We start from the raw sequence: 144,179 nt of genomic DNA, 5'->3' as shown, positions 1-144,179 counted from the left end.
AACTAGTAGCCTTATCTCTAGATTTAATAATTTGCAAAGCCCTGCCTACATAATAAATGCCAGGAAACACCTCACTGTTCTTGTTTTACTACTGCTAAAAAGAAAAAAAATAGTGGCCTTCTATTATCCTTCAGATGAGCACAGTTTTCAGAGTCCTTTGAGACATTCCCAGCCTGTCCATGGGCTGCTTCACAAGGGGAAGGGAGAATTCTACTCTCTTTGAACTGATCTCTTGCCCTCCAGACACATAAGATTCATTCCAGATTCTAAGTCAGTGATTCTCAAACTATGTGGTCCATTGTCACCTCAAAAGTTCTTAAAATACTCATGCCTGGGCCCATCCCTAGAGATTCTGGAGAGAACCTTAGTCATCAGTAATTGTTTTCAGCCTCCCAGGTAATTCAGATGTGCAGTCCAGGTTGGGAACTTGTGCTCTGCGCATTCTGCCTTGCTGCCTCCCTGCCTAGGATGCCCACTCTCCTTCCCTCCCCCACCCTGGCTCCTCTGTCCTTATAAGCTCAGCAAGTTGGGTTGTCCCTGTCTACTCCTGACCATCCAAATTCCACATTTCTCAAGACCCTTGAGTATAAATGGCTTGAATCAATTGTTTTGGTAACTCTATCATGGGAAATTGTTTCCAAAAGCTTCTAAGTGGGAGTTTTAGAACTCAGCACCTCAGGTATATCATAGAATACCAAGATTAACATGAGCCGGACTTGGCAACTCACCACCATGCCTGCAATTTTATCTATGGAAAAGATAATCTTTTCCTATTGAAGAACTTGAAGACTATTAGGAAAATGTGTTCAGATTTCCAACTTGACCTACCAAGCATGCATCCCTTCCTGTCCTTACTGCCCTTACCAATTCTCTAGGCGCAAGGAATTCCATTTGCTTAACAACACACATGCTGGTAGATACCGGACAAATCTTCAAGACCCTGGTGATGGTTTTCATGTCCTGTGACACCAACTAGAGACTTCACCACCACTTGGATCTGCCAGTTGGCTGATATATATACATGCTGCATAAGTATACTGATTTTCTCCCCTCATCTTGGAATGAAGCCCTAAATACAAATGAATTTTCTGCATAACCTATGCTTACCTCTTGGAAGACACAATTCTTTCGTCTTAACCATTTTGACAGAAACCTAGTAGAACATGACCCTCATATAATAAAGGCTCACAATTCCCTGGTTATAATCTTATACGAAAGCTCCTGGAGCCTTTCCAAAATACCCATCACATCCAAAATAAGACATGCTTCAGATTTAGGCCAAAGTCCATGCCCATATCTAACATGCTATCAGCAGCTGCGACGATAAGGTTTATTTGCCCTATTTGATAATTTTCTGATTGTTGAATTTGTGTAAGTATTTTAATGCATGTGTTATCTTCCTACTTGAAGCTCCTGTTCTTTCTCAAAGAAAAGTAGAAACTACAACTATTTTGGTACCTACATTGCCATTTCAGCATCTTCAGCTCTGCAAATAAATCCTCATTTGTACATTCTGTCGGTGGTTTCTGTCTCACTCTTTTTCTTTCTCTCTTAATTATTGGAAACTTTAAGTGAAAATGAATCAGCAACAATGATGGCTGCACTTAAGGAAATGTATGAGCTGGTTTATAATTTATGTATTAGCTCCTGAAGGAACTTAAGTACTGAACTCCCAATTTATCATGAAAGTATGAGAAACATCCTCTCTCAATTTATATCTGATTCAAATTGCTCACTTTATCCAAATCTAATGTCTAGATTCAGTTCTCATTCTACATTCATGTTTAATCCCTAAATGTGCAGCTACAATAAAATATTTGTGTTTACCCAAAATGCCTTCTTTCTAGTTTTGAGATAAACTATAGCATGGTGTCTTTGATATTCTCAGAACACACAACTGCTCTAGCTGATGGTAAATAGCATTAGACAAAGGAATAATTTTTCAGGAAACTATGAGGGAGAGAAGGACAGGGAGAAGAGGGCAGACACATAGAGAAGCATATTTTTTTAATCTGATGAATTAGTAATCAACTAAATATTGTCAAACTTTTCTAGGCGTCACTGTATTCATTTCTTTCTTATCCTCACGTCAAATCTAAACATCCCCGTCTGCCATATAGCCACTGAGCCTGCCAGCTTCCTGCTTTCATAGAAGCTGTTGATAGCACATCACCGCCCGAGGTGTTCCTGAACACCAATTTTTCACTACTCAGCAGCATGATGGAGAAATCTAGGCTGGCCCATGAAAATAGCTAAGAGTCTTGTTTTAGGGTAAACTTGCTTATTCTGAAATATGTGCTTCTAAGTTTATTGGGGATAGGATGTGCTTTCTTTTATGAAATGATGTTGATAGTGTTCAAAAAATAAAAGATTGGCAACCACCTGCCCTCAAAAGAAAAAAAGACTTCGCTGTCTGGCTTTGCAGAGTTGGCATTAACCTTCACATCTAATCATATCTTCCACTTCCCCCCAGCACAGTATCTGCCCCTCAAATCCCACACAAGCTCTGCTCATTCCCACATCTTGAACTGTGTGACTTGACCACCTAGAACATGTCTGCGTGATCGGAAAGAACATTATGCAGAAACTGCTGAGCCTGGATTTTATTCCTTTCTTGCTAATAAACTGGGTGAGCTTAGTTATGTTACTCAACCCCTCTGAGGCTTAGTTTCTTCATTTATAAAGTGAGAGTGTTAGCTTGATATAGTCAGATTATATCACTACGTAGATCATTCCCTATTCCTACTGTACTAACTGAAGTATCCTTTTAATTCCATAGTTCTCATCATCGTTTAATATAACATATATTTTACTTATTTATTTATTCTTACATACCTCTATTAGAATGAAAGCTCTGTATGGGCAAAACTTCTTCCCATTTTGTCCACTGCTGTATTCCCAGCACTTAGAGAAATCCAACGCATCTTAGCCACTAAATAAATCTTTGTTGATTGAGTTAAGGCATTAAAGAATCATACATACTATTCTTCCTTAAATATGCTCTGCAAGTCAGAGCTCCTCCCTCAGATTCTGCTGACTACTACAAACCCAAATCTCCCTTCCATGCACTTCTAACTCAATTACAGTTAGGGCTATAGAGTTTGGCATTTAAGAATTCTCTGAACATTCCAGATATATCACCGCCAACTTTTGAAATAGAGAGTATACATTTCTTAGGGCCAAGGGCTGTGCCTAGTCTGTCATATATCTGCTAGGCATTTGATTGATTAAACTGATGGAAAGTGTCAGCCTTGTGTTAGGAAACTAGCTCAACGTTTAGCCCTCTGCACCTCTTATCTGGTAATCTACATCTGTTCTCTACACGGGGCTCATGGGGGCAATAAACCACCTAAGATACATCTCTGCAAGCAGCAAAGGAGAAGAGCAATCAGCATTTCCTTTGCCAGTCACTGTCCATGAAAGCATGTAATAGTATCTGCTGCTAATAGAGAGACTATACAGGGTGGAGGGAGTTTTGGGGGGAGAACCAGAATAAAAATAACGAGAAGGATCTTTCAAAAAGGAGAAAGAAGTAGTAGAGGACTTGAACTAAGATTTTAGAGAGAGAATAGAATTAGAATTGATAGGATAGAAAATAGAATTTTAGAGATTAAAAAAAAGCGTCTTAGACATTGTCTCTTACCCTATGTCTGAGAAAATGAGGATAACAGAAGTGAAGTGACTTGCATAAATGCACACAGATTATTAGTGAACGTACAATGAAACACTGCTCATCAAAATCTGATCTGCTAAATTGAATTTTCTCATTAAAGTTTTACAGGAAACACATTTGATTTGTAGCTATGAACAAAATGCTATCTAGAATATACCTGCAAGGATACACAATATATTGGCACATTTTACTTCTAAGTATAGCCTAGTTTAAGTAATTGAGTCTGCCTTGGATATTTTAGGGACATATTCCTGAGTATCAGCTATAACTGTAGCATATTAAAGATGTGAAAATTGTAGAAGCAAGAACTAAATTTGCTAGGCTCTGACAATGGATTTGGGGATATTGGTTTTTATAACATATTGTTTTCTTTGGATTTGCTTCTTTCTCCTAAAAGTCAAATACTAAAAAAAAAAAATTTAAGAAAATTAAAGCTAAAAATTAAAAAAAACATTAAATTAGAAAGCCAAATTAGTTCCTTTCCAGTTCTCACTTTATAATCACAGAACATGTTTTTTTTTTTTAATGAATTAACTATATCATTGCCAAAACACTGATTTTGCTTTTATGAAGAGGTGTTAGTGAGTTAGTGAAATAGATCCTTATTGACTATGTTTCTATTTCCATTGCAGAATCATAGGACATTGGATTAGGAAGAGAATTTAAAGAACACCTTGCCCTATCCCCTCACTTACCGATGAGGGAATGGAGGTCCACAGGGGTTGAGTGACAAGCCCAAAGCTGCACAGCCAGTTAGTGTTAGGACCTCTTATAAAATCCTGGTGATTGATTAACTTCAGGACTGTAACCAAAGAAAGGTATTCTAGTTGCTAAAGGAGGCAACCTTTCCCAGGCTCCCACTATCTCTCCTGGTGATTCCATAGACCTATTGGTGAGAATGTACTCCTTAATTGATGGACATCGCCCTGTTGGCCCTAGAAAGGCTGCCAAGTGAGGGATCCTGATTCCTGCTGAGTCTTCCATCCTTTCTGTTATGTGACTCACAGCATGGAAGCCACACCTGAAAAAAGCTCATTCTGTGCCCTAATCAAATTTCTGACGTGATTCATTACTAGGGAACTCTGATCAATCCTGCCTGGATTTCACTTTTCTTTTTTTATTGGAGTATCATTGCTTTACACTCTTGTGCCAGTTTCTGCTGTACAACCAAGTGAATAACTGTATTTATACATATATCCCCATATGCCCTCCCTCTTGAGTCTCCCTCCCACCCTCCCTATCCCACCCCTCTAGGTCATCACCAATCTGGATTTCACTTTAATCTGCTCATTTTCTGAGCACTCATAGCACAAAGCACCAACGGTAAAAGACCAAGGGAGCCACGATTTCTGAATGAATGGATGCTGTTGTTGCTACGCTGGGAAACTGTCTCAAATTTGGCCTGGGAAGCATACATTTTAATGTCCCAGGTTAAAATGTACTTGTGGAATGCACTCACCAATGAAATACTTTGATTTTGTTTGCTTAATTGAGTAACATCACAAGTGCAGGAGACAAATAAATTAGTTGGGTTGGGGATCAGGAAAGTGTCTACATCTACTTCAGGGACATTAATAATGACGTCTAAAAAAACAAACACTTATAGCACTTAGGATGCACCAGGCACTTTTCTAAGAGCTTTAAATTGTGGATTCATTTAATCTTCAGAAAAATCCTAAGAGGTAGGTGTTAATATTACCCCACCGTGTAACGGAGAAACTCAGCAGAGATACAGTGCATAACTTGCCCATCCTCACACAGCTATTTAGTGGCAAGGTCAGGACTATGAACTACTATGCTATACCTAACACAGGAAATTTGAGAAAAGAAATTAAAACAATCTTTTAACCTCCAATTTCTAGGCATTTCAGGTGAAAATATTTGGGGATCTGAGATCATTGTTTGGACAACTGACCCAAGAGCTAGGGATTCAACCATGCAATCATCTGATAATTTTTATCATAATTCAGTTTATATTTTCACAGTTTTACAAAAGAGAGTCCAAGGTATGAGAACATTTCTATACTGCTTGACCTTGATGAATGAAATATGTCACTAGCTGCCTATTATGTGCCAGGCTTTGGAGCAATAACCATGAATTAGCCACAGTTCTTCTCCAGATGTTACTGTCTTATTGGCAGAGACAATATTTGAACATAGAAAAAATGCAACAACATGAGCAACACATGGTACGAGTCAAATTGGGAGGCTGACACTGAGTGCACAAAAAGATCCTTCTAGAAATAATTTGAACATTCAGCATTCTAAACACTAAAGAATATAAAAACCTGGAATAACTCCAAGTTAGAAATTATGAAAAGTTTTTTATTTTCTATTATAATTTGCGGTGCTATTACTTTTCAAATCTTGGTGTAATCAAATAAATATTTTGTTAAATATACACTCATTAAAATACTTTGATTAGGATTTAAAAGGATTTTGAATCGGATACCAGGGGAATATTTTCTTTATCGAATAACATCTTTCGTTAAAGCTTCAGTGTGTTTAATGTTTATAGTTTCTTTCCATGCCTGCTTTTCTTTAAAAAATAATAAAGTACCATAAGTCCCTTAACTAGGACTTCCCTGGTTGCGCAGTGGTTAAGAATCTCCTGCCAATGCAGGGGACACTGGTTTAATCCCTGGTCCGGGAAGATCCCGCATGCCATGGAGCAACGAAGCCTGTGCGCCACAACTACTGAGCCTGTGCTCTAGAGCTCGCGAGCCACAACTATTGAGTCTGCATGCCACAGCTACTGAAGCCCACATGCCTAGAGCCCGTGCTCTGCAACAAGAGAAGCCACTGCACTGAGAAGTCTGCGTACCACAGCGAAGAGTAGCCCTGGCTCACAGCAACTAGAGAAAACCGTGCGCAGCAACGGACTGAACACAGCCAATTAATTAATTAATTAATTAATTAAAATTTTTAAGTGATTAATTAAAAAAAATAAGTCCTTTGACTATAATGGTAGCAAGTTTTCAAAATAAACCACACAAATATCAGAAACACCAGCATTCTTAACAAGTTAATTTCCCTCCCCTGTAAATGAACAATTTCTTGATTGTTTTTCATGCATTAAATGTGTAGACTAACTTTGTTTACATCTCAATTGGATTTTCACTTTTAATTTTCTTTATTTTGCACACTGGGTTAGTGCTTACCCATTGTTCTTCAGTGAACTACAATTAATTTGAAGAGTTATAGTCATTTTCATTCCCAACTCATTCTCACTGAAATCTGTGAGAATCACAAAAAGCTCTAGGAGAATTTATCCATTGTTATGGACTGAATTGTGTCATCCCACCCCAAATTCATATGTTGAAGCCTGAACCTCAGAATGTAGCTCTAAAGAGGTAGATAAGACCTTTGAAGAGGTAATTAGGTACCAGTGAGGCCATTAAGGCATGCCCTAATCCAATGTGATTGGTGCCCTTATAAGAAGAGGAGATTAGAAGACAGCAGGGGGTACTTCTTAGGTGGCACAGTGGTTATGAATCTGCCTGCCAGTGCAGGGGACATGGGTTCGATCCCTGCTCCAGGAGGATCCCATGTGCCGCGGAGCAACTAAGCCCATGTGCCACAACTATTGAGCCTGTGCTCCAAAGCCTATGAGCTACAACTACTGAGGCCTTGTGTCCCAACTACTGAAGTCCATGCACCTAGAGCCCGTGCTCTGCAACAGGAGAAGCCACTGGAATGAGGAGCCCGCACACCACAATGAGGAGTGGCCCCTGCTCGCTGCAACTGGAGAGAGCCCGTGTGCAGCAACAAAGACCCAACGCAGCCAATAAGTAACTAAATAAATAAGTTTATTAAAAAAAAAAAAGAACACACACCAGGGATGTGCGTCCACAGAGGAAAGACCATGTAAGGACAATGTGTGAAAGAAGGCAGCTGTCCATAAGCCAGGAAGAGGACCCTACCAAGAACTGAATCTGCTGGCACCTACACCTTAGACTTCCAGCCTCCAGAACGATGAGAAATTAAATTTCCGCTGCTTAAGCCACACAGTTTGTGGTATCTTGTTATTGCATCCCTAGCAAATTAATATACTCATTTTGAGAGGTTTACTTTCCTCTCCCACAAAGCCAATTTCTTTTGAGTCAGTATATCAAGAATTCTGGTTTGTACACATTATCTCATTTTCTACCTTCCTCTCCATGTCAAATTTATTCTCCTTTTCTCTACTCAACCAAGCCAATTCTAAAATACAAACTATAGCCCTGGTGAGAGGGTCATTTCCAAAACACATGCAAAAACTGACAACTTTTTATTTTTAGCGAGGACAGTATACAAAGACAGAGTGTCTCTCCAAAATTCAAAATATTTTTAATTTTGAAAGCCACTAGTTTTTGTCATCATCATTTTTATTACAAATGTAATTTGCATCAACCACTTTTTAAAAATCAAACAATGTGAGTCCATATAAAGTTAAAAGCGGAAGCTATCCCAACTTGCTGACCGTTCACAAAATCCTTCTGCAAAGAAATATTCACTGTTCACAATTCGGTGTGTAAAACCCCTGCTTTGAATGGAGGAATCTCCTTCAAAACATATTTCAATACTTACATAGGCTGCCTCCTTATTCTGTGAGCACTGCTCTAGCAAACGTCTCGCTCCCTGGGAGAAAAGATACCGAGTTCGTTTCTGGGACTGGAGACTTAAGTCATAGCCTTACAACCTGGATATCTGCCAGCAAGAACAGAACGTCAGCCTTTGCAGATAGCCTTCCATAACGTCCTAATAAAAGAAGCCCAGAACTGCTTAAACCTTAGATGAGTAACTGTTCAGATTTATTTGTTCCTGACACAATATGCCAACCCTTGCAGTTGAAAATTAAACGATAATATACTTCCCCCTCTGTTCCACAAAGCAATAACCTGTTTCCCTGGTGGATAATCAGGGGCCAAAGGGTGGGTAATTTATCACAAAAGAGAAATGGGAGGATTGCCAAAAGTAACAAAGGGGCAATGATATCCTTGCTCCTACTATATGGCACTGGTTTAATTAAGGCAAAGCTAATAAACTTTCCCAGCGATGTAAGGTCAAGTCCAGTCTTCTCCTTAAAGCCAAGGCGGCCAGCCAGATCACAGAAAATAGGAAGTAATAGATATCACATTAATCACCTTTTTTATGGTCAACAATTTTATTCCTGGGAATCAAAAGACTAGTGTATTATAATCTAGTTGATTTCTCTAAATCTCTCTAATAATATTTCACACAATTATGAAAATTAATGTAGGCCATACTCAGGAACTAAACGAAAGACAGGTTTCAGGAAAAAGATGCAAAGTCAGTAGGAAAATTAACTTCTGTCTGGTTTTTTTTTAAGTTAATTTATAGGTTATTTTTCATGAGAATTGCATATGTCTGTGTGGGTGGATGTGTGTGTGGTTAAGTGTTTGAAACCTCTGTGCTTATTCTCATAATCATGTGACAGTTGAGCCTGTTTAACAAGTTGCTGGAGATGACCCTGAGGAAATAGAAAGTAGTTTTATTAAGTAGGTGGCGAGGTAATGCAAATTTTGTAGCTGCTAAATTTTGGTTACAGGTTCAAACTTATAGACACGGAAAGGGCGACTGTGGCTGTACACACAAAATGAAACGAGAATTCAAAGCCACTGCTTAGATAACTAATGTGAAAATATGTGTATTGATATATATGAAGAAGAGATGAATTACACGCCTCGTGTGGGGTAGGGAGGACACATCCTTAAGGACTATAGCAATAATAGCTGATATTTATTAAGTGCTTATTATATACCAGGCATTGTTAACTATTTCACCCCCACTACAGCCCTGTTAGGTAGATTCTATTATTGTCCCCATTTTACTGATGAGGAAGTCAAGGTCTGGAAAGGCTAAGTGACTTGCCCCAAGTCACAGTTAACAAGTTCACTTGGTGAGTTGGCCATCTGATCCCAAGTCTTCATGTATCTTCAGGTTTCGGAATCCCAATGTTGAAAAACATCTTAAAGGTGTTCTATTTCAGTCCTCCACCAAAGCCTTGAGCAGAAGGTCCCCCAGCCTCCCGCAGGATAGCTCCTCAGAAGGAGGAGGCTCATGGAGGAAAGCCCTGTAGGAGCAGCTCTCTTAGAAATTTCTTCCTTCTAGTTTGAATGGTACTTGTTTCCCCTGTAACTTTCATTTATGCATTCAGGGTTCTGGTCTGCACCCTACCCCTAGCAGAGCTAATCCCTTCATTTACAAGACAGCTTTTTTTTTTTTTCCATTTTTATTTTATATTGGAGTAGAGCTGATTAACAATGATATGTTAGCTACATGTGTACACTAAAGTGATTCAGTTATATCCATATAAGTATCCATTTTTTTCAAATTATTTTCCCAATTAGGTTACTACAGAATATTGAGTGGAATTCCCTGTGCTATACATGGGAATTCCCTTGGCTATTTGAAATGTAGTCGTGTGTACATGCACAAGACAACTTTTGAACATTTGTGGAAGACTCTCACATTACCCCTTGAGACTTCTCTTTACTACCTACTGAAAGTGATTTTCCCCTGAAAACAAACCAGATCACATCACTCCCTATTTGAAATGTCTGTTGACCCCCCTTTGCCTGTGAGATAATGTCCAAATTCCTTTGCGTGGAATTCATATGCCATGGCTCAAACCAAACAGGAGTCTATCTCCTACTTATATTAAATCTAAAATGGATGGTCCTTAGCCATGGGTACCGATGCTCCAAAAGGCAATTCAGGAACCCAGGCTTTGCCCATCTCCAGCAAGTGGCTTCTAAGGTTGCCATGCATATCTACAGTGAGATGGGGATTGGCATGTAGGAGATGTAGACCTAGAATTGTGCAGATCACTTCCACCCACATGGCAATTGTGAGGATGCTACCACACAGCTTCACTTAAGTGCAAAGGAGAAGTCTGCACTCAGGAAGAGGAAGAAACAGCCTGGTGGGCAGCCAGCCACTGTCTGGTGACCTTACCTTCTCTTTTCTGCCTCATGCGCTACCACTCTTCCTTAAGCAACTGTATTCAAATTCAACCCAACTTCCTATTACTCTAAAGCATGTCAGGTCCTCACTTTGCTTTATGCATGCTTCTTTGCTACATCTAAGTTCCCTTCTTTGTTTTGAAACATCCTATTCATACTTCAAGTCCTAGTTCAAACATCACTCCCACTCTTCCCCATCTCTCATTCCCGGGACAACTAGTGTTATTTTCTGACTCTGCTGTGTCCTCACAAAACTTGAAACATTTAGGCGTTGTCAATTTTACATATCTCCATGCATATACATAAAAAACCCATTGCATTATACTCATGTTCATGTTCTCTTGATTTAAAACTCTCAGTTTTCCTTTTCCATCTCCATAGGCCTTCAATATCTCTTACCTGGACCATCGCAAAAGCCTCCGTACCGATCTCCCTTTTTGACCATTTTGCCACCGTCCACACAGCTCCTGGAGTAACTTATCGAAAATGCAAATCATGCTGTAGAACCCACCTCCTACTGAAAACCTTCTAAGACCCATGGCCTAGAGCAGCTAATCTTAAAACTCAGGAATCCCTGAGTCCCTCCTCCAGAGACTTTCATGCCGCAAGCCTAGAGCAGCATCAGAAAGCTGCAGTTTTAACAAGTGCCCAAATGATTTTGATGTAGGAGGTTGGTAGACCATATTTTGAGAAATAATGAGTTACAGGAAAAACTCCAAAGTCTTGACATGTCACATGTTCTACTAACATCAAGTTATCATGTGCCCCTGTAGATGTGTTACATTCTGAGTCCACTGACCTTCTGCACACACTCTGCCTTGTACTTAGATTGCTCCTCTCTGTGTGGTCTTCCTAATGGATTTCTATTCCTTCTTGAAAATGCTGCTTAGACCTCCTCCATCTTGGAGCCTTCCCAATCCCTCCTTGTCCACAGCAGAATTAATCTCTTCCTCCATACAGTTTCTGTGCCTTGTAAATACTTATGTTTCTACATATATCACATTGGCAGAGGTACCACCAGCCTGGACTGAGAGGGACAGAGAGAGTGAAAATGGAAAGAGGCCATCAGACCCCCAAACATCTACAAGCAGGAAGCAAACTACAAAAAGCTACTCAGCTGCAGACACAAACTACCTTTCACTAAACAAATAAAGCAAATGGCTCACAGGTGGAAAAAAAGAGCAGAGGGTGGAGCCAAGAGCCATGAAAAATTATTTCCAGGCCTTGCTTCCTAATCAAGAACTTCAGCCTGCGCCCAGCTGCATTTTAGAACTGTCATGGACCAAGGACTGCTGTGCCTTTCTTAACAGGAGGGTCTACAGTTGTTACGCCAAGCTCATTTGCCATTGCATGTTGGCTGCAGGAGGATTTAGATAACATGTCTCTTCAGTTGATAGGTCTTCAGATTAAGGGGAATGGCATTAAAGGAGGTATACTTAAAGGACTACACCCAAGGAGTCTCTCCACACTTGGACCGGATTTTGAAGTCAACATCGTGGATTTCGAGCCGATCATTTAAGTGAATGTGATTCTTGGCGGGTAAGGGGAATAGTTTAGTATACGTTGCATGTGGAGACAATATAAGCAATTTGTGGCCAGAGGAAGAACTGTGATGGTTTCCCAATATGTCCACAAACTCCTCCCTTCCAAAGATGGAGCTATTTCCTCTCTCTTTAAATGTGACCTGTACTTGCTGACTTGGTATTAACAAATAAGATGCAGTAAAAGTAACAATATGTGATAGCCAAAATTAGGATATAGATGGCCTCCTCCTTAATCTCCTTCTCCCTTGGACCATCTCTCTGGGAGAAGCCAGCTGTCACATTAGGGGAACACTCAAACAGCCCTAGGGAGCAGCCCCTGTGGAATGTAACTGAGGCTTCCTGCCAAAAGCCTTAATAACACACAGAAAAATTAGTTAGTGAGCCCTGTTGGAACAGATCCTCCAGCCCTGTCCAGGCCCTCAGATGTATACAAGCGTGGCTGACACCTTGACTACAGCTCATGAGAGTCTGAACCGCAGCCACCTAGACAAGCCACCCCAAATTCTTGGCTCATCAAACCTATGAATTGAGAACTGTTTGTTATTTCAAGTCAATATTCAAGTTTGTGCGTTAATTTGTTACACAGCAGTAGATAACTAATATACTAAGTACAAATTCTTACTTCTATTCATTCAGGGCCACGTGCTCTGGTAGGCACTTGGATATAGTAATGGACAACATGCGCATAATTTTTCTCTCAAGATAGACTAGTGGGAAAGGCAGATATTAACACATGCATTTACATATACAGGTCACGACAAGTGAGACAAAAGAGTATGCAATGAGGAGAAAAATGGGAGAAATGCAATTTACATTTGGAGGATCTCTCTAAACTAAGTATGTGGCATGTAAGCACAGATCTAAAAGAGGGGCAGGCTTTAAGCCAGCTGAAATTGGAGAAGAGACTTTTAGGCAGAGCGAACAGCTTGCACCAAGGCCTTGAGTTAGGGAAGGGCATGGATGGGTCAAAGAACCAAGGGGGTGAGGGAGGCAATGTGACCCGAGTGTTATGAGCAGGAGGGAGCTGGGATTGAGTTGAGGTTGGAAAGGGAGGCCAGAAGCAGATCGCGCAGAAACTTGCGGGCCATGATGAGGACTTTTTAGCTGAGGAAAGGCCCTGAAGGCTGAAGAACAACATGATTCGATTCCTTTTATTAAAATGACCACTCTGACATTCATGTGTGTTGATTGGAAAGGGACACGAGTCGAATGGGGAACTGTCAGGAGCCTCTGAATGTAGACCAGGAAGGGAAAGAAAGTGGATCAGCCTTGGCAGTGGAGATGGAAGGAAGCAAATGCATTCAAGCAATACCAAGGGGTCAGAATCAGTAAGACTTTACTCCATTAAGTCCAGCGGAACAAGCAAAACTTCTAGTTAAGATAATGTAGGCGTCTTCCCTGGTGGACCAGTGGTTGAGACACCGGGCTTCCCATGCAGGGGATTCGGGTTCAATCCCTGGTCAGAAAGTTAAAGTCAAATCCCATATAAATTTTCCTGTGAGTTATTACCTAATATTTTACTGATTAATAATCATTCTGCTTTTTCTAAAATGACTCTCCAAAAACATATGAACTCTAATGTTACTCAGGGCCTAGAGAAAGGAAACAGAGGAATAATTTTCTGAACTTTTCTTTTGACTAAAAATGTGAATTATCAAGCTTTTTATAAAATGACCCAATTACACAGCCGCAGCACCAAAGAGGTGGACTTAGGTTAAATAGAACACTATTTGGGAGGGAGTCTATTGTGTGTTTCCATTTTATTGTTACTTGTATAGTCACGTAAAATCTCAAGTTACAGTGTTTTACCTGGCTGCCACCATTACATAGATAATATGCCCATAAGATTGCCAAGGTAAATAAGCTAGGGTGCTCCCTTGAAAAGCTAGACCTATTCAACCAAGTCAGTTCCAGAGATGTTGCAATCAAGGGCTGTGCTTTGAGTTGGATGTTTCCTGTTCTGGTTACCTAAACTGCACCACCCTATGTTAAATCCCATATGTCTAGGTCTACACTAGACCCAGGGAAGAAAGGACGAAACATACTTGACTGCATATTTAAAAAACTGAGGTCATGCAACATAGAAAGGTTTTCTTAGATGGTAACTGCTTCAGAACTCCTTTCTTGAATTAGAGACATTCATCCTCTGGAGCAACATTCCTCAAAGTGGGTTCAGGGGCTATTTACAGGCATCAGCATCACCTGAGATGCTCATGAAAAACCAGGTGCTGATTCAGTGAATCTCAGCTGGGGCCCTTGAACCTCTGTCTTAAAGCAGCATTGAGGGAAACCTGATTTATATGCACTAGAATTTAAGTATCTGTACTACAGGAAACATATCATGGCTTGATAAAAACTCTAAATATATGCAAAGTTATCTGGTTTGATAGCCAAATGACATCAAACCATTTCAAAGGAAAGAGAGATTTGGGGGCAGAAATATAAATCCACTATTTTACTTTGAGGATAAATCTTTCAAAATCTTCCATATTTCATAATTTGGAAGTTTACTGTTGGCTGTAAAAGCTAAATTGGTCAAAGCAACATCAATTTTCTTTCTTCAGAGGTTTTTGGATATAAAATGGTCCTCAAACTGAAAGTGAGAACAAGGACAGTTAACGTTTTGTTTCTATCTGCAGATAATATTCTGTTTTTTGATCTAGATGTTAGTTACAAAGCTGTGTTCTCTTTGTAAAAATTCTTCAAGCTAAACACTTGTGATATGTGAACATTTCTCTATACAAAGTATACTTCAAAAAATTTAATTGGTCTTTTAAAAAGTTCAACCTCATTAGAAATTATATTAAAATACTTTAACATGATATTCTTGTCTTTCAAGCTAATAACCCTTAGTATTGATGGCTGTTGAAATGAAATGATCATTCTCATATATATTGCTTTTTGGAAATTTAAACTGATGTAAGCCTTTTGAAAAGCATTTTGCCAATCAATACGTGTCCAGAGCTTTTTAAAACAGTCATACCCATTGACCTAGTAATTCTACTTCTAGAATCTATCCCAAGGAAGCAATCTTCAGTATGAGAAAAGCTCTATTCCCAACATCCAAAATATAAACCCAACTAAATACAGTAATCACAATAAGGGAAATTTTACTTAAATCTTAATGTATCTATATGGTGGTATGTATACACAGGTGATAAAAGCAAAAAAGAAAAGCAAGAAAATAATTGATACAAAATTCTTTTTTTTTAATTTTATTGAAGTATAGTTGATTCACAATGTTGTGTTTAATTTCTGCTATACAGCAAAGTGACTCAGTTATACATATACATATTCTTTTCATATTCTTTTCCATTATGGTTTATCACAGGATATTGAATATAGTTCCCTGTGTTATACAGTAGGATACTGTGGTTTATCCATCCTATATATAATAGTTTGCATCTGATACAAAATTCTTGATGCAACTGGGGAAAAGCGCAAGAGGTTCTTAAGTGCCTGCTAATATTCTATTTGTTTGGTGCATATACGGATAGTCCAATTATCATCATTATTTAAAAGGTACATAGATTTTATATACTAATATATGCAAATATATTATATTTTATAATATACAAATTTTTATAAAATTCATAACAAATCATATTTACTAAAGGTTTATCAACATGAAACATGCTCATGTATAATGGTAGTTGAAATAACCTCAAAACAAAAGAAAGGAAGAATACACCTAAATTGATATTTTTTTATGTGATATAATTACACAACTAGAACTTTCAAGACAATCAACTGACAATGTTATGGAACCAAACTGAGGTCTACTTGCCCAACACCCAGCAAAGCCAATCTACTGACACAAGGTTGTGATGAAGGAAAGCACAGTGTTTATTGCAGGGGCTAAGCAAGGGAGTGGGAGACAAGCCTCAGGTCCACTCCAACTTGGTCTTTGAGTTGGGGGGTTTTTAAAGGGGATGAACAAAGAGGGGGGGATTAAACACCACCCTGTGACATTTCTGACATTTCTTAATTGTAGTTTCAGGAGTCAGGATGTCTGTGGTTTATGGGGGTCAACAGCTTGGGGACGTCTTAGCTCATCTTGCCCTGGAGAAACAACGTGAGTTTGTACATTAAGGATGAGAGCTCTAATAGCAATTTTAGTCACCTGAACCTGGTTGATTCGTGTTCAGTTAGTACAGGATTCGTGTCAGAGGGGACAAGGCTGTCCTAGACACCAGCTGTAATAATAACAGCTAACAATTTTTGAGGTCTATGTACCAAGCACTATACTAAATGCTTTTTGATGTATTCACTCACTTAATCCTGAGGGAGGTTAGTGTTATTATCCTGATTTTAAGGATAGAAAAAAAAAATCCTAAGGGACAGAGAGGTTAAGTAACTATGTGAGGTCACATAGCTAGTAAGTGACAGAGCCTGGTAGAGTCTGTGCACATAGCCAATACATTATACTGCCCTAACAATAAGCAATTATAGAACGTAATAGGTCACAGGATCTCATTCACAAAATGATAAAGGATCATTAAAAACATACAAAAAAATCAAAACAAAACAAACAAAGCCCTAGCAATAAATCTAACCAAAAAGTCACATTTTTAAAAATTTAAAACAAGACCAGATTGAAAGCCTCAATAAATTAAATGGATGTTAATTCTCCAACATAACAAAAAAAAAAAAATGGGGGAGGAGGGCATGAAAAAAAAAGTGAGCAAGTCTTGTCTTCCAGATAGTCTAGGCCTCTAGCCAGTCACATAGGGAAGTCCCTGGAACTTGAACTGCAAGGTGCTCCATTCACACAAAGGTAGCTCAAATCCAGCAATCTGGTTCAGCTACTTTGAGAAAAAGGCCTAAGGAGGTCTCAGACAATGGCATGCCATAGAATGAGGCGTTCTGCTCCACTGCCAGCCCGGAACCAAGGCACCAGCAAGAAAGCCTGGTCAACATTCACTCACTAAGGTGTGGCCAGGGCAACATGTGGCCTCTGTTTTCCTGATAAAGATAGCAACGCAGGTTGTAATTCCCCAGCTATGCAGAAATAAACGAGCCCTCCCTGAGTCCCAGGGTGCGTGAAAGGAGCTAGCAGACCAGACCACCCTGATAACCTTCTAGCACCGCAACACCCTTGAGCTGAAGTCAACCATAGATCTTCTCCAATCCAGCACTCCCTATTTACAGATAAAGAAACTTGAATGGGCTTCTCCTCCCAGGCCACGAAATTATTTTAAGCCAGAACCAGAGTACTCACTCCCCTCCTCTCCCCGAGTTTCCTGAGGACCAGTCTGAATATGCACATCCGAAGTACTACAGCCTATTTATACATGAAACCAGCATTTCCCAAACTTCAGACGTTTACTTCCCAGCTTCATGATTTTGCCATACTATATATTATCTCTATTATCCACTTTATATTTTCTTTGACTCTACTCCTTTTTCATACCTTAACTTAGCTTCATTCTAAGCAACACTATCCATTCAGTCATGAGATGTGCATTTTTTCCCTAACAAATCAAAATAAATATGTATCTACTGAAATTACAGTGTTTGTCTCTGAAACATCCCTCAGAAAAGTAAACCATCTTTGCCATATTTGGAAAGATCTCACACATGTGTATCATGTTAATAGATGTTGGTGAAGAAACAGTGCATGATCAAATAAACCTAGGGAATGCTAATGAAAATGAAGTTAAAGAGCTTTGAATTTTTTTAATGGTTAGATACCTCAGGGCCTTTCATAAAAAGTGCCATGAGACTTTCTAAGGAGGGAATATAGTGCAATATTTCCAAAATTTATCTGACCACGAAATTCTTTTTCCTAGGCAGAATCAGCATTGAAAACATGTTCTACGCTGTATTAGTTTTCAAAAGGCAACAGTTTTTCTTTCTGAGCCCATAAATTATAAAAATAGATACTGTATATAATAATTTACCCTGAATCCTTATTAGAACATTTAGAATATTTTTATGGTCGGAAAAAAGAATGGGTAGAAAATCATATTTCCTCTTGTCATTTTCAAAAGGTCAGTCTCTTGGGTACAAGGAACTCACCCTGATTATAATGAAACTGTGCAATAATATTGGGCATTCTAAAAAATATATATATGTCACTTCTAATAAGCCATCCAAGTCTCCTACATTATTGATAGTAGTTGATAACCCACGGGCTTTTTATGAAGGTTCGGTTTTGTTGCCTTGGGGACTTCTAGGTGGAACTTCAAGAGGGCATACATCACATTGGTCTGTGGGTGTGACCATGAGAAAATGTGTAACTGATTTACCACCCAGGCATTTTCTTTCTCTCTCTCACTCCTGGTCATTCCCTCCCTTCCTCCTTCCTTTCTCTCTTTCCCACCCTCCCCTCATTGAAATGCTTTGATATAAAAAACTAAAAAGGATTTTTCATCTTTAGGCATTTTTAAGTATTTTTGTCATCATGAGGAAAACATGTCACAGTTACTAAACTAATGTTTTAAAGCCAAATTGTACAAATATGCCTTTCCCTGCATTTTCAAATAAAATTAAGGACGAAAGGACTTCCCTGGTGGTCCAGTGATTGAGAATCTGCCTTCCAATGCAGGGGAAGGGGGTTCCATCCCTGGTCGGGGAACATGCCGAGGGGCAACTAAGCCCACATGCTGCAACTACTGAGCCCGTGCCACAATTAGAGAGAAGCCTGTGCACCACAACAAAAGATCCCGTGTGCCGCAACTAAGATCTGATGTAGCCATAAATAAATAAATTAATTAATTAATATTTTTTCTTTTTCTTTTTTTGGCTGCTTTGGGTCTTTGTTGCTGTGCACAGGCTTTCTCTAGTTATGGCGAGTGGTGGCCGCTCTTTGTTGCACAGATCAGGCTTCTCATTGCGGTGACTTCTCTTGTTGAGAAGTGTAGGCTCTAGGTGCGTGGGCTTCAATAGTTGCAACATGCGGGCTCAGTAGTTGTGGCCTGAGAAGGCTTCGGTAGCTGTGGGGCACAAGCTCAGTAGTTGTGACTCGTGGGCTGTAGAGCCCAGGCTCAGTAGTTGTGGCACATGGACTTAGTTGCTCCACGGCATGTGGGATCTTCCCAGACCAGGGATCAAACCCATGTCCCCTGTAATGGCAGGCAGATTCTTAACCACTGTGCCACCAGGGAAGCCCCCTAAATAAAATTTTTTTTAAAAAATTAAGAACTAAGATTCAAGGCAAAGAAAATGCTGTAATACCCTTTCTTCAGTATTCCTGTTAATGAAATTAAGCAGTCCATTAGTAAGGAAGAATGCTAATGTGTTAAGAACAAGATATTCCTTCATCCAACCATGCACCAAGTCACAGACCATCTTGAGTATATTACTCTTAAATACTTATTTTTTCCCAACAGCCAAAATCTCAATATATTCTTCCTCCATACCTTATGGAGGTTATCAAGTTATTAAGTGAATTTTTATTCTATAGAATGCTTTTTATGCTTTCATTCAAAAATATTTATTAACTAGAAAGTTGCGTTCTTCTGAGGTTCCTCACCAAACACTGGAGGCCAGGAAAACATTCAGAAAAATGAGTCAGCTCTTGCGAGTGTCAATATTAAACACTAATGCACTGCGACAGAATCGGCCTGAATAAGCTCAATTCTCTGAAATATTTAAGGCAAATACAAACAGACTAAAAACTGAGTATTCTCCTCTCTCTGGTTCTAGAGTCAATTGTGCACTGCACTGCTTTCATAATAAAGAAATAGTGCTTCATTCTTTCGGTAAGGCAGATAAGAGTTCAACTTGTATAATTTAAAACGTGTCTCCTACCTTATATGAGTGAAAATTATTAAAATACACAAGCATCAAGAACAAAAGACAAAATAGAGATAAGGAATAAATGTTTGCTTCTTTAGGGAAATATTCCCCAAAGAGCTCTGTTATGATCACAAACTTCTACGCCATAGGTTTCAAATTATTCCATTGTCCAAATATTCATTTTTGTGTATGTTTAAACATCATAAAGTATCTACTAAAAAAATTAGGTTTTAACGACTGCAATTCACCTTTTTTTTTTTTTCCAATCATTTACTCCCCATTTGGCTCCCAAAATTCTATTGACGATATCAGAAGATTTAGCTGGTTCATCAGAGTTGAAAACTTAAATGTCACAGTTGGACCCAGTCTTGTTCCTGCCTCTTGAGTTTGTGTCCTGCTGCTCCCCAAATTGCAAATGTGGGTATTTTGCAGAAAGGCATGTATGATACTGTTAGATACATTCCAGACGTTCTTGAAGTACTTTTCTCATAGGTGAATACGCTTTGCAGGACCCTCTATCCTAGGTGAGATTTCTTTTTCTGGTTACATATTTAATGATCTTGATCTGTCTCCTGCTATACCCCTTTCATATTCTCTTGGCAAAAAGTTTGCCCTCCAAAGCAAAAAACCCTCATGAAAGATCTTCAGAGCCCTTCTGTAATCACCTAGGCAAGGAGGACCTTACTAACATACCTTCAAAGTTTACAAAACCACCTTGTGTTAGGGTCTCTTCGAATCGATTCCATACACCGTATATGCTAGATCAAGCATGGCAGATAAGTTTCCAGCTCTCGTGCCATCACTAGTAGATGGTGGTGAGCCCTTGAAAGAAGGAACGATGTTGTGGATTAGCAACGTCTGTAATGAGAAAAGAAAGACTAAAAGGGGTAGGTGATGTATCTCCCGCTCCCCCCCTTTACATCTGAGTTTATGCTGATCTTTCTTGCCTACGCCTATTCCTACCCCATCTCCCATAAAAGAGATGCACCAAATGACTGCAGATTTTCTGACTTCAGATTTTTTACGTCCTGATAGAGCTGCAGGTGCAATAATGCCACCTACTTTGTAGGTTTACCATAAACTTATCTTAAGACAAATATAAAGGGTTTAGCATAATCCCTGGCACATAGTTTATACTCGATCGATGTTTTTTTCATGTTATTGACTCCACTCTCCACTTTATAGTTTCAACTTAAGCAGAAAAACTGATTTTGGTTGGGTGGGTATTTGTGAATAGAATAAGAGAGAGAATGAGAAAGTATCTGATCATTTAAATGTCATAGAAGCTATTATAGATACCCTTGATAGTTGCTGAAGTGGTAAACTACTCCACATAAAATAAAAAATTAAAATAAGTGGCTATAAGCTCCAATCAGAAATACTGTGAAGAATTTTCTACTTCTTTTTGTACCTGTGTCCTGGGCACCCAGGGATGGGTGTTCGGTGGCTAAATTAAACATACCATTATTGTTCAGGGAACTTTTACCTTTATCCTTAATTGAAATGTGGTGGCTTCGTCCTGTTGTGTTTTAAGGGATGGGGTGAAGTGTTAAGCAGTGGACCCCTGCTCAGCGCTGGGGAGAATGAGATGGTGTAATTCAGTGGTCAGTAGCACACACTCTCTGCCACAGCACTTATGAGCTCTGGGACCTTGGAAAAAGTACATAACTTCTCCCAGTGTCCTTATTTTTACTGTAGGGAAAATAATTCACTAAAAGCACTTTGCACATTGCCTGGCACCATAGTAAGTGCTTACTAAATGTAGTGATTGAGGTTGCTGATTGAGTGAGAAATGGAAAGAAAGCGGGGGGGGGCGGGGGGGAAGAAGAAGGGAAGTTCTGTTTGGCGCGTTGTTCTGTCAATCCTTGTAGACCAGCGGCCTTCTAGATTCCTGGGTTTGTGACTCAGGGCTCAGGGAGAGTTATTCTAGGGGGGTGGGGGAGAGTTTTGCAGAGCAGAGAGAAGTTGTATAAAAAGGAAGCTCCCAAGAGAGAGCCTTAATTTGAATTATAGGAAAGCTTTTATCATTATTATGGACGGAAGTGGGGAAAGAGACGTTAGCATTTGCCCAAGCTAAAAATGCCGCTACAATTAACATGTTAGTTCAGGGATCATACGATTGATACTGGCTTTGCAAAAGAAATCATTTCCTTAAACTCCTTAAAAAAAAAAAAAGTCCCACTAAGCTCTACAGAGCAATGTAGGGATCACCTGAACACTTTCTAATAAATAGAGCTTTTATAAAGCAGCAGAGATCTCAGCTGTCTTTCTCTAAAAGTGAATGCTTGTGCAGAGCTATAAAACAGCAGACCCAATCCTTCAACCCTCCTGCATATATCTCATCTCAGATATTTCAGAAAAATACAGGAAAAAAATATCAAATGCAAAAGCACATACTGTCAAAATCCAAAGATGGAAAATTAACCCTTTAAAACCAGCAAGGGAAATCTTTAAAAAATAGAAAATACTGAATTTTTAAAAAATATATTTTAAAAGCTTTCCTAAAGCCAGTCCTTGGCAAGGGCTAAAAGATTTCATTTGAGGTTCAAAGCTGACTGGGTCTGTCCTCTGGGCCAAAAAGAGAGACCTTTGGACTTTCTTTGACAATCTAGGACTTATGAACACCTCATAAAATGGGCATTTCTAGCACCACACCTTCAAGTCCAGGTGACTGTGCAGCGTATACGAACCTAAAAGAATCTGTAAACAGGATCTGTAAAATTATGTGAGTCCAGGCAAAACCTCATCTAGAGGATGGCCTCTTCCTCAAGAGGCAAATATATTTTATTTCTATTCCTTTGCTGGCATTTTTTTAATGTTCACTTTGGAAAACAAAATTTAAAATGATATGGAGGAAAAGGAAAATAAAACTAAACAACACTTTTTCTTTTTACGGTTTGTTTGGGTATTAAAAAAAAAAGTTTTAATCCATAGATAGAATATTCAGGTAAGAACTGACTGCTATCGAAGCTTAAACTGAACATATATAATTTACAGTGAATTATATTTTAGACAATTTAGACTGTCAGCAGATCTTTTAAAATCCCTGCAGCACTAGTGGAATAGAATCAGAGACGAAGACAAATCATTAACACAGCAAGACAATTTCAAGAAGTGTATGCTGTTCTTTCAGCTACTAAAATTTCACAAAATTTTTACTTCTTAGCAACTGACACTTTTACGCTAATTCACGATTGAGAGAAAAAGAATTCATATTCAATTCTCAGTCCTCATATTCAATGTCTTCAAAATGCACTTGCTTTTTCAACTTGTGTCCATTGATAGATGAATAGATTAAAAAATGTGATACACACACAAACACACAATGGAATATTACTCAGCAATAAAAAAAAATGAAGTCTTGCCATTTGTGACAACAAAAACGGATCTAGAGGGTATTATGCTAAATGAAATAAATCCGAAAGAAAGAGAAAGACAAAGTATGATCTCGTTTATTTGCAGAATCTAAAAAGCAAAATAAACAAAAACAAGCACAGACTCATAGATACAGAGAACAAATGGATGGTTGCCAGAGGGGAGGGGAGTAGTGGGGAGCGATAGGGGAAGAGGATTAAGAAATACAAACCTCCAGTTAGAAAATAAAGAAGCCACGGGATGTAATACACAGCAGAAGGAATATGGTCAATAATACTGTAATAACTTTGCGTGGAGACAGATGGTTACTAGGTTTGTCATCATTTTATAATGTATGCAAATGTCAAATCACTATTGTACACCTGAAACTAACATAAAATTGTATGTCAACTGTATTTCAATTTAAAAAAATTACTTGCTTTTCTTCTATAGATTAAATGAATGAATCTTACTGCAGAAATGCCTTAGACAAATTTTATAGCCCTTTTTAATATATAATCTATTATTTTATAGGAAAATACACAAAACAATTTGGCATCAGAAAGTCATATTTAGGGACTTCCCTGGTGGCTCAGTGGTTAAGAACCTGCCTGCCAATGCAGGGAACACTGGTTCCATCCTTGGTCCAGGAAGATCCCACATGCCGTGGAGCAACTAAGCCTGTGTGCCAAACTACTGAGCCTGAGCTCTAGAGCCCGAGGGCCACAACTACTGAGCCTGAGTGCCACAACTACTGAAGCCTATGCCCCTAGATCCCATGCTCCACAACAAGAGACGCCACCGCAATAAGCCTGCCTACTGCAATGAAGAGTAGCCCCTGCTCACCGCAACTAGAGGAAAGCCCACGCACAGCAACGAAGACCCAGTGCAGCCAATAAAAATAAATTTATAAAAAATAAAATAATCTTGAAAAAAAGTCATACTTAAAAATTGCTATTTATACAATCAAGTCTCATTTCTTGTTAGATCAAGCACTGTAGCTTTTTTTGTGTGTTTTCCTATAAAACAAACAGCTTTATTCATTGACTTTGACTTTCATACCTTTAGATCTTCTTAAACAACAGCAGCATTTCAATTATACTTTTAGTTTCCTTTGTGACCAATACCTATTAACCTGAAACGCAAGGAGCACGTCAGGCCTGAGACTAATTTTGGCTTGAATTTCAGCAGACAGTAAAGTTGGTACTATCCTCAGAAAGCAATCCTGCTTCATTTCTCCCCTGGACCTCGCCCTCTCCAATGAAGAGCTTTGAATTTCTGTTGCAGGAGTTCACAGTCAAGGAGCAGATTCTCTCAGGTAATGGGTTCCTCTTTTCAAACTTTGATGATTTCCTTTACTTCAGTGCACCTCACTGGTGTTTATTCAGCTCCTAGTTTCTTCAAGGTCCATTCTCTGAATTCTCAGAGACCTTCTGCTCTAGCTGTTGGCCTATAGGATGTGCACCTGTCTTCTCTGAGGCATCAGAGCGGATGTGAAGCTCTGAGCCAGAATATGCTTAAAGCTTCCTGTAGTCAGAGTGGAAGATAATCTGTTGTTAACTAGAGAGCCATTTTGGAGGGAAACAAATACCCTGGTTAGGAGATACCACCCCTTCAGAATGGCTATTCCTGTTCTCAAATGTAAATGAAGGCTGTCCTTTCTTTTCTTTCATAGCACTGATCCCAGGTTGTAAATATCTAAGTGTGTGTGCTTATTTGAATGTCTTTTCCTTTCTGGTCAGTAAGCTTTCTGCCATTACACAGTAAGCTGCGTGAAGGCAGGAACTGTGCATTTTGTTCAAAGGATGCACTCAGAGGTTATCCCAGCCCTTTACACAACTACTTGCTGAATGGATGAATGAATGGCAGATTGAAAAGAGGAAATGTCTGTGGCTGGTCAATTCAAGCATGGTGAGTACATCAGGTAAAGCACCTTGCTCTCAGAAGAATGAAAACATCATGTTTTTCCATGTTCTGGGCCAGCTGGAGAGATCTATGTCTGAGGCTGCATGCAAGGATGTGTTCATTGGTGGGATGGGGACAGCGACTTGTGTGTATGTCTCTTTAGGTTGGATGTGCATCTATATGCATATAGGTATTGGAAATGAAGAGACTGCTGTGAGACCAGATGCAAAGTGGAATGTGTATGGATGACAAAGGTCAGGAGGGTAAGTTCTGAACACTTACGCTACTCTGGATGTGCCACGCACTGTGCTAGGGCACTAGCAGTTTATCCAAGTGGTACCCTGGATAAGCTGATGACAGGTCAAGGAACTCCATAGCTATAGATAGTATCTGGTACAACAAGCTGAGTCCTTATGCCTGTTGAAGAACAGCTTCTTTCCTCAACATATCTTTGCTCACAAAGATGCTTGTTCTTTTTCTTTCCATTTTTGACTGGAAACGTCCCCCTCCCAATCCTCCTCTCTTCTGCAAGGTCCCCACATTGGCTCCCTGCTTCCAGGCAGATTTGCATTCATTTCTCCTAAATTAATGTGCTTCAGTTCTTCTTATAAACATTTCAAAATTTTATAAATGGAAACTTATTTTGGAAGAAAACCAGGTGAATTCTGTGTCTGGGTAAAATTCACTAATAGCACCTCAATAGCTAGACTGTGATTACAGTCAGTATTAGGTATACTCTTGAGAAATTATCTAATAAAGTTAATCAATATAAGTAGACAACAGAAATCATCTCTTTGAAAGTAATTCTTTCCTTCTCATCAAGGGAAGGGAAGGGGATTGTCTAAATTAGCTGAATAAGTACCTTAATTCTCTTTTTGTGATTATATACACAAGTATTTGAATATTTGAGGCTAGGCCCAGGCAAAAATAAGTTCTATCTCAGTAATATATACTCAACTTATTATGATGCCCTCTAAACATTTTATGTGCAACAACTAATCATATAATCATTAGAAATAAATCTGGGGAACATAACTGTAAATAATAACTATTGTTTTTAATATGTGCCAGATATTTTGTTTATATAGTACCTAAACGTCAAAGGAACCAACTTAGTACAAAACTCCTTTTTGCTAAGGCTTAGGCAACTTACCTTATCTGCTATGACTTTGAGTCCAGACTTTCTTTATCCTGAGGCCAATGATACTGAGGGAGAGAAAAAGAAGACTAAGAGTCATAAGGCTGGAATTCTAGTTTGGGCTAAGAAATATAGAGGTTAGGGATAGAGGTTTGGGAATCAGACAGACCTGGATTAAAATCCTTGCTCTGCCATTTCTCAATACTGTGATCTGTAATTTACACAACCCCTCTGTACTAGGTGGGGTTATTATTCGCAAGCAACAGAAACTGAGTATGGTCAATTGACACAGGAAAATAACATATAATCGATCACACAAGCAGTCTACAGGAAGGCTGGCAGCAGCAAACTCAGCCAAGATCACACTGAATCAAGATGGTAAGGATGCCTCAACCAGCAGCCACTTACACTGCAGGACCCTTCACACCATCATCCCCAAATGCTGTGTAGTCTTTTCAGAAACAATGTCTTTGTCCACATTCCTTAACTGAGTATCAGCTTGCTCAACTGTAAACTGGGCCTAGTCCTACGCAGTACCTTCCTCACAGGTCTCTTGTGAGGATTAGGTGACATATGCACAAATTGTTCAGCACAGGGTCTCACACAGACTAAGCACTGGATAAATTCCAGCTGGCCTTACTGATTTTTTGTGCCTTTGGGCAAGTCACATAGCTTTTCTGTGCCCACAGGCTCATTATTGAAGACAGGTAATTCCAATCATACTGTTTTAGTACAGGCCAACTGCCCAAACAAGAAGCCCCTCAGATCTCAGTAGATTATTTCTCTTTTACTGCATTGTCCAGTGAAGGTCCCTGGGTTTAGAATGAGGTTCCGACTCTGTGCAGGTAATCAGGGACCCAGCCACCTTCTATCTAGCGTTTCTGCCATACACCAGGGCCTTGCATCTTGTTGGCAGAAAAGGGAAGACAAAGAGCACTGAGGATCAGGGTCTTTTAAGGATCAGGGCTGGAAGAGGCACATATCACTTCCTCCTGTTTTCCACTGGCCCGAATACAGTCACACGAGCTTTACCTAATCACAAGAAGTCTGGGAAATACCATCCAGCTGTGTGTTAAAGAACAAATGGAGGGACTTCCCTGGTGGCTCAGTCATTAAGAATCTGCCTGCCAATGCAGGGGACATGAGTTCGAGCCCTGGTCCAGGAAGATCCCACATGCAGTGGAGCAACTAATCCCATGCACCACAACTACTGAGGCAGCGCTCTAGAGCCTGTGTGCCACAACTACTGAGCTCACATGCTGCAACTACTGAAGCCTGTGCAACTAGAATCTGTGCTGTGCAACAAGTCCCCGCTTACCACAACTAGAGAAAGCCCTCATGTAGCAACAAAGACGCAACGCAGTAAAAAAAAAAAAAAAGAGAAGAAGCAATAGAAATAGGATTTGGTGATACGTGGCTTCCATCACACCTACCTAACATCCTCCGGGGTTATGATAAGAGCACATGTGAATGCAGTTGTGAAAGTTCTGTGGAAAGCAGTCAACAAGCTACAGATGATGCTGGTGTTGATGATTAAACCAGGGAGACTCTGTGTATTTTCTGAAATGCTAAAATATGCAGCAATTCAGGGGGTGTGAGAAGAAACTAAAATATAATCGGAACGTCCAGCTTCCTGTAGTAGACACGCCTGGACTAGTAAAGCTTTTTCTCTCCACCTGTATCTTCAAAAATGAACAACACTAAGTAAATCTCCCTTCTTTGTCCATTAGTCCAATTCACAATGGGAGTGTGGTGAAAATGTTTGGAGAAAAAAGAGGGGAAGGATAAAAGGGGAGTAAGCCATCCCTTTGACGAGTGTAACTGCTGGAGAAGAAGGCAGCTGAATCGATCACTTGGTGGCGACCAGCCTCCACAAGCAGCCATTCACCCCCACTTGAAGACGTCAGGGGGTAATCACAGTACCAACACGTGTAACAACTCCAAGCGCTAGACTCAGCACAAACTTTATGCTTAGAAAATGAAAATAATTAGGTGCATATTTGAAATGCGCCACTAAAAAGGGAGGGCAGTCCTTAGGACCACAACCACAATGGTGGACCCCTTTTCATGCCCAAGGTCAGGTTAATGCCATGCTTCTAATTTACTGAACGAACTGGGTGAGTGTGTGGAAGGCAGATGTGTCCAAGGGCACTGTGTTATTTGTACCAGTTAGATGCCTTTTCCACTGTTCTGAGTATCCGTATGGCCTGTCCTGAATGACAGAGAGCAAACAGTTTGCACAGGCTTTGCGATATGAACGTTAGTGCTTTAGGAATGCTCTAAGATCTGGCCAGCTACTGCTTAGTAGGAGGCCCAGGCTGGATGTGATTCATCCTGCTGCCTTCCCTCCAGCAATTAGCCCCTTTGTTACCCATTCCTTCGACCCAAAGACGATTCAGCCTAGTCAAAGGGAATGTGGTTGGTAGCCTGCAAGCAGACTGTGCTTTTACATGAGTTCCCACCTTATGGTATTTATTTAAAAGAGCAGTCCAGTAATTAGCTAGCAGAGAGCAATCAAACAGATCAGTTAGGCTATGCTTGAACTAGTGCAAACCTTCAGAGGATTTGACAGTTCTAAAGCACTGAATGAGGGGCTTCCAGTGCAGAGAAATAGGGACTGAGGCAGAAACTGCAAGGGAGGATAGAAAACAATGTTTAGAATAAAAATCTTTTCATTAATATTTATATACTGACAAGAATTGTCCACATAATCATGGCGATTCTTCATTTCCTTCTGCAACGTAGAATGCCGGCAGAGTGTGATGGAAACTGAACTACGCTGTCCCAGCTTTTCAAATTAAGAAAATAATTTTCCCAAATCTTCAACTTCTACTTCTGAAGGCTAAACTTAAGTTTTAAGAATCATGCACCAAAAGAAGGCACAGGTAACCCTACACTTTTTTTAGTCTTGTGTTCTGGATTCTTATTTATTTTCATTTTCCTAAAGCTACTGTGGAAAGAAAATGTAAAGGACGATAAGAAAAACAGCTCTATTGATAACAAGCTCAGTTTATCAACGACATGCTAAACCCTGTAATACTAATTCTCTCAACAGGGTGCCTCAATTTTTATATTTAACATATTCTCCATCGTGAAAAGTTGGCAAGTACCAATCCTGTTCTCCATTTTAGGAACGTCAAGTGTAAAGAGAACTGGAAAAAAATGTTATTAGCAGAAAGTGATTATAAGTGGAACTTCCCACCTCGTCTTCTTATTGTTACTGACAGCCACCTGACAGGGTAATAGTGATGCAATGTGGTCAGGAAAGACTGGGGGTAGAACGTGCAGTTTCCTTTTTCTACTGATGATTTGTTTTCAGTGTGACACCATCCTAGAGGTTACTACTCAACGGAAGCACAGACAACAGGAGTGGTTACAGTGGTGATTAAGACTCGGAGAAACTGACCAATCGCCATTGGCTAACAATGTGTGTTTTTTTATATTGGCTAACAAATGTGTGTTTTTCTTTCCGAATCCCTGATATTCATGAGGAAACAATACAAACGACGGAATGATCAATATATCAATATATCCACATGGTGCCTTACACAAAATGTGTAAATAAGATTCTAGATATTTTATGTCCTGTAATTAGTTGAAATCTGGAATGCCCTTTTGTTTCTCCTATTACTTTTGTTACTGTGTCATTTGGGAATAACTGGTGAACCAAATAAATTCTCAGGTTTGTTCATTCATGAAATATTTAAGGCATGAGTGCCTGCTTTATCATATAAAAGAATCCAGCTACTTACCTACCCTGTGAGGAGATGCAATTTGTTAAATGCGTGTCTACAACCCCTGGAAAGAGGTTTTCCTAGGAACCGAAACTGTGAAGACTCTCAAAATCTCACTTTATGGTTAAAAAAAAAAAATGGTGAAGCGGTTATAATTATGCCATAAAGGTTTACAATCTCTTTTTTTAGTTTTCAGCTCTGAGTTTAGGAAGTAGAACAGAAAGAAGTAAATAACGAGTAGACAGAAAAACCGTTGCCACCACAGAAGTTAAATTGTAATGCAAAGAAAAAAGGTAGAGCAATTAGGCTTTTCCAAGACTTGACCAGGGAGCTACTGACTGGAGAATTCCTTTACTCGAAAGACTTTCAAATCCCAGTCTCGCCCTGCATCAGCCTTTCCAACGATCCGTGGTGAAGGTGTCCAAACACGAAAGTAGCAGGACCAAGGCACGAAGCTCAGGCTAACCGCTCTCACCCCGGCGGAGAAGCTCCCGGGAGGAGGAGCACCGCCTACGCGGTGAGACATGCAGCCCTCCCCCTCCCCTCCCCCCCTCCCCCTCGCCCCCCACCCCTCCGCAGCCGCAGGGCTCTGCCACCTGCTCCGGGAGAGCTTGCTGGCCCGGCTCCTTTTTTTTTTTTTTGCCTGGGGCAGCCCTACCCAGCGCAGCCCACAGCCTGGGCACTGCCAACTAACTCCTCTCATGGTGAGAGGATGGAGTCTTCATTATTTCGCCGCCCGAGCCTTGTGCCCACCCGCCCACCCACAAACATCGCGCGCACCCTACCTGTGACCCGGAGCCACGCAGGCACACACCCTATTTCTCCTCCCTGGACCACGCGCGCGTACACACACACACACACACACACCCCTCGGCCTCTCCCTGGTAGCGTCCGAAGCCGCGGCCCTCCCTTCCCAGAACCCAGATGTGGCAACCCGCGTGAAGAAGGTGCGAGAAAAAGCCCAGCGGGAGCGGGAGGCAGTGAGGAGGCAGAGATGCCGGTGTCAGAGCTGGCGCCCCTGGATGCCGAGCTCAGAGCAGCTGAGAGAGTGCACAGAAGAGCCCCGGGGCTTCCCCCAGGGCCCCCGCGGACGGCGGCCTCTCCGCACCATCTGGTTGAGGCGAGGGGGCCCACTCTCCACCGCCCCAGCCGGTGGGGGGGGGAGGGCGGGAAAGCCGCAGGGGGCCGCCCCCCGAGGCGCCGTGGGACCCGCACAGCCCGGAGCCCCGCCCACCGGCCCGCCGCGCCTCCTCGCGGCGCAGATGAGCGCGCGCCCCGCCCCCTCCCGGCCTGGCCAATGGACGCCCGGGCCGCGCGCGGTGCGGCCCCGCCTCCGCCAGGGAAACTTGAGGCCGGAGAAAAGTTTGTACAGAGGCTGGAAGGGCACGAGCGGAGCTCGGAACCGGCGGCCCGGGCGCAAGATGAACGGCCCCAGGTCAGAGCCTCAGGCCGAGTGCACCTCAAGCCGCCCCCAGGACACCGAAAGCGGCCTCAGCTGCAGCCGCCAGCCCCGGTAGCCACCCGCGCCGCCTTGGGCTGGGAAGGAAGGCGGCCCGAGCCGGGGATCGAGGCTCGGTGCCACCTGCGCGCGCGGCCGCACACCTGAGCGCTGTCCGCCCGCGGACGAGACCTGCGAGCTCCGCAAAGCTTGGATCGTCTTTGAGGAAACGAAGGACAGGAGAAAAAAATTCCGACATCAGGCTTCACGGACCCATTTCGCTGTCCTTCTGGTTCTCCAAGGTTTTGAAAGCTGACCACTCTGACCCCAGTTCCGGAAAATAGGCTGCCACCGAGAGCCGGCTCTGAGAAGGCAAAGGCTTGGTAAGCGCCACATTGAGCGGGGCAAGGCTGAGGGCAGGTTGAAGGCGTGTCCGGGACAGCCGAGGTGTGACCCCGGGGGCTTACGCAGCTGCCACCTCCGCGGCTACCGCAGGTGAGATAGGGTCGGGGGGCACTGGGCAGACAGCGGTGGGCCGGCGACCCTTGAGCGCAGCCAGGGAGGGAAGAGCGCGCTCTCCAAATTATCTTCCATAACTTGTTTTGAGTGAGACTTTTATTGACTCAGAATCTGTCGGGAAAACGAGCAAGCCACTTTTCCCTTGAGGTAGATCTTGTTCATCTTGGCAGTGGAGTGAGTTGTGTTGGGGGGAAGGAGGAGAGAATGGCCGTATCAACGTATAAATATTAATGCCAGTAGAGTGGCGCCGCTGGCAGGACGCATCCGGAGCCTGGAGATTTCGGTAGCGGCAGTTGGTAAGCGGCTACAATCCACAATGTAGGATCGAGTTGCTTCCCTGGTCGCACCAGCAGATTGTTTCCTGGGCGCGGGTCTGACACCTTTATGCAAATGGTAATTTCCGCTCATCGCGTCTTTGTCTCTCCTACCATCCCCAGACCCAGCCTCACACTCCAAAGCAGTGTACCGCCGGCCAACACCATGGCCACCCCTGGGACCAATGTATCCAACCTGGCCTCCGTCCCACTGAACAGCCCGGTGACCATCCCGGCGGTGATGTTCATCTTCGGGGTGGTGGGCAACCTGGTGGCCATCGTGGTGCTGTGTAAGTCGCGCAAAGAGCAGAAGGAGACGACTTTCTACACATTGGTGTGCGGGCTGGCGGTCACCGACCTGCTTGGCACGCTGCTGGTGAGCCCGGTGACCATCGCCACGTACCTGAAGGGCCAGTGGCCCGGGGGCCCCGCGCTGTGCGAGTACAGCACCTTCATCCTGCTCTTCTTCGGCCTGTCGGGGCTCAGCATCATCTGTGCCATGAGCATCGAGCGCTACCTGGCCATCAACCACGCCTACTTCTACAGCCACTATGTGGACAAGCGGCTGGCGGGCCTCACGCTCTTCGCGGTCTACGCGTCCAACGTGCTCTTCTGCGCGCTGCCTAACATGGGCCTCGGCAGCTCGCGGCTCCAGTACCCGAAGACCTGGTGCTTCATCGACTGGACCACCAACGTGACGGCGCACGCCGCCTTCTCTTACATGTACGCGGGCTTCAGTTCCTTCCTCATCCTCGCCACCGTGCTCTGCAACGTGCTCGTGTGCGGCGCGCTGCTCCGCATGCACCGCCAGTTCATGCGCCGCACCTCGCTGGGCACCGAGCAGCCCCACGCGGCCGCCGCCGCCGTCTGCGTGGCCCCGGCCGCCTGCCGGGGCTCCCCGGCCGCCGCCTCCCCCGCCCTGCCGCGCCTCAGCGACTTTCGCCGCCGCCGGAGCTTCCGCCGCATCGCGGGCGCTGAGATCCAGATGGTCATCTTACTCATCGCCACCTCCCTGGTGGTGCTCATCTGCTCCATCCCGCTTGTGGTGAGTGGCTGGGGCCAGGGCCGCACTCGGCCCTTTCCCTGCATCCACCTCCCTCCTCCCGTCTCCCGCTCCCTCCTCTCTCTCTCCTTCCTCGGCCACCAGCGCGTCTCCTCCAGCTCTGGGCTGGAGTCTCCGCGCTCGGCGTCTCAGAGCAGACCCAGCCTCTTTTTAGACCCCATCGCTAACGAGATGCGGCAGGTGCTTTTCCCCTGCCTCGCCGAGTTGCTTTCCCTGAAAGCCTGGTTTCCTCTCTCTCCCGGGACAGCCCCTACCCCTTGCTGCCTGACATTGGCCTTGAGCCTTCCGGGAACACCCGCCGCACTCTGTCAGATGTGGAGGGGAAACCGTTGTAGTGTGACTTAGCCCCGTCCTCTGCACTGCCTAGGGCCGAATCCGAAATGTCAGAGGCGGTGATCTCTTTGGTGTACATGCCTTACAATAGTGGGGGTTTTAGTGTTTTGATTTATGTCGGGCTTTTCTGGTAGCTTCTGTAGAATTTTAGAGCTCGAAGGCATATCGGATACATTTTGGTCGTCTAACTCCACTTTACACGGGGAGTGACTTGATTAAAATAATCCAGCAGAACTAGTCTATGAAGCTGAAGTCCCTGCTCTTTACCATGCTGTGCCCTGGGAGAACATCTCAGTGCACATGTGGCCCTACACAGGCATGGTCCAGACTTGGGTTCCTTCATTCTCTCTAGGAGCCAGGAAAGCAAGGTCTCAGCGGGCATATTAAGGGCAGGCTGATGTACTTGGGGGTGTTGAATTCAAATCCTTAACTGTGAGAGGTACAGTGTCTTTCTAGGGAAATGAGGTTTTAGAGGTGGTCATCTTATTTATTGCCAAGCCAAAGCCTTGTAGCTTGACATGAACCTCAGACCCATCTGACTCTGAACGCTGCTTCCATAATATTACGTCATGTCTCCCTCCTAGAACACTTCTAATTTTGGCCTTTGCAGCAGTGTAGTGTAGTTGAGTTTTGGTACACTTTATTTTCAGGACACCACCTTCTTTAAAATTACCTTTGGATGAACTTTTAAAACGTTTGAAAATGTTAGAAGCAAGAAGGTTGCTTAGTTCTCTGTTTGCACTAGAAACCCATGGGCAGATGCACATACTACTTTATCTAGAGTTTCTCTTGAAAGCAACTAGTTCTGAGTTTTTCGATCTCTCAAAATACCACATCCCTGGAAATTCTGAACTATCAGCTCAAAAAAGTTTGGGTTTTTTTTAATGCTGATTGGGAGCAAGAGAAAATAAATGTAACAGGCTATTTATTATTCCTTCTTTTCCCTTATTAATACTGTTCATGGATCTTTAATATAAAAATATTATATCTCTGGTAAAATTGACTGTAAATGGAAGGAACTTGGAGGTGGTTGAGAGCCAGCATACAGTAGCTTCTTGCCAATTTGTATAAACAGAAGTGAATGTGATTGGCCAGAAGGGCCTTTAAACCATTGCAGGACCCAGTATAATTTACAGAGTTGACTGAGCCACATAAATATATTTTACTGTCTGTAATGGCAACTCAGAATAAAGTGAGATTTTGGAAGAAACAACTCTGCTTCTGCTGGGGCTTCCTCCTGTGGCACCTGCCTTAGGTTTCACAGAACAGTAAATGCCAAAGTGAATGGTTGTTATTTGCAGAACACCCACTTGAAGGAACTGAGGAATTAGAGCTAGAAGCTTAGCAACATGCAGATACTTTGCAAATGTGTTTTGGTTGGAAGTAAGCATGTGAAGCTGTTGATTAGCACACAGTCACAGATGAATTGTTTTCTTCAAGCCTCTTATGAGCTGAAATGGTAGATCTGACCTGATGGTGCAGGGCCATTTATCACAAAGCCTTTGACATTATTTGAGAAGCAAGAGGCAAGAAATTATAGGAGCTATGTTTGTGGTTTGCAAATTAACCACCTTTTAACTAATAGGCATTATCCACTCTTTATAAAGTCAGTAGCGTGCAGTAGATAAGTCAGTTTGTCCAGAAAATTGAAAATGGCTCAGCTGAGAAGTAGTCACATAGACCTACCTTTGTAAGTAAAAAGGAATCATACAAGTCATGGTAGCTTCAGTTTTTAGCCTTTAGTTTGGGCTACTAAAATCTAATTTCAGAATCAATTTAATTATATATTAAAGATAAGAATAGTGTCATCGTGTTACTCATCTACCCACAGTTTAGCAATTACTCAAAGAATTAAAAGGGAAACATCCACAACGGTAGCCTTCCTTGGGTTACTTTTACAACTTTCTTGTTTTTTCATGTTTCTCTCATTCATATTGTAATTTAAGTTGAAAGTTTCTGAACTCTGATGTTTAAAACAGCCGGATCTATCTTCAGTTCCAAGGAAACTAATGAAGTATCTCTTAGCTTTATCAAATCAAGTTGGTCGCTAATCCCATTTGAGGCAAATCAAACCCTTCGAAACATTTAAAATACTTTGGAAATAATAGAGCAAATACAGTTTACATGCAGTTTCGCAAAGCTTGACTTACAATATGTAAGGAAAACAAGCAGTCACTGCAAAGTGGTCACGTTTTTTATCTTTTGGACACCAGGGAAGGAAAAACTACAGTGGCTCTTAGAGGGCAGTTGATATTGAATTTAGAATCAAATTTGTTATCCAAAATATATATGTCTCATAAATAGAACTTGGAATGGAGATTTGAGAAAGGTTAGAAAATTAATTGTGGATAAATAAGGAACTGTGCTGAAGTTGCAAAATTTTCTAAAGTGAGTCATAAACAGTGAACATAAAAGATGTAAATACAATCGACAGGGAACATTACATGACAAGGTTTAGTGGGAGGGTGGTGGTTGTCATTTTGTTTATTCTATTTATAACCAGACTCTGGTTTTCAAAATACAAGAGAAGCTAAAGAAATGAAAGAATCTATGCTTAAGATAAATAAAAGGGATTGAATTCTTTAGAAATATGCAAAAGCGAGACAGCCTCCTAAGGTCCTGGTGTTAAATGCTGCAGCTGGGTCAACGTCTGGTGCCTAATTTTGCAGTTACTAATGTTACAATAACAATTATAATCCAATTTTTTGCCTCAGGGCTGAATAGTTACACTGTAGGATTTGAAAAGGCATTTCCCGGTACACACAGGCAAGCCATGGCAGTATTTATTGCTTACTTGTTTCTTTTATTTTCTTTCTTCTTACTCTGAAGTAGCAAGCATTCATCTCTATTAAGAGTAGAATGGCCGACTTGATTCATGTTCTGCCTGGGACGAGTGAAACGTAGGTCTTCAGGAAAATAGCTTCCTGTGAGTGTTTATTTGGTTCCTTACAATAAACTAGTTGTCTGTATAAAACCTTCATCAGCATTTGATCAGCAGAGGTTTATTAGAGCAGAGGAAAGCTGTGTAAATAGATACACTTTTGTTTACTGTAGGCAGACTGGAAGTGGAATCTTAAAGCAGCTGATGGGGTTTCAGATGAGTAAAAATCATACCTAGAGGTACATGAGGAATGCCATAAATCCAGGCACTATTACAGCAGAACCTGAAGGATTTGATTATTTTTTTTCTCCAAATAAATTTGGCTAAATTAAAAAATAGCAGTTCACAAAAGCAGGTTTTTAGCCATAACATAAAGTTGCAGACCCAGCAGTAGGACCTTGAAGACTGCAAAGTAACACATAAAAGTAAGGTGATTTTCCTGCATCTCATCTGAGTCTTAAAAAAAGCTCAAGAAGAAAGGACGGCTGGCCAATATTTTCACTCTTTCTGCACCTTGGATTCCTCAACTGCAGATGAAGACTTTATATCATGATACTTCCCGGTGGCTGCGGGTGAGTCCTAGTCTAATGTTCTTCTCAGCATGCTTTGCTGACCTGTCAAGGCTTGGTTTTATGGAACATCTGCTAATAAGATATTTTTCCCCCAGAGCTGAAGCGATTCTTGCAGTCTCCTATTAGAATGTTGAAAGTTAGAGCTTAAGAAAAACCAAACACTTCAGAAATAAATTTTTGATGTACGGACTGACCTATAGAGATGAAGCAATTCACCTGCACTTAAATGGCCAGTTAGTGACGCAGAAGGAAGGAGAACGGAGCTCTCACTCCACCACTGAGCCAAGAACTCTCTCCGCGCTCCTTTACTTAGAGATTTTTTTTGGTCACTAAAAAAGGAAAAAAAAAAAAAGTAAGAATTTCTACTAACAGCTGTGTCAATTTTGGACTCTTCACAGGGCAGTTAGATAACCGAGCACATGCAGATCATTCCTTTTATGTTCTCAGAACAGAACACGGAGCACACGCACACAAACCCAGTTACAGGTTCTTGTCATTTAATGGAAAGCATTTCTGCTTTGACAGTCAACTACCAAATCAGTCTAATCAAAATTTCAACACTCTTTTTCAATTAGACATTCCCTGCCAACAGGTTAATTCTTAAACAGGAAGTACCATGTCTTTAACTATACCCCAAAGCGACCTCTAAGCTGTGGTTTTCAAATTATTGATATATTCCACAGTGGCCAAGCTTCCACATATTAGTACTAAGCCCTTTCATAATTTTCTCATAAATTATAAGGAGCAGAGCCAGGATTTGAACAGAACGTGGGCATTTATCTTTACAACATGTAGCCTCCCTTATAGCTTTCCTGGCATCACATCTAATTTTGAATTTATCATCTTTTCTCCAAGTTATGTTTCAGTGCTCCTGAATCCTAATCTCTAGCCATCCTCAAGACGTTGAGAATATTGTCATGTATGCCAATTTAAACAATAAGCCACAGGCGCAAATCTGCAGCTACTGAAAAATACTTAACTTTTAAAATTATGTATGTCATTTGTATTCAGTGAATTCTTTTAAGGTGTTGCCCACCCATCTCCGACTCAAGAGGTTTGGTTTTCTCAGCAGCACACTCTTCCAAAACTGAAAACTGCCTGAGTACGTTTATTTGTGTAACGTACAGGGCCCGTTGGACAAGAATTGCAGAAAAGTGCCTTCCCCTCCCTACATGACACTGAAGTCCCGCTGTGGATGGGCCCATCTTAATGTGGGGTTTCCCCCTTTGGGGAGAGCAAATCAAGTAGCCTTTAAAGTGAGGCAGCGATGGCTATATTTTTTTCAAACCTTATGAAGCTTTTATTCATTTTTGCCTTTTTTCTCTACTTCAAGTCAGTCTCCATTGAGAAGATGCTGCAAAGGAAAACTCATTCATCTTGATTTCTTTTCAAATGATTTGACCAACTTTTGAGAATGTTTTCACCTGACTTTGGAATGTTGCTTTTCAAACGCATGTTTATTGCTACCCTGTGAGCGCTCCTTTCCTGAGAAGACATGAAATGACCAGGTTCAGAAGCTTGTATTAACTGTTAAGTGCCCCTTGCACCTCCCCCGACCCCCTGCCATGGCACTCTGAACTAAGGCTCTCTTTCATTCCCTTAACAGTGCTCAGAACTAATTACCGCTGGGCATGAAGTGAGCCACAAAGATGATTCTTTCCTTGCCTCACCTTTGATTATGAAAGTCCATTATTATTTTAGTTTTACAACACTCTGACCTTTCTGAATGGTCATAGGAATTTAAAAATTAAATGGTAACTCCTAATACATTCCCTTAAATAGCTACAAATTTCATTCCTTCTACAACCATTGCAGCTGTTCAAAATTTTTCCTCCTTTCAGGAGTAACCATGTTTCCCTAGAGGAAGCGGTGGGAGAAGCAACTAGCAACAAAACATTTCAATGTTAAAAATCTGAGAAATGCAAAGTTTAGACTTGACCAAGATTCTGTTCCGAAAGAGGGTATTGGAGGTGGCTGGGCAAATCCTTCTTAGGGAGGCCTGTTGGGACCAAGAACTCCCAGGTGGGGCAACACTGCCACCTAGAGGCTGCAAGTCTCAGATTCACACAAATCCTGCCTTAGGGTTTTTCCCAGAGACTACACAGAGGGGAGGACCTGATACTAACATTTAAATTCATCATTTCTTTTACCCTTAGGAACCTACTATGTGATGTAAGTAAAATATAGACCCTCATGCTTTTTATCGATAATTCCCTTGTCAGGAAATAATTCTTAAGCAGAAAGCCAGCCAGCCTGGTAAAACAGAAAAAGCAACATGGAAGTCACGGAGACCTGGGGGCCCAGAACAGAATCAGCCACCAGCAGGGTGGGGGATCTAAATAAGGTTCTCAAAACATCGAAGTTTCAGTAACGCTTCATCTGAGAAAAGGTCTGGAGACCTGAGGGAATCTCTCAGTGCCAGACACAGCTAAGAACCTCAAGGAAGAGTATGGTAGGAAGAAACCAAGATGTTTTGTTTCACTGATTTTTGAAAGGGTAGAAAATCAGTCATCCTTTGTCTTCATAGTATCATTTATCCAAGCATGGTTTCTAAAAGTATTTTAAGAGTAGTTATCATATTACTGCTGTTCATTCTAGTTCAGTTTTTATTTAGCTCTTTCAGAGATCAAGGTAATAATTTCATCTTGGAGCCATTTTACCACTTTATTCTATGAGATTTACAGGACTGCAATTGCATATCCAAAACATTTAGGATCAGATGTTTTAAATTCAGAACTTCTTGGCTTTTAGAAAAGTAATTTAGTAATATACTGTATAATATGTAATATCCCCATCAGAACTGGAACAGAACCTCTGGAGCAAAACATAGGAATATTCACACTAAGTGGAATAAATAAAATTACAAATAGCCTCACAGTTTAGTCAGTTCAGGTTTTGCAACCCAAAACAAAACAAAACAAATGAATTGTTTGCAAAACAACAACAACTTCTTGATAAAGGATTATAGACCTGTAGTTGATTAAGGACTAAATTCCAGTGTAGGAAGAAACAGAAATACAGTTACATGGCACTGATCTAGCATCATCTAGAAATAAGTTCCATGAAGTTGAGTTTTGCAGATAAATGAAATTTATTTAAACATTTTAGATTTCTTTTTATCTAGTTTGTTATAAATCTTCCTAAAATATCCCTATTCTTTCTTAGTGATTCATACACCATGAATATTAATTATTATACTGTATGGTACAGTGGCAATGTCATCAACTCTTATTAAAGTTGAGATATTTGCTCCTACTTGAATGGCTCCAGCTATGCTTTTATGAGTTCTTTCTCCTATGTATGGTTTTTAATGCATCCTCCTTGGCTGTGAGACTCGGCTCTTACTTCTCCCTAACCTAAAATAATTACTAAAGGCAAGTAATAATTATCAAATAATTACTAAAGATAGATGGCAGTTATCCTAAAACTACTGTTTTTATATGAATTACAGTGCGATTTTTATATAAAAGATCCTGGTGGAATTAGAAGTAAGAGCCAGACATCATCATCATCAGCCTTTAAGAGTAAAATTTTGGGATTATTACATATACATATATATATATAACATTTTATGTTATATATGTACATATATACATATTTATTTATTGAGATATAATGGACATATAACATTATATTTGTTTCAGGTGCACAGCATAATGATTCAATATTTGTATATATTGCAAAATAATAACCACAATAAGTCTAATTAACATCCATCCCCACACATAGTTACAAAATGTTTTACTCATGACGAGAGCTTTTAAGATATGCTCTTTAGGAGTAAATGTGAAAGTGTACTTTTAACAAGTGCTTTTTTGAAGCAGACCCACAGATGCAGAGAACAAACTCGTGGTTACCAGCGGGGAGAGAGGAGGGAGAGGGACAACACAGAGGTAGGGGATTAAGAGGTAAAAGTATTAGGTATTAAATAAAGTGCAAGGACATATTGTACAACACAGGGAATATAGCCAATACTGTATAATAACTATAAATGGAGTATAACCTTTGAAAATTGTGAATCACTATATTGTACACCTGTAATTTACATAATATTGTACATCAACTATACTTCAATTTTTAAAAAGAAAAAAATAACAAGTGCTCTTTCCTCTAAGGAATAAAATGATAGCCTTCCTTAAGTTTACCCAAATTCATTCTTTCTTCATTGAGTCATTTGAAGTTCCCAGAAGTTGGCATATCATTTCATTCTTCCATGATTTTGCACATAGAATTCCTCTACTTAAAATGCTATGTCCTTCCTTCTAAATTTAGCAAACTGCCACTCATCCATCGAAACTCGGTCCAAGCTCCTCTCCCCCAGGAAGCATCTTCTGATGCCCTTCCCTCCAGGTCTGGGCTAGCTGTGCCCCCTGTAAATGCCTCTCAACATTTACTCACCTCTAGCAATATTTGATCTACTTTCCTATCTTCTGCACTAGAGGTTGCTCTCTGCCTTCAAGTGTATGGTCTTTCATGCAACTGTCTGTGCCCAGAACCTATCACAATGCCTAACACACAATAAGAGCTTTACTGTTAAATAAGCAAAAGAATATGAGTAAATAAGTGATTGTGGTAAGAGCAAAATGTTTTAACTGCCAAAAATAAGACTCCGCAACAGCAAAAATGTTAGGGTCTCTTTGTGTTTACTTCATTTATGCCATCCTGGCCTGTGCTAGGCTGGCAGACATGCCCCTTGCCTTGAATAGCTCAAACTGCACTAGAATTAGCTGTCATCCCTGCTGGTCTGTCCAGAGTGCTCTTGGCTATTTATTCTAAAATGCTCCAGAGACAGAAAGGAGGGATGGATTCCACTTGGGGTTTCAGGATAGATTCACTGAGTGGCAGATGCTGAGCAAAACTATAGTTCCCAAGCAGCAGGGAGCCACTGAAGGTTTAGCAGCCAAGTAGCATAATCTGATCTGCGTTTTAGAAATAATCTTCTGGTGGCAGTTTGGAGGATGGATTGGAGATAACAGGAATCGGATGTGGGAAAGAAAGCTAGTTTGGAGGTGGGAAGGCTAGTTTGGCGGTTGATGCAATAATGCAGACGAAGAATGCAGTTAGAAGGAAAAAACGAGAAAGGTTTTCTTTTTTTCTTCTTTTCATTATTTTATTTTACTTATTTATTGACATATAGTTGGCTTATGGACAAGGTTTTTGAAGGAAGAGGTGATAACACTAGATGACTATTATAACTTGGGAACAAACTTATATATGGAAAATATATATATATGGTCATTCTAGATGACAATAGATTCAGGTATTGGTTTAAAAGTTTCCAGGCTATTCTTTCTAGATTCTAAAATAAAGGAATTTCTGGGCTTTTCTGTGATTAGATGATTAGTTGACTTCCAAAATAAGTTTCATTTAACTATATACAAAGCCAACTGGCATAAGGGAAATCAATGCCTATTGGGGAAAAAAAAAAGATACATCATTAAAATTATGAAAACATGAAAGCACTCACAGAAATGAAGTTAATAAAATTATTCTCCAGGGAACTTTATGCATATGTTACCTGTACACACATTGCATTCTTTTATACCATCTTTGATCAAGGAAGATATTCATAAGTTAGTTACAAATATATTAAAGTTACACTAACTTGAAACACAAATAATGTTAATAGGTGGTTTTTCTGAAGCTCATTATGTATGCTGCTCTTTTCTTGGCACTTATTAACAGAAAAGCAGGCAGCTACTTAATGTTACTAAGTTAGACGTGCATGCAAATATTTTCCCCATTAATTAATGATAAGCACTGAATGTGGGCATCTTATTTACACAGGTTCGGGTGTTCATCAACCAGTTATATCAGCCAAGTTCGGAGCAAGTCATCAGCAAAAACCCAGATCTGCAGGCCATCCGAATTGCTTCTGTGAACCCCATCCTGGATCCCTGGATATACATCCTCCTGCGGAAGACAGTGCTCAGTAAAGCGATAGAGAAGATCAAATGCCTCTTCTGCCGCATCGGGGGGTCGCGCAGAGAGCGACCGGGGCGGCACTGCTCGGACAGCAGGAGGACATCCTCTGCCACGTCCAACCACTCTCGCTCCTTCCTCTCCCGGGAGCTGAAGGAGGTCAGCAGCACGTCTCAGACCCTCCTTTACATGCCAGACCTCAGTGAAAATGGCCTTGCAGGCAGGAACTTGCTTCCGGGTGTGCCTGGCGTGGGCCTGACCCACACTGACAGCACGTCGCTCAGGACTCTGCGAATATCGGAGACCTCGGACTCCTCACAGGGGCAGGACTCAGAGAGTGTCTTATTGGTAGACGAGGTTGGTGGGAGTTGCAGGGCTGGGCCTGCCCCAAAGGGGAGCTCCCTGCAAGTCACGTTTCCCAATGAAACACTGAACTTCTCAGAAAAATGTATATAGTAGTGAAGGAAAGAAATACAGCACTATTTCTGGAAGCTTCTAAGATCCTGTGCAATAGACACATAAATGAACTGTTTAGCCGTGCTCGGAAGGGCTCGTTTCATCCTACAACGCACATTAGAGAATATCCTGGCTTTTGAGCACTTTTCAGACAATCAAGTTAATTGCTATGGGTTCCGAGGTCTGAAGCACATTGGTTGCCACCTTGCCATGATACAGGATTTCGGTTACAACTTGATGACAGGGAAGATGTGCCCTCGGTTTTTCTACTTGATAGGAGGATGGCATAAGTTTGCTATTTTCATAACATCAAGAGCTTTGTATCTGGCACACAGCAGAAGGCCAGGTCCAGAGTGCTCTATTCCAATAAACTATGAAGACTGTCTTACGGATGATTTAAGTGTCTCACTAAAGCATGAAATGTGAATTTTATTGTTGTAAATATGATTTAAGGTATTTAAAGTATTTTCTTCTCTGTGAGAAGGTTTATTGTTAATACAAAGTATAATAAAATTATGGTAACCCCTGTCCCCCTAGTATAACCAGCTGAAATTGCAGATGTTAGATATTTTTCATAACCAAGTTCAGGCCATGGTGTTGAAAATTCACAGTGAGAGTCATATCTATAAAAAATGTAAATTTTTAAAAGAAAGAGTTTAGCACTATTAAAGGAATAAACCAAAATACTATTTAAGACATGAAAATTACAGGCCAAAATATTACAGTTCTTTCCTAGCTATGTGTAATACATAGTGAAAAATGTTTAGTGATGCTGCATGTATTTATCCAGAAAACTGTTATTTCAGGAGAACCTAACATGCCGATGAATATTTTATACTTCTGTCCCCTCTAGCTGGTACTTTTTAAAATGTAACATAAATTTTAAAAAGTGTTTAATAAGTAACCCATAATTGAAGTGTGTAATATAAAAATAAAAAGTCTAAGCAGCTTGTTTTCCCCCCAGAAGTGTGCATAGTTTTACTTTCCTAAGGAATGATCTAGAATATTCTTTAAAATTTAAGAGAAAGGCAGATTACACCGTAAAGGACTTTACTTGGAGGCGTGGAAGGATTGGTTAAATTAGCCTTTCACAGATATCATAACAGAAGGGGTACAGAACTCAGGCATGTAAGGATCCCCTTCTAAAGTTTTGTGTCACATCCAATCATGCTGTACATGTATTTGAGGGACCTTTCTCAAAGAAATATTAAGCATGTTTTGTTGCTTAAAGTGTTTTTGTGAATTGCTTGGTTGTAATTAAATTGAGCCTGATGGTGATGTGGTTTTAAGAAGCAGTTGTACCAACTGAAATTATTTTGGAGATTATAATAAATAAATACACTCAATCTGAGTTCCGTATTATCAGTTTTGGAAAACGTGTGTGATTTGTGTGTGTGTGTGTGTTTCAGGTCACCTCCTGTCTTTAAATTGAAATATTTAAAATTTTTTATTTTAAAACAATGTCGAAGGTAAAGTTGCAAGAATAGAACAGTGTTGATGAAGAAGGGAATTTAGAAACCAAGATCTGGGTGCAAAGGGGCCTCAAAGTTACCAGTTTGGATGGATGGTAAGGGAGACAGTATTATGCCTAACTTGCTACCTGTAAAGAATCCAAATATTTATTATTTTAAAAATCAGCATAAATGTGTGGCCCTTCCTACTTGTAAATTCTCTAGATCAGTGCTTTTCAAACTTTAGCATGCATCAGAGTCATCTGGAAGGCTTGTGAAAACACAAAGTTTCTGACACAGTAGGTCTGGGGTGTATCCTAGATGCTGATGCTGCCAGTATGAGAACACACTTTGAGTAGCAACAATCCCCAGGAGTGAGCTTATGATTTTTTTTTTTCCCGCAGTTTTTTAAAAGATATTTTTGGATGACATCAGAAAAACAAGACTGTCACAGTCCTGATGGCTTGGTGATTTTCAGCTGAGGTAGGGCTAGCTCAGCAAAAGAGATCTGGCTCAAACTTCTGAAATGTTTTTTACCATGCTAACCAATGAATAAGAAACATGTTTTTGGAGAATATTTTACTTGTGAAAGAAGCTTTTGTTTTTCTTCCATGTATGTGGACAATGCGACATCTAGATTTATATATAAATGTATATATTCATCACCCATGTTCATGGGGGAAAAACAAAGCTTCATTCAGAAGTTAGCACTACTAATAGTCAAGGCATAATCTCACTCTTCCTTTACTTCAGGTTCACCACCCAGAACGCTGATTCTGGCTTGTTCATTGGAATAAAACCCACATTTAATAAAATTTGCCTTGTAAAGTACTGTAGCATATTCACAGAGTGCAATCATCACTCCTAATTCCAGAACCTCCTCATCATCCCAAAAAGAAACCACATGCCCATTTGCAGTCACTCCCAATTCACCTTTCCCCCAGCTCCTGGCAGCCACCGTATCTCTACAGACTTGCCTATTCTGGACATAAATGGAATCATACAACATGTGGCCTTTACTGTCTACATAATATTTTCAAGGTTCATCCATGGTGTGGTGTGAATCAGGACTTCATTCCTGACTTATGGCTGAATAGTATATATTTCACCATGTGAATATACCACATTTTGTTTATCCATACATCAGTTGATGGGCATTTGGGTTGATTCCATTATTTGGCTGTTATTAATAATGCTGATAACCACAGCTGTGTATGAATATTTGTGGGAACATATTGTTTTCAATTCTATATGCCTGGGAGTAAAACTGCTGGGTCACTTACTAAGTATATGTTTAACTTTTTAAGAAACTGCCAAATGTTTTCCCAAGTGACTACACCATTTTACATTCCCACCAGCAATGTTACAAGGGTTTCAATTTCTCCACATCCTCATCAATACTTGCTGTTCTCTTTTAAATTATTATACTCATCCTAATGGGTATGAAGTGGTGTCTCACTGTGGTTTTGATTTACATTTTCCTAGTGACAAATAATGTTGAGAATATTTTTGTATGCTTATTGACCATTTGTATATCTTCTCTGGAGAAACAGCCATTCAAATCATTTGTGCAATTTTAATTTGGATAATATGTCTTTTTAACCATGGACTGGTTGACTTCAACAACAAAAATTTATTTTCTCACAGTTCTGGAGGTTGAAGGTCCAAGGTCAAGGTACTGGCAGATTTGGTTTCTCCCAAGGCCTCTCTCCTTGGCTTGTGACGACTGCCTTGTTGCTATCTTGCCACATGGCCTTCTCTGTATACATGCATCCCTGGTGTCTTTTTAACAGGATACTGGTCACACTGGCCCACCCTTATGACTTCATTTAACCTTAATTACCTCCTCAAAGGTCCTATCTGCAAATACAGTCACGTTGGGGGGTTAGGGCTTCACCATGTGAATTTCAGGGGGACATAATGTCTTTTTATTGTTGAGTCTGGCTTATTCTAAAAAGAACTGCCAAAGGAAGAAAAACTTCAGCATTGTTTGCCATCTATTCCTCATTTATTTATAAGACTTACCAACCGTGTTATGCAAACAGTTTTTTGTTATGGGAAACTTGTTTCTGACTACTTAGCGTGTCAAACTTTCTATGCAGGACTGTTCTGATTATCTAACTGGCTAGTATTAAATCCCACCTGGTCCCGATAGGATATAGCAGACAGGAAGATAATTTTAACACCATCTCATAATCTTTAAGACAATCTCATGATCTAACCAACTAGGTCAAGTGTGTTAGAAAAGATTGTGATATTGGTACGGCTATTAAAGTGGTACTTTGACTAGAAGACCATGGAAAGCAAGAGTCCTTTCCCAGAGTACGGCCACCCCTCTCCACAAGTTTCTTATTTGAGCCACAAACACAAAGCGCCGTGGAATAATCAAGGCAGAGTAGTATTCACTGTTAGCTATGCCTTTGGCCTTAGACTTTAATGCAGAAATACCCACATTACACAAAACAGTCATTTTTCCTAAACTACCTGTCATAGTTTCAAAACAAAACAAGCCATGAAGTTTTGCTCTCTTTTCACTGCTCCCCCACTTCGTGCCCTTCTCACCACCACTGAACCTGAGTCTAAGTTGCTGCAACTATGACTGCTCTCAGGGTATACCAGAAATGGAACCAGAGAAAAAGAGACTCATAGCAAGAGAGAACATTTGACCCTATTGTTTAGCCTGAGCTGCCCTGGGCCACATGTGGGGCGTTAGCCCTAGGCTCGAAGTACTTTGGAAGAAAAGAGAGAAAGATAGTTGGGCTTCTTGACTTTCCATCAATATCAGTATCTCTACCATTCATTCACAACCTTATATTCGCCCTCCCAGGTCACCCACCCCATTCCACACCACAGAAGAGGAAAGAGGAGCACACCAGACATACCTGCGTCCTAACAACTTTCAACCAGAGCAAGTCCACACACTAAAATCTGAACAACTGGGTAAATATTTCTCTTTCTTGAGTTCAATACAAGGAATAAGCAAAGAGAATTCCAAGAACAACGAGGAAAGAGAACTCAAGGCAACAGCTCTGCAGTAGAACACAGTGAAACGAGATTAAGGCAGGAGAGAGGGGTATGGATGTCTGTAGGTTAAAAAGAAAGAAAAAATTAATGGATTATTTTATATTTGGAATATTGAGGGGAGTATTATATTTCTATTAGTCAGAGGGGATATTTGTAATTTATACATGGAAAACTAAAGAACAAAAAAACAAGGCAATTATTGACTCCACAAAAAACAAAGAGAAGTACAAGAAAGTAAAATAATAGACTAGGTGAGATTAACTATGTATAATACTTACATGGTAATATTAAACAATGAATACAGATTGAGGCCAAAATTATAATCAACTACATTGGGAACAGATGCAGAAGTAGTAAGTAAATATATTGAGAAAATGTAAGAGAGCCAAATCATACTCTACAATAAAAAATCAATAGTTCATGTCATAAATTTCTAACATGAATAAGCAGTGAAATCACAATTATATATATATACACACACACATTTATGCAGTGAAATCACGTGTGTGTGTGCACACTTTTAGCACCCTTATACACCAATCATATTTGTAAAAATTTTACAGTCTGAAAATACCAAGTATGCTTTAGAAACTCTAATACATTGTTGGTGGGGTATAAAATTAGAGCCATTTTGAAAAAATGAACTTGGCATGATCTACAGAAGTTCGGGATGTACACAACATCAATATGAATAATAACTGCAAGGACTGAAACATATCATATATGTCTCAATGCATGACTTCATAATGATAACAAAAACAAAACAGAACACCTCACTAGTCACCTTTGGAGGATACTAGAGAACCAACCTATTATTTTCAAAAGTGCTAAATAAAGGGGAGAACAAAGCCTCCACTACATAAACTGCCTACACTACATAAGTTGTTTCCAAGGTAACAAAACAGTTGATATGGGGAAGTTTTTCTTCAAAGATGTTCTCTAACATCAAAATTCTAACACTCATCACCATTTTGTAGCCTTTAATGAAACAATGAATCTAGGCAATGATAGTCAATGACTGTTGACATTACAAAGAGAGAGAGAGCCAGGAACATTTAACTTCTGGTCTAGGTATCCAAAACTACCCATGATGTATTCTTTACAGAAAATTGAAGAATTCTAATTACTGTATTGGAAATGTAGGTACAGAGGAACATTAATGACATTGGGGGGGGGGACTTCCCTGGTAGCTCCGTGGTTAAGAATCCCCCTACCACTGCAGGGGACATGAGTTCAATTCCTGGGCTGGGAAGATCCCACATGCTGCAGAGCAACTAAGCCCATGTGCCACAACTACTGAGCGTGTGCTCTAGAGCCTGAGAGCCACAACTACTGAGCCCACGCACCACAATTACTGAAGCTCACATGCCTAGAGCCCCTGCTCTGCAACAAGAGAAGCCACAGCAATAAGAAGCTCATGTATCGCAATGAAGAGTAGCCCCTGCTTGCCACAACTAGAGAAAGCTCATGCACAGCAAAGACCCATCGCAGCCAAAAATGAATAAATTTTTTAAAAAATGACATTAGGTGGGATGCAATAGACAAAATACAAAGAGTAGAAAATTCTAAAGGACAAACAACTCAGTTTTTAAAAAAATAAATTACAAGGAAAAAAATGAAAGGGAACCTATAGATTATAAAAGACTAATTAAGAGACATAACAGCAATGCAACAAACGGACTTTTGGGGGGAATCCTAATTTAAACAAACCATACTATCACTCAGTGTGACACAATTGACAAGGTCTATGTTGTAGCTATTTTTGAAGCTTAACTTATAATTTTAAACTTTCCCAAAAAGGAAATGCTAGGTCTAGAAGACAACACTTGTTAGTTCTATTAAACACTATTGAACAAAAATACCAGATCTGTAGAAATTCTTTGAGAAAAGAGCAGGTGGAAATACTTTTCAACCTCTATTTTTAATGAGGTCAGCATTACTGATTCAAGAACAAAAAAAAAATATTACAAGAAAGCTACAGACCAATATTTTTCATGAACATAGACATAAAAATCCTTACTAAAATATTACCAAATTGAATCAAAAAGGACCTAAAAAGGATAATCCATCATAACTAAATAGGTATATTTTATCTCAGAAATGCAGTTGATTTGACATTTGAAAAATACATGTACTTCATCATATTAACAAAATAAGAGAAAAATCATATGATCTTATGATGGATGCAGAAAACACATTTATCAAAATTCAATACCCACTTGTTATAAAAAGGGTGTTTAACAGACTAGGAAAGGCACTTCCTCAATTTAATAAAGGATATATACAAAAACTACAGCTACCATCATCCTTAATGGTGAAAGACCAAAAGATTATAAACAAGAGCAAGAATGTCCATTCTCACAGCTTCTATTTAACATTGTGCTGGAGGTTCCAGCCAGTGTAATAAGGCAAGAGATGGAAATAAAAGGCATTCAGTTTGGAAAGAAGGAAAACTGTCTTTATTCACAACATGATAATATATGTAGAACAGCCTAAAGAATCTACAAAAAAGCTAATGCAACTAATAAGTGAATTATTAAGGTTCTAGGCTACAAGGTCAATATACAAAAATTGATTATATTTCTATGTTATAGTATCAAACTGGAAAACGAAATTTTAAAAGCTCTTCTTAAAGCATCAAAACTATGAAATAGGGATAAACATAACTAAAATATAGACAAGACATTCACAGAAAACTAAAAAAACATTACTAAGAAATTAAAGATCTAAAACAATGACAATTATGCCATAATTATGAATTCAAAGATATGATACTGTTAGGATGGGAATTCTTCCCAAACTGATATACAGATTCGATACAATTCCAATCAAAATTCCAGCCCTTTACCTCATACATTACATAAAAGTTAATGTGAAATGAATCAGATCTAAGTATAAAAGCTAAAACTGCTAAACTTCTAGTAGAAAACAGAAAATCTTTCTGATCTTGGAGTAAGCACAGATTTCTTAGCACACAAAAAATACAACCATAAAAGAAATATACTGAACTTCATCAAAATTAGAAACTTCTGCTCTTCAAAAGGTATCATTAAGAAAACAAAAAAGCAAGCCACAGATGCGGACAAAATATTCACAATACATATATCTCAGGATTTTTATCCAGAATATAGAAAAATTTTTTACAACTCAATAAGATAACCCAAATGAAAAATGGGCAAAATATTTAAAAAGGTACTTTCCAAAAAAAGATACACAAATGTCAAATAAGCATATAAAAGATGCTCAACATCATATTAAATGCATATTAAAATGCATATTAAAACCACAATGAGATCCATTATACATCCACTAAAGTCGCTAAAATGAAAACCAACAGCGGTAGCAAGCACTGACAAGGATATGGCACAACTGAAAGTTTTTTAATCCATTGCTGGTCAGAATACAAAGCAGTACAAATACTTCGGAAGAGTCAGTTTCCTCAAAAGCTACACATACACTTATCATAAAACTCAGCAATTTCACCTCCAGGTACTTAAACATATATCCACACAAACTTGTAACATACGTATATAGCGGCTTTATTCATAATAGATCAAAACTCAGATGTGCATCAACAACCTAGATGTCCATCAACAGACAGGAATAACTGCAAACTGTGCTATACCCACACAACAGAGTAACAGCAATAAAGAGGAACACATTACTGGTACACGCAGTAACACGGATGAACCTCAACACAGATGGATTTCAAAAGTATTACGCTAAGTGAAAAAGGTCAGAAAGAGTATATAGTGTATGATCTACTTATTTGAAATTAGAGAAAAGTCAAATCAATTTATAGTCACAGAAAGCAAATTAGTAGTTGAGTAGTGCTGGTTGTTGAGGTGGAGAGAACTGACTACAAATGAGCATTAGAGAATTTTTTAGGTGATGGAAATACTCTACATCTTGATGGTAATGGTGTCAAAACTCTTCAAACTGTAAACTTACAAGTGCACTTTATTATATGTAAATTATACTCAATGTTGACAGGGTGGGCAGAGATATTGTTTCATATTCTTTCCTTCAAATTAAATCTAGAGTCAATATTGTGGTCTAGCACAATGCTAAGTCAGTAGACCTTTTAAATATCCTGAACAAATGTTTGCATGTTGCCTTGTAAGTAACATCACCCGTTTTCAATAGAATTTCCATGATCTAAAAAAAATCTAAAATTAGAAAAAATTTGGTTTTTGCCTCATGCTTACATTGAAATATAATTTGAATTAATATTTGTTAGGGTTTGAGGGAGTCATAAAATAACACCCCTTGGGATTCCTAGGTGGCGCAGTGGTTGAGAATCCGCCTGCCAATGCAGGGGACGCGGGTTCAATCCCTGCTCCAGGAAGATCCCGCATGCTGTGGAGCAACTAAGCCCGTGTGCCACAACTATTGAGCCTGTGCTTTAGAGCCCATGAGCCACAACTATTGAGCCCATGTGCTGCAACTACTGAAGACCACGCGCCTAGAGCCCGTGCTCCACAACAAAAGAAGCCACAGCAATGAGGAGACCGTGCACCACAATGAAGACTAGCCCCCACTCACCGCAACTAAAAAGAAAGCCTGCGCACAGCAAAAAAGATCCAACACAGCCAATAAAATAAATTAATTAATTAATTAAAAAAAAATAACATCCCTTTCCCCTCCTGACTTTTTGAGCCACTTGAGAGACAAAAAGTCATGTAGAGATTTAATATGTCAGATTTATTGCTGAAAAAGTCTAGGTTAGAGGATGTGATTTAAGTTTGTGACAACAATGGCCACCTAATATCAAAAGCAGAATTAGACAGACATGCTCACCAAGACATGGGCAATCCTGCACAACTACAGGTCTCCCCTTGCAAGGACAGAGAGTCTTCACTGCAAAACCTACAACATTTCTGGCAAGAGACCACAACATAGGCTGTCTGCAGCCATAACACATCCAAAAAAAAAAAAAGGCAGAAAGGAGCTTGTATGTCCAGTTCTTTATCTTAAACTCCCTTTACTAGGGAGGTGAGAGGAAGGAGGAAAGGGAGAGATTTGAATTCCTTGGTTAATGGATGTCCAAAGCAGCACTGTGGAAAAAAAGCCATCCCTACCTTCTACCCTCCCAGTAAAGTGTAGATCAGCATTTCTAATACTTCCTTCCACCCTGGCACACACAGCAAGTGAGGTTCACACACAACACACAGTAAGGCACAATTCATGGTACACTGGCTATAGGGCCATCCCTTCTCTTCCATTCAAGTTGACATATTTAATTGCATGTGGCTAAAGTGAAATATTTCATTTTACTTTGGTAATGAGTAAATCATTTACAAATTTGTGTATTTTATTATTGGTTAAAAAAACCACATTACTTTCTTAATCCTAAAATGTCATCAATTACAAAATACACCATCAGTTTCATAACAACCTCTGAGGAAAAACACACTTAATATACCTATTGATTTGAAGATAATTATAGAACTATGGTTCTTGTGTCAACTCACAACTCATTAGATACATGTATGTCATGGAATCAAAGTCCAGAGTCAATTTAGAAGGGCTTCTGACTCATGAAACCTGAAATTAGAGAAATGACTGACAATTTCCTACTGCTGGGAAGGGCAGGGAAACAAGCTTTTGACATCATTATATAAAGTATAATTTTCAAACTGGTCAGTTATTAATCCTGGAAACTCTAGCTTTCTGAGACAAAGCTTTTTTTAATTTAAAGTCTTCATTATAGTTTTGACATATAACATCAATTTAAAAGCTGATTTCATACTTAAGAGTACCATAGGACTTCCCTGGTGGCGCAGTGTTTAAGAATCCACCTACCAATGCAGGGGACACAGGTTCGAGCCCTGGTCCAGGAAGATCCCACATGCTGCAGAGCAACTAAGCCTGTGCACCAGAGCCCGTGAGCCACAACTAATGAGCCCACGTGCCACCACTACTGAAGCCTGCACGCCTAGCACCCATGCCCTGCAACTAGAGAAGCCACTGCAATGAGAAGCCCACACCCCACAAAAATTATCCCCTGCTTCACGCAACTAGAGAAAGCCCGCACACAGCAATGAAGATCCAACGCACCCAATAAACAAATTTTTAAAAAAAGATCACTATTCACATCCTTATAAAACAATGTATGCATTTTTCTCTTCACACCCAGAAGAGTGTTAGCTAAGCATCTTTTGCGACCTGAGGAAATGAGCTGCCTTCCTCCATAATTCAATATTTCTTTCTCTCCTCCACCCTGCATCTAAACCATCTTATGTCTTATCTCTGTGTAAGGAAGAGACAAAGCTGGCCTACTGATGTCAATGCAGAGGAAACACTAGGTTCATAAACAGAATCTAGTGGCTACATGCACTCCATCCTGGGTCTTGCTTCTTTTGGGTCAAGGTATAGACCTTATACCAAGTATAGTCCTCAACTGAAAGCCATCCATCCTATAGTATCAGAAGTAGTGACTTCTCACTTTCAGGTAAGGAAAAGATTACAAAGAAGTTCTCCTCCTTACTTAAAATCAGAAGAAAGTGAGGTTAAATAAAACCAATTCAAGTTCTTCATAGAAATAGCTAGCATTTACTGAGTACTTCACATATGAGACACTATACAAGGTGCCTTACATATTTTATTTTCACATAAGAAACTAAATTAAATAAATCAATATTTTTTCAAAAGCTAACAACACAAAATAATAGGCAAACCTTTAAATGCAGGAAAAAACCTATTTACTCACAAATTACACCATAAACATCCGTTACCCAAAACAACATACGAAATAGTAAGTGCTCACTTCTCTAGATACCCAACTAGAGAATATGCCTTATTAAACAAAATAAAATATAATTAATATTTGTTTTCTGGATCTTTCTAAAACTAACTTCTCTAACCAGAGCTAACTTTCTGATATAACTTTGGGGAAAAAATATAATACTTTTCAAGGCAAATGCTGGCTTCTCCAACTCTGAAGAAAAGAGGTAAGCATTCCACTAAAAGAAATGTTTTTAAATCATCTCAGACAATGATGTAGACCATCACACGTACATACTCCCAGAGGGTAAGGTAAGATTCCTTAAAATAAAGTAACTTACTTCCTAACAAGGATAAAATAAATTTTAAACCAATAATAGCGTCCTGAGTTTCAGAAGTAACAGTACCCAGCAGTTCTACTTAACTGTACTAAAATATACGTAGCATAAAAATAATATTAGCAATGACAGAACTGATTTGTGGATGTGACTGTGGCCTTTCAATGAAATATATTCTTCAATAGATCCTTTCTACTCATGGGATTGAACCATAAATCACATGTCAGTTTCTATGTATGTTGTGCCTAAGGCATCCACTCACTGGCACTTCAATAACATCTCTACTTTTTTTTTCCCCCAATTTTTAGAAAGGTATAATTTAGCTATTTAAAATTGTGATTGTTTCTCATTTCACTGAGTAGTTCCAGAAAAGTTAACTAGAAAAGGAATTCCAAACCATCAGCTGGAAAGTTATAGCAAGAGATAAGTTATTTTCAAGGTTTTCAATCTTAAAAATAAGGAAAAGAAAATACTGCTTTTGACTGGGACAGTAACAGTGCAATTTGTTATGATGTATCTATAAGAGCCATTCATTTTTAAAAATGCACATCTTAAAAATGACTCCCTTGGTGCTAAGGACTACTCTATCTACTTTAATAATTTAAAAAATAAAACCATGATTTTGACATATATCAGTATTTCACACATCTAACAAACACTGAAAGTGGCAACTACCATTGTTATAATAAAGTCAAAACAAAAGCACAAACAGAATTAAGAGAAACATCAGAAGATGTTCAGAATGTACACATTTGCATGCATTTTTTGAAAGCCAAACTTTCAAGGATCCCACATATAACCAAATGACAACTTTGAATCAAAATGAATGTCAAAAAGATTCAAGCTTTGTGACAGACTTACTCTAATGACACAAGAGAAAAAGAAGAGTGAATAGTAACAGCAGTATATTTCTAGTAGGGAAAGAAGCCTACTTCCTTTATCATAAAACAAAAGCCAACAAGTTAATATTTTAATAACACTGGCCATCAAGTTATTCACTATTTGAGAATTTACTTTTCAAGTTGTCTCTTTAAAATGCATTCACTTACATATTTGGATTAAATTAAGCTTATTAATTAAAAAACCACTGTACTCAGAGTTTTAACCTTAAGAAGCTGAAATCGTAGCTTATCAAAGCATAATTCAAACACTACACAATACTTCTTCCATTTTTATATGCCTCATCTGAAAAACTTATTTTTTAAACAGGAGTTTTGCCCTGTTTCTCCAAGACTAAATGCCCCCATGGCTAAAATTTGATTCAATCAAAGATAGATTCAAATGACTCCTGCTAAGCTTCATCGGGCTTTGATAAAAACAGAGCCATCAGGTGGTGCAGCACCGTCTTCCTCCTCAGTCACAGTCTCTACAGTCCCAGAAGCCGACACAATAACCATTGTTTTATTTGCTGCAACAGTCTTCTGTTTTTCAGCAATAGCTGCACAAACAGCAACAATCTCATCACTTTCAAAGTCATAGTCAGGAATTGACTTTGGCGAGAATTGTGTTACGTCTGCTGGTGCTTCACTTTTTTTAATCTTCTGTGCTACCTTCTGCTGCTCCTGGAGCGTTCTTGCCCAAGAAAGGTCTTCTTTCCATATTTCAGGGTTCATTGGATAGATGTGAAGGGCTACTTGAAAACTTCGAATTGCCTAGGGGGGAGAAAAGGTCAGACTCTTTTGTTTGCTTAGTTTTAAAAAAGGTGGGTATTTAATATAATCCATGATATCCATCTCTGTCTGTCTCTCTCTTTTTTTTCTCAATGTATTAGAATGTAAAGATGGAAGTTAGAGCTGTGCTCTAATCACTGGATGATGGTTATGATAAAAAGAAAAAAGAGTCAAAGAGTGTAAAAGAAAGTGGCTGACAAACTGATGAGAACTTAAAAGTTCATTAAAACAGAGGTACTGATATTATTGCTCCATACAAGGCAAATGCATTGTTCAGCTTCTGCAGATGAGCAAATATATAAATCTGGAGATTTCCTGGGCTAACCCATGATCAGAAAGCTACCAGGAATGCATATCTTTGAAGCCAAGAGTTTAGATCATAATAATGATAACGTCTTGAGTGTCACAAGAGACAAAGAAGGACATTATATAATGATAAAAGGGTCAATTCACCAGAAAAATATAACAATTATAAATATATGCACCCGAACATCAGAACATTTAAGTATATAAAGTAAACACTGACAGAACCGAAGGGAGACATGGACAGCAATAAAGTATTACTAGGAGACTTCAATACCCCACTTTCAATAATGGATAGAACATTCAGACAGAAGATCAATAAGGAAACAGAAGATTTGAATAACACTACAAACCAAAGGGACCTAACAGACATATATAGAATGATTCATCCAACAATAACAGAATACACATTATTCTCAAGAACAGAGCGAACATTTTCCAGGATAGATCATATCTTAGGTCACAAAACAAGTCTTAAATTTAAGAAGACATGCCAAGTATCTTTTCTGACTACAGTGGACTAAAACTAGAAATCAACAGCAGAAAGAAACTGGAAAAATTTACAAATATGTGGAAATTAAACAGCACACTCTTGAACAACCAGTGAGTCAAAGAAATCAAAAGAGAAATTAAAATGTATCTTGAGATGAAAATGAAAATATAACATCCTGATACTATAGGATACAGTAAAAGCAAAACTAAGTGGAAGTTTATAGTGATTAAATGCCTATGTTAAAAAAAAAAGAAAAGATCTCAAGTAAAACTCCTAACTTTACACCTCAACGAATTAGAAAATGAAAAACAAACTAAGCCTATGACCATTTTCCAACATACACACTTAGCTCCACATAAAAATCTAAGTAATTACTCATAGAGATATATCCAATTATTGACTTTTAATTTACTACTTGTTCTATTTACCTATGTATTTTCTTATGTTTTTGTCTATATGTATATACAGTAACAATAGTGAGATGTTAGAAATTTTAGCATGTCTTCAATATATTTTTTATAGTATTCCCTTCATTATGACAATGAGTAAAGTTATTTTTTTAACCATTCTAGTGTTTCAAAAGAACAGCTTACGTTTACATAAAAATCACAAATTTAAATTTTTTTCAAGTAGAGCCCTTAAAACTGTATTAAATGGGGGGAAAAAGCAAAGCATTTTTAATTCCAAGAATTTCACAATACAAAGAGAAAGAAATCCATCAAGTGGCAAAAAGAACAACTGGTACCCTTATTTTAAAAAGTTAAAATATTTAATAATTTTAATTTTATTGGTTGATTCAAAATATCTCTGTTGTCTCACCTGCAGCTTGTTTTCTTTCTTTATAGGACAATCTTTGCTAAACATTATGTCCTAGAGATTTTTTCTATTACCGTAGGTACTTAGAAGCAGAACAGACAATTATTTTTAAGTTTTTAATAAAGGAGAAATAGGTAAAAAGTATTATAGGATAGACTTTTGTTTGTTTTGCTGTTAACCTGTTAGAAAACTAAATTCCTTGAATTTCTTTTTCCAACTCTGATATGATTTAAGTCTTCAGATAAAAAAGAGAAAAGATGACTATGTTAAATGGCAAGGAAAGAAAACAACCTCTGGTTAATAAACTTATTTTCATCACTGTGAATTTTATTTCAGATTATCATTTTTAAGTTACTCTAATCAATTCTTTTCTCATCAAAATTCCTTATGATTTTTGAGAATTTGATAAATGCCATTTTTGGTAATTAGAAATGATATATTTACAAGAGTACCAGAAAAATCTAAGTTATCTACAAGTTACTAAAGCCATTATTAGTAATGTTAATTCAGGATTTAGCAATAATTTTAGCCTTTAAAGAAACTTCTTTGGGATTTTTTGCTTGTTTTTAACTATAAAAAGCTAACAAAAAAGCATGAAAAATCTTAATTACTTAATGACAAAGAGGAAATCTGGCATCACTATATTAGATTTGCAAAACTCTTTTAGGAAATTAGCTGTCAGGTACATATAATGCAGTCAAAAGAAAAACAAAAACAGGACAATGCTCACCACCAACTCTGACCTACCTAGCGTCTGCTACCTACAAGGTATAGTCCAGACAAGGTGAGAAATGTGTTAAGTATCAGATTATAGTAAACTTTACACAATGAGTATTTCATTTTCATAAGCTTCAACCCTTCCCCGTTTCTCCCCTCACTAAGCCTCACAACTTTTCAGTCTAAATATTTATCACCATCACTCTCCTGTATTCCACTTCCTTCCTTCCTCAACATTATCTTTTACTGGTTTTTGTCTCTATGTTGATACTGATACCACTTTATAATGTGGTAAATTTAATGATGCAAGGAACTAACCTAAAAGTTATTTTATATTTAAATAAGATTTACCAAATGCCAACATTTCATGCTAATTTTTTTAATTCCCATGATGCCAAATACCTGAAAAATATTCTGATCCTGATATAACCAATATTTGCAATGGAAAAATATGTTCAGTAATAACTGATCTGTGTTTATGGGTTAATACCTTTAAAAGGTTATTTGCTATTTACTCTTTGTGTAGATTTGATAAATGACTATTTACTTTTAGGTTCAGCTGATGAAAAACATGTCAAAATAAAATGTCATCACTGTAATAATCTGACTTCCTTACCAAGACTATCTCTCCTAATCCAAGCTGAGCACGTCCCAAAGTTTGCCAAGATTCCCATGAATGTGGATTTCTCTGGACAGCCATTTCTGCAGCATGAACTGCTGGGAACATTTCATGAAGAGACATTAGGACCTATAGCCAAAGGAGAAAAAACAAAACCCATCAGTAAATTAGCAAACTAAACGCTAGCCAAAAAGTAAATAAATTTTTAAAAATGGATAATCATATGTAAACAACTCTTTTCATTTTTAAATATATATTTTTAGTCTGGAAAACATAACATTTTTGACCCCCTCCTCTGCTGTTCAGGGTTAGAAATGATATTCTTCCTACTCCTGAAATAACTATAAAAAATATAAAGCTTCAGTTGTTGCACCCTACTATCCACCTGGTCAAAAGCAGATGGTCATATTCTGGCCATGGTGGCTCACAGCCACTTGAACCCCAATTCCCCTTCTGTTTATTCTACTTACAAAGTGTTTTTTTAGGGAACTCCAGGTCCTGCTGTCAAACTATGTAAATTTAAATTTGTTCAACCACCCATCCTGTCCTCAGTGAACATCTTCCTGCTATAAAAATCATTTAAACACTCCACCAGCCTCCCCATAACTGGGTTCTTCAAGTCAGGGAGAAAAGAAAACACCAGAAAAATCAGGGAGTTCCAGAACCTTCTACCTCAATTTATGGGAAAGGGCTGGCTTTTACCCATAATATTTTGACCATCTGCATTTCATTTGTGACACCATTATTATCAGGTTCCAAATAAAACAACCCATTTCATGTAGTTTGCCACAAATGCTATCTTTGATGTATACATATTTAAGATTCAAAATTAAAGACTTATCCAAATGAAGGACAGCACTTCATTCAGTGGAAATAATTTATTTGGGTTTTTCCTGGATAAACTAAAATCAAAGCTGAAAAAGGATGTGCCCTATGTTTGGCATCATCACCTGAAAGATGCTAGGTGTGTGGATCAAGGCTGAAGTGCAACTATTTCCTGCCAAAAGCATGTTTAATGCTCTGTCTGAGATTTTAAAAGTCTTTTGGATAATCTAATACAAGTGCTCAGAGGTTTCCTTTATAAACTTTCCCACAAAATATTACAAATGTATTTTTAAGTAGAAATGTTATTTTTACACTATTAATAAATCGAGTCTATTCTGACCTTCTGCTATGGACTAGGCCATTTTTAGAGAAATATCATCATCTAGAATTCAATTCATCCGCATCCTGAAGAGACAGAGTTATTGCTAAGCCCATACTATAACTTCCAAGGAAAGCTCACACATTTCATTTATTTACGAGATCACCAGTGACTTTTTAAAACATATACATCTGCTCATATCTTAAGCATAGGTAGGCTGAAACAAAAGTTAGCTTCATTGTGAAGGTAAACAAATTTCTAATTTGATGCATGAGGAATAATATGGTGACATATTTTTTTTCCAAATAAATAAACTGTACTTAAAAAAATAAAATGGGAGGAAATGCTCTTTTGGTTTATCACCACTCACCAGACAAACATAGTGCAATATCATAATGAAAGGGAAATTCTTCATAATCATTACCTGTGACTTCATCTCATACAGGGTAGCATCGTTTGGGGTTAACTGTAGTGCTTCATCCCACTTCTGAATTGCCTCTCGGTATCTACAGTTGTTAAAGTTACATTAATATTATATTTCCAGTAAGTCTTTGAGCATACGTGACCAAATTTAAAAATCAGAAAATAAGGAATAATTGTTTACCAAGAAATATCTCTATTCAAGAACTGATGATGATAATGTTACAAAAGCAGGAAAATTTGAGAGATGAAGGGAAAGGGCAGCAAAAGAGAAAAAAGCAAAATATAAATAAAAAAGACGTTGGAAGATCTTCTCCAAGATTTTATTTTCTGGGCTAAGAAATCACCATCAGAATTTCTCTTTTTCACCAACTTCAATGTCTGAATGTGTTGTCACTCATTTCAGATGTATTACAAAGGACTTCTCTCAAGAGTTTATAATCCAATTGCAACCCTTGGCTCTACTGCAGCAATCTAGCTGACACAGATGTCAGTTTAAGATGCTGCCAGGTCATCCTGTAAAGATGCTTCAGTTTTAAGTTTTCTGTCTCTAAGCTCCATGAGCACAGGGGCCATGTCTTGCTCATCACTATCAGTATGTGTAAGTTTATAAGATACGGTCACATGAATGAAAAACAGTATGAAGACTGATTTCCACTATCATGTTTTCACTGATGTTCTCCAGTCACAACCCTCTTTTGAGCTATCGTCTCCACCTAGATTCCCTACAGATACCTCGAACTCAACATGCCCCAAATTGATCTTAGCACACTCCATGTCAAATCTGCAGAAGCAGAGCAGCACTTTATTTTTTTTTTAATAAAATTAAGGATTGACTAAGCCCTACACATCATCCAAAGCAGTCATCTTCAAAGCATCCTTCCCAAGCAGTTAACTCATGTATACCTGATTACATCTAGGAGGATAAAGTTCAAATTACCAGAACATTCTCCAGTATAATGAGCTGAAACTTTCTATCCTGTACCTTTCCCTCAGTGCTACTCATTCTCCTTTCTAGAGCTAAACGGAAAATATATAATCCACCAGTTTTCATTCCTGGCTACGTACAGATGAATTAGGGAGGTTTTGGAGGGGGAAAAATGGCTGTGTGTGTGTGCACGCACACGTGCATGGGTGTGTGCGCACACGCTGGTCCCTGCCTCAGATCACTGAAAACAATTTCTTGGAGTAGGGCCCAGGCATCTGTATTTTTTTAAAGTTCCCCAAGTTATGCTAATAAAAACCAGGGTTGTAAATCACTGATAATATCTCTCTTGGGATATTAAGCCCTATCAGGTACTGTCTTCTCTTGAATCACTTCTTGCTACCCTTTCTTTCCTCTGTGTATTCTTATGCATAATTTCTTACCTGCTATGTGAAGATCCAAACCAATCATAACCACCAAAATGTGGGCTGGCCTGCACTGATTATTATTTAAGCGGGGAGCAGAAAACTAAAGAAATAAAGGCAGAATTTGGTAGAAAATACAAAGTTGAAAACCATTAAAAAGTACATTCTCTGTCTCTGTTTTCACCTTGCTATAGCACCGCTTTACTAGTAAATAATACACATGACAATACCATTTCCAGGGTCCTATGCCATTGTGGCAAACAGCAGAAGGGCTACAGCTATCTTAGAGTAAGCTGCCACACTGCCAGCTCCACGGCTAGCAGCAGGGATGAGGGTGGACAGAGTGGGAGTGTACTATATCAAACTCTACCCAAGTTAAGTTAGCTTCCTACAGATAATTCAGAAACCACTGAAAATACCTAAGAGACTTTTAAAATAGGCTTTCTCTTATATTTGATATTTGAAAAAAATCTGTAAAAAATTTGAAAATATCTTACGGAAAAGTTGTAAGGTGTACGTAGGTCACTTAACCACTGAATATCTTCACCTGTAGGCCTCTCATCGAGTGTTAGTCATTGATAAGCTGCCTGTTTAAATGCCCTGTTTGAATTCCCATGCTCTGGAGACCTTACTGTTCTTCCAGAAGATAGCACTGAAAGTACCATTTTACACTTCTGTGTGATCTCTGCTAATGGCACTTTGGAATTGTTTTAGTTAAGTCACTTTAGACATAACATTTATCACTGTGGATCCAACTGTCAGGTACTGAGTTAACAAGTTCTTCAAAGAAATAAATTTTAAGGAGGCATGGGAGGAAGGCATACATTTTATAAAACGTTACAATGAAGCTCATGACTGACCTCTGAATAGCAGGAGTTTTAAGTATGCTGTTAAAAATCTGTAAGAGACAGTTAAGAAAATTATCCGGCTGTGTGAGACCTGTGAGCTCATCAAACAAGGATTTCAGTGTGGATTCTGTCTTTATCAAGTGAAGTTAAAGGAACACGTTACAGTTACAGTTGGAATGGAAGAGCCTGCCGCTGTCGTTCCACACCTCGTTGTTGCTGTTCACATTCCTTTAGTGCGCCTACATCTTCACAAGCTTTTTGGCAGGTATCAATATATGTTGAACACATCTGTTGCATGGTCAAGACAGGATCAGAGGCCATCGATACTGAAACTGATTTGTCTATTTTCTTCTGTCTTCTTCCATGACTGAATCTACTGCCTCATCTGATTTACAAGCAAAACCTAGAGAACCTACAAAAATGAGTGTTTTGTGGTTTATTTAGGGATAATACAGAAAATATTGCTGTATTTTTGGTGAAGAAAATCAATTTTGTATAGTTTATTTCAACCTAAATAAAATGTGAATTTTTGTTTTAAAAAAAAAAAGAAGGCCTGCCTTGACTGCCACAGGGGCTGTGGAAACGGCTACTGTCACTATGTAGCATCAGGCTATGTATCAATATAACAACAAGCTGAAGATTTACCCTACAATGGCCGGCAGTCTTTGTTTCTAGACAAACCACATCTAAATATGCAGAAATGATTATTAGAACCACCACTGATATCTTCTTCCCTAACAGGGGTCCCTGCTGAGCCCCAAGGAGATATTTGTTTGAAGACTGTGTTTAACTCTGGGTGAAAGATTACTTGAATTTTAGGAACTACCAATGATCTGAAGACAGAGCGACCTCATTTTTATGATGTGCTACCACAATGCTGTATGTTTTTCCCTGCCTATGCCTGCAACAGCAATAATCTGAGGTCACAAATCAAATCTTTAAGAGCTTTACTAAGTGCAAATTATTTCTCTATTAAGGATTTTGCCAAACTCAAGCATGTGGCTAGAGCCAGGGTCCCCCAAGTGGAAAGTAACAGTGGAGACATGCAGTCTCAAGGGGCACCGTCTATCAACGCTCCTCCTTCCATCTCACTCAGAGATCCCTTTGGAGTGCTCCATGCACTGCTCTGCTTTCCATGGACCCTGGCACTTCTGTGCAGAGTCAGGCCATGCGCACTAGCCTGGCCTGCACAGGCCTGAGTGGCTGGCACACAACACTCCACATATACTGTGCTTAGCACATGGCAAACATGCACTGGCTAAACCACTGTGTCCCACCGTTACCTTCTAGTTACCCTGAACGGGAATCTGAGGCTCACAATTATTTTTAAATAATTGTCATGTCAATGTTAGCTTAGACCCGCCAAATGTACTTCAAAGTAAGCCATCTAAGTATCTTTTCAGGTACCATTAAAATTCTTTATTTATGAATTCCAATTACTCTATTAAAATAGCATCAACTATACAGAATTAATTAACTAGCTGCTTTTGTAGCATCACCACCTATCAGATCACACTGCTTAGATTCATATACTGATCACTAAAGGGGCCTATTCTTAGTCCTTCCTTTCCCGGCCCCCTCAGATAAAGCCGCCTCCTTTAGGCCAAATGTCCCGCTAAAAAAGAATGGAGAGAAAAGATACAAGGACTTCACCTGGTATTCCACTTAGCAGAAAAAAAAAAAGAAAGAAAGAAACATACAGAGAAGGAATGAGAAAGTCTGAACTTTACTGGTAGGTTCTTAAACAGGGATAAAAACCACAGCTTACAGAGAAGAGGAAGAGGGAAGAAGGAAGAAGACAGGGTCTGCAGATTCCAATGGACCTCTTCGTTCTTTGATCTGCACATGTACATCATTTAAGGCACGTAAGATGGCAAATCTGTGCTGCCAACTATAAAGCCACGGCTTATACTGGGTATTCAAAATTTTTTTTTAACAGAAAATGTTCTTAAATCAGGTTTTCCTTATACTCCTTAGCTGAATAAATGATACCTGTTTTGATATTAAAAAATTGTTTTCTGGGTATACAAGTAGAGAAGCAGAAAAGAGAGGAAAGTGTGCACGGGTATGGCAGCATGTGTGCGCGCCCACACACGCAGATATTAAAGACACTCACAGTGTCCCACCTAAAGACCATAACCATAATTAATATAGTTAACATTTTATTGTATACCCTTCCAGTATATTTTAATATAATGTATATAACACACACACGAATTTTTCTTAGGTCTTGAAATCATCAAATGCTTCTCTCTACAGCATAATACTTAAAGACTGATTACTATTATTCCAGTGCAAAAATCATTCAAATGGATCCTCCATTGTTAGACATTAAAAGTAACCCTTTGGTACAAACTTCCAGTTATAAGATAAATAAGTTCTAGAGATAAAATGTACAGCATGGTATGGTGACTGTAGTTAATAATATGGTATTATAAACTTGAAAGTTGCTAAGAGATTAAATCTTAAATCTTCTCACCATACACACAAAAAAGTAATTTTATGAGATGATAGATGTGTTAACTAACCTTATTATGGGAATCATTTTGAAATATATACATGTTCAAATCATCACATTGTATACCTTAAACTTACACAAGATTATATATCAATTATATCTCTGGAAAAAAGTTACCCTTTGGCCATTACAATTCTCATTTGGAAGAAAGTATGCCATGAATAATAATTATTAAAGAAGAAAAAAGTGTATTTTGGAGGTCAAACATAATACACGTTACAGCTGATGTAAAACTGACTGGAAATGAGATCACCTTGAAAGGAAGGTTGTATAACTCAAGATACCACTCGTGTTGATTTCTTTTAATTAAGAAAAAAAGCCATTGAGGGAAAAATAAGTATTATATTTACTCCTCTATACAACTCTCTTTCAGATTTTCTATTAATATGATCTGCCAACCTTACAAGGAACAGTTCCAGATTGGTTTAGTTATCAAAATTAGCAATCTCTACACTAATCAAAAATTCAAATAACATTACAATAAGATTATATCTAAAATACAAATTATATTCAGGTTGCTTAATCCTCTGAAACTAACCTAGATGTTTAACAATTAGAATTATAATTTTAAAATTTTGGTCTTACAGAAAAAAACAGGAAATCCTTACAGTGAAAAACAAATACAACAGCAGCCTCTTAAATCTTCTCTCCTCAACCTAGTCTTCAAAATATACACAAGCACATGCGTGCACATACGAACATACACTTAAAAGCTCTACTTCAAATGATCAGCTACTTTTTTTTTTTTTTTTTTTTTGGCACACAGGCTTAGTTGCCCCGTGGCATGTGGGATCTTCCTGGAGCAGGGATCGAACCTGTGTCCCCTGCATTGGCAGGCGGATTCTTAACCACTGCGCCACCTAGGAATCCCGATCAGCTACTTTTAATTTAAACTATTGTAAACCATAAAAGGACATGTACATGAACACCAATTATTTTCAAAACCTTTGTAAGGGACTAAGAACTTTTTTCCTTCAACAATTCAGACATAAAAATAAACCTCTAAACAAATGCTGAAAAAGGAAAGTTCTTAACGAGGAAAAAAGTTAATAAATGCAGGAAAAATATCAGAATTTTAAAAATCATCACTTATGAAATAAGGATCTAGATGGATCTAGACAATGATCATCAGTGGGTGCTAAAACCATTAGCGAAAAGATTGATGCAGAACTGCACAATGGCAGATAAGGCTGATATTCCCCCGAATGCTGTAATTGACCTTAACATCACTAAAGGGACATCCAGATATTATATATATCATGTCATGATGCAATAGAAAGTAAACAACACCATGAATATTCTAGCAAAAAAAAGAACTTGCAGCTGCTTGACTTAACTTTCAGTTCACAGAAAATACAAGAGATGGAGGAAAAACATTAAATGATCCAGAGGGAAAATATCAGGCAAATCCAGAGTGTGAGACAGTCTACTAAGCAATTTGCCTAGTCAATTCTAAAAGTCAATGCCATGGGAAAATTTGTTAAAGGTGAGAGAATTGTTCTAATGCTCTAAATAAGGGTCCACAAACCTTTTTCTGTAAAGGGCCAAACTGTAAATACTTTAGGCTTTGGAGACAAGACGGTCTCTGTTCCAACTACCTGACTCTGCCGCTATTATGTGAAAGCAGACAACACAAATGAGTGGTGCTGTGTGCCAACAAAACTTTATTTAGAAAAACAGATGGCATACAAAATTTGGTCCACTAACTGTATATAGTCTTAGACCCTGCTCTAAACTGAAAGAGACTAAAAACACCTAAACTATGTATGAGTAACCAGTAACAATGTATGAGTCTTGACTGGATCTTCAGTCAAAAAATCAGCTATAGAAAATATTTTATGAACGACTGCAAAACCAAATATGTATGAGATACTAACATATATTAGGAAATTATTTCTGTCTTACACACTAATTATATTATGGTTAGTTTAGAAATGTTCTTATCAATAGAAAATTCATATAGAATTTTTCAGGGATAAGCTTTCATGATGTCTGCATCTTATCAAATGGTTCATACAACATACAGATAAAGCAAATATGACACGATAACAACTGCTGAATCTAGGTGGTAGGTAAACAGATGTTTACTATACTTTTCAACTTTTCTGTATGTTTTTTAGAAAACAGTTTTTAATAGAAAGTTACATACATGTTCCCTATCTTTTTAGATACACATACGCACACAACCATTAAAAGTCAAGTTTGCTACTTGATAACAATATATTCAAAAACAGAAAGGGAAAAAAGTAAACTGTTTTTTTAGATGCACATCCAGTTTGATCTAGCAATTCCATTTCTATAAATCTTTCTTGGACTGACCTGTATGTGTGCATACTTACATCACTGAAAGGATATCTACTATATCATTTGTAAAAATTAAAGATGAAAACATTCTTTTTCAAAAGAGGTATGGTTAAATACATTTTAATACATCATATAATGAAATACAAGTAACCCTTCATATCCAAATCTTTCTGGCTCCTGATTTTAGATAGCAAGAGTCTGGATAGTAGCAGACCTACTATACAGCCATTAAAAAAAAAAAAGGTAGGTCTCTATGTAATAACACAAAAAGATCTCTAAGGTGAATTAACTTTAAAAGGCAAGGGAGAAAATGGTATATATATTATATTTAGAACGCTATCATTAATGATGTTTTAAAAGACCTATAGACTCACATGCTCGTAAATATAAAGATTATCTTTGGCAGGATATCAAGAAACTGGTAACTGTGGCTGCCTGTGGGAAAGTGAACTAATAGGCTGGGGACAGGAGTAAGGGCAAAACTCTTCGTTATTACTGCATTTGCTTTTTAAAAACCATGAGTATATTTCATTGCCTTTTTCTTTTCATTAAAAATTTTAAGGATAAATTAAAGAAACCATGGACCTGGGAAAGATCACATACAGAAAGAGTAGATAAGAGAAAAAACACCAGGGTGGAGTTTCCAAAATCTGGAGGTCGAGCAAAGAAGGAAGGATCAGCAAAGATGACTGAGAGGCAGAGAAAGAAAGGAAAGAGGAAATTCAGGAGTATGTGTGATTTCATAGAAACCAAGAGAGAAGTCTGTCATGGAGAAGGTCACGACTTTTACTGAATACTTCAGGAAGCTCTAATATCATGCAGGTCACTGGTGACACTGACCAAAACAGTACTGTTGGAATGGTGGGAATGGAAGCCAGACTGAAGAGTGAAGTGGAAGTGAAAAAGTAAAGACAATGAACGACTCACTTGGGAAGTTTTTCTGTGAATACCAAAGAGAGAAATGAGAAGATGACTTATGTAAGATCAAGAGGTAACTGGCATCTCTCTCAAACACAACGTGTTCAAAGAGAACGCATCATCATCGCCTACTCCAAGTTCACTCTACTCTTACATCCCTGACTGCAAGAGAAGCACCACCGAGTCACTAAGAAAATCCTGAAGCCATTCTTGACTACGCTTTTCCCTGCCCTAGGTCATGTCAGTCTTCAATTCTCTAATTCCATTCCTTTAACCCACTGTCACTGCTACCAGTATAGGTCTTCAGCCTTCCAGGATTGTCAAAAATTCAATTCACCAGTCTTCCTGAGACCAGTCTTGCCTGACTCCAATCCATTGTCTACTCTATCTCAGAAAAAAATTTTGAAAACATAGTTCTGATAAGTTCACCTACTGATAAAAATATTTCAATAGCTCCTGGTTACCTTCAGGACACTCAAGTTCAGGCCTCTTAAATTTAACTAGGCATCCAATAGGCATGTCTCTGCTCCAAATCCCCATTCTCCTCTAGATGCTCCTTTCACTGACGTTGTACATTTTGGTCTTTCCATAATGTATTTTCTTTTCTTTTTTTTTTTTAATAAATTTATTTATTTATTTATTTATTTATTTATTTATTTATTTATTTATTTAATTGGCTGTGTTGGGTCTTCGTTGCTGCACACTGGCATTCTCTAGTTGCAGCGAGCAGGGGCCACTCCTCGTTACAGTGCATAGGCCTCCCATTGCGGTGGCCTCTCTTGTTGCAGAGCATGGGCTCTAGGCGCGTGGGCTTCAGCAGTTGTGACACATGGGCTCAGTAGTTGTGGCTCACGGGCTCTAGAGCACAGGCTCAACAGCCGTGGCGCATGGGCCCCATCGCTCCATGGCATGCGGAATCTTTCCAGGGCAGGGCTCGAACCTGTGTCCCCTGCATTGGCAGGCGGATTCCTTACCACTGCGCCACCTAGGAAGTCCCATAATGTATTTTCGACACTCCAAAGGGAGAGATTTTCCTCTGGCCTCTTCTTGGCTTTGCACATGCAGAGTCCTACGACTGGAACATTGTTCTGCCCTTTCTTCAGCTAATTTCCATTTGTCTTTTATGACTGTTCTGATGCTATCTCCTTCCAAAAATCTTCTCAAACAAGCTTTAATTCTTCCACTCCCCCATTTAGTTAAATGCCCTCCTTTTGTATCATCCAAGGAACTCTCTAAAAGTACTCTTTACTCTACATCAAAACAGCTTTCCTCTTTGTGTCGCCCCACAAAAGATGCTTACCTAATATTTTCTTTGTGACATCAATGCCTAACAGAAGCACTAAATAAATATTCAGTGAGTAAAAACAGATATAAGACATTAATATACGAAGCTAATCTGAGTGAGGGGAGCAGAATACAAAAGAACAAATGGCAAATGATGTTGAACATAATTCTATCTTTGCTGAATCACGCTGTTAGATTTTATGCAGCTTTAAAGTAAATTTTAATTCCTTGTCCTGATTAAATTCTTGACAAAAAAAAAAGTTGCATGTATGAAAACACTGCTAAACTCAAAAGCTTCATTCTAGATATAGTCGATTCCCATTCCCAATAGTTACGTCCTATGAAGTCACCATAAAGATGAGTTAGTGAATACTGAATCACTGCCCCTAGGGTTAAGTTCCAGCAAGCCTCTGGTCACAACATTTTTATCAACTAATTAACATATAACCCTGTTTTATGTGCATTTCTGTTGAAAGACATCTTATATTGCTGTTTCACTAACACTGGACTCATGGCCAGCAGCACTGTAACTCAGGTCTGGATAAAGCTTACCTAACATGCATATTTTCTCCATAAGGCACATCACAGCCTTCTTGGGTTTAACAACACTAGACAGCACTTCTGGGACTACACTTGGGGGCCTTTTAAACCGCAAAATCACCAAGCAAAAAAAAAAAAAATTTGGAAAACATAACACTAAATAGACCACAGAAAGGACACTTGTTTTCGCTATGAGAGCTAAAACACAAAGGCAGAGGGAGCATCGCCTTGTTTGACTCAGCTGGGAACTCAGCTGGGACAGCACTGTGAGTACTGACTTTGGGGTTACAAATACATTTTAGTGAGTAAGTGAACTCACAAACACAAAATCCACGAATGAGGACTGATTGTATTTAAGAAGAAATGTTATAGCATTTTTGTTAATGTCAAATAAATTGTAACTAAACACTATTGACCACCATTTTCCACTAATATCATGATAGATTTCTATCACAATTTTATGTGCTCATGAGGAAATACCAAAACAAATTTAAAAGCTATTCCTATACAGCCACATTTTAGAAAATCATTAGCTAAGCTTCATCATTTTATTTCCTTATTAAAAACTATATGATTGGGATTGCCATATATACATTACTAATAAGAAAAAAGTATCAAGTTGTACACTTTAAATATATGCAGTTTACTGTATGTCCGTTACATCTCAATAAAAGGTCTTAAAAAAAAAAAAGAAGGAAAATTAATAGGCAAACTACAGACTGGGAGAAAATATTCACATAGCATACGTCTGACAAAGCACGGGTAACCAGGATACAAAAAGAACATCTACAACGCAATAAAAATAATTGCAACTCACTTGAAAATATGTTAGAAGATGTATCAGAAATAGATGCACGGACAGAGGAATGAATAAACAGAGGTTATAAAGCAATTTTGCAAAATGTTAATTACAGAATATAAGTAATGAGCATATGGGTGTTCACAGTTTTTTCAACTTTTTCTTTGTTGGAAATGTTCACAATAAAATGGTGAGAAAAAAATTTTTAAAAAAACCTATACTGTTAAGAACATTAAAGTTTTCACCTTATTTTATATTGTGTTTCTAACATTTATAATCATTGTTTTCCCAAAATGTTCAACGATAGAAATAACTTTTCTGGTTTAGTTTAGATTTTGTTATTGGAAGTGACTTACTATTGTTCGATATATAATATTTGAAATTAAAGTTTAGTTTTCTTCCTTGATTCTGTGGGAGCTTTCCTAGAGAAATTATAATGATGTTGAAAGTAGTTTTAGACAGATTTGACTGAAAATTGTGTGATTTCCAATGTAGGTAGATCAGGTTCCAAGTGTTAGACAATGGTCAATTCCCTGAATTAAACCCCCTCAAAACACAAAAAACAAACAAAAAGCCCTCCATAAATTATTTTGAGTTTTTCTGTCTAGAATTTAGAATAGCATTCTGAGGTAAGTAAGGAGAAATAATGCGCAGGTCCATGCAGTAAGCATTCATCTTAAGGAACTTAACTTCCCGCAACTTTCGATAGGTAAAGAAGAAAGAGAGAAAGAGAGAAAGAGGAAGGAAAGGAAAGGAAAGGAAAGGAAAGGAAAGGAAAGGAAAGGAAAGAAAGAAAGAAAGAAAGAAAGAAGGAAGGAAAGAAAGAGAGAGAGAGAGAAAGAAAGAAAGAAAGAAAGGAAGGAAGGAAGGAAGGAAGGAAGGAAGGAAGAAAGGAAGGAAGGAAGGAAGGAGGGAAGGACAATGACAGAGAAAAAATATACTTCCTAATTGCATATTCTCTGAAGACAGGGGATCTGAAACAGGAAGAAGTATTCAGATGACGCTCAGACTGGAGTCTCAGTATTTTCTTACCAGGCAAGAGCAAGAGATGCTATATACACTTTCAAAATAAATACTAAACTGCTCTGAATTGTACTCACTATCACTTATTGAAATTATGTGGACACAGCATTAGGTTAAGTCATAAAGTCTACTTTCAGTAATAACAAACTATTTACTTACACAAAAGAACAAACATGGCTTCAAAAGTTTCTAATTTATTATAGACAAGAACAAACAATTTACAGTGGATCAATTCACTGTGGAAACAGTAGGAAGGTGCTCTGAAATTATATGGAGGTGCGTACACACTGAATAAAGGTCATTTTCCAAAGCAAATTAAAACAACAATGCCAACGGCTAACTAATACAGGATGTTTCATAGTTGTTATTGTATTGAAAGCAATTAGCCTGTTCTACTCCTTGCTACACTAGACAATGAGAATTTTCTAACAAATTTCAGTCATAATTTTAATATCCCAATTTTTACTTCAGATACAAAAATCATTTAAAATATTTTACCACCTATATTACTCACTCATTTAGCATACACATACATGTCACAAAATAAAATTCATCAGAAGTTAATTCCAGTATAATTTGGATCAAATAAAAACATTTACAAATGAATGGGGAGGACTATAGCTAAGTTCCTTACTTTAATGATAAATATGATAAAATCACAATAAAGGCGAAACAATAAATAGAACTCCTTTCACCTGGATGAATTCAATCACTTACCTTCTTGCTTCCTTGGAGAAGCCTTCTGTGACCCCTTATCTAAATCACTGGTGAATATTGGCTAATGGGACCCAGTTATTTATCTTTGTAAAACAATCTGAAACTTTACATTTATTTCTGTGTTTATTTAAACTAAAAGCTCTATGTAGACAGTGCAATAGGTATATGCAGCTGAATCAGCAGATACAGGACAAACTGGGACAATATGGAAGGGGCCCTAACCAGAAAATAGCAGTCACTGCCTAATCCAAAATTGTAAATTCCATAATTAGAAATGTAGTCCTAAGAGTCCTAATGCATTTCAGCACATTTGGAAAATTTAGCAATAAAAATAAAGTACAATTTTGTGCTAAGAAAGATACGTTATTGAGAAATGAAAATTAATCCTAGTGATCACTGAAGAATTTTTAGTCCTTAAGATAAATGTAAAAATCCTGAATAAAGGATTAGCAATTAAATCCAGCAATTTGCTAAAGTACAAAATCCACATGACCATGTAGGGTACACCTCAGAAAAATATTAGAAAAGGTTTCATATGTAATAGATAATGAAGAAAAAAAGTATATGACACTCAAAAATGCTTACTATAAATTTTAATACCCATTTCTGATTAACTACACTACTACCTATATTGTTTTTTTAAAAAAGGATATACAACATCAAAGAAACTTAGTCCCTGGTGCTATTATCCACTAAGTATTAATGATATTACCTCTAAAAGCATCAACTATGTATGCCACCTAAAAGAAAGTGTCTGTACTTCTTAGGCATATCATAGGTGACTATAAGCTTGTCTTTAAATAACACTTCCAAGTGCTATTATAGACGTAACATGAAAAACTTTGGAAGTATGCTATGTTCTATCCTCTTTCTCTGGAAAATTAAATTATTCCTTCATAACAATCCTTACACTCATAATCTTCTAACTAATAGCACAGTAGTAAATTCCACAGGATTTAACAGTAGCAAATCTATTTCCCCCAGTCTTAGCCTATCTGTCCAATCTTCTTCCTCCTACTCCCCACCACAGCTCTGCTTCACTCAGTCTCTACCCACATATTACTCCTTTGTTCATGTGGGTCTCTCAGTGTACGAACACGTGCACATTTAGGTTCCCGTTCCTCCCCTCCTCACCTAGTCAAAGGCTCTCTCTCCTCAAAGACTGATTAAAAATCCCCTTTTCTCATGAAGACCATAAATACCACTTAACTGACCACACAGTCACACATTTCTAAAGTACTTTGTTTTACAAAGCACTTTCATACAATTACTTAACATACAATTATTTTCATAAAAAGTTAATTCACTTAGTGCTCACAAAAGTCCTATAAGATTGGCATTACTTGTTCTCGTTTTACTGACGGAAGAAACAAAAGTAGACAGCAGCTACAGGACCAGTCCAAAGGCACACGGTACTAAACCTACACAAGCCAGGATTTGAAGCTAGCTCTTACGCTTTCTCCAGCTACCCCAATATTGTTCTTGTTTAATTTTTCTCTAATTCTTCCGTGTATTTTTATCTTCTCTTTACTAATGAGTTCAGGGACCAAAGGGTGGGTTTGCTTGCATTCTCTACAACAGCCAGAACATGACCAGGCACATAAAAGATGCTACTATCACAGATTCTACCTATCTCATTTGTCCTACCTTCTTCAAGAGAAGTCTTGGAAAGCAGCAGATGAGAAGCATGAAAGACAAGAAGGGAGGACAGGAGCTAGCATGCTTACAATACATAAAAAAAAAAAAAAAAGAAAGAAAGAAAGAAAGAAAAAGAAAGATGGAAAGAAGTAAAAACAAATTCTACTCTAAGACAAAAGCAGCAAACAGTGTAACTTTGTTTCATCTCACCATTCTAGGTATACAAATTACAAGAAATTCCCAAGACTAGGGGAATGGAAATATAGGTAGAAAAAATCAAGAGATTAGAATTAGAGATACCTAAGACCCTGGGATGTCTGAGGTTTCAGGAGTCGTTGTGGCTTTTGAGGAAGGGCCTAAAGGCCAAGGTCAGCGCAGTAATGGTCCACATAGTGAATATTTTAGGCTTTGCGGGCCATATTGTCTGTGACACAACTAGTCAATTCTGCTGCAGCACAGAGTCAGCCATAGACAACACAAATGCAAAAGTCCATGTCTGTGTCCCAATAAAACTTTATTTATACAAACAGACTATGGTTTGCTCAACCTCTACTTAGCCCAACCACTGTTAAACTGTCACATTTGTCAAATGTCCTTTTTACTTTCAGTCCTATTTTCTGCCTAACTCAACCAGCGGCAGTTATCAGCCAATGGAGGGCATTTATGGCAATTTATGGAGGCCTTTTTGGTTGTCACTAAGACTTGGAGGCACTAGTGGCAGGAGATCAGGGATGTTAACATCCTGCAAGGCAAAAGGCAATCCTGCACAACAAGACACTGTTCTGCCCCAAATGCCAACAGCATTATTCCTAAGATTCAGGCCAGCTCATCCCACCCACCCCCACAAAACTGCTTATGCGCCTAAGTTTAAGTTGTCCCCAAGTACAAAATAAGCCAGGCAGTTCAAGATGACACTGACCACCACTAGTTCTGTCTTCTCTTCCCATAAGCCAGGCAAGCAAACATGCTCACACATACACACATGTGCAAATCTGTGCGAACACACAGATGTGAAGCAGAAAGAAAAATGTCCTCTTCCCCGTGCATTGCTTTGATTTTGAAAACACAGCCAATGCTGTTGGCAGAGCCACTGCCACATGAAATGTGCTTTGTTGCCCAAGGCACAGAAAGGTTTAAAGGAACAAGTTAGCTGCTTTCCACTAGCTAAAGAGAAGCAAGAACTGGTGGGCATTTACTTCAATAATGTCAGCTTGGTGAACTCCCTCCCCTCCCTCATTTCTCACTTCCTCTTTGATTTACTTCTCCTGGCCTATGAATATAAGCTGGCACCACCCAGTTCCTCCATTTTTGGATCATAGGAAACTTTGCACCTAATAAATCAATGGTCTCTCATAAGCTCTACAGCATATCTCTTAATTCAACTTTGGTTTGGAACAGACTGAACAGACACAGCCCTAACTGCAGCTGCTGGATAGGAAGCATTGAAAGATAAAAACTTGGTTTAAAGTCACTATGGTTAATAAGTGACCAAAGTCTGATTCAACCAGTTTAAAGACAACCGTAACACTATGCAACAAACTAGCACAAAGAAGGAAGCAGAGTGAATAGTTTCAAGGATTGCCCAAGGGCAGGGTGAGATAATACCCTACTAGTGGGGTAAAGAAGAGCTGGTGACCAAGCCAAATAAGTCAGCACCCTTATAACCAGATAGAAATATCAAAATATTTAGCTACTGTGCTCCCAATTAGATTTGTAATTTACTATAGCATCAAGTTTAATGAGCTATATAGTTACCACTTTATTCATTTCATAAACATTTATTGAGCACCAGAGCAGAATACTACTCTGGGCCAGGTAGTATTCTAGGCACTGAGGATGCAGCATTCAATACGATATAAAAGGACCCTCCTATTCTTCTGGAGCTTACATTCTAGAATGTATGTGTGTGCAACGAGGGTACAGAAAGACAACAAACATAAGTTAAAACATGGTAAGTGCCATGATGAAAAAACACAAGGAAGGATGTGATGGGGGTGAATGCATGGTCAGAAAAGGTCTCTCTGGGAAGGCATCTGAGCTGAGAGTTGAATGACAAAAAGTGGCCAGCCAATGGAAAATCTGGAGAAGTTCATTCCAGACAAAGAAAGAGACCAAGGCAGGATCAAACACCCTATTTTTTGAGGCAAAAAAAGAAAACCAGTATGTCTTTAGAAGAAGGAGGAAAGGGAGCAAGAGGCCAGAGAGGTAGTTCAAAGCCATGATCATGAAACTTGGACCCCCTGGCTGTGAGCGTGGATTTTATTGCATGAGTGATGGGGAATCCACAAAGTCCCCATGCCACACAGAGACATGAGTTGCTTTACATTCTCGAAATATCAGTCAGGCCCAAGAGAGGAGAATGAACTCTAGGGGTATGAGGATGAGCACCCGGAGGCCTGTGGAGACCACCAGAGTAATATAGGCAAGAGCTGACAGTAGATTAGACTAGGATGACAGCCAAGAAAACAGAACAGAGGGAGGATGAAAGCGATTTAGAGTATGTTAAAAAATAAAATCATCTCAACTTGGATTGGATATGAAGAGTGAAGAAAAGAAAGGAATCCAGGATGATATCTTAGCCTGAGTTACCTGGGAAATAAAGCCTGAGGCCTAAGCTTACAGGCTTACTCTTTGTTGGGGGGGGGGAGGTTAGGATCCAAAGGAAGCAAGAGTAAGGGGGAGAAAAAAAAGAAAAGTGAGGCAGGAAGGAAGAATAAATACAAGGCATATGTTAAGCTGAAAACAGCTTCAAAAACAAACACAGATGATTGTTAATCTTGTAGAACTTCTTCAGAGACAGTATGAAACTTCTTTGTATTGGAAATAGTCCAGTGCGGAGAGAAGGAAAAAGAATTTACCTGCGGCCTCCCTCCCATATCCTGTCTCCAACTGATCAAAGTCGGCCCCACAAGGTTTAGCCCACTCACACTTCTGGGTGTGTGACCCAATCCCTCTAAGGCACCTGTAGGTCCAATCTGGACAGTGTCAAGGCGTGATGGTCTTTCATTATCAGCACCATACATGGGGGCTCTCTGGTCTGTGCTGACAGCAGCGGCTGCCCAGAATTTATGGTATTAAGAATAACTGCAATAACCTATAATGAAAAATAATCTGAAAAAATACCTATATACTATATATATATATATATGTATATATATATATATATATAAACTGAATCACTTTGTTGTACACCTGAAACTAACACAACATTGTAAATCAACTACACGTAAATTTTTAAGAAAACACACACAACAAAATAAAAAGAATGTTATGAGCTGTCTCAAGGCCAGGGATCTGGAGGTGAGTGGGGCTGATTAGCTCTGGCATGGCACATAAACCAGCAGAGATGATTCCTGGCTCTGGGGCTTAAGTAACTGGGTAAATGATAGCACCTTTTATTACTGACATGGGCAAGACAGGAAAGGACCAGATGTTGGGGAGAAAAATCAAGAGTTCTGGGACACTAAGTTTGAGACACTAATTAGACATCCAAGTGGGCAGAAAGGAAGCGTGGGAGATGAGAGTCTGGAGCTGAGGCGGGAGGACAGCATTGCAGGCTGTAGTCGTTGGCACAGATGATACTGAAAGCAAGCGACTACACAGGTTCAAGGAGGGCAAGAATGTATATGGAAAAAAGAAAAGGTATTGTCTAAATACTGCGGCCATCAATATTTAGAAAATGAGCAAAAGAAAAGAGCGAGCAAAGAAGATTATTAACAAGCAGTGGACCTTGAGACAAAAGGAAACGCATGAGAGTGCGGTGTCGCAGATTAGGAGGCAGTATATCTAAAAAGGGAGTGTTCAGCTGTGTTGAACACTGAGACGTACGCTAAATGAGCACTGAGACACGATGACTGGATGTGACAATGTGGAGGTCATCGATAACCTTTAGAAGGGTGGTTTCAGTGGATTAGTGGGGACAGCAACCTGACTGGAATGGGCTGAGAGGATGATTTATCAAGAAATGGAGTTTGTTGTGAAGGGGGAACAGAAAAACAGTAGGGTGTGTGGAGTCAAGGTTTTTTAATCATTTTTAAATGGATGCTATCAGGGTATGTTTGTATACCAGTGAGAGGGAACCAAGAGAGAGGGAGGAGGGGGAATACAGGAGTACGGAAGTAGAAGGTACAAACTATCATGTATAAAGTAAGTTACAAGGATATATTGCACGACACAGGGAATACAGCCAATATTTTATAACTAAATGGAGTATAACCTTCAAAACTTGTGAATCACTACATTGTACACCTGTAACATATAAGATCGTACATCAACTATAATTCAATTTAAAAAGTAGGGTAAAAAAAAGAGAGAAGAACAGATGACATCAAAATGAAAGGAGGTTTTAGGAACAAAACTCCTAAAAAGGCAAGCCGGGGTGAGGTCTAGCACACAATTGGAGGGGTGGGCCTTTCATACAAGCAGTAGTACTTCATTCCAATACAGTGAAGGCAGATGACTTGGATGCAGACACTCTCAGACTGGAAGATGTGGTGGTGAGAAAATAAAGGCATCCTACACTGACGGCATCTATTCTCTTCCACATAATAAGAGGCAAGATCACAGGCGTTACACATATTCAGGCTGTTTCACATAGCCAGATCACCCTCAAGTTCACTTTGGTGGGTATGCTTCTCTAGACAAGAAACAAAATTTATGATAAATTCTAATTATATTCCAGCTTCACACACATACACACTAATAATCACAAGGAAAAAAATGAGACCACTCAGCTACACAATCAAATACCACCATCTAGTGGATGAAACCTTAAAAGCCAACATATCAAAGCTCGGACCCACACTGCGATTCTTAAGAAGATATATCCCAGTTAGTATTAATTTGAGAAAAAGATGTTTGAACAAAATAACTTATAAAAAACTTTAATACTGCATGAAATATCCCAATCACATATAAAATCTTAAAATAAATTACCTAAAGCATATCTACTGAGTGCTTACTGGGTGCTAAGTGGCACACTAAGCTCTTTTACATGGACCTGCTCTTTAATACCCCAATAGTCTATGAAGTAAGTGTCACCATTTTACATATAAGGAAACTAGAAATTGACACTTAAAAGGTTAAGAATGTGCCCAAAGTTTATATAGATAGAAATGATAAAGCCAGGATGACTGGAGTTAAAATGATTTCAAAATTCACACTTGTAACCACTAGACTTAATATACTGTCTCTGTAAGGGACCGACATTACTTAGGGCTTGTGCAGAAAAGTAAACCAATCTTCTATTACAAAGAATCATGAACACTACAAGGTATAACTTCAGAATTTAAAAACCATTCCGTTGCAATCCAAAATTTTCTAACTAAGAGTAGTTATAGTTTGTTACTAATGAAGTAAACTGGACAGCAGGAGACTCTGTGATGCTCAAGGACTGGGCCTCCTTTGGAAGAAGAATGACATCAACACACTTGGATCATGTATAGTCAATGTGCTCAGACAACTCTCTTAAGTGCTAAATAAAACTAAATGAGAAAATCTTGAGGGTAGAGAAAGAGAAAATCACAAGAAGGCAAAAGAATGTATCCCAGGAAATAGAAAGAGCTCTCACGTTTCCATCAACCCTCCTCCCTCTCCTTCTCTAGCAATTCCTCCAGAGGCATCCCTACTTCTCTACCACTCTAAGGATTATTACTCATTCCAAGTTCAAAGCTGTTCCATATTTTGTCACTTAATCCTTACCATCATAAGTTATGGGGAAAGGAATGAGACTCAGAAAAGAACAATAATTCTCAAGTGTCATATTCTTATGCAGGAGGAGGAAAGGAAAATTGTATTCCTAAAGGTCCTTTGTGGTTGGGATATGAAATAAAATATGTTCTCAGAATACTGTGTTCTAATCTGGAGTCTAAAAATATATATTCCTATAAGTACAATTAAATATATGGTAGTTAATCCACAAAAACCTATTTAGCCATAATATAGCAAAACACAGCAGTCTTATAAGTAGTCAATAAATATTTACTGAGGGCCTGGTAGGTGCTACAAATTGTTCTAAGAGCTGAAAGTAGAGTACAAAAGTCTGCCTAGACAAAGTCCCTACATTCCTGGAGCTTACATTTCTACAGAAGAAAGACAAATAAACAGAAACAACTAAATAAGTGTATAAGGTAACTTCAAAAAGGGAGAAATACTAAAAAAAAAAAAAATTAAAAGGCTGCTGTGATTGTAGTTTTTCATTACTTTGTTAAAGTCATAAAATGACTTCTCACCATTGCCAACAGAATATAATGAAAAGGGGCTTACTGCTGCATACAAAGAGAACACGATCTAGTTTTTTTCTTCAGCAGTATTTACTGCAAACTTTTTTGTATTTCTTTGCTCCGGCAATACCAAGTTGGGAGAATTTTCCTAAGCATGTAAAACAATTTCTTTGCATTTCCATGTTCTGTTCCCACTTTCTTGAAATGCTTCCTACCATTACTGGTTTGGCAAAATGCTACTCCTTCTTTGGAACCCAGCTGAAGATTGAACTTATCTGTCAGAACTTCCCTGATATACATAAGCAGAATTGGTGGCTCCATTCCCTGTGATTTAAAATATTTTGTATCAACTAACCTGTCTTACTGCATACATTACTCTGCAATATAATTATCTGCATTCTTGTGCATTTTACCAAAGGTTGAGCTCCTTAAAGTCTGGTAATATATCTTACCACTCTTTGAATGTTTTCTAAAAAGAAGGATGGATGGATGAATGGATATTTGATGTTAGATTTTAATGATGACATTACACATTTCTCAAAAGTTGACACATTTAAAAAAAATTGGTACATCAATAAACATCTAATACTGTTCCTACACCTTGGTACATCAACAAGTCTTACAGCATTTGAAATAACTGCCACCCTACTAACTAATTTACTTCCTGATCTGTCACCATTGTTGAGATCAACTTAATGATCTCCTTTAAAACACAGATTTAGAAACATACACATAAGTCATGAGTAAAGAATTTTATTTTTCATTCTTTTTTAAGGTTTATTTGACTAGTATTCCTTTCACCTAATCACAAAACAGAAGTTTAAAATTCTTTTTTTTTTTTTCCTGGCCGCACCACACGTTATGTGGGCTCAGTTCCCCGACCAGGGATTGAACCTGTGCCCCCTGCAGTGGAAGTGTGGAGTCTTAACCACTTGGCCACCAGGGACGTCTCAGAAGTTTAAAATTCTTTAAAAAAAAAAAATGGCTGATGTGATAGTGGAAAAGGGAGTATGGGGGTGCTGGATAGTCAGGGAGGGGTTTGCTGAGAAGAGGACATGTGAGCAGAGATCTGAAGGACAAGACAACAGACAACAGAGGAAATAAGAGCTTTTCAGACAGAATCCTAAGATAAAGTTGTATTAACAACTGTGTTCAAAAACACAGGGAAGGCCAGTGTGGCTAAAAAGGTAGTGAAAATGATGATGGTTTAAGATGAAGTTGATTTGGAAGACAGACTAAGTTTTATTTTTTTTTAATTTAACCTCACTATTCTCCCTTATATCATTTCCTATTCCTCATATTACTTTCAATCAAGTTGGATATTCCCTTAGATATTTTTAAACCATTATTTCTATTTATTTTTGGCTTAGAGTAATCAAACGACTCATTTCTACCAGATTCCTTTAATTTTGTTTAGTTATCTTTTAAAGCTGTGTATACATTACTCCAAGGACAAATGTTAAGTAGCTAAAAAAATGTAGTCATATCACAGTGTTCCCCATTCAAAATAAAGCATCCAATCCAGCTGATTTCAGTGAAATGACTCAATGTTTTGACATGCAGGGGAAAAAAAAGAGTTATTTTGTTTATCCACAAAGTTGATATCTCTCATCTACCACAGGAAATTCAGAGGGAATCCCATGGCAATAACTGAATAGCTTTTCCCTTCTACACACTAGTGTGGTCTAGAAAAAAGATAAAAACAACAAAGTTAATGAACTTTTAACAGGCATTTACAGGAATTTCTAAAGATGTTTTATGGATATTCTGAAAATGATTTCATAAATGTGGAAAATTTATAGTTGGTTTTCTTCTGACTAAGACAGAATGGCCAATCTTGCAAAGTTCTACAGGAGAAGAACCTTTGTGCCTAAAACACCACAAGTGAGAATTCACAATTTAATGTTAGGCCGTTAAGCTGTTAGTTGTCCTTGATTTATTGTCTACCCTTCGCTTCCAACCTGAGGCACTAATATATTATAGCTTAAGCATTATTTTATGTTTTCTATTAAAACACATTGCTTCCAGAATCAAAAACATTAACACGCCTAGAAACAAAAATGCTGGTTCCTCAACTTTGACTCTATGACAAAAATGATAAACAAGGAATCTTATAACCATCCTTACCAATAGAAAGAAAAAAAAAGATAAAAAACAGAGAAAAGAAATTTTAAGTGCTTCTTGTTCAGCACTACTTCTTTTAATTTCTCAAACTCTTCAGCACCACAAGGGAGATACCAAAGGCACAAAGGCCTGACTGTAGATCTGGATGATCTGAGGAGTATTCTGTCCTACCAAAGACCAAAACTGTCCTCTAAAAGAAAACTCTAAAAACATACCTTTTATTTTCAGCCAAAGTGGCTCCTTCGTCCTTCAGCTGTTTACTTTTCTCAGCACAGCCTTCAAGGAGAATTTCTTTCCTCCGTTTAACGGCATGAAGCCAGTTCCCTTCATCATTCTCAACTGTATCCTTCTCATCAGCAGCTTCAGCTTCAAACTGCTGGGAAGTGACCTTTGAGACCTTCTCACCAATCTTCCTTTTCCATCCAAAGGAAGCCATTCTGGAAAAATTACAAAGAAAGAGCTTTAAATCTCAAACTTGGCCTTTTATAGAAGTATTCCAACAAACAGGTAAAGAAAGGATAATAGGATAAGACTGTTACCATTTTTTGACCCCTAATTAAAACAGTGGATCTAGACAATAATTATCAAAGGCTGCTAACATCATAAAGAAAGACAAGTCCACGATATGTATCTCCTTGATGGAAGTGACCCACGAAGTACTCTTTCCAAGAGTTAATGTTAAGTCAGATCAAACCTCTACAAGTTTACAAGAAATGTGGCATACAGATGGGCAAGCTAAATAACACATCAGAGATGCAGACAGCAAGAAACAGAAACTAAAGAAAATTAAAACTGGTTTCTTCAAGAAATAAACTGTCAGATTTCCTCAAGAAAAAAACAAATGTTATGAGGTATTCCCTAGATGAAGAGAGACTTAAGTAACACACAAATCGAATATAATGTGTGGATCTTGTTTAGCTACAGATTCAAACAAGCCAATGGAGGAAACCTTTATGAAATAACAGGGGAAATGAGAACAATGATTTCATATTTGGTGATATTAAAGTAATTCCTGCTTTTTTTTTAAGGTATAATAGTATTGTGATTATGCTGACAAAAAGAATGCTTACCTTTAAAATATTTTACATGAAATTATATGATATCTAGGAACCGTTTCGCAGTAATCAGTGGGAGTGGGGAGTGCAAAGGAAGACAGATATAGATAAAAAAGATTGCTATGAGTTGATAAGCGATGAAGTTAGGTGATGAGTACATAGAAATCATTGTACCTTCCTCTCTCCTTTCATATATGTTTGAAATTTTCCATAATAAAAGGTTTTTGAAAGATTCAAACTTGGTAAATGACTTAATTCACAGAATTATAAAGTTAATCAAAATGACAACAAATGTTAAACTGGTCTGTAAATCTGAAAAAATATACAACTGTAAGGGCTAAGTGAGAGAGCATAACTGATGCAACAAAGTTAAAAGAAACCCTGGAAGTATTCAACAAATATTTATTTAGAGAAGGGATTTACTGCAGGATCAAGAACTCTTGCTAGCTACGTGGATGGGTTTAAATATACTGAGAAACCCTTGGAAGTGTATATACATTTTTGTATGCTTGTGTGTTCTCTGCACAAGAGTCTCTAAGCTTTCATTCCATTCTTAAGGGAGCCTATAACCCCAAGAAGATTATGGTGAACTGACTGGTCAACTAGTGGGATAAGGAAAAGCAATGAACCAAGGGTCTTCATAAAACTAACAAAGAATGAGCACTGTGGGAGTAAGGGAGGAAGAGAAAGAAAATAGCAAGTAAGTTCTAGCAGATATCAAGATCTTTATCACTGATGCACATGCTGAAATAAAGTATAAGTAACCACTAGCATGAAGGAGACAAAAAAAGTGAGGGGTTGGCATTGCTCACCTGCTGAGATGGCCCACACTCTGTCTGTGGAGTGTGTTTCTAAATAAATCCACTTCTGACCTAAAAATAAAAAAAAAAAAGTGAGGGTGGCTATGAGGTCACTAACATGGAAAGGCCCAAGATAATGGCAGATTTGGGAGGGGTAAGAAAATTGTGAGTCAGGTGTCTAAGCTCTTAATGACTATGACAAAGTGACAATTACAGCAATAAAGAAATGTACAGGCTGATACGGGTAAATCACATGCTTTCACAGGAGCACGGATTTTTAGAAAAGCCTGCAGGAGTCATGGATTATAAGTATACTTGGGAATCAGGACGACGCCAAACTCTCTCCGCAGACCCATTTATGATAGGGAAGAATGAGTGTCCTATGTTTGATGATGACTACAAGTAACTTAGGGAAAGAACCAAGAAGAGGCTCAAAATGAAAGTGTGTTTACTATGGCACAGAAGTCCGGAGGCACAGAAGGACAACACGAGAGAATGGGTCGTTAAGAAGGTCCCATAAGATATCAGCACAAGATAAAAAAGAAGTCTTGTGACTGTCCCTACAGGTGACAAGCATGAGAATGATTACGTTCTGTGGCTTCAAGTTTCCAAGTCGGCAATGTGAGGGACCCAGTGGTGTGGAACCCTAATGACACAGACACTTCACCCTGCCCCACGCTAGAGAACGCGTCTCTTCACTGCGTGGGAAAGTGCAGCACCCAAGGCGAGAAACCTGATGAACACGGACAGGTAACGAAAACTGCGTCTTTCCGGGTACAGAGATGCAGTCGGAGCTGAGGCATTCGAGAAACGATTTACCCGAAAATGTCACCGCAAGACAGAAACCAGTATTAGCGAGCTCCCTTCGTCGTGCACAACAATAAAAAAGGGCGACGTCCTTGAAGGCTGAGCAGGACGTCACCCGCGTGTCCACGGCCCCGCCCTCGGCCGCGGGCCCCTTCCAGGCGGGCTGCAAAGCCAGCTCGCTCCGCTCCTCCCGCCGCGCAAGGCGCTCACAGCCGCGCCGCCCGCCTCGGGAACGGCCGCGGGCGTAGGTGCCAGGCAGGGTCCGGCCCCCAGCCTGGCTGGTCCCAGAGACCGACCTTAGCGTCCCGGCTCTGCCACACCCGCCGCGGGCCTCAATTCCGACTTCTGAAGCTCCTTTCTCCCGTCACCCCAAGACCCACCTGCCTCGTCTCCCCCCACTTCCCCCGGCTTCCACCTCCAACCAGAAGCCCCTGTTACCTGAGGACCACTCCCTTGGTCCCGTGTTTACATTCCGCTTGCCCTTTGCCCACCGGAAACGGAAATTATCACGCCCGCCCTCCTACCTGCTTGCCGTAGGTGCCAGGTCGCCCAAGAAAGGCTGTTGGCTGACCTGGGGCGCCCGAACCGTCCGGAGAAGCGAGCAGGGACGCGGCAACTCTCAGCTCCTTTCTCGTCCGCAATCCTTTCCCCGGGACCACAAATCCCAGAAGTCACTGCGGCCGCCCCCACCTCATTAGGGCCCTCCGAGGTGAGTAGTCCGGGCCTCCCGGGCAGGGAGCGCCCTCTAGTGGCGGACGAGCGCGTCGGCGGGCCGGCGCCCGCCCCGCGGGGGCGCGGGAAACTGCGGCTGCGCGGGCTGGGCGCGGGCGGAGACAACAGTCTCGGCGGTGCGGCGCGGCGCTGCGCGTCCCGTCCGCAGGTAAAGTAGGCGAGGCGCGGGAAAACGATGGCGGGCGGGGGGAAATCCAGAGCGCTGACACACGGGCCTTCGTAAAGGAGTTGACAGCCTGGTTGACGAGGTCGGCCAGACGCGGAGGACGGAGGCCGACCTCGACTGAAGAAGGGTACGGGTTGGGAGGAGGACCACGGAGGCCGTGGCTCAGTTGTCGCGGAAAAAAAACGAAAAAGTTGGACTCAGCTTCTCTAAAGAATTGTGGCCTGAAAGTAGCTGTCTTGAAAATAAATAAGTGGGGACATGGAACACAGGGAAGTGTTTAGGAAATTGAAAACTTGAGATTGTTGATTTCTCAAGGTTACTGTTGATCATTTTTGTAGACCAGGTTGTGTGAACTTCAAGGCTGTAACGTTTCCAACTGGATAATTCTTCGTTGGGAGAAAGGGCGCGCTCCTGTGCGGGGCACGCTGTTTAGCGGCCTCCCTGGGCTCTGCCCACTAGATGCCATTAGCATCCACTACCACCCCGCCGTTGTTACAACCAAAAATGTCTCCACACGTTGCCCAGTGTCCCTGGAAGAAAGATGAGTCCCCCACCACTACCCCATTGAGAACCACTGATGGGGAGCAGTGATTCTCCAAAGGTGATCCTCAGACCCCTAAGGGTCGTCAAGATCCTTTCAAAGTCAAAACTAATCTATTTGCATTCTACCATGAAGGCATCATTTACCTTTTTCCGCAATGATGACATTTGCACTGAGAGTGGAAAAGCAGTGGTGGCCGAAACCACTAGCACGTTAGCGCGAATCAAGGCAATGCTACCAAGCTGTACTAGTGTCATTGTATTCATCACTGTGTACACTCATTGTAAGAAAAGAAAGATGCAGTCACTCTAGGTCCTTGAAGAAGCAGTAAAAATTGTTTTCTTAAAATGACCCTTAAGTACACACATTTCTCTTTAATATTCTGTGTGACAAAAATGGAAGGTACAAAGTACTTTTGCCGTATGATGGCTCAAGATAAAAGCACTTGTGAGATTGCATTATAAACTAAAGTAGATACTTTTTTTGTGGAATACAACTTTTACTTAGAAGAAGAGCTGACACACCTGCAGGTTATTCAGGCTTGGGTCTAACAGGTCTTTTCTTGAAAATGAACAAAAGGAGCCTGTTACATCAAGCAAAACAATCGACAGTGTTGCCAATGATAAATTTGAGAATTTAGGCAAACATTTTGGAAAACTTGTATTTGCCATATGATCTTGCGCCTTTCCCAGTACTTCCAGACTTTTCTGATGAGATCAGTGGTGGTATCAGATGTGATATTTATTTATATTGTTGGATTAATGTTTCAACATTTGTAAGAACTGGGGAAGTGAACCAGTTTTTTCAAAATGATCAATATGCAGTCGTGGTAGCCAGCCTCCAAGATAGCCGCCGGCGATCCCTCTTCCTGGCATTCACACTCGTGTAGTTCCTTCCCACATCGTACCAGGATTGTTCTGTTGCCTGCAGGATAGGCAAGCATCAGAAGTGATATAAATAAAGACACTGCTATGGTGGTGGCAGTGTTTCTTCATTTGGGTAGAGGTTTACATGGCCATGTTCATTGCAAACCTAAAACACTGAAAATTCATCAAGCCAAATATGATTTGTGCACTTTTCTGTGTATGCTATACCTCTATGAAAGTCTTTAAAATATATATATATCTCCCTAACAAGGCACTCGCAGCAGGATTTACGCCTTATGGTCCCATTCGTAGTGCTTGGTTCATAGTAGCCATATGAGGGGGATAAAGTTTGCAGAGTGAATAATTACATGGAGCTTGAAGCTATACTGCTTTCTAGAAGTCTTTCCTAAATCTCTCAGGTAACTTAATCTTGATCCACTCTACCCTGGTAAAGGCTACCTCCAACACTGTTTTCACACTTCACCCACCACTTCCCTACTTTGCTCTATGATCAGAATGCATCCATTGATATATTTAATAATTTCCCATGCTGTCTGTATAGACAACATGATTATCTTCCAAGTTGCTAGAAATCCTCTAAATTTGTCATAGTTAACGTTTATCATTCACAATAAATAGAACAGTTCAAAAATCTTGATCTTTCAGACAAGAGAATTTCTTGTACAATTTTATTCAGTCAGGGTAAATACCTAATTTATAAGTTCCGTAAAAGAACAATGTATGTGCTGTTCATAACACTCTTTAGTACCGTTTTTTGTTACAATTATCAAGCTATTTTTTTTTTTTTTTTTTTTTTTGGGCACACGGGCTTAGTTGCTCCGCGGCATGTGGGATCTTCCTGGAGCTGGGATCGAACCTGTGACCTCTGCACTGGCAGGCGGATTCTTAACCACTGCGCCACCTAGGAAGCCCCAACAGCTGCAACAAATCTTTTTTTTTTTTTTTGGCACACGGGCTTAGTTGCTCCGTGGCACGTGGGATCTTCCTGGAGCTGGGATCGAACCCGTGACCTCTGCATTGTCAGGCGGATTCTTAACCACTGCGCCACCTAGGAAGCCTTATCAAGCTATTTTAAAGATTCAGAATGCCAACAATCTTAACAAGCCCTGCCAACAATGCTATATGGGATATAAGATTTCATACTAACAGTAGTGGAATTCTAACCAAATCTAATGTTAGCAGCCAAAGATAACTGCTCTGACTTTTATTGTATATAACTTAATATTTTGTTCAGGTGGTTAATTTTTAGATGAAACAAAAACTCACTAATTTAGATGAGACAAAAATCACCACATTTGAGTGCGAAAATCTGTTCAAGCACTATACTTTATATTTAGGCACACTGTTTAAAGGGTGCGCAGATGGTCAACCATAACAAGTGCCTCTTTTTGCCACGTAGTTTTCCCTTAAGTTAAAAAAGCACATTGTAAACCAATGAAAAATGACATTTCCCATTTTAAATCAAAGTATTTGAAATTCTATCCTTAAATATACTCTGGTCGAGACATACATGAGCAAGTCTCAGAAATACTGTACCACAAAGACTGATTTCTGCCGTACTACCAATTCATAGTTATACTTTATATGGACTTTCATTCATCTAGTGAAGAGAAGTCACAAGGAAAATATGATTTCTGTTGTGGATGGGGGGGCTGGAAGGAGTTAAGGGGAAAAGATTTAAACATATTTTTTTCTTTCATTCCAAAGGTACATGGAGTTCTACATCCACCCACAGTCCACCAGTCATTAATTCAGTGTGAATGGTATCACTACATGGTGGGGGGGGGGGGGGGGGCGAGTGAGAGGGCGGGACTTTTTGTACGAAATCATTTAAAACTCTGAAAAACTACAAAACCATCTGAAGAAAAAATATAATCAAAGTAAAAGCAATGGAGTTTATTTCAGTGAAATTATATTAAATTAGATATATTAAGCTCCCATATCCCAACCTGGTAGAAAAGTTCCTCTCAGTGAGAAATCATTTATTTTAATGGCAAAAATTTTACATTATCAGTAAAATCTGTTATATTTAAAACTATGTATACAGTACATTTATGGCAAAAACCTTATACATCTTTCAGTTGTCAAGACAAAGTAAAAATATGGTTGCATAAAATCACAAAAAATATAAATTGCTGAAAAGATAATAAAAAAAGATTAAAAATCATTTGCATTGACTCCCTTACATCTTCAATTAGTAAGAATTTGCAAACAGTAAATTTCTGAAAATCCTGATGCAGCCTTGACATACTCAACCAAAAGTTGTCATTTCAGATATCCCAGCTTAAAAAAAGAATTTACTGCAATAGTCTGTGCATTTATCATACTATTTGTACAAGTGCAACATTTAAATATCTTCAAAATAAAACTCAGTAACTAAAAGAAATCACAATAACTTAAAAAGAAGCAGTTTACAAAATTAACAATTTTTGGAAGGTCCTATTTAATTGGCTCCTCTTTTTGTTCCCCGCTTCTCACAACAGGTTATAGAGACATTACAGTGTCTTAGTTCTATATACAAATCTGTAGCTTTAAAAATACAGTCTTCTGTTCTTAACATTAGGAACATACTGCTGCATTTAGAGAGCCTACATGAAGTTAATATCCCCAAAACAGAGGGCCACATACAAGTTATAAATACAGTTTGAATTTATATTTAAATGGAACTCCTATAATTTTATACAGCTTTCAGATTCTAAGTTGAATAGAATAAGCCCTGGATAAAAGGAAGCAAGATTTTTCTTTTGAATTCAGTGCACGTTTCTAGGGGTGCTGGAGCCAAATCTACAATGACACAGTAACTATGCAAGCTTTCATGACATTTGAGTACATTATCATCTGGTTACACAGGTGCCAAAAACAATACTGCAATACAAAGAGCCTTAAAAGAGAAAAAAAGATAGTTCTGTTGCAATGGAAAAATAATTAATACCAAAAAAATTCTCTTGAAGTTAAAATATGGTATAAGGCAATTATGGGTGACACAGTATTTTATTTTTTATTAGCATACACATGATATGAATTTTATCTGAGGTGACTAATTTTTTTTATTACACCTATTATGTAATGCATTATACTAAGAGCAAGAAAAAGAAAATATAAATCAGAGCTCTTAAGAAGATTAAGCAACTTAAGTTCCCATAATGCTACTTTTTAAAAAGTAATTAAAATCCAAAGCAAATGTGACTATTTAGAAGAACTAACTGATTTGTTCCATATTTTATTGAAACAATAATAATGTAATAGCTGCTGAAGGAGACAACCAAATGCAACATGTAAACTTTAATTGGAGCTTGGTTTGAAATAACTTTGTAGGACAACAGGGGAAATCTAAATAGGCATGATTAGATGGCAATAGAGAATTATTAATTTTTAATGGTATTATGGTTTTTTCAGGAGAAGGTCATTGTTTAGGAGATGCTTGAAGTGTTGAGGGGTGATGAATATATATCTGTAAAATTCAAATGATTCGGGGGAAAAAAGCATACATTATATACACACACACATATATAACTGTATTTACAGATACAGATAAAGCAAATTGGCAAAATGTTAACGTGTTGAATCTAAGTGGTAGATACACGTGATCACCTTACAGCCTTTCAATTTTTCTTTAAAGATAACCATAATGAAATTTAGGAGAAAAAAATCATATCTGAGCTTTTAAACAGTTTGTAAGACATGTTCTATGCACTGAATCAATTTAAAAGATACATGACTGAATGACTAGGAATTTTTGCATACATTTAATACTGACTGACAATAAGCAGAGGACTTTGTGATATTGCAAAATCAACATGATTTATTTACAGTATATGCAACACAGCTCTTGTGACAAAAAGAGCAATTTATGTACAGAATATAGAGGGACAAATCGTAAAATTAAACTTACTGCCTAGAGTAACTGAATATATAAGTTCTGTGTTTTTGGAGGTACCAAACAAAAGAAAAAAATTTAATTGTGTCCAATATCTTGAATGTCACTCACCATATATTATGGAATATTTAAGGAGGGGATGTGGAAGAATCATCCAGGCTGTCCCTACTGTTGAAGATACTTGCTATTTAAGAAGGAGCCCAGGAAACAAAATCACCTATAAAGGTCTCTGGGGATTCTAGGCAAATATTTATTGAAGAAACTTATGAAGCAAATATATTATACATCAACACATAATTAACAAATGAAGGCCTTTATGGTAAATTAATATTCTACAGAGCCCTGTATACAATACATATAGAATAGCCAAAAATCAAGTGAGCCTGAGAGACCTATAATTCATTGTGTATATTATTCTATATGCCTACTGAATAATGAACAAAGTTATCGTAATTCATTTTTGCACATTTTGCTTTTAACTATTAATCATTTTCCAATCCCTGTGCAAACTGCATTCCAAAAGGCCAACCCTCAGTTATAATTATGTATAACTTGATTATAAATGGAAGCATTTGGCTATGATTTATTATGCATGCTTATTGCTTTCAAAGAAATAAGCAAAGTTTTAGGTTTACTGTGCAAGAATTTTAATTAGATTCGCACACATCTCAAAAAATTCTATTGTGTGACTTCCAGGTCTTGGAGTTAAGTCAACAGGAGAAGAGTCAAGTGAGGTTACAGATGAGGTAAGAGAAGCTTCTGCGGATTTTCCTTGAGCCTCAGCATCTGAATCACTCCTTTGGCAAGCTCGATAATTGCTAACTGAGCCTGATCTCTGTGGAGTAGCAGTCCCTGATTTGGCTTCAGTAATTTCATCTAGGTAGAAAAAAACATTCAATTTATTATAATGCATGACACCCTCCCCAAAATTTTAATAGTATTTAATTTGCTTCTTTGAGATTACTGACCAGCTATTGAGAGCATGTTTATTTTGAATACCTCCTAAACAAAGGCAATGAATCTGTTAACGCCACTTGCCTTTTTTTACATACAGCAATGTATTCCCCTGATGACTTATTAAGATTGGGTATATATTTGGCCACTCATCAGTCTTGCAATCCAGGATTAAGAGCCCAATAAACTAATAATGAGGCTTACTAAACATCATTCCCTAGCAATAAAAGTCAGTCTTTCTATATTAAAATCATAGAATAAATGCACTTAAAATTTGAATCCTGGAAATCCTCTCATCCAACTCCTTGTTTTATTGATAAATAAATATAAACCCCTTAAGAGTTAAGTGACTTGCCATAGGTAACATATGAACAGAGAGGTAAATCTAGAACCCAAGTCTCCTAACTCTCATTCATATCCGTGCTCTGCATTCTCCCACTCTGTCTTCATATTTGATTTAAGACCTTATAAAAGAGCAGCAATTCCAGTGAACAAAAATCAAGGAAAAACTAAAGTTAGGAACACGATATGAAAACAGTAAGTGGTCATTCAATTGGTAAACCCAGGTACTAATAAACCTAAGGTTATGAATTTAATCCAACTACAACGGAAAAATATAAAACCCATTCTGTATCTCAGACTGCATTAGTGTTAGAAGAGAAATACCATCTATACATAAACAAACAGGTTTGGCCAATATATCATAGCTGAAAGCTGTGTCTGTGTCTTTCTGATACTATATAGGTACTATCTTTGAGTTTATAAAGAAGACAAAAAAATCCAGAGGTAAATCTCATCTAATAATTCCATATAATCTTAAATGAACAAAAGTGGCAACATATCTTAATTCAGTTGACTTGGCCAATGAAGAATTGCCATAAACCTCTACTTAAAGGTTCTGTTTGTGAGAGAACATTTATATATATATACAGCTATACCCTTTTATAATGCTAGGCTAGAACTATTATTTACTTGAACTATGAGTCAAATGTGTTTCATCAGGCTTTTTAATAAGGAGAATTAAATTAGTTTTAAGAGTGTATGTGCATGGGAGATCTGAATTCACATAAATTTCAACTCATGGTATGCTCTTGCACCATTTCCTGGAAGTCTGTTACAGTCCCCTCATATATACCTTGGTATACAGGATATTTTTCCCACTTAACATAAAAATCACAAAAACAAAAAGCTTCTGCTTTCTGCAATTAATTATTTACCTCAACTTAAGCAATCTAAATATATTTTCTAAGTATAGATCTTCATTTTCAAACTATTAAAACAGTAAAACAATATAATGTTCTTTAATAAAACTCAAGAAGGTACTTTAAAATCTTATAGCATAGAAGGGTCACTATTCTGACAGCCAATTAAAATACCTAACTTTTAAAATGTTTAATATTTCAGTGATTTGATCATGAGGTTGTTTATGACTATTTATGACTGTAGGTAAATAGAAATATACCGCAGTTTAAGGTTAACAATGTCAACTTTAGCTAATTATGATGGTTATCTGGGACATAAAATGCATTTGTCCCAGGAGTCTTTATACAGTGACTTACACATAAAAGTGATCTATTACTTAAGAACACTTTATCACAAGGTAAATACAACTGGAATCATGTAACTCAAAAAACGAATACCAGGCAGGGAGGAAAAGGCTACTTCAGATGCAAAAAATAATCATAAATCCCTAACTGTACAAAACATTTTTCTCTCAGTCCCCTGCAAGAAACCTTACTCAGCAAACAATCCCTTGTCCCACATGAGCTACTAATCAAATGTATTTATAGTGCTTTGTCACTTAACTCTAAAAGCTAATAGCTATACTCCAATTCTTAAGTGAATTTTGCTAAATATCAAATTTTTTTAAGTTTAATAATAGAAACTTAAAGAATCTTTAAGTCGACATTTTTTCTAAAGACAGCATTTTATCTTACCAAAATGAACTACAAAAAACAGAAATGTAGCAGAAACTATCACTTTAGGATCAGGCTGTTGTCAAGCTTTAAGGATTTTAGAAGATAATCTTAAAAGGACAATAAACTATTCATAAGATTTACAAATATTCACGTCACAAAGGCATAAAATCTCATATTTTATGTTCTTTTGCTATGAATTATTACTAGGAACAATTCAAGAAGCTTCAAAAGAATCAAGGATTTACTAAAACACCAAATTAGGTGACAAGGTCTAATATGTGATCTATGTTGTTCTGATATACATACCATCAATACTACGGAAATCCAGTAAGTATGTTCTACTATCCACTTGGTATAACTGTAGACTCATTTTGGAGTATGTGCTTGTCACAGGATTCTTCCTTCGAACACGCAAATAATATGGGTTTACAACCTAGCATATGGTATGGACAAAGACAGAGTCAAAAGGAATTCTTCTAAAACACTGCATAGACTATAGGTTTGTCAAATGTGCTAGTAATCAGAATACTCTTTCTTTCTTACCTTCCATTCATAATCCAGTTGTTTAATTGCTCTACAAACTTCTGCCATGATATCATTTGGTCGACTTTGACTTCTAATTCCCAAATGCCATTTTGCTTTCCTTACACCTTGGTGTTTGGATTTCTGTGGATTTAATTCATCGAGGGTATGGCGTGCCCTTGGTGTTTCAGCAACCAAGAATGGTACTCTTTCAGGGTGGGGTCGGGTCAAGTGGTGGTCATCAAGAAAAGAATCAGGTGGGCTTGTTGCCAAGTAAAAATCTTTGGCCTCATTCATTATTCTCCTGTTATCTATTATGAGGTGGTAGGCAACTGCCAAAGGGTCCTGGTGATTTCTGTTATAAAGGCAGCTGAGAACCTCCTCTTCAGAGCATTCAAATTTTTCACATACTTCTTTTAAGGCTTCATCATCAATCATGGTTGAACTATATGATGGATCCTCAGGAAAGAGATATTTTGGAAGGTCCTGTTTAAACCATTCATGTTCCCTGAGAGAAAATGGCAGGGGAAGGTCAGAAGGATTTTGAGGAGAGATGAGACTGAAAATAACAGTTTGAGGGAATTTAGGGTATGAATTCATTTAAATTTATACTTATACTGTATTATTTTTTTTAAACTGAGATTTTCCTCTTCAGGCTCACATTTCATTGTATATGTTAAGGGAAATGCTCCAGCCTTCCTCTGATTTTAAGAGGGAGAAAACACTGCTGAAGCAACCAGAAAAGAAGTGTCTACACTTTTATTTAAAGTTTTAGAACAAATGGCAATGACAAACAAATGGCAAAGACCATCTTATTTCCAGCTCAGAAAGAGAACAAAATTAGTCTGTGGCTTCATTATAATACTCTTTGGATATAATGTTAAGTGAAAAAAATATATAACAACAAAAACAGGCAACTGTTATTCATTGAGTGCTTACTATGTGATAGATTATAGGCTAAACACTTCATATACATTATCTCACCTCATTTTCAGACAACTCTAAAGATAATAATATCCCCTTATTTTAATGAAGGAACTGAGGATTTCCTAACTTCATTTATAAAAGGATATTTTTGACCTGACCTATATAAACAATATGTTAAAACTAAAAACACTGAGAGAGGAAAACACCCAAAAGAACAATGATTATCTTCTGGGTAATGGAATTAAATATCATTTTAATTCTCTAATTTTTTTTTGGTGTTTTCTAAGTCTTTTCCAATTGTCACATATTTCATTTAAGTTAGAAAAAATATGTAAAACACAAGAAAAAGTACCTCTCACTAAGATATTCTGAAATTTTCATCTTAGTCCTTAGAGAATGATCAGTCCTTGGAGAATGATTAGTCCTTCTCCTCTAGTGGTAAAGTCATGCCCTGCCACTCACAGTCTCTTTTTTAGCTAGTCTGCAGCATATGGAGTAAATGGAAAGGAGTCAAGCTTTTTTTACTTTTATTTATTTATTTTTAAATTGGAGTACAGTTGATTTACCATGTTGTGTTACTTTCTGAAGTACAGCACAGTGAATCCAGTTATATGTATACATAGATCCACTCTTTAGTCTCTTTTCCCATATAGGTCATTGCATAGCATTGAATAGAGTTCCCTGTGCTCTACAGTAGGTCCTTATTAGCTATCTATTTTAGGAATCAAGTTTTAAGTTGTACATATAACCTTTCTTTCTTCTTCACTACCCTAGTACTTTCTTCTTTACTATTCCTAGATATACACCTGATTTCTTTCTTCCTTCTCCATTCATCTCAGAGAAATGTGCTGTCTAGCCATTTGAATACCAAAAGAGAAATTCCGTAAGGGAAAAAAGGAAAGAAAAACGATGGTAGAAAGTTTGCAGTGTTTTTTTTTAAATCTTCATCGGAAATGACCTGCCCAAACTTGAGAAGGAGATTTGTCATCATCTCTTTTGCCTTATTCAAACTATTAGGTTGAACCATATGAAACTGGCAACACTGATGGACTTTTTTTTACCTACAAACAGTAATTTCATATGTAATTCAATGTATACTACTACAAAAACAAACGTGTCATTGATTGAATTAAAATTTCTCATTCCTTGAGAGGAACAAAAGGAAAAAACAATAATTTATAAGATCAGAACTCAAATAGCACACAAGAGGGAAGACAGCAGTATCAAGCAGTATCAGCAGTATTTCGTCTTGTGGAACTGAAAACCACAGCCACAGAAAGAGAGAGAAAATGAAAAAGCAGAGCACTTTGTACCAGATGAAGGGACAGGATAAAACCCCAGAAAAATAACTAAATGAAGAGGAGATAGGCACCCTTACAGAAAAAGAATTCAGAATAATGATAGTGAAGATGATCCAGGACTTTGAAAAAAGACTGGATTCAAAGATTGAAAAATTTACCAAAGACCTAGAAGAATTAAAGAGCAAACAAACAGAGATATGCAACACAATAACTGAAATGAAAAATACACTAGAAGGAACCAACAGCAGATTAACTGAGGCAGAAGGGTGAATAAGTGACCTGGAAGACAGAATGGTGATCATCACTGATGCGGAAAAGAATAAGGAAAAAAGAATGAAAAGAACTGAAGAGAGCCTACGATACCTCTGGGACAATGTTAAATGCACCAACATTCGCATTATAGGGGTCCCAGGAGGAGATGAGAGAGAGACAGGACCCAAGAAAATATTGGAAGAGATTATAGTTGAAAAGTTCCCTACCATGGGAAAGGAAATAGCTACCCAAGTCCAGGAAGTGCAGAGAGTCCCAGGCAGGATAAATCCAAGGAGAAACAGGCCAAGACATATAGTAGTCCAACTGACAAAAATTAAAGACAGAGAAATGTTATTAAAAGCAACAAGGGAAAAATGACAAATAACATACAAGGGAACTCCCATAAGGGTAACAGCTGATTTCTCAGCAGAAACTCTGCAAGCCAGGAGGGAGTGGCATGATATATTTCAAGTGATGAAAGGGAAGAACCTACAACCAAGAATACTCTACCCAGCAAGGATCTCATTCAGATTCGGTGGAGAAATCAAAAGCTTTACAGACAAGCAACAGCTAAGAGAATTCAGCACCACCAAGCCAGCCCTACAACAAATGCTAAAGGAACTTCTCTAAGCAGGAAATATAAGAGAAGAAAAGGACCTGCAGAAACAACAACAAAACAATTAAGAAAATGGTAATAGGAACATACATATCAATAATTACCTTGAATGTAAATGGACTAAATGCTCCAACCAAAAGACACAGACTGGCTGAGTGGATACAAAAACAAGACCCATATGCATGCTGTCTACAAGAGACCCACTTCAGACCTAGGGACACATACAGACTGAAAGTGAGGGGATGGTAAAAGATATTCCATGCAAATGGAAATCAAAAGAAAGCTGGTGTAGCAATACTCATATCAGATAAAATAGACTTTAAAATAAGAAATATTATAGGAGACAAGAAAGGACATTACATAAAGATCAAGGGATCCATCCAAGAAGAGGAGATAACAATTATAAATATACATGCACCCAATATAGGAGCACCTCAATACGTAAGGCAAATGCTAACAACTATGAAAGAGGAAATGCAAGGCAGAAATAGAGACACAGAGGTAGAGAACAAACATATGGACACCAAGTGGAGAAAGTGGGGAGGGTTGGAGTGGAATGAATTGGGAGATTGGGATACCAAATTGTATACTCTAAATACATGCTGTTTATTGTCTGTTAACTGCATCTCAATAAAAGTTCTCAAAAAAAAAAAAAAAACTCAAATAGCAACACACAAATGTACCATGAAAAAATATTAATCCCCATGAGAATATATAAAAGTCAAACATGAAGCATACTATATAAAATCTTTAAGAATCACTACCAAATCTAATACCCAACCAGGGTCCTTTTTATTTTTCATTAGCTCTTTTTTTTAATTTAAAAGGTAATATAATGTTCACCGTAACAATTTCCAAACAAATAAAGAAGCATAAGCAAAAAGTGAAAGCCCTTCCTCCTACCAATCTTACTTCCCTAAGGTAGCCAGTTTAGTATGTATTTTTAAATATCAAAATAAATGAGTCAGTCTATATACTACTTTTAACATAAAAACAGAATTACACTGTACATACTGTTCTGCAAATTTTTCTTTCACTTAACATATCACTGACATTATTAGATCTGATAATCCAATTGCTTTATCACCTGATATCTTTGATTGTGGCTCTCTTCATGGGATCCACCTGCAGCATATGTTTCAAAAGGGTAATCACAGAAGGATTTAAATACTGAGGGGTGTAAAAGATCCCATCACATATCTTCTTAAAAAGAGTTGGCACATGATCATCATCGAATGGAAGAGTTCCACATAATAAAGCATAGAGGATAACCCCACTGCTCCATATGTCTACCTCTGGACCAGCGTACAGTCTGGAACAGGAAATACCAATTGGATTAAACATCATTAGTAATTTAGGAGTCAATTAATCAAACACTTTAAATACAGATACTTCATAAAGAATTATTAGTCAAAATATGGTTTCTATAAGTCACTGCTGTGTACTACACATACAGATTCTATACTAATTCTATCAGTATTATCTTTGAAAATAAAAATTAAGAATTTTTTTAAGTTATGGGCTATAGCTAAAATTCTCTTCTTACTACCTTACAAGAGTCCTCATGATGGCCAACCAATAGGACCAACTTTGAACAAACATCATTACTGAATTTGAAACCGTTGTTTTTTAGTTACAGAGGAGAGATTAAGTGATCTTTCATCAAATGAGAATGTTCTTTAGTGATGGACTCTAAACCCACTCTCCCCAATAACCCAAAACCTCATACCAAGGTAAAAGGGGCCTGAGGCTGTGGAAGGAAGCCCAGCTAACTGATTCACGGAAGACTTTAAACTGTTATTTGCAATACACTGTAGCCTACTGACTTAACTAGCTGCAGACTAATTAGATAACCCATTCAAAGTCTGGCTTCAAAGAAAGGATTTCTTTAAATTGGTCAAATAAATTATTGAACTGATCACTAAATACTGTTTTGAAAGTAAAGGTTTCCATACATCTAGACCTCGCAGAAAGACTTTATCCAAACTGGGAAAATGAGACTTCAGTAATGGCCCGTTATATATATGCATTACATTTCTTTTTGTTTATTTAATTAATACTGTCCCCAGTATCCAGGTCCTGAATTGTCTTCTTCCCAAAATAATTTAGACAACCCACGTGAAATAATAATTTAAACATTAAGTTAATATAAAAAGATAATGACAAAACTTGATAAATCTAAAATTAGATCTTTCTGCCTTACTCATAACAATGCCTTAACACAAATATACTTGCTCTGAGCAGTCTAGGCAAGCAACCTTATGAAAATAGAAAGAAAATACTACAATATTTATGCATTCTAATTAATCAGGATGTAAACGTTGAAACAAAGAAACACGGTTTGAATGAAAAGTTATTAAAAGTTAATTATAAAAACTAGTAAACAGAATTTAACTTCTCTGTTTTCAATTTCCGTGGTATAGTGAAGAACAATTACTCTTCAAAAAATTAGATTTTCCTGTCATCTAAACTATTTGGAAAGCTGCCTTATGCTAAGATCCTCATGTTCTCAATGCTGGTGGTTAGTAAATTGAGAGATCAGAATTCTTATAATATTTCAGTCTCTAGAAAATTTAAAGAATGAAAATAAAAATAAATGAAATCTGAAGATTGTCAGTACTTCAGTCCAATTCCGCAAGGCACTTTATCATAAAAGCTAAAACTAATTTGAACAATTAAAGCTACACATTACACTTTTAATTCTTCACCTAAGCAAACAGTAAACCATTTCTTACTACTAGATATTTCTGTATTATTCAGGTTTTTAATGTCTCATATCTTTAAAACTCAGTAGTTTTAAACCTTCAGTTTCTTCCACCAGGGGGAAAAAATGAAAGTACTCTCATTTAACTAATATAATATTGACTTGCAGACCAACATCTCTATAAATGGAGTCCTTAATCCTTATTCACTTATAACGTTTTATTCTTAAAATAGAACCCTTTCTGGATAAGAAACGAATCAGCTTTAAATTTCTTTCCTTTCACTAGTATTGAATATTATACTATAGACTAACAAAGTCTAGGAGAAAAAGACAATTACAGATATACTGGGCGGGGAGGAGGTGTCAAACACTACCTTCCTGAAATTACTTCTGGTGCAGCATAGTTGGGCGAGCCACAGCTTGTTCTTAAAAATTCACCATCTGACATCATATTTGAAAGACCTGAAAATACACAAAATCCACTGCTCAAGATTTCCCAAGGACAAAAATAAAAACAAAATTCTTATTAAACAATAAAATTGAGTTTGCATTAAAGTGATAAATCATCATTTTGTTCTCTGCTTCAACAGAATCCTACAGTCTTCATTGTTCCCAAATATTTTGCCTTTATGCCATAAAATTTGTGATGTCTCAACATTTAAAGTTAGTGCATTGTTGGAGTTTAATGAGTACATATTAAGCTACTGGTTATTTTGCTTATTAGAATAAACTGGGCATGTTTAAGTTTTATTAATATAGAAATTACTAGGAAAAAATGTAGAACAGAATTAAAATTCAAAGTTCCTATTAACCCTCATTCTGATCCTTTTTAAAAAATATTAATAATTTTTAATATCAAAGTTCCTTCATAGGAACTTAATAGTTTTCAAAAAGAAAACTCAGGAATTCCCTGGTGGTCCAGTAGTTAAGACTCAGTGTTTTCAGAGAAAGAGAAAAATACCATATGAATGGAATCTAAAAAAATGGTACTGATGAACCCAGTGACAAGGCAAGAATAAAGATGCAGATATAGAGAACGGACTTGAGGACACAGGGTAGGGGGTGAAGGGGAATCTGGGATGAAGTGAGAGTAGCACTGACGTATATACACCACCAAATGTAAAACAGATAGCTAGTGGGAAGCTGCTGCATAAAACAGGGAGAATAACTCGATGATGGGTGATGCCTTAGAGGGCTGGGACAGGGAGAGCGGGAGGGAGTCGCGGGAGGGAGGGGATGGGGGATATATGTGTAAATACAGCTGATTCACTTTGGTGTACAGCAGAAACTGGAACAACAGTGTAAAGCAATTATACTCCAATAAAGAGCTTTAAAAAAAAAAAACAAAAAACAAACAGACTCAGTGCTTTCACTGCTGTGGTCCAGGTTCAATCCCTGATCAGGGAACTAAGATCCCACAAGCTTTGTGGTGCAGCTAAAAAAAGAAAGAAAAAAGAAAGCTCTGCCTCCTCAAAAATACAATGTATAAAAATAATGACTAAAGAATAAGGAAGTCAAATAATTTAGTCAGTTATTTAAAAAAACGCAGTAGCTCCAAGCTGTTGGGCACTATGTAGTGAATCTCTATAGATTAAAATATAGAAACACATACAAAACTGAAGAAAATGTAATTTATAAGTATCTCCTCTAATTTAAACTGAAACTAAGCAAAAGAAAGTTGCAGAGATTCATTTTTATCTTAGGTTTAATAATGTCAATGGCAATTTACATAGGAAATAAAGGAAAAATAAATTCATTAAATTTTCCTCAAGCTGAAATTATGCTTCTCTATCATTTAAAATATTTCACTTTCTTTTTTTTTAAATTATTTATTTATTTATTTTATCAGCTGTGTTGTGTCTTTGTTGTTGCACACGGGCTTTCTCTAGTTGTGGAGAGTGGGGGCTACTCTTCACTGTGGTGTGAGGGCTTCTCATTGAGGTGGCCTCTCTTGTTGCAGAGCACGGGCTCTAGGCACGTGGGCTTCGGTAGTTGTAGTACATGGGCTTAATAGTTGTGGTTCACGGGCTCTAGAGCACAAGCTCAACAGTTGTGGCGCATGGGCTTAGTTGCTCCACAGCATGTGGTATCTTCCTGGGGCAGGGATTGAACCTGTGTCCCCTGAATTGGCAGGTGGATTCTTACCCACTGCGCCACCTAGGAAGTCTCTTCACTTTCTTTTTTTAAAATAATTTTGTTCATATGGTTTGCCTTCTAACTTTCAAAGTTTGAATAACTCCATCCCAGTCTCTTTCCTCTTGCTCCATATTTGATCAAAAGAACACACTGGAAATAGGTGTGCTAACTTCGCCTATACAAATAATGGTCTCTTTTCAAATGATGTCATTAAATGCTGCCAATTTAAATTGTTTGCCTAATGTCATAAAAGTCAATTTTAAAGACATAAAGCTAAGAAAAGAGAATTCCTTATTTTTACCCCTTTTTGTATGCTCACAGACAAATGGTGAGGATACCATAAAGGGATACTTAGGCTATTATATAAAAGTAAAAATTATCTGAAGAATGCTACTGATGTTTGTTAAACATAATGAATATATGAAACTATAAAAATCTCCTTACCAAAATCAGCTATCTTTGCATTCATGTGTGCATCAAGCAGGACATTTTCAGGTTTCAAATCTCTGTGGACCACCATATGCCTGTGACAGTAATCCACACCAGAAAGGATCTGTTGGAACAGTCGTCGACTTTCTTTTTCATCCAGCTAAAAAAAGTAGAGAGGCAACTTAAAGGTTGTCTTTCAAAAGAAATTATTCTACCTATAATTCTCCAACCTATAAAACTGTGAAAATGCAAGAAACCTTCCAAATGAGCCACACTCATGAGATATTTTTGAAATGGGGAGGAGATACAGGCAGCACAAAACGGAAATGCTAGGAAGGGCTTAGAACCCAAATCAGTAACTCAACTTTCTAATATTACTCTCATGACTACACTCTAATAGCTTGCTTTGATCTGAATCTCATCTATTCCAAATAATTTCAACTTCTACTTGAAACTAGGCAAGTTTTCTCCAAAAAATTAACAAATGTTTAATCTTTAATTCCTTTAACAAATATTTATTGAATACCTTCAATGTGCCATGCACTGTTTTAGACATTCGTGACATAGCAATGAATAAAACAAAGGCCCTAATCTAAAGAAAAACAGACAATAAACACATAAATATAAGGAGTAATAAAGAGAAATAAAGCAAGATAAGGGCACAGAAAGTTATGCTGGGGAGGGGAATACTGTTTTGGACTATATGAGAAAGCAACATTTAAGCATCGTTAATGAATTAGCAAGCAATCATGTTATATCTCTTGAAATAAAAGACATTTTAATTTTAACAAAAGAAAAACCTTAATTCATTTGTTTCATAAAATGTAACAGCATTTATCTTTACTCTGCTTACTGAAAAAATTATCTTATGCCGTAACTACATTTTAAAAAATATTCTTTAAAAACTTCTCTGTCCATTTATCCTTATTTTCTTATTTTATGATTTTTTTTTTCTATAAGTGAAAACCATTACTGGGATATGCCTGCTCCCAAGAAGTCATATTTAATAAATAAGCTATTAATCTTCTAGGCAAAGGACTCTAATATGCAATTCTCTAACACAGGTCACAAATTAGCATTCTAAAACCAGGTTCCTACACCTTAAATGGTACAGATAATCTGGAAGATAAACCAGTAATTTCTTTTGAAAGCAAAACTAAAACTATCAAAGTACTAAGAGATACCCTTCCTCTAGAGAAAATAATAATGCATTAGAAATCTAATACCTTTATTTCTAGAAGAAATACAGGTTCATTTTTTAATACAACTTCATATCAAATATACTAATGAAAAAAGGAACGTGTTCTAAGTGTGAAAGAGAAGAAAATTTAATTGATTAAGCAAAATACAAGAGGTAAAATAGCTAGATAGGCTACAAAAATGAAAATTATACTATATTAATAATAAATACTGTACAAAGGATCAAGGAGGGGAAGTCTACAAAGAAAGATTAGAAAAGTCAAAGTTTATTTCCATTTCAACTTGGCAGATGGAACCTTCTGTCTCCACTCCTTGAAACATCAACTAGGATGACAGCATATAAAGACAAAAGAGCAAGAGAAGAGACAGCAGTGATCAAGAGGAGTCACTAAGCTAGAGAGGAGATGAACAGTGATAAAGTCTTGGCCAACCACAGAAAGCTGAAACCTAATAAGCCTTTAAGGGTGGAAATCAACGATAAAGTCATCTGCACACAGACTCCTGGAAGGGCTTAGATACTGGAACCATTGGGAATTTCTGAAGGTAGAAGCGAGAAATGGACTGAAAACAGGACAAAGGACTGAAGAAAAGTTTTAAGCTCACCCTTACTTACTGGGGAATAAGACCCAGGATTCACTCTTTAGTAAAGCTGAACCAGCTCTGTTCTCAAGGATACCAAAGGAGGAAAGAGGCACCAGAAGGAAAACATGGGGATTAAATGAAAGTCAACATACTAACTAACCAGTGAGGCTTGCGGGCCTTTCCCCATTTAGCTCACAGAGCACTGGCAGCGAAGCTAACACCCTTAAGAAACTGGAAGGTTTCTTCTGGAGCAACTATCTGATCCAAGGAAAAATACGTGTAATTGTTAACATTTGGTGTTTCCTAGTAAAACAGACAGGTCCCTACCTATTCAATTGGTGGGGAAGACCCACCAATTAATAAGTTCCACCCTCATGAGCTTGGCATTTAGAATCTCACCCTCAAATATGAGTGGACAACCTAGAATCACCAGGTATCTGAGCAAGGGTCACGCACAAAAGACAGAGACCAATAAAATGAACAGAAAAAAACAGGGAGCAGGGAGCACAGAAGGTACAGAAGTAACGCAGGGAAGAGAAGAAAATTTTTAAACTACTGTCATCCTTAGACAGATACGTTTATTATCTCTGTGGAACAAAAAAAGAGGCAATTTAAAGAAAGACAACTTCAGAAAACAAGAAAGAAATAAAAATGATGGCTGGAATTTTAATTTGCAACAGATAAAATTGAGGAAAATTCCCATAATGTAAAGCAAAATGATCAAGACATGAAAAACAGAAAAGATAAAAAAGTAAGATATCAATTTGTGTGTTTCCATTTTTCTAGGTAGAATATTGGTGCCAGGCTGGGGGTGGGGAGTGGGGAGTGAAAAGACAAGTGAAATACCTGAAATTGAAATGAACCATGTTAAAAAATGGTAAAATCAAAATTAACTTGGTTAATGATTTTGATTTTGATGAAAGTAAACATGTGCTATATAAAACAAATGAGTAAATGATATAAAGAACTTTAGATTGGGAGGGAAAAAAAATTGGCTTCTCAGTGCTTGATGTGGCTCTTCCAGAAAGGTTTTTGCATATCACATACCCGGGGTTTAAAAAAAGTATGGGCGGGGAATGATGTTCTGTTTTTGTATCTGTAACTTAGGATACTGTTCAAAATGTCTTCTACAGTTCCTTCCAACTCTAAATTCTTTAAGTCTAATTCCTACCTCCTTCATGGAGCCTGTTCTTACTATTCCAGGTACATCAGATTTCTGAAACCAAAAGATGAATGCAATTTAAATGTGACTAGGGCTGACTAGAAAGGCCTAGATCTTTAAGTATTTAATAATATATATACTTTTTAAGGATTAAATATATACTTTAAGATATATATTAAAAGTATCTGTATGCCCCAGAAGGTAACTCTGAAGATCATGAGTTCTGGCGTCTCAATCCAATTCTGTCATTAATAAATCATATGACCTTGAGCAAATATATAAACTATGAGTCTCGGACTTCCCTGGCAGTCTAGTGTTAAGACTCCACGCTTCCAATGCAGGGGGCCACGGGTTTGATCCCTGATCAGGGAACGAAGATCCCACATGCCGCACAGCACGGCCAAAATATAAAAATAAAAATAAACTAAGTCTCAGTTTCCATATCTGTGTAAGCTGGCTAAGGAGATAATCTTTAAGATCCTTCCTAGCTCTAAATAGTCTATGATTCTAGGCAAACAGATGACTAAGGGAATTGATGATTAACTAGAACTCTTCACAGAATTGCTTTCTGATCTTCTGATGCTAGTAAGGGAGAAGGGGAGTTACAGAACATACACACGATTAAATCACTGCTTACCCTTCCGTTTTTACAGATATAATCAAATAGCTCTCCTCCCGAGACATACTCCATCACCATGAAAATATCAGATGGTGTACTGATGACCTGGTACCTGGTGAGAGAAAACATTATCTACCAGTGTTAAAGCATGTATATTCATTCATTCAATAAATATTTACTAAGCGCCTATAATACACCAGGCACTGTGCTAGAAGCTGAGAAAACTGCAGGGAACAAAACAAATTCTCTGCTCTCATGGAGTTTATTTTCCAGAAGCCAGGAAACAGACACTAAATAAAAAAGCAATTTCTCAGGTGGTGGAACATGCTATGAAGAGAAACAAAGCAAAACTAAGGGAAATCTTTCATACAGGGTATTCAAGGAAGGCCTCTCAGATAAAGGAACTTTTAAGCAGAGCCTAATGCAAATCAGGGAACAGACTGTGCCATTATCTAGGGAGAAAGTGAACCAGGCAAAGGGAGCAGCAAGTGCAAAGGCCCTGGGGGGAAGCCTGCCTGGCACATCTGAGCAATGGTAGGAAGGCCAGAGCAGAGAGTGCTGGGAGAGAGAAACAGGATATGGGGTCAAAGAGGTAACTGGATACCAGAGGACACAGAACCTTAAAAGCCATGAGGCTTTGGCTTTTACGCTACGGGAGAAACCTACTGAAGGTTTTAAGCAAAGTAGTCATGTGATCTGGCCAATTACAAAGGTAACGTTAATTGATGGCAGCGATGGGAAGAACTGACTGGGCAGTAGGGTGGACGCAGGTGGCCACTGCAGTCAACCATGAGGGATGAAGGGGCCCGCACTGGGCCGATGACAGTGAAGGGGCTGGAGTCAGATCCTAGACAAATGTTCGAAGGAGGAGATGGAATGGAGGTTGGGAAGTGAGCGAAACAGCAAAGTTAAGGATGGTTCCTAAGGGTCTACCCTGAGGAACCAGATATTAACTGAGATGGTGAAAAGACCAGGAAGACCAGGCGTGGGAGGGTAATAAAGAGCTCAGTCCGGGCCACGTGGAGTTTCACATGCCTGTGGACACCCAAATGGAGATGTAAAATAGGCAGTGGGCATTGAGTCTGCAATTCAGGGAACAGGTTTCAAAGCAGATGTACATTAAGGGTCATCAGTATAAGGATGGTATTTAAAACCATGGCACCTCAACAAATGACAAGAGGTGAGAGAGTGAAACAAATTTTGAGTCAGCCAGTTCAATATAAAAGCCTAAATGGTTTTAATTTATAGCCTGCATAATGAAGCTGAGTAGTAAATAAGTTATCTGTAGACCCTACAATTGTCAGCTGTAAAACAACAGTAATATTACTGCCTTTTGAAATTTGGATTTCTGAAATTCTATTATTTGTTATTTGTTTTATCAGAGATAAGCAGTGTGGGGGAGAGGAGACTTTCTACTGCATTGTCTCTACTGAGGCTAGCTGACATCATGTGGAAATTTGGAGGTCAGGAGTTTTTACTAGCAAATCATTGTTGATTACAGCAGTAGGGGCACTGAAAGTTATCTATGAAAAGGGCATCAGTCCAGAAAATAAGAAAGATAACATCTGATAAGCACAAGGGCAAAATGTGAATTTAGGCTTAAATGACCATGAATGGGGTTAAATAAATACATGAACAGGAAGAAATGTCAAAACCCTCAGGAACAGACTGAAGAAATGTCACTCATCTTTCTCACTTGTCAGATTAAGTAGGTTAACAAAAATGATGAAAAAATGATATGACTATATTTAATATAATCAGATCTTACAGTTTAATTATATGAGGATGCCTGAAAAGCTTGAGGTTCTGAATTTCTCTGCGGATTTTTCCTACTACATCAAGGCTTCGAATCTTCTGTCGATTGAGTATCTTCACAGCAACTTTATGCCCAGTCAATTCATGTTTGCCAACTGTAGGAGAAATAATTTTAATAAATTAGTGCCAGGTTTGATTAACAACATATTTAGAACTATTCTAAGAGTAGTAATCTTAGCATTCTCTAAAAGTAATTGAGCAATTCCAAGTTCCTTTTTTTAAAAAATTTTTTATTGGAGTATAGTTGCTTTATAATGTTGTGTTAGTTTCTGCTGTATAGTAAAGTGAATCAGCTATACGTATATACATATCCCCTCCTTTATGGATTACCTTCCCATTTAGGTCACCACAGAGCAGTGAGTAGAGTTCCCTGTCCATACAGTAGGTTCTCATTAGGTATCTACTTTATACATAGTAATGTATATATGCCAAGTTCCTTTTAATTCTGCCTGATTTACCCGACTGTTTAGATGTTTAAAAGTGATTAAGTGCGAAGATACATAAGAAAGTAGTAACAGTGGTTTCTTCCAGAAAGGAAAGCTGGAAGGCTAAGGGAGAGAAAGAAACTTCCTTGTTTGCTCTTCACCTTTTAAATTCTCTTAATTTACTTTTCATTTTTTAATCTATCATACATACAAACTGAACTTTTTTTTCTGATGTGCAGTTCTGTGGATTTTAACACATGTAGAAATTTGGTGTAATCACCATTATAATCAGATACAGAAAATTCCATCATTCCAAAACCTCCCTCATGTTAGACAACACTTTTTCTATCTATAATCCCTTGAGCCTTTTAAATTTTGTGTTCATGAGCATGTAGTTTCTATTTTTAAAAATAAGAAAAAAAATTTAAGTGATTACCTTTCAATTTTGAATGCTATACCCAGATAATCAATGATTATAACAGAATTTAGACATTTTTTAAAGCTTTTTATTGGAATATAATTGCTTTACACTCTTGTACCAGCTTGTGAGGTACACCAAAGTGAATCAGCTGTGCTTATACACATATCCCCATATCCCCTCCCCGCTGCGACTCCCTCCCACCCTACCCGTCCTGGCCCTCTAAGGCATCACCCATCATCGAGCTAATCTCTCTTTGTTATACAGCAACTTCCCACTAGCTATCTATATATTTTACAGTTGGTAGTATATATATGTCTATGCTACTCTCTCACTTCGTCCCAGCTTCCCCTTCACCCCCCGCCCCCCCAACCCCATGTCCTCCAGTCCATTCTCTGCATCTGCATCCTTATTCTTGTTCTGTCACTGGGTTCATCATTACCTTTTTTTTTTTTTAAGATTCCGTATATATGAGTTAGCATACAATATCTGTTTTTCTCTTTCTGGCTTACTTCACTCTGTATGACAGACTGTAGGTCTATCCACCTCATTACATATAGCTCCATCTCATCCCTTTTTATAGCTGAGTAATATTCCATTGTATATATATGCCACATCTTCTTTATCCATTCATTTGTTGATGGGCCTTTCGGTTGCTTCCATGTCCTGGCTATTGTAAACAGTGCTGCAGTAAACATTACAGTACATGTTTCTTTTTGGATTGTGGTTTTTTCTGGGTATATGCGCAATAGTGGGATTACTGGATCATATGGTAGTTCTATCTGTAGTTTTTTAAGGAACCTCCAAACTGTTTTTCATAGTGGCTATACCAACTTACATTCCCATCAACAGTGCAGGAGAGTTCCCTTTTCTCCACACCCTCTCCAACATTTGTCATTTCCAGATTTTGTGATGATGGCCATTCTGATCGGTGTGAGGTGATACCTCATTGTGGCTTTGACTTGTGTTTCTCCAATGATTAGTGATGTTGAGCATTGTTTCATGTGTTTGCTGGCCATCTGTATAGACATTTTTTAACAGAGGCAAAGTCTCCAAAAATTTAGCTTCTATTCACCCTTTCTTAAGGACCTAGTAGTGGAGAATTTATATTCCATCAAAATCAGGAAGGAAACCAAGATGGTATACGGTAGGAAGGGATCCAATACAGGAGAAAAAGAAGAGAACCCCCAAAAAGATAATGAAGCAAAGTTCTCAGTAACAGCTGTATGGAAGGCTGAAAGGCAACAAATCCAGACAGAAATGTTACAGAGGATCCAGGATGGTTATTTCTAGGGAGAAGAAAGAATAGATAAATTATCTTACAGATTTGAAAGTATGGGATGTTATATAAAGAAAGATCTTCCAAAAGCATTTGAAGATCTGGGGAATTTAGCCTTAGGTTCGAAGAAAACTAAGCAAATGAAAAAATAAGGTAAATTAGTAACTCCAGGAAAAATGAAAAGTTCTATAAGTAAATATAGTCATAGTATTGGCTTAGAAGATAGTTTTTACACAGTCACAATTATGAAAACACCAAATATGGATTTGTTTTAAAGTATGACATAATTACATTAGGAGAATGAGAGTGTAGAGGAAGAGGTACAAAAGAACTAAAATCCTGGACTTGGAGGGTATTATGCTTAGTGAAATAAGTTCAGACAGACAGTCTCTTCAGCAAGTGGTATTGGGAAAGCTGGACAGTATCGTGTAAATCAATGAAGTTCAAACAATCCCTCACACCAAACACAAAAGTAAACTCAAAATGGCTTAAAGACTTAAATATAAGACGTAACACCATAAAACTCCCTAGAAGAGAACATAGGCAAAATATTCTTTGACATAAATCAGCAATATTTTCTTAGATCAGTCGCCCAAGGCAAAAGAAAGAAAAGCAAAAATAAACAAATGGGACCTAATCAAACCTATACACTTTTGCACAGCAAAGGAAACCATAAACAAAACAAAAAGACAACCTATGCACTAGGAGAAAATACTTGCAAATGATGAGAGCAACAAGGGCTTAACTTGCAAAATATACAAACAGCTCTCTCAATATCAAAAATATAAACAAGCCAATCAAAAAATGGCAGAAGACCTAAAGAGACATTTCTCCAAAGAAGACAGATGGCCAATAGGCACATGAAAAGACACTCAACATCTCTAATTATTAGAGAAATGCAAATCAAAACTGCAATGAGAAAAAACAAACAAAAAAATACCTGTAATGAGGCATCACGTCACACTGGTCAGAATGGCCATCAGTGAAACATCTACAAATAATAAATGCTGGAGAGGGTGTGGAGAAAAGGGAACCCTCCTACACTGTTGGGGAGAATGTAGATTGGTGTTGCCACCATGGAAAACAGTATGGAGGTTCCTTAAAAAACTAAAAATAGAATTACCATATGATCCAGTAATCCCACTCCTAGGCATACATCCAGAAAAGATGAAAACTCTAATTTGAAAAGATACATATACCTGAATGTTTATAGCAGCAGTATTTACAACAGCCAAGACATGGAAGCAACCTAAGTGTCCATCAACACATGAATGGATAAAGAAGATGTCAAACGCACATACGCACATACGCATGCACAAAATGGAATATTACTCAGCCATAAAAAAGAATGAAATAATGCAATTTGCAGCAACATGGATGGACCTAGAGATTATCATATTGCGTAAAATAAGTCAGACAGAGAAAAATATTATATCACTTATATGTGGAATCTAAAAAAATAAAAATAAAAATGAACTTATATACAACACAGAAACATTCACAGACAGAAAACAAACATGGTTACCAAAGGGGAAAGGGTGTGGAGGGATAAATTAGGCGTATGGGATTAACAGATACACACTATTATATATAAAATAAACAACAAGGATTTACTGTACAGCACAGGGAATTATACTCAATATCTCATAACTTACAATGGAAAAGAATCCGAAAAAGTGTGTATGTGTGTATGTATATATGTATTGCCACATCACTGCTGTATACCTAAAACTAACACAGTACTGTAAATTAACTATACTTCAATAAAACTTTTAATTTTAAATAAAATAAACTACTGAATATAACAAAAAAGAAACAAACTCACAGGTATAGAGAACAAACCAGTGTTTACCAGTGAGGAGAGAGAATTGGGGAGGGGCAAGATAGGGATAGGGGATTAAGAGATACAAACTACTATGCATAAAATAAATAAGCTACAAGGATATATTGTACAGCACAGGGAATATGGCCAATATTTTATAATAACTATCAATGAAGCATAATCTATAAAAATTTTGAATCACTATGTTATACACCAGAAAACTAATATACTGTAAATCAACTATACCTTAATATAAAAACAAAATAACTTAAGAACTAAAATCCTAATCAACCGTAATAAGAACTTAACAAAAAGTCTGTCAACAAGAATTAAGAGATAACTTGTATGCATGCATTATCAATTAGAAATGTAGAAGTTAAAAAAAAAACAGATAGATACAAGAAGAAACAGCTAAGAGTTGAAAGTGGGGGTAGGAAATTCTGTTTTATCAATATACCTCTTAGCACTATTTGACTTCTTGAAATATACATGTATTACTTCACAAAAAAATTGTTTTTTTCAATTTTTAAATAAGTGATTTAGAGTTTTAGTTTTTCAGGAAGAAAATGTTCTAAATTAGAACATAGTTTGTAAGACCAATATCAAAGCGCTTTCCCTTGCAATCTTCATAATTACCAGCTGAAAATCAAGGGTAGTGATAATAAGAAACCCCTTACTTATATTGTTATGGACTGAATTGTGTCTCCCCCAAAATTCATATGCTGAAGTCCTAATCCCTAGTGCCTCAGAATGTGATAGTATTTAGAAATAGGCCTTTAAAGAGATGAGATGAGAAAGTTAAAATGAAACAGCTGGGCTAGGTCCTGGTCCAACCTGACAAGTGTGCTTTAGGAGGAAATTTGGATACACAGAGAAACAGCAGGGATACACACAGGAAACCAGGTGAGGACAGTGAGAGAAGGCAGCCGTCTGCATGCTAAGGAGAGAGACCTCAGAAGAAACCAAACCTACTGTAACCTTGATCTCAGACTTTTAGCCTCTAGACTGTGAGAAAATAAATTTCTGTTGTTAAAGCCATTCAGTCTGCAATATTTTGTTACTGCAGCCCTGGCAGATTAATACAATATTTTTTACTATTTCCAAATAGAAAACTCAGCATTGATATTTTAAACTTCTTATATTTAAAACATTATGTTAAAGAATTTTTCTCATTATTCCAATCTAAACAGACTTTCCTGCTTGATCTGGGACTTGGGATGGAGCTGAGCCTGACTATCCTTTAAAAACCCCCAAAGATTAGAAACCACTGCAGGTTTTTAAGCAAGGGAACAATGAGATGATTATTTTTTCTAAAAGAAAAAAAAAAAAGGACAATGCTTGTTCCTCACTTAATATGTGTTCTTGAGGATTTAACAATAAGAAGTTTAGAATTTTAGAACTAAAGAGAACCTTACACTTACAGATCATCAGGTCCAATGGTTTTCAACAATGTAACATTTTCCACCAAGCTAACCAAGACAATGAATGAAGGGATCTTCTGCCCCATGACACCTCCTGCAGTTGAAAGAGGTGAAACAGGGTATGGAGTGGTTCCTCATTATTTTGAATTTTTTTAAGCATTTGCTCTTCGCTTAAATATTTTAATTAATAATATTAAATTTAAGGTTAGATTATACAGATATTTCACAATGGGAAAAAAAAGTCTTTGTTAAATAAGACTCAAAGGAAAGTGTTTAAATGAGAGTCCTAACTCAGTCCCTTTCAGGAATATAATTTACCACCTAAGTTCACCTTCCATCAGAAAACTAAAAGTAGAACTACCATATGATCCAGCAATCCAGCAATCTCATATACCTGAGAAAACAAAAACACTAATTCTAAAAGATACATGCACCCCAGTGTTCACAGCAGCACCATTTACAATAACCAAGACATGGAAGCAACCTAAGTGTCCATCAACAGGTGAATGGATAAATAAGATGTGGTACACACACACACACATACACAGACACAGTGGAATATTAGCCATAAAGAATGACATTTTGCCATTTACAACATGGATGCACCTGGGAGGTATTATGCTGTGAAGTAAGTCAGAGAAAGACAAATACTATATATCATCACTTATATATGGAATCTAAAAAATAAAACAAACTAGTGAATATAACAAAACAGAAACAGACTCACAGATATAGAGAACAAACTAGTGGTTACCAGAGGGGAGAGGAAAGGAGGGAGGGGCAAGATAGAGATAGGGGATGAAGAGGTAGAAACTAAAATGTATCAATATAAAATACATAAGCTACAAGGATATATTGTACAGCACAGGGAGTAGAGCCAACATTTTATAGCAACTTTAAATGGAGTGTATACACCTATAAAAATTCTGAACCACTATGTTGTATACCTGAAACTAATATAATACTATAAATCAACTATACCTCAACTTAAAAAAAACAAAAAACCATTCACAGCTGAGAAATTATAGAAGCTTCCTGAAAGATGGCACAGTAACAGAATGCACTGGATATACTTCCATCAAGAACTCATTAAAATATACATGAAATCAGTGAAGAAGAAAAACCTATAGGCATAGCTGAAATGAACTATAGAAAGCAAGCACAGTCTAATTTCTGATAAGGTTTTTTCCAGTACAATCAGATGTGATTAAGAGGAGTCGACTTGACTATTAAAGCCCAATTCAGGAAGTATCTTCTGAGACCTAATTTATTGATACTGAATAAGTACTAATCTCATCTGTCCCAACTACCCCCCTCCTCCCCTACATCTCCAAGCACTGGCTTAGTAGGAACCTTCTCCCATTAACTGCACAACTGAAACAGAACTGGAAAATAGCCACAATACCAGATAATATTGACAGACTCAGACTTTGAAAAAATATTAAAGCAGAATCCATTGGGTCTAAACTCCAATTCATCACTCAGTTCATTTATTGGTTGATGAAATTCCAATTCACTGACCACTCTCCTCTCATATCATACTCTGCCTAACTTATTTTCAACCCCAATTAACTTTAAGAAAAAAATCAGAGCTTATCTGAAACTCTTGATGTACATTCTGTCATTAAATAAGGACCTGAAATAGGAGATGCAAAGTATTCTCTCAAATTCATTCATTTGGCATTATGTATGGTGTGTCTACTATGTGACAGTTAACACTGCCAGGGAAAGTGCCAATGGAAAGCAGCCTGGGTCCCTGGAACTTTCTTCGCCTCTGAAGAGGATCAAAATAGCTGTAAGATAAGAAAAACCAAAATGTTCTACAGTACAAAAGAATAAAACAAGCAAACAAAAAGAACAGACATTAATAATGCTCACTTGAGAACTATGTGAATGTTTTAGGAAAAATTAACTATTTCATGGTGATAAGAAAATACAGAAGCTATGAAATAAGAAAGAGCAAGACAAATTTTACAACAGAACAACTAAAATCATTTAGAAAGCAGTAAGTTGCAGCAGATTATGTGACAGAAAGTTTTATGGAGTACATACCAAAAAGTTAGGAAGAAATTAGCAAGAATAGGAGGGAAGGTGATAGACAAGGCATAGGGAATCAAGTAAAATTCAAGTCATGAGTAATAAGGAGTAGAATAGCATTCCACCTATAAATAACAGAAGCTCCCCCCTCCCAAAAAAAAGTAAAGAAGGCAGAATAAACAGAATTAAGTCAATCACCAAACAATCAAGGTATAGCTCAACTTTTTTCTAAAACTTCAGCATTTCATCAAATTATAAATTAATTAAAGTATAGAGGCAGAACCTCTTCACTTTTGAAACAGTGGAAGAAATCACAAAAGGGTGATTGTATAAATATTCAAACAAAAGCTGAGACAGTGGCAGGGAGGGGAAAGGTATGTCATGATAGCAGCTGTAAAGAGATCATTCAAATTCTCACACATATACAGACATTACAAACTAAGTCAACAGGCAGCATACATGATCAGTTTGGTTTTTTTTAAATGGAATATTAGGATAATAATTCCTTTTTCATGAATGTGTAAACTAACAGAACATTTTAGGGCAATAAAAGGACAATTAATGTCCTAGAACAGCATTAAGGGTGCTGCTTCATTTTTTAAAAAATTTGTTAACTTAGAATAAGTAAGTAAATGAAAAAAAGTGCATAAATATGTTTATTACAATGTCTTATGTAAGAACAAATACTACAATTAACCTAAATGAGCAGTTTCAGAGAACAGTTTAATATAGTCATTCCAACATATCAAACTCTCATAGGAACATTATAGGAAATGCTCTCATAAACATGAACAAACAAAAATTGTATATGTTTTCTACATCTTCCAGCTATACAAAAATATTTACACAAAAATGATAATGTACCAAAATTAAAATAGTTATTCTGATCTTTTTTCAAATTTTACTTTTTAATATTCTTTTCAATTAAGAAAAATTCCAAAGGGAAGGAAAAAACAATGATAAGTGTTAACATATTCACCTTTTTCAGGAGTAGGGCTGAGCACCCAATTCCACTTCCACGTGAGGAGGCAATCTGTGTACACAGCATAGACTTTGCAGTCACACAGACCTGGGCTTTGGTCCTGCATTAGTTACTAAATGTTTGATTTGAACAAGTTAAATTACTTCAACTTCTATTCAAAATAAGAATTCCATAAGGGTGACATGAAGTAGGGTTTGTAAAGCACTTTTCATAGTGGCAGGAAGAGTAAGTGCTCAGTAAAGAAAGGATGGCTATTATTATTTAGGGTTCTTTATTTTCTATTGTTCCCAAACCTGTCCCCCATTCCTAGCTAATCAGTCCTGAATTTTCTGATTTAATCCTATATAGCCAATTTTATCTCATCTCTTTAATTTGTCCTTTTTATCCACTTAGATTCAGTAGCATGCCTTTGTCCAGGTACATAATAAGTACTAAATAATACCTGTAATTTCTATGCAATTTCTTCTAGTTTCCATCCCCTTAAGCTTCAATCTCACTAACTTGCTCCATCCTCCTCTATCCCATCAATACCAGAGATCTCTAGCTTCCAAAGTTCAACCCATTTCCTGACTTTGGTTAATTTTCAACATAATACTGCTAGACATATATACACATAGCACCAAGCCCTTGACAGGAGTTTCACCTACTACCCAAAAACTACAGAAACACTTTCTGTCATAGAAGGGCACAGAGGTAAAAACAGGTTCACCTGACTTAAGTTGAAATCAGATTTTTAAAAATGATTACTACTTTTTTTTAAATAAATTTATTTTTTATTTTTTTAATCTCTTTATTGGAATATAATTGCTTTACACTCTTGTACCAGCTTGTGAGGTACACCAAAGTGAATCAGCTGTATTTACACACATATCCCCATATCCCCTCCCTCCCGTGACTCCCTCCCACCCTCCCTGTCCTGGCCCTCTAAGGCATCACCCATCATGGAGTTGATCTCCCTTTGTTATACAGCAACTTCCCACTAACTATCTGTTTTACAGTTGGTAGTGTAAATATGTCTGTGCTACTCTTTCACTTTGTCCCAGCTTCCCCTTTGCCCCCCACACCGTGTCCTCCTGTCCATTCTCTGCATCTGCAAAAAAATGATTACTATTTTTAAAAATATAAACAGTTGATTTATAATACATAACATAATTAAAGTATATAACTCACTAGTTAATATTCATGCCATACCCACTTCGTAATTCGTACCCAAACATACTAACTCTTACCAACCCTGGAAGACTAGTATTATTAGCAACACTTTACAAGTAACTGAGGCACAAGAAGGTGAAAAAACTTGCCCAAAGTTACACAGCTAGTGACTGACAAGGCAAAAGTATGAAGCCAGGCCTATCTCAAAAACTTGTGCTTTCTCTAAAAATGGTAAGTGAAATGTGATCTTTTTAAAAGATAATCCTCAAAACAATAGTATAATAATACTAAATATCCTTTTAATAAAACACAAATAGTAGAAGTTGAACATATAAGCAGAACCCTTATTTTATAGTCTTGTAGTTTTGAAAAGAATAATACACTAAATTCCCCATACTAATAAGACTATTCTAAAAATTCATTCATATATTTAAGAATTCATATATTCATTCATAAGTTGAGTACCTGCACCTACTATGTGCCAGGCACTGCTACTATGACCTTTTTTCTTGTATGAGAAAATAAATCCAGTCTAATAAAAACCCGCTTCCTATCAATTTCAATCTTTTAAAACAAGATACCGAAGAAGATATTTTATTCATTCTATTAAACCAGTTAAAAGTTGCTCAAAAAGTACAGTTGATCCTTGAACAAGATGGGTTTGAACTGTGAGAGTCCATTTACACTAGAATTTTTTTCAGTAAATAAACATTCAGCCTCCTTATCCCGCAGAATCCAAGGGTATAGAGGGCTGACTGCACTATGTCACTTAGTATAAGGGACTTGAGCATCTGCGAATTTTGGTATCCTCAGGGACTCCTGGAACTAATCCCTCACAGATACTGAGGGATGACTGCATCATAAGGGAGAAATGAAGAGCATAAAACTAAAACTATATAGGGAATTCCCTGGTGGTCCAGTGGTTAGGACTCGGGGCTTTCACTACCGGGCTCTGGGTTCAATCCCTGGTCGGGGAACTAAGATCTCGCAAGCTGCACACCATGGCCAAATAAATAAATAAAAGCACATAAAATATAATGGCAAGTGCAGTGGGTTGAAGAGTGTCCCCCTCCCCAACAAATTCATGTCTACTATAACCACACAATGTGATCTTATTTGGAAATAGGGTCTTTGGGGGATGTACTCAGTTAAGGATCTCAGGATGAAATCATCCTAGGTTTCGGGTGGGCTCTATATCTAATGACTGGTGTCCTTATAAGAAAAGGAGAGAACTCAGGCAGCACACACAAAGGGAGCCACGGGAAGACAGGCAGAGAATGGAGCTTTGCTAACACCAGCCAAGGAACACCAGGAGCCACCACAGCTGGAACAGATTCTCCCCTGAAGCCTTCAGAGGGAGTATGACCCTACTTCCTAAACCCTTGATTTCAGACTTCTGGCCTCCAGAACTCCAAAACAATTTCTGTTGTTTTAAGCCACGCAGTTTGTGGTCCTTTGTTACGGAAGCCTAGGAAACTGATAGGTTTATGATATTCACCATTAAAATCAACAAGTTAATATAAGTAACCTTTTCTGAAAAACAGGTTTTCTAAACTGAACTACACATGTCCAAGAATTCTTAAATGGAACACAATGACAGGGAACCAAGCAAATGTTCACCTTGTAAGAGACTCAGTTACTCCCCTGGACCCTCACACAGAGACAGCCATGGGAGTTACTTGGCTGGATAGGACTTGCTGCTCCGAGGCTATTATGGTCCAGCGCCTAGGGTTTTCTGCTTTTTGAAGTTGTGTCTCATCCTTCACAGCCTGTTAGGATTCAACTCAGAGCCTCCTCTCCAATGTTCTAATTTCAGGATTCTAAGTTTCTATCAGCTAGAAAAATCATAAAACTAAAGTTATTAGAATAGATTTTCTAAAGTATGCTCTACAAAACACTAGGACTGGAGACTCTCCACAGAAAAAGATTTCATAATAAGGAGTCTGGGAAAGGATGTCTGCTCTCCCTTTTGGAAACTCTTGATACATATTAACACAGTAATGGCTCTAAAGAGCCCTACCATAAAGAAACTTATCAAACGTTTAACCTGGCATTTCCCATTCTTAATTGGATACAGGTTTTTCCCTCCAAGGTTCTAAAATAATGTCCCAACACTGATGACTCTAAATATTTTCTTTCAGAGTAGGCAGTATCTCCTATTATTTTTCTCCCTTTTTCTTCCCAGAAAAATCTTGCTAATTTAAAGCTATCATATAATATGTTATATTTTCCTTACTTGTAGGAACAGAGGTATTTGCCTTGAACCCAAGTGCCAACATACTTCAGTATTAGAATTTCAGAAGCATAATACTTTTTAAAATATAGTTATCTCATTATAGCTTAGGAAACACATTATTATCACATTCGAGCCTTACAATAAACCTATGATGCAGGTAATATGAGGATCTGAGAGTTTAATTTGTTTACGTAAAGCTATCAAGTGATCAAGTTGGAACAGATCTTCTAATTAGAAGTATTCCAAGTCTTGGACCTATCCACTCTACCCCACCGTCAATGTGCACTGGGAAGGGAAAAAAGCCGTGGCACAATATTAAAACCTGAACTGTTTTCTCAAAACTAGGCTAAAGATGCTCCAGTGACTTAACTCAGCTGCATCCAAGTTAACTGCTGCTCCATAAGTCAATCAGTGCAGGAAAAGGACTTTGTCAGGAATATGCATTACTAAGATATTTCTCCCTTTTCCCAAAGCTCAAAACTTTACTCTTCAGACTGTCATTGTTTTAAGGTAATGCTAACATGTTGCTTTTGAGTGAAATGCAAGACAGGTATTTCTGCCATGAAGACTTGAGTCATTCACAGCAAAGGTTATTACTAGAATTCACAAGGTCTCCCTCACAACAGCAGCAACAGATGAGTCAACTAAACATTAGCTAACAACCTGTTATTGCTTTCTGAAGGGAACTTTGTCTAACTGTAGAGCACTAACAGATGTTCTTCTAATGAGACATGTAATCCTGAAGTAAAACAAGATCATACTTTGAAAGAGAGAATTTTAAATGCTGATAAAGAGATGCCACAAAGACAGAAACAGGTACTACAGATATTCTAATCACCCAACTATTCATTCCCTAAAACTGAAAAAAATAAAACTCACTGCTAAAAGTATCAGGGAAATAACTTAATCCTAGAGAGGGATGAATTTTAAAAGCTACAGCTGGAAATGTGAGAAAGGTACCTTTCCTTAAAACATTTCAGGCAATCCCAAAAGGCAAACCAAATACCCATGTTCCACCCAACAGCCGCTTAAGCAATAAAACATTGCAGATGCAATCGAAGCCCAGTCTGACTCCTCCCAGATTCCTTTCTCCTTTCTCTCTCCCTAGAGGTTACCACTATCTTGAATGTGGTGTTTGTCTTTCCCACATGCATAAATCCATAAATGATATAGCAACAGTGTTTTTCATATGTTTACTGTTACAAATTTAATGTTATATATTCTTTTGAGTACATAATACCTGCACTACACAATTCAAAAATATAAAAAGATATATCCCCCTGCTACCTAGTTCCCCTCCCATGAACAACTAATGTAACAGTTTCATGTGTATCTTTAAAGAGACACTCTATACATATGCGAATAGTTACTCTTAGATACTTTAATTTGCCCCTGCTCTTTATACACAAATGGTAGGTATACTACACGCTTTGTTCTACTATCCCCTTATTTTTTCCTCTTAAAAATACACATTGGAAATTGTTCCCTGTAGTATATAAAGTCTCTTGCTTTTTTTCCCCCCCGATGTTTGCAAGGTATACCACTGTATGGATAAAGCATAATTTAACTATTGTCCTACTAGAAAGGTTACTTCCAATCTTTTGTATTTACAAACAGTATAGCAATAAATAACTCATTATTTCATACACCTATAGGATAAATTCCTATTAAGTTGAATTGCTGGGTTACCTTTAATAAATACTGTCATACTGTACAGAGGTGGTACCAATTTGTACTCCTACCAGCAATGTATGAGTATTTTTGCATGTCTTTAAGTTTTATATGAATAACATGACGATAAATATTCTTCAGCTTCTGTTTTTGTGGCCTAACCGTACATACCTGAGATTCAACCATGCGGATACATGTAGCTCTAATTCACATATAGACTTTTCACTTAAAGAAGCTTTTAAATAACTTTGAGTCATTCAAAGAGAACAGTCACCTATTTACCTGAAATTGCAGTTTTATATAGAAATACCAACTTAATAAACAGATTGTATGTATAAACAATGCATTTGCCAAAGACTACCCACCCTACTAAAGAGGCATCTTCTCTTCGAAAACTAACAAAAACTGCCATTTAAATTTACTGCAGTAGTAACATGACTCTGTTCATCCTTGCTTTTATAGTTGTTCTATCTGGGAGGAAAGGGAGGGGAATAGACCCCACAAGGGAGTGGAGATTAACACCCTGACAATCAGAGGGAAAGGAAAAGAAAAAGATATCTTGGAAATAATAATTCAAGCACAATCCCAAACTAATTAACCCTAGTTGTCTATTTAAAGTTTCCCCTCAAAATGTTACCGTTAAATTAGTGAAGAATTTTTTTAAACCTCTAACAAATAATCCCTATGAATTTACAGTCCTCTCTGCCCCCTCAGTAAATTTCCTATAAGATGGAATATTGTACTGGGAATTTTTCTGTATATCTGTATCACATCTTCTATTAGACTTCTTCTCTATGTTAAATTTACCAATGTGTATGACTAATTTTGAAAGCTCTATCTAATCCTAATCATCTCCACTGAAATATGTGGCTAATTTATAAGAATTCTTGCCAAATTCTTAGCTACTGTAAGTTACCATCGTCACCATTATAGTGGCTGTTTCTGCCTGCTCACTGAGCATCTATGTCCGCCTTTCTCTCTTTAAAAAAAAAAAACAACCCATTTCTGTATGTAGGTATCTACTCGGTCCCCCTATACTATTCAAGTATTTCAGAAGAAAATGCCCCCGCACACAGATCCAAGAATGGGCCATTTTCCTCTAAGGGTAATACCGTCTCCTCTGCTAGTGCCTACTTATAGGAACACAAGCCTAAGTCAGCTAGCACACGGTATCCAGGGCCAGAGGAACTGACTGAGCCAATGAGACTCATGAGGGCCATGCTGGGGCTTCCTTGCTCTGGACACAGAACCACAGAAGGGATGTACTTGGCTAGGCTGAGTTGGATTTTCTATTATTTGGGGCAGAAAACATCCCAACTGTTTAACAACTTTAAAAATGCACTGGTTGAAGATTTTGACCAACATCAATTGATGTATTTATGAGCAAATGAACCATGGCTACAAAACCTATGATCCTTTGACTAATACTGGCCTCTCTATATTTAGAGAGATTGTTGACTCTGACAGTGTGTGATATTTCAAGAGAGGCACATGTGGAGGCGTAAAGGTTAAGGAATAGCAGTCTCTAGAGGGATTCATGTCACAGCCACATCACAGATCAAATCCAGGAAATGAGAAATATCCTCTTGCTTTCCTTTCCTATGTGCCATGCCAAAAGCCACCTAGCAAATAAGAAAGTGAGACCTGACTTTGCTCAGGTCTATATTAGGAGAACAATGAACATCCTAATCCAAGCAGAACTCTGGGAGGGGTGAAGGCATCAAAACTGTCATTACTACTGCGGGGGCATTCTTGTAAGTATTATACAAATACTTACAAACAGAAAGCAGTTTGTAATCGCTAGCAAGAGACAACATCGCCAAAAATAAATAACTTCAAAAGCACAGAAACATCTTACTGGCCTAATATAGACCCACCCTAATGGCTATTATTACCCTATTCTGGTATTTGCTTCTTACTTTCTTACATTGTTGGCCTTGCTGATTTTCTTAAGAAGGTTTAGGCAGTTGCTTCCCTGTGGGCTATACGGCAATTTTCCAGTTCTATGACTCAGAAAGAACAAGAGAAGGAAGGGCTCTCCTCTTCCATCCCTAGATAAAATCAGAAAATGTTTATTTAGCTCCAGTAGAGCAAGGCTCAGTTAGTTAATTCACTGTACAGACTTCCACAAACTTTTTTCTCTTTCAACTCAAATATTTACCGAGAGCTTAGTATATGCAAGTCACAGGCTAGTATTTATCCAAAGCCAATGCATGACTTATTTTTAACAGTTCCATACTTCCTTCTTCTACATCCCGAATAACAAAGTCAAATATTTTGAAGAAAAAATGTTCATGCCTCACAAAATTTGCAATTAAACTTTTTGTGCCAGAATTGGAGCAAGTTTGTTACTTCCAGAATACTGTATTGAAACAAAAGGGTAACTGATTCCACTTTTCTTTTAAAAAAGGGGGGGAAAAATGATGTACATGAAACTATTTATTAAAATGTAAATATCCTGTGAAAATAAACGGAAAAGAACTGCATCAGTGAACTAATAAACACTATCTGGAGGCAAAATCTGCGCTGCCTACCAGGTTTAGTCATTCAGAAACACTGACGACACGGAGTGAGCATTCAGACCATAAACCAAGGACAGCAAATACATACAGGACCAGTTTATATTCATTAACTGCTACGAAAAAAAATCAGTGATCCTTTCCGACGAGATGGCCTTTTTTTTTTTTTTTTTTAATTCTGTAAACTACTCCCAAAGCAACCTTACTCCGGGGGAAACACATTTCACACTCGAGAATCAGCCAGGGCAGGTAAGTCAACAGCCGGAAATATGGACAATGCCGAGGACGGCCAGGGAGGCGATGGGCTGGAATTGAGCCGGAGGAGCACAGCCGGGGCGAACGCTAGGCCGCCTGTCCGGGGCTCCCAGCTGAGACCCCGGCGCCCAACCCAGCAAGGGGAGCGCGCAGCTCAGCCCCCGACGGTCGGGCCAGAAAGTTCGCACCTCTGCATCCCCGCCCCTCGCACGGACGAGCCCCTTGGACCGCCGCACCGTCGCCATGGCGACCAGTCCCCACCCCACCCCCACCCGCCCCGGGGGCGCCGCGCCGCAGTCCCGCGGTGGCCTCGGGCTTTGCTCCCGCCGGAGCCAGGACCCGGGCTGCCGAGCCCGGGAGACGAGGAACGCAGGGGGCGGGGGAGGATGAAGAGGTGCGAGAGGCGGAAGTCGCCCGGATCCCGGGCTGGCGCCGAGCCCTGCCCCGGGGGTCCTCACCCTTAACTTTGCCGAACGTCCCGACCCCCAGCGTGTCCCCCAGGATGTAGTGGCCGATCTTCACCCGCCCGTCGTGCTTCTGCTTCTCGGCTGTCGCCATCTTTCTCCAGGAACTGAGTCTGCGCATGGCGCCGCGGGAGGGGGCGGAGGGGGCGGGCAGGGCCGCGCCGGGGGCGGGCGGGGAGGGGGTGGGGACGCGGGAGGGGAGGGGAGCCGCGCCGCCGAGCCGCCGCCCTGCGCCGGCCGCCTCGTCCCCGCCGCCGACCGTCGGGCCCAGAGGCTCCCCCTGGCGGGGCTGGCGGGGGTCGCTGGGGGGGGGCGCCGGTACCCCGCTCCTCGCCCGGCATCGCTGCGGCCGGGGGCGCCCGCCCACCTGCGCGCGGGAGGGGCCCCCGGGGTGGCAGAGAGGGGCCGCCGCCCGTCGGCGCCTTTCCTCTGGCGGAGTCTCTGCAGGCAGTGGTCTCCCCTCATTATTACTCCGGAGACTTCCAAGCCCAAGGGGGGAGATGGGCACTGGGGGGGCTTGCTTGGGTAAGGCGGGTAAGTGGCTTGTTATTAGTGCAGCGTGAACTGAAACATGGCTGGCGGCACCACCCTGCCTCTGTTTTCTAACCTCGTCATTTTTCCTGTTCGGATGGAATCTAGAAGCCACTGGGAGTTGTCACTTGCATCTTTAATGAAGTTTCCTCTTCCTCCACCCCCCTCCCCCCCGCCCCGCGCTGCTCTTTTTTACTTTGAGCCAGTAAGTTGCTATTGAGCACCTCGACAGCTCAAGCGGCGTTGTTGGTCTTTCCGCCTGCTGGATGCTCTCCTGAAATGTCCTCCCCACAAGTTCTGTTGAAAGGAGCAGGTTGGGGTTAAGAGTGAATGTGTGTGTGTTCGGGAAAGAGGATGTTACCTGGACATTTGATTGTACAGGAATTAATATGTTTAGATTATCAGTAAAATGTAGACTTTGAACTGAAAACAAGGCTTACAGTTGCAGCAACCAAATCAATCGACATTTATTGTACTTTCAGTGAGCAGAAGTCTATACAAATGGGATCATGGCATACCACAAGGGGAGTAGAGAAAGTATGCTTACTTGTAATAGAATTTTAAGGGAGTGTGTTACTCAAGTATATTCCTCTAACGTGGGCAAAATCAAGTGTCCAAAAAAACAGTTTATGTGATCTCAGTTTTGCAGTGTCATAGCATTTGGACAGGTGTCAGTGGTCAGAGAGTTGGACTCTTCATGAAAATAATATAAAAAAGAAAAAGACTAAAAATGTTATTTTTCCTTCCCACTGAAAGTCACTCAAATTTTCTGGGTTTTATATACTTTATATTTATGAAATCAAAGTAACATGCATTAAGCACAGCTTTGTTCCAAGCAAGGTACTGCAGGGGAGGCAAAAGCCTTTGATCTTAGAATTACATCAGATAATCAGAGGACATTTACAACTATCCTTACACAGATAATCAGTTCCTACTGTATTATGGACTGCACATATTTTGAAGCTCCAAAAAGTTAAGAAATCTTTGATTACTGGTATATTTGGGGGGCAGGCAGTGGTTACTTTTGTAATTTTTGCTGTGTTGTTTCTTCACCTTTACTGTTTGCCTTATGAGTTTCTGCCGCTCAGGCTCTTATCAGAACAAAAAACGAACAACAACAACAAAAAAACCTTAAACATCCCCCCCAAAAAATAGCATCTTCAATTACTTTAAAGTTGCCTCATGTCTAGAATTTATCCCAGCAAGGTTCTGTTATTTCTTTTAATCTAAAAAGAAAAAATTGCAAGGTACCTCAGCTCTGTACTGAGCGGATTAAGCCACAGAGCATCCAACAAGGGAGCGATCTGAAGCTAACTTTTGCAAACCTGTTGCCAATGTCCTCATAAAACTCAGTTTGGTTTTAGCAGAAACATCAGTTTATTTCTGCCCTGGTGTTATTTTAGATTATAATTCTATTCAATAAATATTCATTAAATGCCACTCTTCACTTAAAAGCATTGTTAGGTAAATAAAACCGATAATCATAGATCAGAGGATTGCATAGGAAGTCAGAGGTCGTCTTATCCACTCTCCCAGAGTTTCTGTTTAAGCAGCTTTTATTGCTTTTTTTCCCTTATGTTGAGTTAAAAATGGAATTCAATGAACAGTTTCTAAGAAAGTAAATAATAAACCTCCTTTATTCCTTTGTTTTTTCCCTTTCCTTCAGTCCTTTTTAAAAGTTTTTGTCATGTTTTCTTCTACCCAAACGCTGTGGGTAGACACAAAATGAAAAGTCATGGTCCCTACCCTGGAGGAGTTCATCATCTATGAGGGCAGTTCTCGGTATCCCCCCAACCCCGCCATAGATAATATTCACATGCTCAACACTCTTCCAGGGTGGAAGTGAAGATAAGGTGAACTGGGACTTATGCCCAGTTTCCGGACCCATCAGTTGTAGCCCTATCTCAACAAAGTGTATTGGAATATAAGTGGATAGGAGTGACTTTGTAGAAGTAACCTTGAATCCAGTCTAGTTTAAGAGGGGGGAAAAGTAAATTGTTTTCAAACCAGTACTTAAGCTTTTTGTTAGTGCAAATAAGTTACAATACATCTTAGCACTGATGAAACAAGATGACCCAACACCGTGGTGGAGAACCTCCGGTCTCATGGGGAGACTCACTAGCTAGTTGTCAGCTGCTTCCTCTTTAGTCCTTCAGAAATTTTAAGGGAGCTGTGCACCCTCTTAGTTTTTTCTTCTTAAGGGCATCACAGTGTTAGTAAACCCTACGCTTTCAGGGAGAGGCTACACTTCCTCAGTGTCTATCAGTATATATGGTGGCCAGAACTGAAAATTGTAAGTACTATGGTGCTATTAATGCAGCCTAATATTTCCTTAGTTGTAGTTACATTGTAACTAATATTCAATATTGATTAAACAGTAACTAGGTATTAGGCAGATTGGTAGACTCTGAGGACTCAAAAAACAAAGGAACATAGTACTGCCTTTGACATGGCCAAGCAATGTGATAGGTGCTATATTAAATATATACATATATATACATACACATATGGTCCTAAAAGGGCTTCATGAGAGGAGGGCATAACCTTTATCTGTTTGAAATTGAACCCATTTAGAGGAGTATTAAGAGGTGGTACTTTGTACTCAAAGAAAAGGGTGGCATAGGGGATGAAGGCACTTGGGGAAGGTGTCCCAGGTGAGAGAAAGAACATATGCAAAATCACAGAGGGAAGGAAGCCTTAGACTTTTTAGGGAAGAGCAAAAATGTTTACAGGGGACAAAATCTGGATGGGCAGAGGGACTGGCTAGAAGAAATGAGAGAGAAACAGGACAAAATCCTGAAAGCCCTCATATGTGCTTCTCAGTTGCACCATTTTCTTATAGACAGTGATGCGCGACAGGAAGATGTGAAGTAGACGCATTTTAGAAACACAGTCTTTACCAAGGGAACCGATGGCTGTGGGTGCCTTTAGGAAGGCAAATTCAGTGACTGAGAGTCAGGTGCAAAGCACAGACTTTTCCCTGTGTACTCTTTGTAACATTTTGGTTTTAAACCTTATGCATATATTAGAGTTGAAAAAGTTAACTATTAGAAAAAAAATTCTTTTTGACTCTGACTTTAGTGTGGAGGATAGATTGGAGGAGAGCAAGACCAACGTGTTGTAAAACAGGAGACTTATAATCGCCTAGTGAAGAAATGATGAGGCTGCACCATATATAAAAAGGAAAAACTCAAGACCTATTTAGATATGAAATTAGCAAGGTACAGAGATTGGTGTGGACAGAGTGGGAAAGGAAGGAATCCTAATTACCTCCCATGTTTCTGGAGAGATTGTCAGGAGGATGGGGAATGGAGGTTCAACAGAAATAATGAATTCTGCCTGTAACATTAAGGCATCTGAGAGACATTCAGGAGAGAGATTCAAGAATATACTGGTAATGCAGGTCTATTAGCCCAAAAAAGGTCAGTGTAGAGATACAGATTGGGTGTCCTAACCAAACAAATGGCAGAGTGGGGTAGTGAATTTGTGTGAGATCTCCCCAGGTTGTAGAGTTAAGGGACCCAAGGGCAGAACGCGTACTTAGAGAAGATGCATAATTAAGAAGATACGGAAGCCATATGAGCCTATCAAAGAAACAGGAAAAAACAATCAGTTTATGTTAGACATTCTCTAGGAAGTTACAGGGATTAAAATTAGTTTGTGGATAGTTGCCCCCTATTTATCTAGGGTAGATGATTCCCAACTCCTGGTTTGAAATGTTTTTGGGTTCAAACTGTGACACCCCCCTCATGATGATGAGTTTTAAGCCTCAATTACCTTGTAAAAATAGGCCCAGAGCTGTTTTCTAGGGAAAATCGTAGCACGGTTCACAAGGCCTCCCTTGGTCCATCCCTAGGTAGATGCAGTTGCTTAGTCCTAGTTGGGTTCCCTGTGTTTAATAAGAAAATGTCGACCCTGCCCACCTCTCAGTTGATTCACCCCGCATTGGGCATGTGGATGTGTCCGTGATCAGCAGCACAAAGAGCAGTCATTCACCAGGAGAATGTCACTCCAGACTCTTCGCTGCCCTGTTCTAATCAGTTAAGGGAAATAACGTCCTTGGATGGTTGCCTGAAGGGTAGGCTGATTGTCTCAGTTGTGCCCTTGGATCATCTGAGACTGTCAGAGAGAGAGGTCATTGGACTGTCTGTTTCTGGTCACTGTTAGATTCGTTTTTACTCCATTTGGTAATACAAGGGGCTGATAACACGCGGATACCTTGAATAGGCTGACAGTTGAGCTCTCTGTGTCAGTGAGTAATTTGGTTCCCTCCAAAACAGTATTCTTGAAAAATTTACTCAACGTTTATTTAAGTGGTAAGGCAGAGAAAGGACGTCTGGAGTGGTACCCCAGGAAACAAAGACCCTGTGGTTGCCAGACCCAAACTTCTTAGGCAGCAGTTCACAGGCCACCTAAGAATGCATTTTGCGGGGTGGGAAGGTCTTATCCCACCCCAAGTGACTTACCAAAGTAGTTCCTTTTTAGCCACATCCTTCCTAGAAAAACTCAGGTAAATAAAGATTAGAGTGATGTTTCGGCACCCTGGAGATGTGCAGTATCCTTTATAGACTGGCTCCTGGGCAGCAGCCCAGCTCAGCTCCCTCTGCTCTTCTGTTGCTGTCTCTGTCCTCAGTGCAGGGGGGTGCTGAGGGCTGTCATGAGAAACAGACATGCAAAGCTTCTTTACTTCTGCAGACTCAAATGTACAGCCCACCTCTAACCAAGAATGACGCTGCTAAAGGCATGCACATTAGGAGTCTAACCTTATCCCTGGATTGATTGTATTTTTCTTCCTCTCAGTTCCTTATTTATTTATTATTTACTTTGCTGCATATCATTACTCTCTAGGCTTCCCATATGCTTTTTTTTTAAGTACACTTTATTTTTTTAGAACAGCTTTAGATTTACAGAAAACAATGTAAAAGTAGTAGAGTTGTCATATGCTCATGCCCAGTTTCCCCTAGTATTAACACCTTACATTATCTGGTACATTGGTTACAATTAATGAAAAACTAAACCAATATTGATGTTATATTATTATTAACTAAAGTTCATACTTTATTCCAATTTCTTTGGTTTTTACCTATTGTCCTTTTTCTGTGCCAGGGTCCCATTCAGGACACCACGTTGCATTTAATTGTCGTGTCTCCTTAGCCTCCTCTGTGACAGTTTCTCAGATATTTTGGGTTTTGTTTTTTATGACTTTAAAAATATTGAGGTGTGTTGGTCAGATATTTTGTGGAATGCTCCTCTGTTGGAATTGGGTGTTTTTCTCATGGTTAGGGGAGGAAGAACACAGAAGATGGTCTGTCTTAGTCACATCACATCAGAGGTTTATTCGGGTTTCTCTATTGTAATGTCACTCGTTTTTTCCTCCTTTCCATACTGTACTCTTCGGAAGGAAATCACTAAGCACGGCCCACACTTGAGGACTGGGGAGTTATGCTCCCTCTCCTTTAGGGTGGGATATTTACCTAAATTATTTGGAATTCTTCACAGGAAACATCTCTCTTCTCTCCCACTTATGTATTTGATTATTTGTTTATAGTAGTATGGGCTCATGATTATTTACTTCATACACTGAATTATAATCCAGTACTCCTTCCCTGTATTGCTCAGATTGTTCCAGCTTTGGTCATTGGGTGCTCGTTCAGTTGGCGCCTGTATCCCTTTGACATGCCTCCATCAATGTTATTTTTATTGTTTGTTTGTCACTTACTTTCTGACACTACAAGACACTCAACTGGTATTTCCTGTCCTGGTCCTAGGGTCAGCCATTTCTCAAAGATGTCCTTGTTACTTTTATTGGAGAATGGTATTAGAAACCAAGATTTGGTGTTTGCTGTGTAATTACTTCTAGACCCTCTCAGCTGACACAGCAAGGAAATACACATGTGTATTCTAATAAATATACCCATATCTCTATGTCTCTATGTGGAACCACTCCATCTATATTAAGCTAAATGTGACTTCATTCTGATCCATACAACCAACTCTAATTCGTTGACGCATAGATTATTCTAGCCTTTCCTTTGCTTGTCTGTGAATTCCTGCTCCAACAGTAAGAAACCTAGCTTACAACATCTAATGCCTATTTACCTAATTGCTTGATTTGAGTATACATTTATGGAAGTATCAGAATTGTTAACCTTACCCCTGTGGATAACAGTTTTATCAACTTGAGTCCAGTGCTTGTGTGCAGTTGCTTTTGTCTTTAGTTTTACAGACTTCACTTATTTCCAAGTGGTAATCTTGAACTCCACCATTTCCTTAGGTAATCACCAATTTCCTCCACCCTCTTCAGTGAGGTCATTTCATACATATATAATACAGACAGATTAAGTTGTCACCATCTGCATTCCATCCTCGGGCTCCCCAACCTCACTTTTAATTGCCTCCTATTCACCCTATTGGTGAGGGAGGAATTCCCTCCCTAGGGTTATGGGAATAACCAAACACACCACACCTGACACGGGATAGATGCTATCAACAGCAGTCTATTGGTCACATATACTCACAGTCTGGGGCAGGAGGGCACCACATACCACCCAGGGCCACAGGGAAGTCCACTCAGGAACAGAAAGACCAACCAGAGGCTGTTGGGGGCAGGTTTGTAGTAGCAAGAGGGTGAGGTCCCCCCACTGCACTCTCTCACCCACCCACCCAGTTCCTGTGAAGAATATGATTAATTGTTTGAATAATTCCACAAGCTGGCAGGGAACTGAAACCCACTACTCAGGGATTAGCACTGACAGTGCCTGGTCCCTTTACTAAGGAGAGTTAGAGGTTTAGCTAGAGGAACTTATCTATGGGAGGAGTAGGGAGAGGGAACATACAGTTAGGCCATTCTAGGCCCTCCCAGTTTTACCAGGTAATAAACATGACTCTTAAGGCAACACATAATATTGAGCCTTAATATTAGGCCTTATAATTCAACTTCCCAAATGATATTTTTAAAATTTGCATACATTGGGATTTCCCTGATGTCCAGTGGCTAAGACTACACACTGCCAATGCCGGGGGCCCAGGTTCGATCCTTGCCAGGGAACTAGATCCCACATGTTGCAACTAAGAGTTCACATGCCACAACTAAAGATACTGCATGCTGCAACAAAGATCGAACATCCCATGTACCACAACTAAGATCCAGTGCAACAAAATAAATAAATAAATAAATAAAAATATTTTTTTTAACTTGCATATATTAAGGTTCACTCTATGCTGTAAATTTTTGTGGGTTTTGACAATTATTTTTTTGTATCCACTATTATGGTATCATACAGAATAGTTTCACTAACCTAAAAAATTTCCTGTTGCTTCATATATTCAACCATTCCCCTCCTTTTCCTGTCTCTGTAATTTTGTCTTTTTCACAATATCATATAATTGGAATCATACAGCCTGTAGTGTTTTCAGACTGGCTTCTTTCCCTTAGCAATTCCCATTAAGGTTCATCTGTATCTTTTCTGTCACTGTTAAATGTTTTTGGAACAAGAAAAATATAAATTATTTTGATAACTTAAAGAAGATTGGTCCCCATTCTAAAATATGTTCTTCAAATATTTTGAAATATTTTATACTTGCTGAAAGAATCTTACTATGGTAGAGATTTATTAAAAGCCGTGTTAAACGTATTGAGGATATACTCTGAAGAAGTAAGCTGTTATATAGCTTTGGTGGATTCCTTAATAACTAATAAATTATATAAGAAAGAAAAGGGGGCTTCCTAGGTGGCGCAGTGGTTAAGAATCCACCTGCCAATGCAGGGGACACGGGTTCGATCCCTGCCCCAGGAAGATCCCACATGCCGCGGAGCAACTAAGCCCGTGCACCACAACTATTGAGCCTGCGCTTTAGAGCCCATGAGCCACAACTATTGAGCCCATGTGCTGCAACTACGGAAGCCCACGCACCTAGAGCCTGTGCTCTGCAACAAGAGAAGCCATGGCAATGAGGAGCCTGCGCACCACAACGAAGAGTAGCCCCCACTCACCGCAACTAAAAGAAAGCCTGTGCACAGAAGAAAAGACCCAACAAAGCCAATAAAAAAAAAAAAGTAAATAAATAAATTTAAAAAAAAAAGAAAAGAATTAGAGACCTGATTTTTTTTTTGTAAGGAATGTTATTCCTAATTCTCATATTCTTTATATCTATTACTTCCCTTACATAAAATAAAATACAATTAAATTCCAGTACATTATGGAATATGTAGAGTGTTTAATGTCAAAAATTAAGTTGGTTTTATATGGGAATTTGGGTGTTTTTTATGTTAGGAATTTGTTCTAAGTCTAGTATATTTTATTTTTACTGAAATGCTTCTAGATTACTTAACTGAAATTTTAACATGGAGAATGTTCTAGGTACCTTATGGGATTATGTACATTATAATTGACCTTTATAAAAGGCTTTTTGTTTTGCCTGGAATTAATACTTTCTCATGGTTTTTCCTTGCTTAGATTTCTAAGTGCTTATCATTGATTCAACCCAAACTTCCACCAATTGTCTAAAAACTCTCAGGGCATTGCAACACGTGATCTGTATTATCAGTTTGAGGGTCTTGAACTCTCCTAGAGCTTTCCCACCTGCTCCAGTTGTTTGCCTTCTACACCTGTCTCGGAGTTCCCATCTGAGAATCCCCTTCACTATCATCCTGGAGCATCCCTTTACCTTTCTTCTATGTTGAGGTTATTGTTTACTAATGCCATGGCTTCTGTTGTTTTGTTTTTGTTTTTGTCCTTTCTCCCTGGTTTTGGTGGAACATATGCCACAAGTAGTTTAATGAGAAAGCCTCAGGGAAGTAAAGTTTTCTGAGGGCTTGTTTGAAAATATCTTTATTCTACCCTTACACTTTATAGTTTGGCTGGATATAGGGTTTTACGTTGTAAAGAATTTCCTTGAGAGTTTTGAAGTCATTGCTCCATTGTCTTCTAACTTCCCTTTTTTTTAAAGACAAGTTTATTGAAGTATAATTTACATAAAATAATTCACTTTTTTTAGGTGTAGATTTCAATGAGTTTTAAAAAATGTATACACTTATGTAAGCACCACCACAATCAAGATTTAGAATACCTGCACCACCCTCCCCCCCAAAATTGCCTTGTGCCCTTTTAATTTCTGTCACTATAATTTTGTCTTTTTCAGAATGTTATATAAAGAAAATCATACTAGATATAGCTTTTTGCATGCAGCTTCTTTCACTTAGTGTAACACTTTTGAGACTCACCTATGTTGTTGCATGTGTCAGTAGCTTATTGCTTTTTATTGCTGAATAGTATTCCATTGTGTGGATATACCAAAATTTATGTATCCATTCTCTAGCTATGACGTTTTGTTGATCTCTAATTCTTGGAGCAGGAATAACCTGTTATAAACATTCACATACAAGTCTTTGCATTTTCATTTCTTTTCAGTAAATACTCAAGAGTGGGATTCCTGGGGCTGTATAGTAGGTATATGTTTAATTTTGTAAGAAACAGCCAGATTGTTTTCTAAAGTAACTGTACCATTTTGCATTTCCACCAGCAATGAATGAACATTCCAGTTGTTCCTCATTAGCACTTGGTATTGTCAGTTTTATCTATGTATTTATTTTATTTTAGCTGTCCTAGTAGTTATGTAGTGCTGTGTCATTGTGGTTTTAATCTGCATGTCCCTGGTATTGATGTTGAGCATCTTTTCATGTGTTTACTTGCCATGAATATTTGTTCTTTGGTGAACTATCTGTTCAAATCTTTTGCCTATTTAAAAAATTGGGCAACTTACTTTTTAATTATTAAGTTCTTCTGAATATAAATCATTTATCATCTATGTTTTGCATATATTTTCTCCAAGCATGTGTCGTTTTTAATTAATCCTGTCTTTTGAAGAGTTTTGAAGAATAGAAGTATTTAGTTTTTATGAAGTTCAACTTAACCAATTTCTTTCTTTTATAGATTGTGCTTTTTATGCTGTATCTAAGAGATATTTGCCTAACCCAAGGTCACAAAGATTTTCTTCTGTTTTTCTCAAAGAATTTTGTAGTTTTAGGTTTTACGTTTTGGCCTTTGATCCATCTTGATTTCAAAGTACAAAGGCAAAGGTTGAGATTCATTTTGTTTGGGGTTTTTTTTGTTTGTTTTTTTGGTGCGGCTCACAGGATCTCAGTTCCCCAACCAGGGATTGAATCCCAGCCATGGCAGTGAATGCCAAATCTTAACCACTAGGCCACCAGGGAACTCCCACTTGAGACTTTTCTTTTTTTTGTGGTGGCTGCTTTGGGCCTTTGTTGCTGCCCGAGGGCTTTCTCTAGTTGCGGCGAGTGTGGGGCTACTCTTCACTTCGGTGTGTGAGGGCTTCTCATTTTTTTTTTTTTTTTGATCTATGTCAGAAAATATATTTAACCTTCACTTTTTTTTAAAGAACTTTTATTGAGATATAATTGACATACAATAAACTGCATGTATTTAAAGTGTACAATTTGATTTTTTTTTCTTATTAGTAGTGTATATGTGGCAATCCCAATCTCCCAATTCATCCCCCGCCCTCACTTTCCCCACTTGGTGTCCATGTTTGTTCTCTACATCTGTGTCTATTTCTGCCTTGCCAACTGGTTGATTTGTACCATTTTTCTAGATTCCGCATATATGCGTTAATATACGATATTTGTTTTTTCTCTTTCTGACTTACTTCACTCTGTATGACAGTCTGAAGGTCCATCCATGTCCTTACAAATGTTCCAATTTCGTTTCCTTTTAACGGCTGAGTAATACTTCCATTGTATATATGTACCACATCTTCTTTACCCATTCATCTGTTGAAGGACATTTAGGTTGCTTCCATGACCTGGCTATTGTAAATAGCATTGCAATGAACATTGGGGTGCATGTGTCTTTTTGAATTATGGTTTTCTCTGGGTATATGGAGGGTTTCTCATTGCAGTGGCTTCTTTTGTTGCGGAGCACAGGCTCTAGGGCACAGGCTCAGTAGTTGTGGCACATGGGCTTAGCTGCTCTGCAGCATGTGGGATCTTCCCGGAGTAGGGCTTGAACCCATGTCCCCTGCATTAGCCGGCGGATTCTTAACCACTGTGCCACCAAGGAAGTCCTATTTTTATTTTTAAAAAATTTTGCATATGCATGTCCAGTTGTTCCAGGACTATTTGTTAAAATCACTATTCTTTCTTCACTGAATTACTTGGCACCTTTGTTAAAAATCAATTTACCTTGTGTTGGTAGACCTATTTCTGGACTCTATTATGTTCCACTAATTTATATCTACTCATACTAATACTACACTATCTTGACTACTGTAACTTTATAGTAAAGCCTATTTTTTTGATTTGTTCTGTGTTTTTGTTTTTGTTTTTTAAAAGCAGTTGTATTGCTGTTCCACTATAAGGATGTACTGTAATTTATTTACCTCAACCTCTACTTAGAGGATTTAGTTTTCTCTTTTTTTGTATTACAAATAATGCAGCAAATGCCATGGGCATATAATTTTGTGCCCTTCTGATAGTGCTTGTGTAGGGTACATGCTTAGAACTGGGAATGCTGGATCACTGTTTTCCCATATTTTCCCCTAGTAATAGGGTCTAGTTTCAGGTTGAGATCCATTTCGGTAAGCTTTATAGTGTTGTTAACAAGGCTACGCTTGGTTGTGTTCTAATCTTAAACAGTGCCTTGTGGCCTATGTGTTAAAGCAAAGATTTCCCACTTTCCTCTTTGGTCAGTTCATGTGAGCTATGGAAGGATGCTTCCTCAAGAACGTAAAAGTAAGAGTGCTGTCAGAGTTAAAGAGTCTTTGTTAGGCCATCAAGAGTATTCTGCCTATTTCACAGTTATACTGTTGATCACTTGTCAAGCCTATTTTCAAACAATTGTTAGTTTAATCTGGGAGTGGATTCATCAGTTTGCTGATTAACCATAGAGGCAGGTGAAGTGGAGAAGCTGAGTAGACGGAGAAATTAAGGCATTGAGTTTGAAGCTGAGTTCAAGTGGTAGGCATCTCAGGACCATACTTTCTCTACTCCATCTGCCTTTCAACCTAATCCCCACCAAGTAGCTTCCGAACCTCAATCAAAGATAACCCCCCAGGGGTTAACCCACCGTACTTGAATAATAAGAGTTGACTGTAATTTTATTTTAAACATGACTTGGGCTTATCCATGCCCACTCTCCCCTCTTCTTACCCTTCTGGGTTCACTGATGTATTCCCAATGCCTAGATCAGTGGCTGGCACATAGACAGTGTACAGTTTACATTTACATATAAAATGTTAAAAATAAGATTATTGAATATGCATCCCAATAATTTGGTTAACATGAACTTCCCCTGAGAGATAAGCCACTCTCATTGTTCTGATGAAATCCCATTTCTGAGCCTACAGTGCTGTGGAGTCTCTAGCATATAGCATATACTACTGACCGTGGTGAATTCACCAAGATACATGTTGTCTTATAGGGTTTCATCTTCCTGCTATTTTCAGTGATACCCATTACCAAGGAAGATTTCCTAAATGGTAATAATAATGATCACTAGCACTTATCAGACTCTTACCCTGTGCCAAGCACCATGCTGAACACTTTATATGCAACATCTCGTTTTACTCTCACAGCAACACTTCCCAACAAACAACGTTATGAAGCAGGTACAAGTGTAACCGAAAGTGGGGTCTGGCTGCTCGCCGCTCAAAAGCCAATAAAGAGGCAAGGTTGGTGGAAAGGAACGTTTGCTTTATCTTGGATGCCAGCAACGGGGTGGGGGGGTGGGGAGGGCAGACGCCTGTCCAAAGTCTGTCTCCCCCCAACTGACCATCAGTGGGCAAGAGCTTTTACAGGTTGAGGGAGGGGCTACATGCAGGAACAGTACAGTCAGCTCTGACAGTCATCTTGAAATTGGTCATCAGTGGTCTGACCAGCGTCAACTTGATTGTTTTAAGTACAATTAATCTTCAGCTCCAGGGTCACCTTGTTTCCATTTCCTTGAGGCCAATTCTCGGAATTGTGACAGCATATGTCATGGCTACAGTCTTGCCATCATGTAGTTAACTTCTTCCACCTGGTGGGGGTTTCAGTATCTGTAAGACAGCTCACAGAACATGGCTCAGAATATTATCTATAGCCCTTGAGAAGGAATTAAAGGTCCCTGACTTTGCCTAATGCCTAAACTATTATTCTTTAGTCTTGTTGGACTGTTTTCCTTTGTTTCTGCATTTTCTCACTTCTCTGATTAAACTTATTCTTTAAAGTTTTTCCAGGCAAAAGGCAGGCTGAGGACATGGGGGACAAGGACTAAGCTAGTAAGTTTGTTTTGATTTTACCTATATACTTACATGGTGGATGCAGCATTATTTTAAAAACAACTTTACCAAATGATGACTCAGTCCCAAAACACTAAACTTGTTGTCTAGGTTTGTGCTACCCAGTAGAGTAGCCACCAGCCACACAGATATCGAGCACTTGAAATGTAACTAGTCCAAAGTGAAATGTGCTGAAAGTGTAAAATACGCACTATATTTTACAGACTTAGTATGAAGAAAAAAAGATTGTAAAACATCTGTTTTTATACTGATTACAAGATAAATACTATGTTGGGCATAACTTTAAATAAAATACTATTAAAGTTAGCTTTACTTTACATTTTTTAATGTGGCTGTTAGAAACTTTTAAACTACATATGTGGTTTGCATTTGTGGCTCATATTATATTTTTACTAGACAATGCCTGTCTAGCACATTTCACAGACATTTATATTGGCCAATGCAGCACAGATATTACTCAGACTGAATCTGACAAAGAGCTTGAAACTGTATCAAAATGATTCTTGGTGATTCAGAAAGAGGCCTAGTTTCTCCAGGGCCGAACTCCCATATATGGGGGGCTTTCCCAGTGCCAGGCCCCTGCAGTGTTGGTGGCTTCACCAGTGCCAGGTTCCTGCCTTGTGCACTGGCCAGGTGCCCCTAATGACCGGAGGCTTTCCCTGGACCCCCTTCAGGCAGCTTTAAAACAGAACACTGTTGGACAAAGCACCTCACCACGAATGGCTTCCCCACCATCACCCCTCAGCTGGCTTCTCAGCAAGTCCCAGAGACAAGACACTTCACCTTCCAGGGAGCTATGCTGCACATCTTTCAACAACTGGATCTCAGGTTGGGGGCTGGGGAGGCCACTTCCTTGGGTGCTCTATCTCAGCTCTAGGGGTAGTGGCTGCTTCTTATTTCTGCTCTTCCTTAAAGAGTTCGCTTCAGTTTTTCCTAGCCAATCCCTTATTACCCTAATCCCTAATCTTTTCCTGTTCAAGTTACTATGTGACTTCTGTCTCATTGAACCCTCACTGATATACCAGCTATTTTAATTGGATATTTGTATTTTTATACTCTACGTTATTTGTTTATATATATGTATTTACCATGTTTTGAGCAATAATTGAAATTTTCTTATTTTGCAAATACTAAATGCCTTTCTATGCTTGCATCTGCACAGATTTTAGCACTGGTCTAAATTCAGGTAATTCAAAAATACCAGAAGGCATCATGTGAGTCTTTAAATCTGCCTACAGTTCATCTACTTAGCTTCGAAGAGTTGTCTCTGATGAATGTGACATTTATTCAAAATTCAAAGCTGTTCAAAAATTTAAAACTATTGATGATTTTACTCCATAGTATATTCTCATAGGACTTTTTTGGGGGGGCGGGAGGGAATCAGGAAAGTGCAGATTTGCTCTGATCAAGATGATGGGAAAATGGCTTGCTGTTATCTTTAAAGAGTGAATCCAATGCTAACATTATGTATATGAATGGTATCTTAGATCTCTGTACTAAATGAGGTATGATTAGCACTGTGTTTCCACATCGAGGCCATAGATGAATAAGGATTCTATTTAATAAAGACAAATTTTCTACAAAAGGAATCTTATATTTTACAATGTCTGTATTAATTAAAGCAATGCATTCCAACAACATTCACTGTTGTCAGAATCTTTACCAGAGAAAGAAAATATATACCTTTAACAAATAATCCCTCTGTGCCTTAGTGTGCTCCTCTCCAAAATAAAGTTGTATCCCACCATCTCAAGTCTCTTGCAAATCTAAGCGCACCGCACCATGCTTTGCTACCTCGGAGGCGTGTGTTCCCAGAGGCTTCTCTCTCCAGAGTCATCCCTAATTGGACAGCACTTCTCTCTGAGGTGTCCTGCTTCCTGTCTCTCTCCTGCCTGGGGAGCTGCTTCTCCTCTGCGGGCTGCTCTCCGGCAGCACAGGGACTATAAACACTTTCTGCTCTGACCATGCCCTCTCCACTCTGAGGCGCCTGAACCATTTACTGACGTGCCTTCCTTCCTCCTGTTTGCCCAAGATAGTCGTGTTTCTGAAACAATACTATTTGCCACCTGGTATGAATCCATTTGCTTCCTCCTCAGCCACCTCTACCACCTGCCCTAACTTAAGGAAGCTGGACCTTTCTCTGATTCCGTTTTATCAGTTGTCTTTTTTTTAAAAAAAGACCTCTCCTGTAAAGGACTTAATTTTCTCCATACAGTAACTCTAGAGTTCAAATCATTTGAAACATGTTTGCCGGCAAATCGCATACAAATGCTTATTTGCAGAGCTATATAAATGTAACACTCTTATCAGATTACAGCTCTGAATTCCCTGGCAGTCCAGTGATTAGGACTCAGTGCTTTCACTGCAGTGGGCCCAGAAGTACCAAATTAGACAGGCAGACAGACACACACACACACACACACACAGGAAATGTATCCAAGAACTGTTTTTTAAATTGACATATGGTTGTTTTACAGTGTTAATTTCTGCTGTACAGCAAAGTGATTCAGTTATACATATATATGTTTTAAAATATTCTTTTCCATTATGGTTTGTTAGAGGATATTGAATATAATTTCCCATGCTATGCAGTAGGCCCTTATTTATCCATTCTATAATAATAGCTTACATCTGGTCACAGCTTTTAGAATCCTCAGCCAGATCAAGGATACAGAGAGGTCCAGAGGGAAGACTGGTAAAGAAATTTCTTTGAAGAGTATTAAGTATTCAATCCAACCTTCTCAGAAAAGGGGGTTACTACCTTCTAGCTCTAAACCTAGGGAAGGAAACTTCAAAGGAACCACTTAGAGAGCTTTGAAATTTGCTTCTTGCAACTGTTTTGGTGAGGGGCCAGGAATGAGATCTCTCTGCTCTTAAGAACTTGTTCAGGCCGGGGATGTGGGAATGCTTCCTGTGGACCAGATGTGGGCCACTCAGGAGAGAGGGACAGCATGGGATAATTTTGGATCCTGTCTATAGGCCCCTCAGAGGTAGAGAAAACCTCAGGAGAAAGAGGTCGGAACCTAGGAACTAGGAAGTAATCACAAAAGACTATTTTGAATTAAGATGGGAACTACAGGAGAGGTCATGCAAATGCCCGAGAGAGAAAATGCTTAATCATCTGCAGGTCCAGACACTGTTTACCCCCCAGCCAAGGAAGAACCACCCCATCCCCTAACCTCGCCTTCCTCCTGTCTACTCTTTAACCTCACTGAGGGGTGAAGCTGCAGCTCACAAGCCCCAGAGAATGTATAGGGGAGAAGACTGAGATCTGAGGGTTCATGACCCCTTCTCCACTGCTTGCTCCAGCCCAAAGGAGGCCCAAGCTGCAAGATGTGAGTTAAGCATAAGTCAACTTTGAATTTTGACTAAAACATGGGACCAGAAATTTTACTTACTGAGACATACTTTTTTTTTTTTTTTTTTTTTTTTACAACTAATCACAACTGGAGGATATTTTTTATGTGAGTAATCTAAAACAAGGGTCAGACCAAGTCTTCATCCTGGGGCACAGGAGCATATTTCCACTGTATAAAGATGACACAAAAACAAAAGCTGTTTTTAACTCAATCCACACACCATGCCTGTGGTAACCTACAAACCACTTGCATACTTGAGAATCATTTTTTTCATTGGTATTTTCTTTGACAAGACTTCCCTCTACCTTACTATATACAAGGAAGCTTTTGCTTCAGATTCCATTCTTGGTTCCTGAGGTTGACAGTGTCTGCCCTGTGCTTCTTTTAGATTATGATTTGAACTACGTTTTGTTTTGAGAAAAACAAACAAATGAAATACAATCTTTATGTAGTACTAATAAGAAAGAGAAGGCTCCTTATCATTCAACTTGATAAGGGTTAGAGTTGGGATCTTAGTTTCCTGACTAGGGATTGAACCCGGGCCCTCAGCAGTGAAAACGCGGAATTTTAACCACTGGACCACTGGGGAATTCCCATCATTGACCACCTTTCTAAAGGTTCCTCCACCCCCACTCTATCACACTGTATCTTTGTCTTCACAGTACTTATCACCTGAAATTGCTTACCTGTTCTAGGTTTGTCAATTCCAAAACGCGCGCGTGCGTGCTACTAAAATCTTTGTCAAAG

The 144,179-nt window shown here is 38.5% G+C and overlaps 3 protein-coding genes and 1 long non-coding RNA gene across 20 annotated transcripts; 2 read left to right on the top strand and 2 right to left on the bottom strand.

Moving 5' to 3' along the window:
• Positions 1–31,427: 31,427 nt before the first annotated feature.
• On the top strand, positions 31,428–44,913 carry PTGER4 (prostaglandin E receptor 4). Of its 2 annotated transcripts, XM_057708501.1 has the most exons (3): positions 31,428–31,880; positions 32,454–33,375; positions 42,967–44,913. In XM_057708501.1, exons 2-3 carry the CDS (start codon positions 32,497–32,499, stop codon positions 43,555–43,557), a joined length of 1,470 nt encoding a protein of 489 aa, XP_057564484.1. In that variant the 5' UTR covers positions 31,428–31,880; positions 32,454–32,496; the 3' UTR covers positions 43,558–44,913. The 2 variants fall into 2 exon arrangements, with proteins under 2 accessions (XP_057564484.1, XP_057564483.1); XM_057708500.1 differs by lacking the exon at positions 31,428–31,880 and having other exon boundaries at positions 32,071–33,375.
• TTC33 (tetratricopeptide repeat domain 33) lies at positions 44,896–86,896 on the bottom strand. 6 transcript variants are annotated; one of them, XM_057708502.1, is made up of 6 exons: positions 86,749–86,896; positions 85,430–85,489; positions 83,778–83,999; positions 61,283–61,364; positions 59,712–59,843; positions 44,896–56,748 (listed from the first exon to the last, which is right to left on the bottom strand). In XM_057708502.1, the coding sequence occupies exons 3-6, from the start codon at positions 83,996–83,998 to the stop codon at positions 56,395–56,397; spliced, it is 789 nt and encodes a 262-aa protein (XP_057564485.1). In that variant the 5' UTR covers position 83,999; positions 85,430–85,489; positions 86,749–86,896; the 3' UTR covers positions 44,896–56,394. The 6 variants fall into 6 exon arrangements, with proteins under 6 accessions (XP_057564485.1, XP_057564486.1, XP_057564487.1 ...); XM_057708503.1 differs by lacking the exon at positions 86,749–86,896 and adding an exon at positions 86,663–86,722; XM_057708504.1 differs by lacking the exon at positions 86,749–86,896 and adding an exon at positions 86,521–86,590.
• Positions 86,897–87,041: 145 nt separating this feature from the next.
• LOC130836465 (uncharacterized) lies at positions 87,042–141,422 on the top strand. Its single transcript, XR_009049144.1, has 5 exons — positions 87,042–87,104; positions 93,124–93,173; positions 139,369–139,464; positions 140,002–140,052; positions 140,748–141,422. It is a non-coding gene; the product is annotated as an uncharacterized LOC130836465 (long non-coding RNA).
• Positions 90,438–126,367, bottom strand: PRKAA1 (protein kinase AMP-activated catalytic subunit alpha 1). 11 transcript variants are annotated; one of them, XM_057708495.1, is made up of 12 exons: positions 126,241–126,358; positions 124,936–125,059; positions 117,947–118,000; positions 114,931–115,024; positions 109,519–109,660; positions 107,769–107,862; positions 104,203–104,347; positions 101,997–102,084; positions 100,006–100,230; positions 95,844–96,330; positions 95,607–95,733; positions 90,438–93,303 (listed from the first exon to the last, which is right to left on the bottom strand). In XM_057708495.1, exons 4-12 carry the CDS (start codon positions 114,935–114,937, stop codon positions 93,059–93,061), a joined length of 1,560 nt encoding a protein of 519 aa, XP_057564478.1. In that variant the 5' UTR covers positions 114,938–115,024; positions 117,947–118,000; positions 124,936–125,059; positions 126,241–126,358; the 3' UTR covers positions 90,438–93,058. The 11 variants fall into 11 exon arrangements, with proteins under 11 accessions (XP_057564478.1, XP_057564480.1, XP_057564477.1 ...); XM_057708497.1 differs by lacking the exon at positions 117,947–118,000; XM_057708494.1 differs by lacking the exon at positions 124,936–125,059 and having other exon boundaries at positions 126,241–126,293.
• Positions 141,423–144,179: the final 2,757 nt, after the last annotated feature.

Source organism: Hippopotamus amphibius, chromosome 15 (assembly GCF_030028045.1).
Source record: "Hippopotamus amphibius kiboko isolate mHipAmp2 chromosome 15, mHipAmp2.hap2, whole genome shotgun sequence".
NCBI lineage: Eukaryota > Metazoa > Chordata > Mammalia > Artiodactyla > Hippopotamidae > Hippopotamus > Hippopotamus amphibius.
Note: the sequence above shows the minus strand (reverse complement) of the source record. Positions and strands in the feature narration are given on the sequence as shown.

Bases quoted from the DNA above. Each gene is read 5' to 3' on its own strand.
- PTGER4 (XM_057708500.1), top strand. From the start codon at position 32,401: ATGCAAATGGTAATTTCCGCTCATCGCGTCTTTGTCTCTCCTACCATC. The intron at 33,376-42,966 runs GTGAGTGGCTGG...TTATTTACACAG, and splicing joins TCTGCTCCATCCCGCTTGTG to GTTCGGGTGTTCATCAACCA.
- TTC33 (XM_057708502.1), bottom strand. From the start codon at position 83,998: ATGGCTTCCTTTGGATGGAAAAGGAAGATTGGTGAGAAGGTCTCAAAG. The intron at 61,365-83,777 runs GTATGTTTTTAG...TAACAACTGTAG, and splicing joins ACTTTGGCTGAAAATAAAAG to ATACCGAGAGGCAATTCAGA. The intron at 56,749-59,711 runs GTAAGGAAGTCA...TCTCCCCCCTAG, and splicing joins GATTAGGAGAGATAGTCTTG to GCAATTCGAAGTTTTCAAGT.
- PRKAA1 (XM_057708488.1), bottom strand. From the start codon at position 126,340: ATGGCGACAGCCGAGAAGCAGAAGCACGACGGGCGGGTGAAGATCGGC. The intron at 109,661-117,946 runs GTGAATATGTTA...TTTCTCCTACAG, and splicing joins CAGCCCTACTCCTGAAAAAG to TTGGCAAACATGAATTGACT. The intron at 104,348-107,768 runs GTAAGCAGTGAT...TACTTTTTTTAG, and splicing joins ATATCTGTAAAAACGGAAGG to CTGGATGAAAAAGAAAGTCG.